This window comes from Mizuhopecten yessoensis, unplaced genomic scaffold (assembly GCF_002113885.1).
Source record: "Mizuhopecten yessoensis strain PY_sf001 unplaced genomic scaffold, ASM211388v2 scaffold3229, whole genome shotgun sequence".
Taxonomy (NCBI): domain Eukaryota; kingdom Metazoa; phylum Mollusca; class Bivalvia; order Pectinida; family Pectinidae; genus Mizuhopecten; species Mizuhopecten yessoensis.
In genome coordinates, this window is record NW_018404940.1 from 977,803 (window position 1) to 1,113,563 (window position 135,761).

Sequence of the window (135,761 nt, forward strand, 5' to 3'; positions counted from 1 at the left end):
TAGTATTATAGTGAGGGGCAAAACCTTCAAACTGGGTCAGATATTTCATAACAAACGGCCATTTGGACAGACGATAGTAAATCAATTATCATCCTTGCACTGCGTCTTTTAACTTAAGTTCCACCCTCTTACATGGTATGATTGCATTTACAAATATCGTTAGTAGCATTCAATGAAAGAATATCGTCTTATATATCATTATGTAAACCGTTTAGATTTTTGAAGGATTTTGATAAAGTGCTAAACCAGATAACCTGGTACAAGATGCATCATTATGGCCTCAGTGGAAACATCTCGACATATGTTGAGAATTACTTGTCACACTGGAAGACCCTTATTCTCTTATTATGAGAGCTTCCTTTTCCAAGAATGGCGAACGGTGATTTAAAGATTTAAAGTATTCTGGGGCATTTTTGTTAAAGGCACAATAAAAGCCAAAAAGACATACTGAGGATGAAATCTTGAGAATGATTGAGTTCCTCGTTGACAGTATCTTTGTTATGTTCAGTGGCAAGTTTTAAAGCCAAATGTATATATTCTTATTAGAATAAACTATGCCTCTCTTCTGACCAATTTGTTTTTGTTTCCATATGGGGCTAACTTTTGGTGAGCTGATCAGCACTGGTTTTGAAAAACCTAGCCAAGTCCTTCAATCTATTGACTATGTCGATCATAAATATATACACTCTTGAGCTTGAAAATTAAGAACACTACGGTCTCTTCTACTTCTAGCTCTTTCCTCGATCTTTACTTACAAAATGATCAACAGGGAGGGCATACTACTCAGCTGTATTATAAGAGGGACGATTTCGAATTTCCAATTGTGAACTTTCCATTACTTGATAGTAACATCTCTGCTTCCTCAACCTACATTGTTTACATGTCGCAGTTGATAGGTATTCAAGGGCTTGTTCTGAACTGTGAAGCAGAGATACAGGTTGGTGAGGACTACGAACAAGTTTTGTGGTCGCCATCATGATCTCATTAGGAAATATACTATTTCTTTGTGTGATAAAGGTTGATGGTTTTAATAATGCTATTTTTTTGCCTTGTGGTTTTGTTGTCAATATCTAGTACTTGTTTTGAGAATGTGACATCACATCAATTTTCCTTAGATTTACATGACAGGTGTCAACGATGAAGTAGGGGTCAATTACCTTTCTGAAACACCTGGTCTTATTCTTCTCGTACTTTTTCATGGGTCTCCATGTGGATCCTTCCTTTGTTCATGTTTCCCTTAACTCGTGTTATTGAACACTTCATGTATTCAATCCCAAGTAACACTACTCACTACTAGAACTCCACGTGTACTGTATCTACATGTACCTATAGCAACCTGGTATAATTGTAAGAAAAACAGCAAGGCAACTTTGATTCACAAATTTATTAAATGCTAAGTAACGCTATTCATGAGATTGCTCATAAAATTTTCATCTTCAGAATCATCCTCCTTCTCCTCTTCAACCTCGTCACTCTCATCCTCAGATCCCAACTCCGTAACCCGCTTACGCTTGGCCTGTGATAGGGCTTTGATGTAGCCGATACTGTACTTGTTATGGTCACAACTACAAGAGACAAGGCAGGAAAATTATAGCCTAATGTCACAAAACGTTTATCTGTTTGTTATCAAGGACACTCTTGGCAAATATATTGTACTCTTAAAGTTGAAAATAATTTCTCAAATTCTACCTGAATCATGTTTTATTTTAAAAGAAGAACTTTCATGAAGTTCATTTCAAAGAAAACGTATATAAAAGTTTAAGTCTGAAGACATGTATTTTGAAAGATTAATATTCATTACGTACATTTCTAATCAAAAGAATGCATACAATTACATAAAATTTAATGTTTGAAGATATGTACATCAAGTAGTGATAAGAACCAAGAAAACATGTTCAGGAGGAAATCAGTTGGTTATAGAATTATTGATGAAGGACCTCCCTTGAGTTGACTTTTCAAAGCAATATATTTAGTAAATGTCAGCAAATCATACATTTGTTTTGTTTGTTTACTTTTGTTTTTTTTCCTTATTAAAAATTACAAGACTTGTGTTTTCTTTAAAGGGACATCACAGCAAAGCATATTTTTTTCTCTCCATTTTTTCCCCCAAATACTACATAAACATATCAAGTCAGTCTCCTTATGAAAAATATCCTAATTTTTATGTTAATGGGCATGTATCGGAGGGAGTTTATTTTGCGTTTCTATATACAGTAGTTTATGCGAGTGGAAGGGAAAAGTGACAGGTTAGTTTGATTTTGCTATGGGGCCCTCCAAAGGGTAACTGTACATGTTGTGATGTCCGCTGTCGGTACTTGGGGTCAAATGAGATACGTGAGCTATTAGATTTACATAATTTACAATATTCCCGGGTTCAGTAAAATGGTATGATTTAATTATACTGCTGAAGTAAACAATTTTGTTTTCACATGCGAGATTTAAATATGTCAGATAGAATCTGAATATGCATTGAAAACGGGAAAAAAATCATTTATTTACGTTATAAAAGTGGGGCGTGCAACCGATATCACTGGCTTCTATTTCAGACAAAATGACTGATTAAAGAAAAGTTATCTCAACATAAAGAAGGGTTCATTAACAAGTATGCTTTGATCTCTGTAAAGTATTGGAAACATATAATTATCAAGTATCACAACACGTTCCATATCTGACACATATTCTACATGTACACGTAGTGGTTTTGCCAGAAATGTTTATTGTGTATGATGGCTTATATGACTTACTTTTTTATATACTTGTCAATGCATACAGTGTATATACACTTTATGAAAACATTTGAAATAGGATATTTGCCTCGTGAATATTACTTTTTACAGAAAGGTTTATCCCATGGTTGAGGGAAGATGTACCGGTCACATTCCGGTAATAGATTTTTCCTGGTGTCTATAAATAATGCTGAGAGGCCAGCAAATATTTCTACATTCAAATTTGGAATAATGGCATGTGTGCAATAAACTTCTGATGATGAAAAATAACTACTAAGAGAATTCAATAAGTTTCAACACGGACTTGGAAATCATATTACTTGGTTTCATAGTGTGGTTAAAAGTTGCAGTTGCCTAACGGGCCCTCACTGGGGGCCCCTTTGGAAACTTTGCATCTCGGTCAGTATAAACAAAGTGAGTGGAGATTCACATAGATATACCCAGTATACCCCCATCCCAACCACATTATTTGTCTGTGACCTTTCACCCTTTAACCTTGACCAATGCCAACCAAAATCTAAACAGGTGTGGAACTAGATATTAACATACAATGGTGAAAATATGAAATTAATTTGTTTAGGGGTAGATAAGAAATCACGTATAAAAGTTTTTTACTACCAAAGGATGCTATGCCTGTGACCTTTAACCTTGACCAATGACCATCAAAGTTTAAAACAGGAGTAGAACTTGATGTTACTATACAATGGTGTAAACTTGATCTAAATTTGTAGAAGTTAATGAGATATCTTGTATGCAAGCTTTTTACTATTGAACAGACGGACGCACAGAAAAGGTGATTACTATATACCCTTCTCACGTAGTGAGGGATTATTTACCTAATGAAGTTTGAGAAATCGTCTAATTGATAGATACTCACATTTTGCCCAGATCCTCGTGTTTGCGGGTGATGCCCTTTTGGAGCATTCTGAGTGTTGCCATAATGCTCTGAGAACGCTGTTTTAACTGGGGGCCATGGAACATAAGAATTTTGTTGATCCAGATCATGTAGAACTGCAAATGTGTTGTTGCCTCCATCTGATTGGCCAAAAATGCCAGCAGTTTGTCTATGTATGCGTTTGGGAGATTCTCACAAATAACAGGCACTGAAAGAGAGAAGGGAAGTAACTCTTTCACATAAAACTCTGATAACACAATATAATAGTTATTTCATGGCTATTTGGAAATCAGTCAGAATGGTTGTCCAAAAGCGATGTGATAATGTGTAAACTGTCGTCTCAATACATCTGGTTTTGAAAACAGAGGCATATAACTACTGCAAAGTCAAACATTTGCCCTTTTCTGATAAAAAAAGGGGGAAAATGGCAAATGTTAAAATGAGGCAAATATTTTCCAGTATACAGATTTACCAGTAGACACTAGTATACTTTACCTACCCATTAAACATAAGTATACATGATTACCTCCCATTAAACATGACTTTACATGACTACCTACCATTAGAGACAGGTATGGATTCCAGCACCTCCTGTATCAACTTCACTTCGTTCAGTCTGAAGCTCAGCATCAAAGAGATAGAGTAATCCCCGTCTTGGAGAGTTTTTCTCACATTTTCAGGGGTGATGTCCATCTCCAGGTCAAAGGGGTCAAACACAAGGTTATGGTCTAGTGAATATACCAATAGCCCCTCTGTTGTTGCCGAGGCCCAGGCACGTCCTGCATGGAGAAATTGGATATGGATTGTCTTAATGAATACATTTTGTGTTTAACTTTAAGGTCAGGATTGGATTATATACAAATTTCTATTCCAAAGAAAAACACAGCCGTATTATAATTAAGTTAATTCATATACCAATAGTACTAATATACAAATTGATCAGTTACACCAATTACTGTACACTCTAGAGGGAGGAATATTTGATAGAGATTGTTGTTTACTATATACAATGTCACAATTAACAAAATCTAAACCTATGCTTACAATTTGCCAATGTGAAAACTCCCTACAGAGTTAAAATAAATAGGCACTATTGCAATAAATAACAAGGTTACCGCGAGCGGTATATAATACGCCAGTCACACATTGAATGAGCAGTTGTTTGTATGATTGAAATATATGAAGTATTTGTGAGTAATTGATATTAAAAGAGAAATCATTCAACATAACTGGTAGATCATTGAGTGCAATACAACATCATGGAACGCATGCATCGCATTAATGAAACCAAGGGGAATAACTCCAATAATTACGGTCGGATAATGGCGGTTATCGAACTTGTCCGAGGTTTCATGGTAATTAACCTTGTTGTGAAGTTTGAAGTTAATCCGTTAATAATTACTCGAGATATCGAGCGGACATCGTTCGCTTGCCCGCCCGCCCGCTCACGTGATAACATAATACGTCCCTGTCTTCGACGGGCGTATAAAAACAAAAACTACAAAACAATGCACTGTGCCATTATATATGTAAACCTGTATAACAGTAACTGATATACAAAAATATTTAACAAGAGGCCCAGAGGGCCTGTATCGCTCACCTGAATATGTTTAAAATAATTGGTATGAAGTAAAGATATGGCACTCCATGGTAGTACATACAAAATTTCAGAAAGATCCATCCAGTACTTGAGATATAGCGAGAACAAACCTCAATTGTTCCAAGGATGCTCCAGACTAAATATGGATAAGATCCCTTAATCCCGATGGTCGAAAAAGGATTTTAAAGGTTTTACTTCTATTTCTCCTATTAGGCCCCACACTTCTGCCCCCTGGGAGACCACACCCACTGCTTATACAAAATTGAGTCCCCTTGGCCCAAGGATGCTCCAGACTAAATTAGGATAAAATCCCTTAATCCCTATAGTAGAAGAAGGATTTTAAAGGTTTTACCTCTATTTCCCCTATTGGGCCCCGACTCTCTGCCTCCAGGGGGGTTAGACACACCGTTAATACAGAATTAGTTCCTCTTCACCGAATGATGCTTCATACCAAATTTGGTCAAAATCCTGTCATTCGTACAGAAGAAGAAGGTATTTGAAGAATTTGCTATGTTTCCCCTATTGGGCCCGTCCCTTCTGCCCCCAGGGGGGGGTGCCACACTCGCTGTTTATACGAAATTGAGTCCCTTTTATCCAAGGATGCTCAAGACTAAATTAGGATAAAATCCCTTAATCCATATGGTAGAAGAAGGATTATAAAGGTTTTACTTCTATTTCCCCTATTGGGCCCCGCCCCTCAGGTCCCAAGGGGGCCACACCCACCGCTTATAAAAAATTAGTTCCCCTTTACCCAAGGATGCTCCACACCAAATATGGACCAAATCCTTTCATTCCTACAGAAGAAGAAGGATTTTAAAGAATAATTAAAGGAAAAGTTGACGGACGGACGATGGACGACGGACGACGGACGCTGGTGGACCAGGTGAGCTAAAAATGTCACCTACTAAAGTGAGACACATTGTATGTGTGATGGTTTACTGACCTGTGGGAGAGAACTGTACTGCTGCTACCCTGACCTCTGGTTTCCAGTGTCGTGAGCTCATGTCTCCCTTCTTCACCCCTGGGAGACTGATGGCAGTTCCATCTTGGTCCCCCTTTCCATCGTCCACAAGGGACAAACTTCCCCACTGTGTCATCTTACGTCGGTCCAGGAACTCCTGTGAACCATCGTGTACATGTTTATACAACACAGTGTTCCACACACAACATAAAACATATTATCACATAATAATCGGCCTGTTATCCAGTGAATTCGTCCGTGTAATATTTTTACATATGTCACTAGTGTAATGTACCCTGGAGCGTTTTTCATTGGCTGTGCCAGTCAGAAATCGATTGTGACGTCATAATATGGACAAAGACGTGACGTCATAAATTGTGAATGCCACAACAAAATGGCTGTCTCCGCTTGATTAAGCCCTCTACATTTTGGCTTTAAAACCTGTCAAAATGTATGTTTTCTGAGTTATGTGAAAAAAAGTATCTTAAATTTGTTTTCATTTCATATGAGCTTTTATGAAACTCGTCTCGGAAGTTTCAATTTTTGCTCGCCAAGGCTCGCCAAAAAAACACCTAAGACTCGTTTCACATGAAATGAAACTCATTTAAGATCCTATATTTGCACAATGTCATTCATACATAAGATATAATATCATTCATACAATAAGATGTTGCAAATTAAACATTTCACACAGACTGAGCAGGAAGCCAAGAGAGCATTAATATTCTGTAAGTTGATGCAATCACTTTATCAACTTCAACTACTGAATACAAGATGCAGAAAGGTAAGAGATTTTTTTCTCCAATTCCTGTGTGTACCATTGTATGAGGAATGGGTGTCAGAAATTTCTATCTTACACCCTATTCCATCTGCAGGATGTCACAACACGACACCAATGACGTGACATCATGAAATCAGGAAAGTTTTGATGCCGTCATGTGGAAACTGAGATGCCTTTTTGTGGGGGTTCTAAGCTAATTCTGGTGATTAGAATCAGAGAGGAATACTTTTTTATGCCAAGGGCTGAAGGATAGCGAAATTTCCCCATCCATACGTTCCTGGGTATGAAAAAGACTGATTGAGATTCCAGACAGACATAGGAACAACTATAGTAACAGATGTTGACATCAATATTATTGGAAAGTTTCATGTTTTTTTAGGCGGCACTTTTCTTTAACTCCATATAGGTTTCAGAATATCATAAAAATTGATTGTTTCACCAAGCCTCAATTCATTAGCAAGTCCATATAGGTTTTAGAGTATCATAAAAATTGATTGTTTCACCAAGCCTCAATTCATTAATAAGTCGCTCAAAGAGCGCTAAAATAATCTTCACAGTAATGTATCAAAGGTTTCTCAGAAATATCACACCTTGGTTTGGATAAGCTTATAGAATTCCACTTCCACCTCTATACTTGGGTAGATGTGATATTTTATCATTATCTTTACTTTAAAGCATTCAAAATAAAACTTTTGAAATCGCAAAGACGAAGAAAAGATTTGTCACATATAATATGTCATATGTAAATTATACTTAACACCTAATACAATGTACATATAAGCTATCTCCCCAGTCTGACATTTTGTTTTAGTTATAACGACATTTTGAACTTGTACATACCTCCATCCCATCAAAGGAGTAGTTTCGTGAGATTTCAAATTTCTTGATGAGCATTTGGTCAGGCACAGAGTAGATACACACATTCTTTGACTGTCCTGCGGCCAGTAGACATTGCCCATCAGCCGAGTAACATATCGTAGTGAAGGCCCTGTATCATGTTACAATCAGATCTTAATACACTTGGTTACATATCTCACACAAACGTGGTAAAAAAGTACTTCAAAGTATTATTATCAAAAGATGTATTTTGAAAAGTTAATCTTATTCATGCATATATACAAATGAAAAACACACTGTGTATTTAGGTTTTTCAGGAGAACAATTTATGAAAAGCTACACCATGAATGAAATTGTGTTATTTTAATAACTCTGTGTGCTTTAATGTTTTATAGAATCTAACACACAACTTGGGATGAAAAATCAATAGGTCATGAATTTGTAACAGATCAGTTATTGATTCATCACAGTGACCTACTTTCCTTCTGCAGCTTTTCTGGCAGTGATTTTATCATTCTCGCTGCGGAAGTATCCAAGATCGTGCCTGCCCTCTATTGAGCCTGTCTGAGTAGCTGTGTTAGGGTTCCAGAAAGTAATCTGGGCATTAAGATTGGCTACAGCTACCTCTCCTCCATCAGGACGAAAGGCCACAGCCAGTACTAAAAATAGATAAAATACATTTCATAAAACCATCAAGATGAACGGCCATGGGTGGGACAGACCCGGATGCCAATATCAGCATCATATCTGTGTTAGATTTTTCATGCTCAGCAATATATTGTAATGAGGTAGGGAAATCATCAACCGTTATGACCCAGGGTCTAAGTCAGCAAGTATGAGGCCAGACCCAGGGTCAATCCTGATAGCTATATGTTTATTCTTCTCTTCATACTCAGCAATTACATATACAGTTATAGGGAGGGGATCTTAACCATTTCCATGTTATAAATTTATTTTTGGCACTGTCCCTCAGTCCTAGAGGTCTATTAATGGTACAATTCTGAATGCACCTCCCCTCCTGAACCTGAGGATGTTTCCAACCAATTATGGTTAATATTCCTCTCATATTCCAGAGGAGAATTTGCTTAAAGTATGAACATATTATCCAAGTGGCCCAGCCCCCCTCCCAGCGTTTTGCGGGTTGGGATTTTGAGGGTAGGGGTTTGTGGTTGTGGTTGAATCCCCACCTTCTAACAGTACTTCTAACCAAATGTGTTTCACTTAATTTTTTGGTTCCTAAGAAGAAGTAGCTTAAAACAGTATATCAAAATTGACCACTTTGGCCCACCCTTCCGACCCCTGACCGGGAAAGTTCTTAATTGAAGGCATTAACTGAGGTTGCAAATGACACAAGGGTAATTTTACTGAGGTTTAAATCCTCTGTACAGCATGAAACACAAGTTTCCAGAATTTGAATTTACAAATATTTTGCAGATAAAATTTTGCGAAGACCACTGGTATATTTGAAATTTGTGCATATACTGGTGTCAAATATTCGTAGTCACAATATAACCACAAGTGTGAAAATAAATACACGTTTAAAGTTTCAATTATGATAATTATCCAGGTCCCCTTTGCTTCATTATAAATTCATTTTACAATAGCAAACTGTTTTGTAATCCTTACCATCGGAGTTAAATTGCAGTGTTTCCTTCACTCCTTTGTTTTCAAATACATCCCATAATTTAACTGATTTGTCCCAGGAGCCAGTGGCCAGAAACGATTGGTTAGAACTGAAACTAAGCGTGCTGATTGGTCCCACATGTCCTGTTAGCACCTGTGAAGAACATTGTTGACATCTGAATTATACTAACACACATCATTGAAGGACTCTCAAATCTATCACATATTTTCTGTAGCCAAAAATCACATTTTCTTTTAATCAAGTCATATTTTGTTTGAATACCACTATTATTGTATGGGTGGCCTCCCTTGTCTCATTAACTTCTTTCTTTTCAAACAAGCAAAGTATAAATTCAAAATTTTTCCTCAAACTACAAAAAGATTATATATCAATTTACTGCATATATATTGAAAACACATACATATTGTGTATATATATTTATATGTAAATTTACATGTCTTTGTGTTTCCTACTGTCATCTCTTTTTGATTACTCAATTAAATTTGTTTAAATGAAAATGAAGTCTGATTTTCTCAGAATGTGGTAACAAACCTCAAGTAAGCGTCCTGTCTGCATAGACCAAACAAACACCTCAAATGTGTCTAGTCCTCCCGCACAAACAATGTCACCACTGTGGTCCACAGCCAGGCAGGAAAACTGACACGGGCGCGGAGATGTAAAGGTGCGGAAGTTGCGATATCTGTCAGGAGATATTAGTGTAACATTACAGTTAACAATGGAAATTAAAAAATTGGTTTTAAGATAACATCGTATAAAGCTATCAGATAAAAAACACTTTTAAATGAAATTAAGTTTTGTTGGAAAGAAAGTTTGGAAACAAATCAAAGAAAGTTTTGAAACAAATCAAAGAAAGTTTTTTCAATTGCCATTTATGACCTATCAAAATTTCAAGGATTACTTGACAGATGAAAGCATCAGCAATTACCTGAATACCAATTCTATGGACTAATTTACTTCATTACCATCAGTAATGACCAAGACGTATTCCTAGGATTACTAGACATGATAAACCATCAGTAATGACCAAGACGTATTCCTAGGATTACTAGACATGATAAACCATCAGTAATGACCAAGACGTATTCCTAGGATTACTAGACATGATAAACCATCAGTAATGACCAAGACGTATTCCTAGGATTACTAGACATGATAAACCATCAGTAATGACCAAGACGTATTCCTAGGATTACTAGACATGATAAACCATCAGTAATGACCAAGACGTATTCCTAGGATTACTAGACATGATAAACCATCAGTAATGACCAAGACGTATTCCTAGGATTACTAGACATGATAAACCATCAGTAATGACCAAGACGTATTCCTAGGATTACTAGACATGATAAACCATCAGTAATGACCAAGACGTATTCCTAGGATTACTAGACATGATAAACCATCAGTAATGACCAAGACGTATTCCTAGGATTACTAGACATGATAAACCATCAGTAATGACCAAGACGTATTCCTAGGATTACTAGACATGATAAACCATCAGTAATGACCAAGACGTATTCCTAGGATTACTAGACATGATAAACCATCAGTAATGACCAAGACGTATTCCTAGGATTACTAGACATGATAAACCATCAGTAATGACCAAGACGTATTCCTAGGATTACTAGACATGATAAACCATCAGTAATGACCAAGACGTATTCCTAGGATTACTAGACATGATAAACCATCAGTAATGACCAAGACGTATTCCTAGGATTACTAGACATGATAAACCATCAGTAATGACCAAGACGTATTCCTAGGATTACTAGACATGATAAACCATCAGTAATGACCAAGACGTATTCCTAGGATTACTAGACATGATAAACCATCAGTAATGACCAAGACGTATTCCTAGGATTACTAGACATGATAAACCATCAGTAATGACCAAGACGTATTCCTAGGATTACTAGACATGATAAACCATCAGTAATGACCAAGACGTATTCCTAGGATTACTAGACATGATAAACCATCAGTAATGACCAAGACGTATTCCTAGGATTACTAGACATGATAAACCATCAGTAATGACCAAGACGTATTCCTAGGATTACTAGACATGATAAACCATCAGTAATGACCAAGACGTATTCCTAGGATTACTAGACATGATAAACCATCAGTAATGACCAAGACGTATTCCTAGGATTACTAGACATGATAAACCATCAGTAATGACCAAGACGTATTCCTAGGATTACTAGACATGATAAACCATCAGTAATGACCAAGACGTATTCCTAGGATTACTAGACATGATAAACCATCAGTAATGACCAAGACGTATTCCTAGGATTACTAGACATGATAAACCATCAGTAATGACCAAGACGTATTCCTAGGATTACTAGACATGATAAACCATCAGTAATGACCAAGACGTATTCCTAGGATTACTAGACATGATAAACCATCAGTAATGACCAAGACGTATTCCTAGGATTACTAGACATGATAAACCATCAGTAATGACCAAGACGTATTCCTAGGATTACTAGACATGATAAACCATCAGTAATGACCAAGACGTATTCCTAGGATTACTAGACATGATAAACCATCAGTAATGACCAAGACGTATTCCTAGGATTACTAGACATGATAAACCATCAGTAATGACCAAGACGTATTCCTAGGATTACTAGACATGATAAACCATCAGTAATGACCAAGACGTATTCCTAGGATTACTAGACATGATAAACCATCAGTAATGACAAAGACGTATTACTAGTATTACTAGACATGATAAACCATCAGTCATGACCCAGACGTATTCCTAGTATTACTAGACACAATAAACCATCAGTAATGGCCCAGACGTATTCCTAGTATTACTAGACACAATAAACCATCAGTAATGGCCCAGACGTATTGCTAGGATTACTTGACATCATAAACCATCAGTCATGACCAAGACGCTAACAGAAAATACTTGGTTTCTTGGGTTTAAATTTCAGTTAAGTTTCACTTATCATTTAAAATATGTTGCTGAAATAATACACATTAATCTGTTATATTTAAACATCTGACACCATTGGTAGGATAAGTCTACCTGTTCAGAGGAGGATACCTACCTGTTGAGATCAAAAGCTCGTACAGAGCCATCGAGGGACGCCGACAAAACCACCTGTCCGTTCTGGTTAAAGGTCACACCAGTGATTCCTCCCAAATGCTCAGTAAATGTTACGAAACAAAAGCCACTACTGGTGTTCCAAACTTTTACCTGCAAAAATTGTTATTAATGAATCATATATCATTTCATCAATGAGAGTCATCTAACAGTATGTCACGGTTAATAAAATATTTGTATACCATGATAATGTCTGGAGTATAAAAGGTATGTTTCTGTTTAATGTAATTACATAAGTTACAGGATTTGCAGTACAATAAAAGCATAAGTAAAATTTTATGGGTCGGGGGATGGAGGCGAGGGATTTTCAGTCAAAGTAAAAAAGGTTTACACTTGAACTCAACTGTAGGCAGAGCTAAAAAAAACTATATAACATTTCCTAAAATATACATGTGAATCGCCCTTATTTTAGAAAGAAATAATACAAGCTATCCATTGCCAGCATTTAAGTATCGGCCAGGAATGTCTGGACTGCTGAATATATATGCACATGCCAAATACTTCTGAGGTTAGCCTCAGTTCAGATCTGAGCCTATCATTTTCTTTTCAGGTTCAGGTAGTTGAAACAGTTGAACCATGTACGTGAAAGGGGCTTATTCTCACAAGATTTTGAGAACAAGAAAAAAAGATGAGTCTAAGTGACTTGCTGCGTAACATACCTTGCCATCGTCCCCACCGGTTGCAATGTTCTGGCCATCAGGGGAGTAAGCCAGACAGCCCATGTTGTTGAAGTGTCCCTGTTGTTTGAGGACGTAGGTTTCACTCTGCCACTCCCACACCAGCAGCTGGCCCATACCCCCACACCCCAGAGCCAGCCAGTCCCCCGTGTTGTTGAATGCCATGGAGGCAATGCTCTGGTCCGAAACACTGTAACATACAAACACCTACATTGTAAATTATCCTCAGGAGTCAGGATGATCGCTTATCATGAAAAGAATTCAGGAAAATCTTTCAGTGAAAAATTCCTCTAGGACAGTGTATAAAGATATATAGGACCAGTATTTAAGAAGCGTGTAAAGATTTTTTAAGACAATGTATAAAAAGGTCTTCTAGTATAGTTTATAAAGATATTTTGATACAGGTTATAATGATTGTTTCATACTTAGTATAGATCTGTTAGTACAGTGAACAAAGATAAAAAAAAAAAGGGTAGACACTAAACAATATATCGACCATGTTTTATCAAAACCTTCCAAAAAATATGAAAAGAATCTTTCAAAACAAACCATAACATTCTTGAGAGATTTCATCAGATTGTCACTACAAAATCGATACTTAAGTTGTGTGAGTGTGGGAGACTGGAGTTATGACATATATAAATGATTACTTGAGGGAGTGAATAAGATTGAAGTCCGGCATCTCGTGGAGGAAGAAGGAACCATCTTGAAAGCCTGATACCAAGATGGCACTGGTTTTATGAAAGGCAGCACTTGTGAGGAAGGCAAATTTGGCTTTGGCGCCCCGAGCTTCCTTGTACGAGAATCTGCAAACATCAACAAAAATAACATTGACAGCACACAAGTTTCCATATAATTCTCCTCACTTCAACAGGAAATAATTAAAATGCCTCTGAATTTCTTGACATACTGATAAAAAACAAAAAAATATGTGAAGTCCGAAACTTATTTTTACAATTGCAATATTATGTGCAATAATGCTACCCTGGTCAATTTTTATTTGAAGCAATGTCTAATACCTAAACAATATCTTCTTAGAATTGGCTTCAAATATTTAGAAATCAATTGAATAGGGTTGCAATGATACACGTACCTAACGATATAATAAATATCGCGATACAATGTTTAAGATATAAGCGTAGGAGTCAATCGCAACAAGCTCAGGATAAGTTGAATCTTATTTATTGGGTATGTCTACCGGAATGCTTATCTACTAATAATAACCGTGATGGAACTTTCTAGAACGTTATAAATAGATAATATCACGTGACGTTACCTGTATTACGTCACTATACACAATATAAATGTGCCCAGAATTTTAGTACTTCAGGGGACATATTTTGTTATTAAATCGTCCTGCAGAAGCCCACTGTTCGGGCGAAACCGGTAGACATACCAAATAAATAAGATTCAACTTATCCTGAGCTTGTTGCGATTGACTCCTACGCTGATTATCCTATTCTTCAATCGCCCTGCATACTGGTGGGTATCCAGGCAAGGGATAACGGAACCTACCGAACCTTAACTACAATAACGGCGTTGGCTCTACTCCTGGATCGATGTTTAAGATATGATTTAAATCTCTGCTTAATAATGATTGAGTGCAGGATTTAATCAAGTTTTATCATAGACTACAACAGTAAATACTATTGAAAAATATTTGGCATAATTTCTAGTACTTTTTGGTATGACTGCACAGAGGACCACACCTTTTCTGAAAGATTCAAAAGATTAAAGTACACTTTTTTAGATTTTGATAAAAATTGATCGACAATTTGAGTGTATTGTGATACATTGGCAAACAAAACAATCTGATATGATACACAAGAAAGTATCATGATACTATACGATATATCATGCAGCCCTACATTTGAAAATGTATTTTAAATTGAAAATGAATTATATATAATAATAAATAAAGACATGACTAGTATATGAACCAAAGGTAGTGAATCTGATTAGACTCTAATGTCAGAGTACCCAGAACTGATCTCAGCACAAATCTGTTCACTTTCAGAAAATCACCTACAAAATACATCGGCAATACAACAGGCATTTTTAAGCTACACATCGATAACTCTTTCACTACTTTAGACCATAATGGACTCATCCAGCTCAATGCATGGTAGAGTCTACTTAAGTTACACAGGGGTGAAAGGGTTAAAGCATATTTCTATAAATTCCTGTTTTTTCCCCAATTACATAACCGGTAATCTGATGCTGTGATACGGTCAACAAATCCCTACTGTTCACAACAGCTTCTCAAAAACTACTTTTTGCACCCAATATTGTGTAGAAATATTCAAACATTTAAACCGTTTCACTGAACAATGATGAACTTGTTATGGACTTACTTTTGTAGTTGCTGGTACATAGCTGTGGACTTACTTTTGTACTTGCTGGAACATAGCTGTGTACTTACTTTTGTACTTGCTGGTACATAGCTGTGGACTTACTTTTGTACTCGCTGGTACATAGCTGTGGACTTACTTTTGTACTCGCTGGTACATAGCTGTGGACTTACTTTTGTACTCGCTGGTACATAGCTGTGGACTTACTTTTGTACTCGCTGGTACATAGCTGTGGACTTACTTTTGTACTCGCTGGTACATAGCTGTGGACTTACTTTTGTACTCGCTGGTACATAGCTGTGGACTTACTTTTGTACTCGCTGGTACATAGCTGTGGACTTACTTTTGTACTCGCTGGTACATAGCTGTGGACTTACTTTTGTACTCGCTGGTACATAGCTGTGGACTTACTTTTGTACTCGCTGGTACATAGCTGTGGACTTACTTTTGTACTCGCTGGTACATAGCTGTGGACTTACTTTTGTACTCGCTGGTACATAGCTGTGGACTTACTTTTGTACTCGCTGGTACATAGCTGTGGACTTACTTTTGTACTCGCTGGTACATAGCTGTGGACTTACTTTTGTACTCGCTGGTACATAGCTGTGGACTTACTTTTGTACTCGCTGGTACATAGCTGTGGACTTACTTTTGTACTCGCTGGTACATAGCTGTGGACTTACTTTTGTACTCGCTGGTACATAGCTGTGGACTTACTTTTGTACTCGCTGGTACATAGCTGTGGACTTACTTTTGTACTCGCTGGTACATAGCTGTGGACTTACTTTTGTACTCGCTGGTACATAGCTGTGGACTTACTTTTGTACTCGCTGGTACATAGCTGTGGACTTACTTTTGTACTCGCTGGTACATAGCTGTGGACTTACTTTTGTACTCGCTGGTACATAGCTGTGGACTTACTTTTGTACTCGCTGGTACATAGCTGTGGACTTACTTTTGTACTCGCTGGTACATAGCTGTGGACTTACTTTTGTACTCGCTGGTACATAGCTGTGGACTTACTTTTGTACTCGCTGGTACATAGCTGTGGACTTACTTTTGTACTCGCTGGTACATAGCTGTGGACTTACTTTTGTAGTCGCTGGTACATAGCTATGGACTTACTTTTGTACTCGCTGGTACATAGCTGTGGACTTACTTTTGTACTCACTGGTACATAGCTGTGGACTTACTTTTGTACTCGCTGGTACATAGCTCTGTCTTCTGGTTCTGCGGTGTCCATCTCAGTTTCTGTAAATCATGTGGATCAGAAACTGTTATTTATATCACTATCACTCAACAAATTTAGAATATGTTTCCTTCCAGTTTTAAACAAATGCTAGAATCTGCGACTCATATCTAAAGTAAATCTGTTTAATAACTCAAATACAGCACACGCAGGAGAAACGTCTGGTTTATCTAAATGTTAAACTTTGTAGGGAACATAACAAGGAGTATTTAGACAAAGAATGTTTGGCTTCAGTTCAGGAAGTTAATGTACATGACTGAATTTCACAGAAGCTTTTGTCCTGGCGATCCCATCCAAATGGTCAAAAGAGAGACACAATCCGTTCTTAAGATCATTTAATTTCTAATTCCTGCAGAACATTTGTAAACCTGGACATAAACTTACGTTGAATTTCAATATTTTAGATTTACAAATTATTTGAATTAAATGATGAGAAATATATAAGTTGACCCTGCTGAAAGAGTATACCTTTTGAATCTGGGTTTTCTTGGTCATCCAGGTCATCATCTTGACCTTGACCTCTGTGAACTTTGGGGATGTATGGTCGTAAATCCTCAAGCTTTGTGTCACACTCCCACACACAGAGATGGCCATTCTGACTGATCGTAAACACCTGATATGGCTAAGGAAATATACAGGCAATTCAAACTAGTCTTAACACTGGGCTTTTTAAACATCCTAATTTGCAATTATATTGATTTAATATATGAATGCACAAACATCTTGTACAATAAACATCTAGTACAATATCTGAATGTATCCTGCAATTGTCATGCCTTTTTTTAATACTAATATGGCATCAGTGCTATTTACATATTTGTCAAAGAACAGCAAACCAATGTAAAATCATTTTATGAATTACTTCTTATGAAGACCTGGATGATAAAAGGTACCATACCTATCACATTGGCATTCGTCATTACAGTAAGCAGTATAGCTTTTGTTTGTGTTTTACGTCCTATTAACATCTATGGTCATTTAAGGACATGTCAGGTTATGATGGTGGATGAAAGCAGAAGTTCCTGGAGAAAAACCACTGACCAGCAGCGAGCATCTAGTGGCTACTGACAAGTCTATGTAGGCCTCGAACCGTGATGCAGTGTTTGAGGGCTAGTGATCCAGACAGTCAACCATGCGTCCACTATGACCCAGTATAGCAATACTAGCCTAGAACAAATTGTTTCAACTATCAGGACCCCAAAAAATCTCCTCAACTAATCAACACATTGTGCAAGGATACGTCCAGGGAGTTGTAGGCGAAGTATGCAGCCACAATGGCATCATTGTGTCCCCCTAGGGAGTTGATGGTGAGGTTGGCTAGGCGCTCTACAGCATGGACCCTGGTGTTCATGTCCTTAGACCCGGCACACAGGACTCTGTAACAAAACACAATTATCCTTCAATTTATGTCGAAACTGTCAATTTCAATAGATACTGTGTCTTTTGGTAATATCCTGTAGAACAATTGTAACAGTCAGACCAGGAGTTAAGCCCAGGACCTCTGAACTCTAGATGGCTGCTCTAACTAATTGAGCTATCTGGTTACCAGGGATCGTCGTAGTCTAGTTTTGCTGCGTTCCTCCCCACTACACAAAGTCTTTAACCCCAGAGACACACCAGACCCTTTACCAACATTCACAGGTATATTTAGTTAGGTGTGAAATGTAACTGGAAAGGAAAACATGTGAACTTTATTTCACTTTGCATTAAAGCATTAGAAAACATACATTGCACAGAAGGAAGTGCAGGTAAACTGTTGACAAAGCTTGATGGCAGCACATCACACGGACCAGACCAGATGCATCCCAAGGTTATGAAAGAACTTCATTCCGTTATAAACAAACATCTGATCTAAGTACCATTTTTAACAGATCACTACTTGATAGTATAGTACCAATGACATGGAAGGAAGCAAAGATAATTTAAAGAGGGTCAAAATCAAATCCAGGGAAGTAACGACCAGTAAGCATTACCAGTACTGTGGGGAAAACTCCTGAAAGATTAGTATCAGATGCTATTGTCAAACACGTGGAGAAAAACAATCTGTTTAGTAACAAACAATTTGGATCTTCGGAACTGCAACTTTTAATGGTGCTTGAGGATTAGACAGCAGTATTGATTTGAGGAGGCGAGATAGATATCATTTACATGGACTTGATGAAAACTTTCGACAAGGTATCACATAAAAGATTAATTGGAAAGCTCAGGAGTTATGGTATAAGTAACCAGGTTGTCAGGAGTTATGGTATAAGTAACCAGGTTGTCAATTCATTGGATAGAGAGTTTTCTAAGCCAAGGGAAACAACGTATATTGGTCGATGGAAAATTATCGAAAGAACATCCAGTAGTCAGTGGAATCCCTCAGGGAAGTGTCTTGGGTCCAGTACTGTTTGTAACTTATAAAAGAAAAGGCGACAAGAAATTATTTCTTGGCAGGAGCGGGAGAAGATAATGTTAAACTGGAGAAAATTTCACCAGAAAAGGATATAGGAGTAATGGTGGACAAAAATCTCAATTATTCATCACATATGTATACAACAGTCAACAAGGCAAACATTATACTTGGGCTTATCAGAAGATCCTTCATACATTTAAATGAAATCACATTTAAACAGCTTTTCAAGACACTGGTCAGGCCACACTTGCAATAAGCAGCAAGTGTGTAGCATCCACACAAAACTGATACCTAGGCTTAAGGACCCACCATACAGTGACTGTCTAAAAAAAAAAGCTGTCCATCCCTATCATACCGTAGACTGAGAGGAGATACAATCAATGTGTATAAGATTATGAACAACTTCTACAATGAAAACCTAACGTCTGGAATTTTAAACCGTGAAACCTCATCAAGGACGAGAGGGCACACACAGAAATTGAAGAAAATACACTGTAGACTAGACGCTAGCAAAATACTCATTTGGTTACAGAACTTTTGATATTTGGAATGGTCTTCCTGAATACGTTATAAATTCAACAACTATGATAGACTCTGAAATCCATTCAGAAAAACATGGGCAAAACCTAGAGCTTAAACACAATCATTTGGCTAGTTGCAAAGAGATATCCGGAAGAGACAAATAATATTACCGGTATATGTACATTGTATTGTTATAAGATATGGATATAGAGGCATCCAATGCCTGCATCCATTACCTTTCCTATTAAATTAAACTACAGCCATTTGGCAGGTTTCACTGTTAGCCAACAGGAATATGTTTGATCAAAATTGATTATTATAGTATATACATTCTATCTAGATTTCAGGTTGCTTGGATACCATCCTGTATGCAGGGCGATTGAAGAATAAATAAAACTTAAGTTATCCTGAGCATGTTGCCATTGACATTCTATACTTGGATTTCAGGTTGATATTTTGTTTGAAGATATTAACATAATTGACCCCTGGCCACATGGCCTTGAATCTGGGTCAGGGTAATTTAATTGAACAAATTTTTATGACCTTTTATCCAATTAAATACTGATAATATCATGAATATCAAAATCAAAGCTGTCAACAATTTTTTTTTATACTCAGGAAAAAATCTGTATCTGGTTAATACTTTTCTTCAATATGATTTCATACTTTGAGTCTAAGGTCCAATCAATGCAGACTGTTTCATCATAGGCTCCCTGATATGTGCGGAACAGCTGGAATGGGTTAAACTCCCTCCTCTTACCAGGGGCATGGAACACCAGGATAACACTATTCCTTGTCACTGCAAATTTTCTGAAGGAAACATAAGTATATAATCTTGTGAAATGCTGGCCAATATTTGAACTTTTGAAAAGAGAATATTTCTGATAACAAAGTACCAATAAACACAAGACAAATAATGTGAATGTTCATGTTATCCCTGTCAGACATTTAAGTCTCTTATGGGACAAACTTCACCTCCATATGCAAAATCTGATTTTCCTTATCACTTATCTGAAGACTGAAATATATATACAATCTAACAATGTGTATAAAACATAGTGGGAAATCATAGGACCATAACTGAATATATTCTTTGTCATAGTCATGTACACAGGCTAGTTTGAAGTTCTGACATCTGCAGAGTGGTCTTACTTGCCATCAGGACTGAACTTGACTTGATGCACTGGCTGGTGGAAGTGGTAAGTGCTGAGCACTGTCTTACTGATCAAACTGCACAGATAGCCTTCCCCATCTGCAAGTAATCAAGTAATATCAACAATGAAACACAACCAAATAGAAATTCCTTCAAAATCTACAGTAAACAGTTTGCTCCCTTATCAAACAAGAGGCCCAATGGGCCTGCATCGCTCACCTGGTATTAATCTCACACTTGTAATCTTAAAAAGTGGACTAAAATACATCTACAGGCAGAATATCAGTGTTTGATTCCTAAGAACCTATTTAAAGATTTAAACATAATTTTTTATGACGCCTGTGACGTTGAATGTCGAACATGGACATTAGGTTGAACAGAGTTTATAGTCTTCCAACACAGCATGCATCTGGCAAAATATCATTACACTGGACCTTTTGGTTATATAGAACAAATCATTTAAAGATTTAAACATATATTGACCACTGTGACCTTGAATATGGGTGAAGGTCATTCACTTGGTAGTCCTTCATCCCAGCATGTTAATGGCCAAATATCATCACTCTTGGCCTTTTGCTTGTTAAGAAGAAGTCATTCAATGGTTTTAAACATATTTGACCCCTGTGACCTTGAATATATATGTCAAGGTCATTCATTTGAACAAACTTGGTAGTCCTTCATTCCAGCATGTTACTAGCATTATACTAGGCCTCTTGGTTATTCAGAAGAAGTTGTTTAAAGGTTAAAAACATATTTGACCCCTGTGACCTTGAAAAAAGATGAAGGTCATTCATTTGAACAAACTTTTGTAGCTCTTCATCCCAGCATGCTACTAGCCAAATATCATCACCCTAGGCCTATTGGTTATTCAGAAGAAGTTGTTTAAATGTTTTAAACATATTTGCCCTCTGTGACCTTGAATATAAGTCAAGGTCATTTATTTGAACAAACTTGGTAGCCCTTCATCCCAGCATGTTACTGGCCAAATATCATCATCCTATGCCTCTTGGTTATTCAGAAGAAGTTGTATAAAGATTTTAACATATTTGACCCATGTGACCTTGAAAATGGATGAAGGTCATTTATTTGAACAAACTTGGTAGCCCTTCATCCAAGCATGTTACTGGCCAAATATCATCACCCTAGGCCTATTGGTTATTCAAAAGAAGTTGTTTAAATGTGTTAAACATATTTGCCCTCTGTGACCTTGAATATAAGTCAAGGTCATTTATTTGAACAAACTTGGTAGCCCTTCATCCCAGCATGACACTGGCCAAATATCATCATCCTATGCCTCTTGGTTATTCAGAAGAAGTTGTATAAAGATTTTAACATATTTGACCCATGTGACCTTGAAAATGGATGGAGGTCATTCATTAGAACAAACTTGGTAGCCCTTCATCCAAGCATGTTACTGGCCAAATATCATCACCCTAGGCCTTTTGGTTACTGAGAAGAAGTTGCTTAAAGTAAAAAGTTGACGCCGGACGGACGCCGGACGCCGCACCATCCCATAAGCTCACTTGGCCCTTCGGGCCAGGTGAGCTAAAAACTGAGCTTTTAGCAAATAACGTACTGAATGTCTGTCACAAAATATGCAGATTCCTTTATTCGTCAGAAACCATTCAATTAACTACCCTCATTTAATTCTAAGCATTTAAAACTTAACCAGGTCATCACCTCTATCACTCATCTACAATAAACGTAAGTTAATCATCACCTTCATACTAACCAGGATCAGCAAGAGTCAATTATGTACCTTCATACTAACCAGGATCAGCAAGAGTCAATCATGTACCTTCATACTAACAGCAGATCATCACCCTCATACTAACCAGGAGTCATCAGGAATCAATCATCACCCTCATACTAACCAGGAGTCAATCATCACCCTCATACTAACCAGGAGTCAATCATCACCTTCATACTAACCAGGAGTCATCAGGAATCAATCATCAATCGCATATTAACCAGGAGTCAATCACCACCCTCATAATAACCAAGAGTCGCCAGGAATCAATCATCACCCTCATACTAACCAGGAGTCAATCATCACCTTCATACTAACCAGGAGTCATCAGGAATCAATCATCACCCTCATACTATCCAGGAGTCAATCATCACCCTCATACTAACCAGGAGTCATCAGGAATCAATCATCAATCACATATTAACCAGGAGTCAATCACCACCCTCATACTAACCAAGAGTCGCCAGGAATCAATCATCACCCTCATATGAACTAACCAGGAATCACCAGGAGTCAATAATCATAATCACCTTCATATATATATATACTAACCAGGAGTCAATCATCTACCCTCATACTACACCAGGAGTCAATCACCACCCTCATACTAACCAGAAGTCAATCATCTACCCTCATACTACACCAGGAGTCAATCGCCACCCTCATAATAACCGGGAGTCAATCATCTACCCTCATACTACACCAGGAGTCACCTTCATACTACACCAAGAATCTCTATGAGTCAGTTAACATCCTCATACTAACCAAGAGTCACCAGGAGTCAATCATCACCCTCATACTTACCAGGAATCAATCATCACCTTCATACTAACCAGGGGTCACCAGGAGTCAATCATCATCCTCAAACTAACCAGGAGTCAATCACCAACCTCATACTAACCAGGGGTCACCAGGAGTCAATCATCTTCCTCAAACTAACCAGGAGTCATCAGGAGTCAATCACCAACCTCATACTAACCAGGAATCAATCACCAACCTCATACTAACCAGGAATCAATCACCAACCTCATACTAACCAGGAATCAATCATCACCCTCATACTAACCAGGAGTCAATTATCACCCTCATACTTGCCAGGGGTCAATCACCACCCTCATACTAACCAGGGGTCACCAGGAGTCAATCATCATCCTCATACTAACCAGGAGTCACCAGGAGTCAATCATCATCCTCAAACTAACCAGGAGTCATCAGGAATCAATCATCACCCTCCTACTAACCAGGAGTCACCAGGAGTCAATCATCATCCTCAAACTAACCAGGAGTCATCAGGAGTCAATTATCACCCTCATACTAACCAGGAGTCAATCATCACCCTCATACTAACCAGGAATCAATCACCACCCTCATTCATACTACACTAGGAGTCACCAGGAGTCAATCATCACCCTCCAACTACACCTGGAGTCAATCATCTCCCTCATACTAAGCTTGAGTCACCAGGAGTCAATCATCACCCTCATTCATACTAAGCTTGAGTCACCAGGAGTCAATCACCACCCTCATTCATACTAAGCTTGAGTCACCAGGAGTCAATCACAACCCTCATTCATACTAAGCCGGAGTCACCAGGAGTCAATTATCACCCTCATACTTACCAGGAATCAATCATCACCCTCATACTTACCAGGAGTCACGCATCACCCTCATATTATATCAGAGTCAAACATTTACCCTGATACATTAGGAGTTAATCATCTACTATTATTTATATAGAGTCAATCATCTACAAAGACTCCATCACTTACCCTCATTCACCAGGATCATGGTGTAACCATCGGGAGACAAGGCAATGCATGTTATGTTCTTTCCACTTTCTATTGGCAATGTTTCTGACCTATTGCTGAGGAGAAACAATGAGAAATAAATCTTAGAATAACATGTTTCCTTTAAAAATTACCACAGATTCATGTGATAGTGATACCATTCAAATTATTCTAAAAAAAAAATGTAGGAGTTTCTGGTGTGCAAAACATAATGTATGTATGTACAAATGCTCTTTTCAGATGAAGCTAATATGAAGCATTTAGAAAAAACATTCATTTGTCCCCAGTAAAAGAAAATGCCCCTATCACACAAATTATTTTACAGGGGCAAGGATTTGCGTTTTTTAGCATATAATTAGGAATAGATGACTTAAAAGTCTGTAAGAAATGATAATTTTCCATCTGAACTTACTTCTTCAGATCAAATACTGTGACCCTGTTGCCTACTGGGCTGATGACACTATTTCCATCTGGTGTGAACACAACATTACCCTTTCTGTACACTGACCCCAACAAATTGGAAAACTGCAACAGTGAAAACATTCATGTCAATAATAATGTCAGTGAAATAAATGATGTACAGGGAAAAATCACCACAATGAAAAAAATGTATGCAGGGTAATTATAACAAACCACCAAAAACACCCCTATTTTGATTCTGGGTGAAGCAGACAATATTTTCTTAAAGAAAAAAATGGTAACATCATACTGTTGTGGCAGATTGTATTGCATGTACATAGGATTACAGTTGCGAGGGAATTTCTAGGAACCTGCAGATTGAGGGTTCTATCCCCGGTGGAATCACACTATTCTCTTTCCTGTTTCAAATGGTGTCTATGGTGACAGGGAGTTAGAACCTAGGTTGTGGTGTCTGAGGGCAAACACATTTTAAAAAAAAGGGGGGGGGTAGTGACAAATTTTAATTGTACAAAGGATTATGGTCGCCTTCTAGCTTAGAGCTAGAGGGAATTATCCTTTAGCTCAGTGGTAGACTGTTAGACTAGGGACCGTGGGATCGCAGTTTTGACCCCAGGTGGAAGCACACATACTATTCTCTTTCCTGTTACACTGCATTTATATATAAATATGCTGTTTTTTCTTGTAGCGTAATTTATTATTTGAAAATCAGTTAGCAGTATACAGATGTTATAGGAAAGAGAAAATGCAATAATTACTGACAAGAATTCGAACTCAGGACCTCCAAACTTTATACAGTTATAAGGCCTCTCTCACTAATAATTTTGGGTCGGATTTTGGTTAAACATGAATTTTGCTAGATCCGTGTAAATTTTCTGCGGCAATGTGATGTCCATCATGCACCTTACAAAATTTATAAATATTACAACACTTTAAAACAAATCATATGAACCAACAATGATACAAGAAAGATACAAGAAATACCGATAGAAGACGGGGGGGGGGGGGGGGGGGCGGTAATGTAATCGACTATGTGTAAGTTATTCTTCAATTATTTCCCATATGTAGAAACAACTAGTAGTGCTTTAAACGGCGTTCTTACACGGTAGGAGAATTTCATAATCACTGAATGTTCAAATCATCTTCAAGTTTCGTATCACATTTTCATAACAAACCAGCACATGATGAGCACATGTTTAATGCTTGTGACGTCAAACGGTCCCTATTATAGTTTAAAAGACCACATTTGATTGGAGGCTTTCGGTTATGTCGACCAATCAAATTACGGCTAAGAAATAATGGGATATCACGATCACATGATACGTTGTAATTTCGCCATCTTGCATCGTCGATCAACCTGAGTGGATATCCTCTCCGTAAAATCGAATTTTTCACCCTAGTTCAATTCCAAATCTAAGAAAAATGACCGACGTAGTTGAGAAACAACCCCTTTACACACCGTTCTTCGGAGCAATGGGTGCAACGGCGGCTATGGCCTTCAGTGGTAAGAGAAATATTCAACTTTGCCTTTGACACGGCACCGGGTGGGCAAATCATAATCGATCGTTTTGGGAATATGTCATTGATGATTTTGATGTGACATTGACGACAGGAAACAAGTCGTAACAAAATTAATATGTATGGCATGCTTGGAAAATTTGTTTTTGCGGTGCATATTTTTGTCGTTTTGTAATGGAGTTTCAGTTTGAAATGTGTTTCACCGACGATGACATCTGTTCCGGTGGGTTGTTGGGTCACGAGACGGTGGACGAAGGTGAATCATTGTGTATTCCAAAAATTATCTTTCTTAAACAGTCAAAGAAATTCTAGTATCTATCATAGCACTACATTTGTATTAATTAATAAGAAATCGAAATATTAAAACGGAAACTATGAAGATAAAAAAGCAGCCATAATTCCGTGAAAGTGTTTCATAAAGCATGTTTGAAGTGAAAATTTAGGCTGGACTAAATTTTACTTTCATTTTAAATCTCTCTTTTTTTTAACAGCTGAATATTGGCCTTTTAACTGGACCAGTACACTCTGCCGATTGAGCTATATAGAGAAAATATAGCTCAATACAGCTATAATTATAGGTGATAATAGCAAAAAGTACACGAAAATTTCAATGTCCCATCCTGCATTGATTTTACAACAAGTTGATGTCTTGTCTGGTATAAATAATATTTGTTAAACTTAAAGGCTACTGTATGGTTTTACCTACTGTATAGACAGTATAGAGAACTTTGTAAAAGTGCAGGTAAACTTTATTCAATTACAATTTTAGTTGCCCCAAGATTCTGTCTCCTCTGTTAATTGGTCTGGGTCTTAGGGAAATGAATGCTATGAAATACAATAGTAGTAGTCATTTAAATACAGTTTATATTGTGTGGCAGGGTTCAATTTTACATAGGATTAAGGTCGCCTTTAGGCTTCTAGCTTCGAGCTAGGGGGAATTTCCCTTTAGCTCAATGGTAGAGCGTCCGACTAGGAACCTGGAGATCGAGGGTTCGATCACCGGTGCACTATTCTCTTTCCTGTTACAAATGCATGGATCTACATGTTAATGTGAACTGCTGTTAAAGTGACCTGTATTTCATTCTGACTTTCTATAGGTCATTGCAGCTAAACATGGAGCACCACAATAAAAAATGTTTTTACTTTTATATTTATAAAAACAACATTCAATCATTGAATTGAAAATTGTTTTCTCTAAAATAGTAATAATGAAAAAATAGTAATAATGTAAAAACATTTTTCAGATTTAACGATAAGTACAATTAGTTTCATATAGATTCTTTTGAAATTGAGAAAAGTCACAGAAAAAGGGCAAGTGTGTGCTTGACATTGTCAGTAAAGATTTCAATGTGACCTAATTCTGTGGATAGAAGTTAGCTATATATCTATAAGATTAACATTGCTGAGCGACTGAGGTATTCCTAGATAACATATCTGGGTATCTGTTTGTATGACGGTAAATTTGACGTTATGACCTTACTACGACCATACATACATGCTGTCTATATATATCTCATTGTTACAGTTAGTGAGTAGGCACAATTTATAACTTCTGAATCCTTTTCTCTATATTTTCCAAGAATTTTAATGACAAACTACCTCAATATAAGAAATACAATTTATATACTATGACTGTCCTCTTAGACTGTGTCCAGAAGCTTTCCATTCAATTGACAGAACCTTGCAAAAATGAAAACTTCTTGAAAAATTTCTTTCATCTCCTAAAGTTGAAACTAATGAAAGATCATATACAGTTATGTATTGTAACCAACTTGGAACTATCTATATCTTATTAATTTCTTTATGATTATATCTTGTCAGGAAGTTTAAAATATTGTCAGTGCTATTTACATGCAATTGTAAGTGTTTATAATAAGCATTTTCAGGACATTCAACTTCAAGAATTGACTTTTTTGCCAATCCAGGAAGTATATGCATATGTATATGTATGTTATTTATTAAAGTGTGTTGCAATTTCAATTCCTCAAATAATTGGGGTTCGAAATGCAGAGATTTTATGGTGAAAGAAATAAATTGGAAAAAAATAGTCCTGCACAAGCAGTCTCATTATTCATTGTGTGAACTAAAATTAAAAATTTTAAAAAATGTGTAAGGTCTCCCTTGAATAACTGTAATTAGCTATTTTCTGCTACATGTTATCTCTTGTGTTAATAAGATATATGTAGTACTTATATTGTGTTCATCGTTCACAATGGATTGAATAAGGCTTACAATTTGGTTCAAGAGAGTTGAAGAGTAAGAGTATTAAGAGACTTAGAACTCTTTGATAGGAGAGATATGTCATGATAACCCCAAGGTAAAACATTGTCATTACATCATGATGCTTGTGTCAAGTTAATTAGTTATAAGTATGTTAGTATTCCACTGGGGATCATGAAATACATGTACATATTCTATGTCATTATGATTATTCATGGTTTAGAATGTGAGTGTTAATGATTTTTCTTTGTAAAGATAACATTTTTAGGACTATATATAATAAGTTTTACATAAATGCACCAATGTTCCTGACCCATTGGCCTCGTTGTTATATACACACATGCAACATGTACACTTGACTATAATATTAAAATATTCTTCTGCTATCAAAAAGTAGATTAGTATAAGTACATGCATGTGTATACAATGTACTTACACTTATTAGCATAAATTTCCACAATACAAATAATTCGAACAAATATTCTCATTTTGAGAAAGGTTTCATACTGATACATATATAAGTGATCAGGAACAAGTGGCATTAGGGTATCTGAAATCGAAAGTGGCCATGGTAACATGTGTACAGTAATGACTTCAGGTTTATTTTCATCAGCAGAACCAAAATTTCCTTTGAAATATTTTTAGTGCCTCACATCTAGAGATGCAAGTGCCCTATAGTAATCACAGGTTTATTTATAGAGTATTGCTTGTATCAGAGTTTGCTTTATTAATTTTTTATCACAATTGATTCTTTACTGAGATTGATCACAAGGGTGTACAATGTATGTAGTGTTGATGTCTTTTCTATATGAATCAACCTGGTTGATAAGAACAAATCAATTTAGATATATACATATATTATATCCATAATGTCAAATGGTGTTTCAATATCCGACTAGACTGAGGGTGACTAAACGTGACTCAATATTGCTACGATTGTAGAATGAAGCTATGGAAATTGAATTGCCATAAGAATTCTCTACAAGATCAAACACACTAGGTGTTTCCTCTCTTACACCAGTCCCACATCATCCAATCAGATCAGAGCTCACTAGGCTATTATCCAATAAGATGATAGTATTTAATTTTCTCCTCTTCATATACATTGTGTGTGGCATATATATAGGGCCGAGTTTCCCACCCTTGATTGCTGGTGGTAGATTGCTCTAATGCCTTGGTATAGCAAGCTTCCCTTTGACATCACTCAGCTGACAGCCAGAGAACCAGTTATTGATCGCATGGTTTCTCCCATGGTAATCGATGCTTGCAGTATCCAGGTTCAGTGTTTACATGGTTGGGCTATAGCTGGCTTCTAAGCTAGGTTTGAGTACAGGCTGTCGTACTGCTGTAGTCGGTGCATCAGCTTCTGGCTGTAAGTGTCTAACCATCATCGTCAGCAGTGCCAACATAAAAGTCTGGATTATAGCCCCATTGTGTTACACCATGTTATACTATTCGTGGAGTATTACCAATTATATGGGAAGAATATATAGATTTTCCTCACATGTTCTCAAAAGGAAACGTTTAACACAAATAAAGTGTCAGTATTGGATAGATAAACTTACAGTCTAACCTACTGATATACATTGTACTACAGTATTTTATAGATTTGTACAGGTCTAACTAGATCATAGCTTACTTCAGTAAATACTACCCTATAGAGTAGAGCTGAATTGGATATCTGAACATAGTTAATGGATATTTGTTTCCCCACATATCGTATCCCACACATCAGTTATGATAAAAATACATTTACAAAGGAATCAAGCTGTTCATGTTTTGTAATGTATGTCGGAATTTGAATCTTAAAGATTTGTGTCCGTTTTCAAAGTAAAACTCAATTCACAATCCCATCTCTTGTCTGATTAATGCAGTGTCCAGCATGTGTTTGCTTGTAAGCACCATTTTCAAAAACAGTTTAAACACAATTAGATGATAAAACAACAAACAAAATGAATTGCAATTAGATTGTCACATTTATTCTGGAACCGGGGCATTTTACTAAATATAATGTAACATGCATCGTACTCCGTAAATCTGAGCGATATCACAAATGCTTCCAGAATCAACCAAGTTTTTAAACCATTAAAACTATTTACACACTTATCTGTTAACTGATTTTGTGACAGACCGCTATTTACTATATAGATTTCACGATATATATGAGAACATCAGACATGATTAAAAAGGCAATTAGACTGGAAACAACTGATTTAACTACTTTGTTACCTGTCAAATGCCTTTCAAATTCAGTCAACAAATACTGAAATGTAAAATTCTGCTGTTTGATTTAGCTCTATGTTTGAAAGACCTGATAAAACACAACAGTTACATCCTGAACAGATAAACCATAGCTCATAGCTCCTGATACCTGGGGTTGTACCAGTTGACATAATCATTTTTAAAAAAACAGATGTTCATTTTGCATTTCACACCAGGATACTGCAAGTGCATGCATACTGATTTTAATGCAAAATGAATGAAAACAACATACACCATATACAAAAATAGATGTGTACTATGTATGTATAATTTATGATCAGAGGAACCGATAATTCTACAAAATAAAACTAAATAAAAAAACTCCCACAAAAAACAACTAGGGGACACTGTACATATTTGATTGTACACACATTCATTTCGTGGTACCTATCTATAGCTTTACCTGATTGTACATGTGTAGTATGTACAGTTACTGTATATATGTGTATAACACAGGAGTGACTTGAGCCAATTGAGGCTATATCCGGGATCCTTCTGTATAGGGGATTATAATATTGATCTGTTCTAGCACACCTCAAAAACAATTTTGAGTATTTCCTGAAATGTTATAATAGTTCCAGTGAATTATTTCTCCCTCATAAATCTCAATTTAAAAACAGGTAATACTTTTGAAAACATTTTAAGTAATTTTAAGGAAATAGGAAATACAGTCTGTGAGCTATACATATTTAATTAGTGGCAGGAATGTTGATGGCCATTTGAAGTCAACAGTCCTAACACGTCACATACATATGTACACGTACACTCACGCGTCTATCTTGTATACCCTCAAGCTGAAGTCCATCCCACGGCATACCATATACATATACATTAGGTAATAGGATTAGATTTGACACACAAGACACCTTCTCTAAGTGTACCCCTATACAATTATATTTCATAATTTGCCACAGGGCTATATATATCAATAAATGTATCTATACATTACATAATGCTTCCTCTCTCGGTAGATATCCACCTTTTTCCTCGTAAAAGTTACCCATTTGTTCTCTAAACATATACACACCCCTATACAATTATATTTCATAATTAGCCACAGGGCTATATATATCGATAAATGTATCTTTACATTACATAATGCTTCCTCTCTCGGTAGATATCCACCTTTTTCCTCGTAAAAGTTACCCATTTGTTCTCTAAACATATACACACCCCTATACAATTATATTTCATAATTAGCCACAGGGCTATATATATCAATAAATGTATCTTTACATTACATAACGCTTCCTCTCTCGGTAGATATCCTCCTTTTTCCATGTAAAAGTTATCCATTTGTTCTCTATAAACACTATTTTCCAAAAGTGTGCATAATGTTCCTTACTCTACACCTTTTTTTTTTAATTCCAAGATCACATCCGGATCCCCTATCAGTGATTTTCAGGGTGAATTTCAGGCCTTGTAAAGTTCCGTGTCCTAGATCATTTCTGCTCCATTTTCCTAAAATTAATGCAAAAATCACATTATATTGCCATCATTATGCTTTTTGTGTGTGATATTTTCCTGAAGTCACAATGCACCACAGGGTCTGGTGGAACGGAGGTAGAGAAATCACTCCCAATGCACCACAGGCTCCGGTGGACCGGGGGTAGAGAAATCACTCCCAATAATGTGAATTGATCAACACCCTCATGAACATTTTGTAATCATTATGGCATAAATGATTATTTAAAAAGTTTTAGCAGCAGTCAAGAATGTACTAAAATGTACAGTCACTACTAGCTATATATACATGACTTATACAATAGTTAGTACCCGACTTCTTTATTTTTTGTATCATATGCCCCTCTATAAAGGGAAGGGTCTAATAAAGGTTTCACACATATATTTACACGCTCTGATCTTGGTCCTACTTTTGATCCATTTTCCTTGATGTAAAGGTCAAGGTTACCAAATGAAGTAAGTAGAGCATTGATTGAACTTGATTCTAATTTTCAGTGTATGCATCAAATTTGATCAATGCTCTACTTTCTTTATTTGCCTTCAGATTAAAATTCATTCAAGAATTCTTTAACAAGCTAAGTTCATTGTTGCAAATGTGCTATCAGTAAAAAATAATTGTCCTTATTTTTCACAGATTTTTACACGAAGAGATACAATACCTTGAACAAGTTCACAATAAAGTCACCACCCTTAAAACAAAATCACTGTCTGATCCACTTGTTTTTTTGTTTCAGCCTTGGGAGCTGCCTATGGCACAGCCAAGTCTGGTACTGGAATCGCTGCCATGTCTGTGATGCGGCCGGAGCTGATCATGAAGTCTGTGATCCCCGTCGTCATGGCTGGTATCATTGCCATCTATGGTCTGGTCGTAGCTGCCCTCATCGCCAATAGTATCACCAAAGACTACACACTCTTCACGTATGTATTCCACATTTCAAACCAAGAAATTCATACAGAATCAGTTTACTCTTCACAAACATGGTATGCCACAATACTCGAAAATATCAAAAATTGGACCAATTAATTTTTCTTTGACCATATGTATGATCTTTTGCGGAAATGTTCTTTTTAAAATGTCATTGATATTGATATGATTATAATTGGTTAGCTAGGTGTTTACCAGTCAGTGTTATATTGTATTGTAGTTTTATAGGTGAATGAAATCCGAAGAGTATTAATTTAAACAAATAAATTTCCATTCAATGTATTTGTCAACATGTAAATTTCTCTTCATATTTTCATTGATGAAGAGGAAGCGATACATGCCTGCATTAACATCCTGTTACACTAAACTTGTTAACTTGCTGCTTGGTTAATGGCCCTCCTCTTTCTCCCCTATAGGAGCTTCTGCCACTTAGGTGCGGGACTGAGTGTGGGTTTGAGTGGTCTAGCTGCTGGATTTGCCATCGGAATTGTGGGAGATGCAGGTGTAAGAGGAACAGCACAGCAACCCAGATTATTTGTCGGGATGATTCTTATTCTTATTTTTGCTGAAGTACTGGGTCTATACGGACTTATTGTAGCTCTTATCTTGGCCACCAGAGGATAACGCTTCCACACACTTCTATTGACTGATCATACAAACTGTAGTAACAATTGGAAACACAGCAGACTAGATACAAGCAGGCGAGCGACCCTCGACTAACATTCCGATTGTAGCATCTTCCTGTATCTGATTATCAACTTAAAAATAAGTCTTTTGTTTATTTAGTCATTTTTACGTAAACATGTTTTTAGAATTCTTGTCAGAACAAAGTACAATATGTAGAATGGGGACAAATTGTTGTGTAAAATTTTGATCGTCCTTTCTGTTATAGGGTAATAAACATAATTTATACTTTCTTAGATTGTTACCGGCACTATTTAGAGTTGGACGTACCCTGTAATTCAACACAAGTGTCGGCCATTGTGGTGGCATGATGTGACGTGTTCCAGTTACCTATATGTTGACGTTAGCCTTGTATATATACAGATCGTTGCTGATGGATGGGCATGTCAGATTGTTTGAGAGTTGCAATGAAGTCAACAACCTTCTTACATCATTGTCACACTCATTGCTAACAGATCATGCATTTCTAATCCCTCGAGTGATTTGAACAATGTCACCAGGTTGTATGTGTGAGAATGATTGAAGACTACAAAGTTGATTTGTGATTATGTTACCTAGTGGTGCAGATACATCCAATTATTTATATATAACTTGCAATGTTATAGAAGAATCCGATCATGGAATTATTTACCTTATGAAATAATTTAATTAATTTCTACTCTTTTGTGTATGTATTTTGTCCTATGTGTTATTATATATGATACAAAATATATTTGGAAATGTAGATATATTTTTTGTTTGTTTTGGTCTGCTATATGCAGACAGTGATACAAGCTAGCCAGTCAATGATGCGAGAGCGAGCGAGAAATGTTTGAAAATGGGTCAGAAAACGGGATAAATATTGCTAAACTGCTTACATATTTCATAGTTGAAACATTAAAGTGCTTGTCTAATCCAGAAAATCAAATTTGTATACAAGGCTATGAGCATCAACAGTTCTGTGTTGCTAACATCCTAATCATAAATACCTGGACGCCAAAACCTACATTTATTTCATGCCTTGTGAGAACCATAGTTCCAGACATTGTTTGAAAATGGTCTTTACTTCTGCTTCATAGAATTTGTTATTAGATTCGATGCCATATTCCTTGTGAAAAAATATTGTGTAACCAGTTCAGCTGTCTCGGCCCATCCTTCATATCCTAATAAATAACTAGTCTCGACAACTTGTACACTAGGTACATATTATCTACGACTGTTTATAATTCAAGGGATCAAATAAGAAGACCGAAGTATCTAACATTTTTCATCTTCTAAACTTTTTGGTTGATGTGTAGAAATTTGTGAGCATTCCAGTAATGCCAGCGTATGTTGTAGCTTCGATAGTTGTATGTATTTCCTATACAAGACCGGCTATTTTCATTGGAGCTGTGAAGGTTTTCCTCGATCACTTTCTAGCTGTAAAATTTCCTAGCAGAACATTTTTCTAAATTGTTTTCCCCAACCATGTAAACAAAAATTGCATGAATGATCTAATACACACGAAATTATAAATATGATATTGTCATTTTCATGTACAGAGTATATTTGTTTTCATGTTGGTGAGAGTATTAAACAGTCACCACACACAAAAAACACCAGTTTGTTGTTATTTTAAAAATCATGTTTCTGTTGCCCTAAGATGGACATACAAGAATACCAAAGAATGTACTGTAAACCAGTATTAGCAAGAACTGTTACACAGGAATCGTTTCAAATCAGAAAGTGTTTGGGTCTTTCCCTCATGCCTAGAGAAATAGGGACTGATCATAAAATGACAAATTCTTTAAAATTCTGACAGAATTTAATGGTTTCTGGCTAATGTGTGTCCCCTAATGGAACCAGTAGCCATAGCTACTTGTTCTCGCAAAACATCAATATTGCTTTTCCACCATTTGGTAAAAAAATGGTTTAAAATATATCGCTAACTGAATCGTCAAGAAAAACGAAATTTCCCTGGTTTTGAATGTAAATACACCAAATAAGGCTAAAAGATGCTTTTTTAGGTCACCTGAGCTTTAGCTCAAGTGACCTATTGCTATCCGTTTTCTTCCGTTAACATTTTACATTTCAAACTTAAAGTCAAGTTCTGCTGGGCCGATTGAACTGAAAGTTGGTAGGAATGATCGCCTCGTGGTCCTGACAAAGTGTTGTTATTTTTCGGGTCGATCAGAAATCCAATATGGCCACCACGGCTGCAATTTTGGAAAACTATTTTAAACTTAAAGTAAAGTTCTACTTGGCCGATTGAACTGAAACTTTGTAGGAATGATCGAATCATGGTCCTGACAAAGTGTTGTTATTTTTCGGGTCGATCAGAAATCCAATATGGCCACCACGGCTGCAATTTTGGAAAACTATTTTAAACTTAAAGTAAAGTTCTACTTGGCCGATTGAACTGAAACTTTGTAGGAATGATCGAATCATGGTCCTGACAAAGTGTTGTTATTTTTCGGGTCGATCAGAAATCCAATATGGCCACCACGGCTGCAATTTTGGAAAACTATTTTAAACTTAAAGTAAAGTTCTACTTGGCCGATTGAACCGAAACTTTGTAGGAATGATCAAATCATGGTCCTGATAAAGTGTTGTTATTTTTCGGGTCAATCAGAAATACAATTTGACTGCCATAGCCGCTATTTTACTACTAAGTTCTAATAGGCTGATCTCACTTAAAATTGGTCTAGGAATGATCAGTTCATTGTCCTGACAAAGTTAAGTTAACATTATACTATTTTTTACTCAAATTGGTACATATTTCAACAACAAAAATAAATACTATAGACTCGGGTGACCGTTAAGGCCCATGGGCCTCTTGTTTTAACACATACCACAGGTCATGGAATATGTACTTTTTGTTCATCTCTTGATCTATCTATGATGACGAAAGTGTATATAGCATACAGGGAATATTGCTGTGTAGCCTAATGTATTGCAGCATACCGGTACTGAGAGACTGGTTTGAATACCTACATCTATATGTAGCTTAAATTGTATTCTGAGCCATTGCCTTTTGTACATTTAATGTACACACAGGTAAATGTGTGCTACAGTGGAACATTTTAAAAGAATTTGTTGTACAGGCTCTTGTGAAACTGCATAAAGTATGTAAAGTGGTTTCATATGGTCCCTGGTACTTTTTCACAACTAGTTACAAATTATATGTATACCTATGGCAGAACTGGGCTGGATATTGATTCCTGGTTACCAGGTAGCTCTATTGGCTATAGGTCTTAAAGAGTTCCGAGGTCCCAAGTTCAAATCCCGGTATGACCTTTGCATTTTTAGGTCACCTGAGCTTTGCTCAATTTCAGGACCCCCGGGCCATCCCTTCTCCCTTGGGGAGGGGGTAAAGTTTATTATAGTTTATATTGGGAAATAACACTTTTGTGTTTATTTTGACAATTTACTGTAGGAAATTATTCTTACTTGGTGAGAATCATCCTTGGAGGAAGATGGTTTTCAAATTGTAGAATTTGGATTCCTACCCCAACCCTAGGGGCCAGGGCGGGGCCCCAAAGGAAAAATTAACCAATATTTCAAAAATCTTCTTCTCCAGACTCGAGAGGTACTACAGTCAATTTCTGTGCATGGATAGAAAGATCATCAGGGGCTTTATTGAAATTGACAATTTCAGGACCCCGATCCATCAGTTCTCCTGTGGGGAGGGGGTAAAGTTTACTATAGTTTATATAGGGAAATAACACTTGTGTAAATTTTACCCATTTTCAGCAGAAAATTATTCAAACTTGGTCAGAATTATCTTTGGTGGATGAGGGTATTACATTGTAAAATTGGGATTCCTGCCCCATCCCTAGGGGCTAGGGCGGGGCCCCAAAGGGAAAATTCACCAATATTTTAAAATTCTTATTCTTTGATGAAATGACAAGTATTGTATTTCACTTCATTTACATCCTTATGTACATGCTGATTTCCACATCACATCTCAACAATGAAATTGAGCTTCCAGTACCTATAATATAACTCCGGTGACCGCTAAGGCCCTTGGGCCTCTTGTTAATTTCTCGCTATATATATAGAAGAATGTTAATATTGACCAAATGCAAATCAATTTACCCATTTTATATATCAATTGATATGGAAGTAGTAAATTTGTGGATCTATAAAGAGATGTATGTGACAAGTTCTACATTTTATGTTTATATGGATATGTAATAAGGTTCATTAACATGCTTACATCCACATGTGAACACACACAAGCCTAAGTCAACCACTGAAAACAATATTAAACAGCAATCTTGTCTGAAATATTTCGCCCTCAATTTGATCATGGACTATAATGAACCTCACCACAACCACTTGTGAGCAGCTTCCTCAATTTGCTAAGTCTCGGATCATAATGTGTATACATGTACCTTCCTCCGACTGTCTGTTTATGTGTATATAGCCTTAAGATTTAATTTGTTCCAAGTCTCCAGGGGGATATTGTGCCTGTATGCCTTTTGAAAGGGCTGAACATTCTTTGTTTCTGGACAGCCTTTTTTGTTGTTGCCAATAATGGAAAATTGAGTTATTGAGAGAAAAGCATCAGCCTACCTTAAATACATGTAGCACGTCTATTTCTTACTCAGCCAACCTTAAATACATGTAGCACGTCTATTTCTTACTCAGCCAACCTTGATTACATGTAGCATGTCTATTTCTTACTCGGCCAACCTTGTGTCTATTTCTTACTCAGCCTACCTTAAATACATGTAGGATGTCTATTTCTTACTCAGCCAACCTTAAATACATGTAGCACGTCTATTTCTTGCTCAGCCAACCTTGATTACATGTAGCATGTCTATTTCTTACTCGGCCAGCCTTGTGTCTATTTCTTACTCAGCCTACCTTAAATACATGCAGCATGTCTATTTCTTACTCAGCCAACCTTATGTCTATTTTTTACCCAGCCATCCTTAAATACATGTAGCATGTCTATTTCTTACTCAGCCAACCTTATGTCTATTTTTTACCCAGCCATCCTTAAATACATGTAGCATGTCTATTTCTTACTCAGCCAACCTTATGTCTATTTTTTACCCAGCCATCCTTAAATACATGTAGCATGTCTATTTCTTACTCAGCCAACCTTAAATACATGTAGCACGTCTATTTCTTACTCAGCCAACCTTATGTCTATTTCTTACTCAGCCAACCTTAAATACATGTAGCACGTCTATTTCTTGCTCAGCCAACCTTGATTACATGTAGCATGTCTATTTCTTACTCGGCCAACCTTATGTCTATTTCTTACTCAGCCTACCTTAAATACATGCAGCATGTCTATTTCTTACTCAGCCAACCTTATGTCTATTTCTTACTCAGCCAACCTTAAATACATGTAGCACGTCTATTTCTTACTCAGCCAACCTTAAATACATGTAGCACGTCTATTTCTTACTCAGCCAACCTTATGTCTATTTCTTACTCAGCCTACCTTAAATACATGCAGCATGTCTATTTCTTACTCAGCCAACCTTATGTCTATTTCTTACTCAGCCTACCTTAAATACATGCAGCATGTCTATTTCTTACTCAGCCAACCTTATGTCTATTTTTTACCCAGCCAACCTTAAATACATGTAGCATGTCTATTTCTTACTCCGCCAACCTTATGTCTATTTCTTACTCAGCCAACCTTAAATACATGTAGCATGTCTATTTCTTACTCAGCCAACCTTAAATACATGTAGCATGTCTATTTCTTACTCAGCCAACCTTAAATACATGTAGCATGTCTATTTCTTACTCAGCCAACCTTAAATACATGTAGCATGTCTATTTCTTACTCAGCCAACCTTAAATACATGTAGCATGTCTATTTCTTACTCAGCCAACCTTAAATACATGTAGCATGTCTATTTCTTACTCAGCCAACCTTAAATACATGTAGCATGTCTATTTCTTACTCAGCCAACCTTAAATACATGTAGCATGTCTATTTCTTACTCAGCCAACCTTAAATACATGTAGCATGTCTATTTCTTACTCAGCCAACCTTAAATACATGTAGCATGTCTATTTCTTACTCAGCCAAGCTTAAATACATGTAGCATGTCTATTTCTTACTCAGCCAACCTTAAATACATGTAGCACATCTATTTCTCACTCAGCCTACCTTAAATACATGTAGCATGTCTATTTCTTACTCAGCCAACCTTAAATGCATGTAGCATGTCTATTGCTTACTCAGCCAACCTTAAATACATGTAGCATGTCTTTTATGGTATACGTGGAAATGTCGCAAACTGGATCGAGAGTTTCCTGACCGGTAGAACTCGGACAGTAGTAGTTGAAGGGGAGAAGTCTGATTTTGTCGATGTCCATTCCGGGGTACCCCAGGGGTCAGTTTTGGGACCTAGTTTATTTCTTTACTTTATAAACGATATCCCTGTGGGTCTAAATGCTACAATCCGTTTATTTGCAGACAACACTATTGCATATCTAGTTATCAAGTCAAACAGTGATGCTGAAACACTTCAAAAAGATCTTGACAAACTAGCGCTCTGGGAAAATACATGGAAAATGATCTTCCACCCAAACAAATGCAATGTGTTGTCGGTGACTAAAAACAAAACTCCAATAGTCCATAATTATACTTTACATGGACCCATACTGGAACATCTTAGTCAGGCCAAGTATCTGGGTGTAACACTATCATCTGACCTTAAATGGGATTCACATATAAATACTATCTGCCCAGGAGCAAATTCTACGCTAGGCTTTTTAAGACGAAATCTTAAAATTGACTCAAAATCAGCCAAAGTACAGGCATACAAATCATTAGTTCGACCATCACTTGAGTATGCCTGTACAGTATGGGACCCTCACACCCAAACAAATATTGACAAGTTGGAAATGGTCCAGCGAAGGGCAGCGCGCTATGTGCTCAATAAGCACAGGTACAACCATCGTACCTCCATTGTGTCAGATATGTTGGACCATCTAAAGCTGCGCCCTCTAGCAAATAGACGTAGAGATGCTCGTCTGACCATGCTTCATAACATTGTAAACCAGAAAGTCGCTATCGTAAAATCAGACAGATTAATCCCTACAGTTAGAAAATCCCGAACAAACCACCAGTTTTCGTATCAAATTCCCCACTCAAAAACCCAGACCAGAAAGGCATCATTCTTCCCTCGAACTATACCCGAGTGGAATGAAATCCCACCTGACATTATTTCGAGCCCCACAACGGAATTATTCAAATCAGCCCTCTACCGTCACCTTTCAAACGCAAATTAGACCATCTCATATCTTTTAAAAACAATCTCTTTCCATGTTTCACTCCTCGTCTGCCATTTTATCTTCAAATTGTTGAAGTTGGTCAGTACCATTTAGAAGTAGAAGTATTTCTTACTCAGCCAACTTTGAATACATGTAGCATGTCTATTTCTTACTCAGCCAACCTTAAATACATGAAGCATGTCTATAACTTACTCAGCCAACCTTAAATACATGTAGCATGTCTATTTCTTACTCAGTTCAGTTAAGTTGCAGTTAGAATGCTAAGAACTATTCCAGGTATGAAAATTTGGGGTTGAAAGGAGGGAGGCACATGTAATTAATAATATAAATTACATACATTTGTAAAATGAGCAGTAGGGAAAATGCCAATGTGGATATCCTTGGGTTAAGAAAAGTGCATTCCTCCCCCCTCCCCCCTTAATCATAATATAATAACCTGGGGGAAATGAGCACATGGTCCACAATACAGAAATATTATTGAAGTTCCTTCACAATCTCCATAATCAAACTTTCACTTGGTGAATTTCACCAACTCATCAAGAAGAACATGTTCGACAATCAAAGTTTTATGTTTTATTTCAAATGGTTAATCAACACTTCATACTTCTAGTCTAATGACTAACTACAAGTGACAGTTCAAATACACATGTTAAAGTACATAAGTGGTTTACAACTTCATATCACATTGTATAAAATTAAATAATAAAAGTTAAGAAAGCAGTCACATGTTTATCTTGATCTCTGAAACCTGTGACATTTGTAAACCACCTGTGCTTACATATATTTGTGGAGTGACATGAGTAAATGATACAGTTATGTGTATGTACAGAAGTAATACATCTCTTTACTCTAAAAGGGATTCAATCATTTGATGATATTTAATTTGAATGTCTGATTACCAGGGTGATCATGTTGACAGAACCATTGTCAATAAATACACCTCAAATTGAATATGGAATACGGAGAAAAGCTATCCTACAAATAGTTAATGTCATAAAAAAATCAACAAGCTTCATAGATGAGAAACTCCATCCTCAAATCTTCTTTTTACCTATAACAGCTAGAATACAATTACAGTGTATAGTCTGTCTAAAGAGGGCACACCTGGGACCAAATAATTTGTCCAGTTTACAGAGGGCTCTGGATTACTAAGTATTGGGTCTACTTGTTATAAATTGTTGTTGTCAGAAACAAATAATTTGGCCAGTTTTGACAAAATCCAAATGTATGTGATAATTTTGAGATTTTACCGAAAAATACATCATACATCATGAAAGAAAGTCATGCCCTGTCCGAGAGTGCTAGCTGTGCCCGACCATTCTGTCACACATTTGTATGAGTTGTGTGTAGCATGTGACTGGGAGCTAAACTGAATGAAATGACACCAGAATATCTGGAGAATCAATGGATTAAATCGAAGCTGAAGCCACACACAACTCTCGCTTCACAATCGTGGTTGTGTTTTGCAGCCAGTGTTCAGTGTAACAGTAGTGATGAAGAACTGCTGTGGAGTACACTGCCTCGTTATTCCAGTCAATACCGGCCTCTCTACAGCCTCTCTTCTCTACAGAATTAACCACATGTTTCCTAGCACAGGAAATAAACTGCTTCTTCTAACTGTAATCTTACATAAATATTGATTTTAAGCATTTGAAGTTGAACCAGTATAATTTGTTACTAAACTTCTTTTTAGTTTTAATGCAGAACATTGTTATAACGTTCAACTGCTTTCATTCAGTTCCATGCTTGAAACACTATACGGGTGTTACACAGGTTAAAACTACATTAATTTCAATATTAACACGTCAAGCTAATATGTTTTAATCATTCTCTGGTCTAGAATGTCAGAGATTTAAACAGAGTGTTGCTGAAAGCTAAATAGTGGATGTTCACTACCAATACAGCTAACTTCACCAATAGATGTTTATTGTTTTTAACTGATAATGACCCGTCAAATAGTAGATGTTTACAACCAATATAGACCAGTTATATAGACGCTACATAATGCTAATATGTAAAACATACAGTTTTATCATATATTTCTCTCTGGTATCTGAACATCGCAAACTATATTAAATTCATAGTATATCTATATACTACATGTCATGCATGTTTTACGTACGCTTTACTACCGAGTAGTTCGGTTATTCAGCAGACACATGTAAATGTATGTTTTACGTTCGCTTTACTACCGAGTAGTTCGGTTATCCAGCAGACACATGTAATGCAGAGGTTGGAATGGTTTACATTCACTTGGTTAAAATGATGACCTATACCTTTTATATGAAGTTAAAATGAGCGAGAGATGATGTGGCAATGATTTATGACATCATATTTTTTGGGATCATGGTCACTGTGATGCCATAACAGTGTAAAATAGTACTTACTTCCCTTGTATATTTAAAGGCTTTTAAATGAAACAGTTCCTCAATACTTGTTGGTTGGCTATCATGTTTATATTTATTGATCAATTTTAAAAGACTCAGTTTACCTTTTGTCTTTCAATACTAGAAATCTGAAAGTGAACATGGCTTAGGTATAAACATTGAAACCAACCCCTTCTTGTTCGGTATCTCTATATATATCCAGTCAGTATAATTATACATCTCTGTAAACAAACTGAAATATCCACAGATTAGAAACATTAGACCATCAGTCTGTGTTGGATGAAAGAAATAATTCTTTTTCAGTCATTCTGCAGTGTACAACAGATCACACAATATTGTATTAGAAAAAAAGTCTTGTTTTCACGAGGTATGCTGAGATACAAATCGCACCATATTGTATTAGAAGAGTCTTGTTTTTCACAAGGTATGCTGAGAGGCAGCTGACACACATCCTCTCCTTAACCCTTGTATCTGTCCAGGAAATGTTCCGCTACAACAATGCCTTCTCCAGGATCTCATTGACACGTCCCACCATTGTCCGAGGATCGTCCAGCAGGCCGGCGTTAATCATGGCATTGTCAAACAGCTGAAAAATACAACAGAATCATGTGGTAAATACTGGTGCCAGTACTCAAACTAACCTGAAACAAGTGAATGCATTCACGTTTAATGTTGTGAACGTCAATAAATAAAATGTGATTAACCTTAATATAACTATGGTCTCCTGCAATGGAAGAAATTTCTTAAGACAGGTTCTAGAACAATCAAAAATGGATTCAGAAATAGATTGGGCCCCATACCCGGTAATGTGTATAGCTGTATTTTGTCCAATCATTCAACTTTCATGCCATTTTTGAGGCTCATTTGATAAGTGAAAAGGGTAAAGTTACATTTGTTAATATATAACTTGACTGCACACGATAAGGCAAGGTAAACTTGATAACCCTTTGATTTGAAAGTACAGCTATCCTATACCTTACAAAGAAACAGTGTGCCACTGTTAAGCTTACAGAAGTATGTGAGTTAGGATATTGAAGCATATCAAAATGCCATTGAGTTATCAAATTTATAAACAAATACCACATTTAATTAATAAATGATATGAGAAAGTAGATATTTGTGTCTAAGTTTCGTGTCGGAGGTCAATTTTCCGGGCATTCTGGACATCGTTTTCGAGGGAAAAAATTGATGCGCAAAATATACGAGTAGAAACTTTTTTCAGTATTTTCAGCCTTAAAAGTACCTTTGCAAATTAGATAGGTGTGCAAATTACACAGGTTTTTACGGTATATATCTCATTGTTGGAATGCTTTATTTCATCTGTTATTTCTATGTACAGAGACATGCTGTCATCTACACTAACAGGGGTCACACCCTTCACTAATACCAAACTGAAAATGCTTTCCCCATAGTATATTGAATTAAATAAGATCAAATATAATTCAAGCCACTCATGAAAAGTAGCCTTTTTGCTACACCATAGCATAAGCTCACTTTGCCTTTTAATTGGTGAGGTAAAATGAGTTGACTTTTCCGCTCACTACCAACCAGTCCAAGAGGGTTGGCTATGATAACTCATGGGTACATTTCCATCATTCCCTTGTGTAACCTACATAATTCAAGCCTGGAGAGGTGTAGTAACCTAATACTGTCATCTCAAATTCCTTCATCTCTAAGACAGACACATCTCACTGTAGCCTGTGATGCAGTGAAACAGTGCTTTACTATGGCTGTCAGTGAAGACAAGACACCTATGAGACAGGCCTATACTGACAGGGACACTGATAGGACTAGATCTTCACATCAGTATTTTGAAGCACTGAACAGTTCTGTTACTAATATACTTAAAATAAATAGGTCAATATGAGGTGGCTTACACAAGCAGAACTGTCCACCACATACCTGGGTCCATCTTACTTTAAACACCTTGCATTGTATATTGACATTCCACATTATCAATGATAATTTAATATTTTTCAATTAACTTAATGAGGGTCAAGTGTTTGGAGACCATGTCATTGCTTTCTTCCAATTAAGATGCTTGGGTTTCTGAAAGATACTCAAGGGTATCTTGCAACAAATCACTGAATACAGAGCATGATGTGTTTATTTATCCTTACCATTTACTGGAACGTAACTATCGTCACAAAATCCTTTCTCCTAATTTTTATATATTCTATAAATATGTGTCAATATTTTCACAAGAAATAATGCCATAAGATGTATAGGGTGATTTTCAATATGTCCCAGAAAACTTAAAAACAAATTCAAATTACAGAAAAGTTGAAATTTAGAATGTTACCCATGTTTATTCAATTTGAATTGATGTTGTTTTCACCACCACTAGCCAGGTTGGGTTGTTACACGTACTGTACTGCGTGATAAATAAACAAGATTGTGTAAGGGGAACACACCCAGGGTGGTCACATGGTACAAATACTGGATGTCAGAGTAGTAAAGGTCTGAATATCTCCTATCTGCCGTATAAACTAGTCATTGACACTGTCCACGGTTTTATCATAGCAACAAAAGTATGGAGATATCTAGTAGTGCATTCTGTATGTTTTATTATTTTCATCTAAAGAATTTGTTCTACAATTTTTAGACAAACAAAGATTTAAGAACATAGAAAACGGTTGATATCCTTACAATTTTCAAAATTAAATACATTCAAGTATAAACTTTATTGTATTTGTATAGGGTTTGGTATTATACAAGTTCACCAATATTCCAATAAACATGTATACATGTAAAACACGTACTTATGCAGAAATTACTTGGACACGAACACATATATAATACCACACATAAAAAAAATTAAAAAATGAATCAAATTCTCTTCCTAATAACTTTTGCTGTCCACCCTTCCTATTCCCAAGCCAGCATCAGCCTTAAACAAACCTAGGTATATGCAGGATTTCAGTCAATCAGGAGTGTAATTATAGCAGAGTCTATTACTATCAATATTATATCTAATACCTTGAATGGAAATTAAAAAAAAATCTTCTCATCCTGTATGCTAAATAAGTAACACTCATATCATTAACATCCCAGAGTATATATATACATGTTTTAAAAACACTAAGCTAAAATTTCAAGAATATTCTGTGACTGAAAATCAATAATAAACACATCAGTTATGCAGCAAAACGAATTGAATACGGACACATCACTGATTGCTCAAACTTATAATCTATATGATCTGTACCAGCAACAGGTATGCAAGTCACTATCTACCACTGTGTGGGATACTAGTCACTTACTACCATTGTGTACGGGTTACTAACTACCAATGTGTGGGATACAAGTCACTAACTACCACTGTGTGGGATACTAGTCACTTACTACCACTGTGTGGGATACTAGTCACTTACTCCCATTGTGTACAAGTCACTTACTACCACTGTGTGGGGTACTAGTCACTTACTACCAATGTGTGGGATACTAGTCACTTACTACCACTGTGTGGGATACTAGTCACTTACTACCACTGTGTGGGGTACAACTACCATTGTGTACAAGTCACTTACTGCCACTGTGTGGGATACTAGTCACTTACTTCCATTGTGTACAAGTCACTTACTACCACTGCGTGGGATACTAGTCACTTACTACCATTGAGTACAAGTCACTTACTACCACTGTGTGGGATACTATTCACTTACTACCATTGTGTACAAGTCATTTACTACCACTGTGTGGGGTACTAGTCACTTACTACCACTATGTGGGATACTAGTCCCTTACTACCATTGTGTACAAGTCACTTACTATCACTGTGTGGTATACTAGTCTCTTACTACCATTGTGTACAAGTCACTAATTATTTCTGTGTGGGATACAAGTCACTTACTACCACTATGTGGGATACTAGTCCCTTACTACCATTGTGTACAAGTCACTTACTATCACTGTGTGGTATACTAGTCTCTTACTACCATTGTGTACAAGTCACTTACTGCCACTGTGTAGGAGACTAGTCACTTACTACCATTGTGTACAAGTCCCTTACTACCCCTGTGTGGGATACTAGTCACTTACTACCATTGAGTACAAGTCACTAATTATTACTGTGTGGGATACTAGTCACTTACTATCATTGTGTACAAGTCACTAATTATTACTGGGTGGGATACAAGTCACTTACTACCACTATGTGGGATGCTAGTCACTTACTACCATTGTGTACAAGACACTTACTACCACTGTGTGGGATACTATTCACTTACTACCATTGTGTACAAGTCATTTACTACCACTGTGTGGGGTACTAGTCACTTACTACCACTGTGTGGGGTACAACTACCATTGTGTACAAGTCACTTACTGCCACTGTGTGGGGTACTAGTCACTTACTACCACTATGTGGGATACTAGTCCCTTACTACCATTGTGTACAAGTCACTTACTATCACTGTGTGGTATACTAGTCTCTTACTACCATTGTGTACAAGTCACTTACGACCACTGAGTGGGATACTAGTCACTTACTCCCATTGTGTACAAGTCACTTACTACCACTATGTGGGATGCTAGTCACTTACTACCATTGTGTACAAGTCCCTAATTATTACTGTGTGGGATACAAGTCACTAACTGTGGGGTACACGTCACAAACTACCACTGTGTGGGCTACTAGTCACTTACTACCATTGTGTACAAGACACTTACTACCACTGTGTGGGATACTATTCACTTACTACCATTGTGTACAAGTCACGAATTATTACTGTGTGGGATACAAGTCACTAACTGTGGGGTACACGTCACAAACTACCACTGTGTGGGATACAAGTCACTAACTACTTACTACCACTGTGTGGGGTACTAGGCACTTACTACCATTGTGTACAAGTCACTTACTATCACTGTGTGGTATACTAGTCTCTTACTACCATTGTGTACAAGTCACTAATTATTACTGGGTGGGATACAAGTCACTTACTACCACTGTGTGGGGTACATGTCACAAACTACCATTGTGTGGGATACTAGTCACTTACTACCATTGTGTACAAGTCACTAATTATTACTGTGTGGGATACAAGTCACTTACTACCACTGTGTGGGATACTAGTCACTTACTACCATTGTGTACAAGTCACTTACTACCACTGTGTGGGGTACACGTCACAAACTACCACTGTGTGGGATACAAGTCACTAACTCACATTGTGTGGGATACTAGTCACTATTACTGTGTGGAATACAAGTCACTAATTATTACTGTGTGGGATACAAGTCACTAACTGCCACTGTGTGGGATACAAGTCACAATTTGAAGGCTCGTACTAGTATACAATAATTTACACTATTTATTATTGTAATTTCTCATCACAATAATCAACATTATGTACAATTTTATAATGCATGTAACACAGTATTACAGTGACCGTTAGACTGTCAAGAATAGATTTGGCTCCTAGCTAGGTAACAGAACAGATAAATAACAATTTGATGAGTGACCAGAGTTTTACCTGGCCTGTGCCTAACGGATAGAGCTGATATGTGATACCGTATACCGTTATGAAAACACAATTGGATGTGTTTAGTATTTGTTATTTGCATTCGTTTTAAATCTAAAGCTCCCCTTTCACACCTTGTCGCGTTACGTAAGTGCCCCGGGCGGGGAAAAACTACGGTCCAGGTACAAAGTGGCTACGTTTAACTGTGTTGCCGAGGTTGTTTAGTAAGGTCGTTTAAAAAACACCGAAAACGCAATTTCTAAAGTATAGAGAGAAAGATAAGCTTGTAGATGAAGCTAGAATAGGGAAGGAAACATACTAAAAAAGTCAAGTTATATGTCTAAGGGATACAAGTCACTAACTATTACTGTGTGGGATACAAGTCACTAACTACCACTGTGTGGGATACAAGTCACTAACTACCACTGTGTGGGATACAAGTCACTAACTACCACTGTGTGGGATACAAGTCACTAACTACCACTGTGTGGGATACAAGTCACTAACTACCACTGTGTGGGATACAAGTCACTAACTACCACTGTGTGGGATACAAGTCACTAACTACCACTGTGTGGGATACAAGTCACTAACTACCACTGTGTGGGATACAAGTCACTAACTACCATTTGAGGAATAAAAGTCACTTACAGTATCAACATATTGATACAATATTACGAAACACATTCTTGAAATTCCTTTAAGTCACAATTTTTTAACTGTATGTCATGATTGCCAACTGAAAACAAAACAAACAATTTTGTGGTTTAAATGTTTTGGTTATGTTGAAGTAGTATAGGGCTTTGTTTATGCTTTTATTTTTCTATATGTTTTCAAAAGCAAAGCCTACCTGGATAAGACAGATTACCTCTTACAGTCCTTATTTGTTCTGTATTTGTAGGGAGAAGATTTGGACGAAATCTAATGCACTATTGATACACTTCCTAGATTGTAAACCATTTATTTTCTTATCAACTACAGGTCATAGATATGAACAGAGCACCTATTGAATGTAAGAATGTTCTCAACTTTCTGAAATGTACACGTATAGGATATCAGCTGGGTAGGAGTTGTTCTCAGGTAAACCCTGTCTGTATGGGGGGCCCATCAGCACTGCATACTGACCTAACATTGGTTTGCACATCTGAACTTAGGTATATTAATACAATAGAACAAAATTTATAATTTACAATTTTGTTTCAGGACTACCTAGTAATTTTTTTAGTAATCTAAATTTTAAAATTATTGCATTTTATTACATAAAAAAAATCTGAAAATGAGGTACTGCAACAATTTCATTTAGTAATTCAAATTTCTAAAGACATGCAAATCCAAGAGTCATTATAGATTTTATGACACCACCACAGCTAGGTAAGGAACAGTCGATTAACTTGTATAAATTAAATGATTCATCTTTCAAATACTCCATCAGGAATTGATGGCTGCACCAAGGTGGTTTACAGGGACGTGTCTATTATACAGAACAATCAATGCCAGACATTTAGGACCAGGATGCAGTCTATATTGAACTCTGGGGGCCGTAAAAACCTATATCAAAAGTATGTAAAGTGCTAATTTAATACTGTACCATGTTTTAAAATATAAAGGGGGAGAAGAGCCAACACCGTTCCAATATTAGGTAGGATCCTTTTGTTGGGTGTTGGCTGGACTATGGTACCTCGACGGTATACCGGGTGTCCACTCAGTAATAAAAAAGTTATCCATCATTTTAATCTTGTAAGCTGGTCTATGTTGTGGAAACTCCTACCCCTCTACTATATGTTTTAAAATATTCACGTGTTTTTTATGAACATACAAACATCAACATAAATATTCCCATGACTACCGTATAACAGGATATTTCAACGGGGATGATATTTTCGTTTCATCACAGGTCAATGATACGATCGCAAAAACAAGATCTGCAGAATAATGAGGTGTAAAACTGAGCCGTGAAAATATACTTCATAACCATAATGTCTTAATGAAATAGCTTGCATGTGGTTGTGACACTTTATATGCTGAGTGTCCCATCTCTGTGCTAAAACACCCCCCAAAATGTTGTTCCTTCACATGTCTAGATTGCGAAATTATAATCTAAGAAAATTCAATTTTCTAATTTTAGGTCAAACTTACAAAAATTTAAATAATCCGTTATACAGTGTTTCATATTGTGTATTAGTACCAGCTAGTCTAAAGTGTGTTACATACAGTACTCTAATATCTCTTAGTTATCTTCTTGTTATAAATTAATATTATGTTAACAAATATCATTTTTTTACCCATACCAGTTGATTCGGATAAAAACAAATATTAGCAGCCTAACATCAACTCCAAGAAGACACTGTTTGTAAACTTTCAGCTTTATTTGTGTTATTTGTACATCTGCAGCACAACAGCGTAGTGCAATGGTGTTTATGGTATATGTACTACTCCATTTGTCCATATATGCCATGACAACACCTTGCCTTCATTTTGAAAGGTGTCTATGTGGGGCACCAGCCTGAGAGAACAAAAGATCGTGTAAATATCCTGTTTATGTTGTGTACATGTGACACAGTCCCACCCTATCTACCCCCTGTACTGTGTACATGTGACACAGTCCCACCCTATCTACCCCCTGTACTGTGTAGATGTGACACAGTCCCACCCTATCTACCCCATGTACTGTGTAGATGTGACACAGTCCCACCCTATCTACCCCATGTACTGTGTAGATGTGACACAGTCCCACCCTATCTACCCCATGTACTGTGTAGATGTGACACAGTCCCACCCTATCTACCCCATGTACTGTGTAGATGTGACACAGTCCCACCCTATCTACCCCATGTACTGTGTAGATGTGACACAGTCCCACCCTATCTACCCCATGTACTGTGTAGATGTGACACAGTCCCACCCTATCTACCCCATGTACTGTGTAGATGTGACACAGTCCCACCCTATCTACCCCCTGTACTGTGTAGATGTGACACAGTCCCACCCTATCTACCCCCTGTACTGTGTAGATGTGACACAGTCCCACCCTATCTACCCCCTGTACTGTGTAGATGTGACACAGTCCCACCCTATCTACCCCCTGTACTGTGTAGATGTGACACAGTCCCACCCTATCTACCCCCTGTACTGTGTAGATGTGACACAGTCCCACCCTATCTACCCCCTGTACTGTGTAGATGTGACACAGTCCCACCCTATCTACCCCCTGTACTGTGTAGATGTGACACAGTCCCACCCTATCTACCCCCTGTACTGTGTAGATGTGACACAGTCCCACCCTATCTACCCCCTGTACTGTGTAGATGTGACACAGTCCCACCCTATCTACCCCCTGTACTGTGTAGATGTGACACAGTCCCACCCTATCTACCCCCTGTACTGTGTAGATGTGACACAGTCCCACCCTATCTACCCCCTGTACTGTGTAGATGTGACACAGTCCCACCCTATCTACCCCCTGTACTGTGTAGATGTGACACAGTCCCACCCTATCTACCCCCTGTACTGTGTAGATGTGACACAGTCCCACCCTATCTACCCCCTGTACTGTGTAGATGTGACACAGTCCCACCCTATCTACCCCCTGTACTGTGTAGATGTGACACAGTCCCACCCTATCTACCCCCTGTACTGTGTAGATGTGACACAGTCCCACCCTATCTACCCCCTGTACTGTGTAGATGTGACACAGTCCCACCCTATCTACCCCCTGTACTGTGTAGATGTGACACAGTCCCACCCTATCTACCCCCTGTACTGTGTAGATGTGACACAGTCCCACCCTATCTACCCCCTGTACTGTGTAGATGTGACACAGTCCCACCCTATCTACCCCCTGTACTGTGTAGATGTGACACAGTCCCACCCTATCTACCCCATGTACTGTGTAGATGTGACACAGTCCCACCCTATCTACCCCCTGTATATTACTGTGTAGATGTGACACAGTCTCACCCTATTTATCCCCTGTACTGTGTAGATGTGACACAGTCCCACTCTATCTACCCATGTACTGTGTAGATGTGACACAGTCCCACCTTATCTACCCCATGTACTGTGTAGATGTGACACAGTCCCACCCTATCTACCCCCTGTACTGTGAAGATGTGACACCACCCTATCTACCCCCTGTACTTTGTAGATGCGACACAGTCCCACCCTATCTACCCCATGTACTGTGTAGATGTGACACAGTCCCACCCTATCTAGTCCCTGTACTTTGTAGATGTGACACAGTCCCACCCTATCTACCCCCTGTACTGTGTAGATGTGACACAGTCCCACCCTATCTACCCCATGTACTGCGTAGATGTGACACAGTCCCCCCCTATCTACCCCCTGTATATTACTGTGTAGATGTGACACAGCCCCACCCTATCTAGTCCCTGTACTTTGTAGATGTAACACAGTCCCACCCTATCTTCCCCCTGTATATTACTGTGTAGATGTGACACAGTCCCACCCTATCTTCCCCCTGTATAGTACTGTGTAGATCTGACACAGTCCCACCATATCTACCCCCTGTACTGTGTAGATTTGACATAGTCCCACCCTAGTACTTTGTAGATGTAACACAGTCCCACCCTATCTTCTCCCACCCTATCTACCCATGTACTTTGTAGAGGTGACACAGTCCCACCCTATCTACCCCCTGTATAGTACTGTGTAGATGTGACACAGTCCCACCCTATCTACCCATGTACTTTGTAGAGGTGACACAGTCCCACCCTATCTACCCCCTGTATAGTACTGTGTAGATGTTACACAGTCCCACTCTATCTACCCCCTGTACTGTGTAGATGTGACACAGTCCCACCCATTGTACCCCATGTACTGTGTAGAGGGGTTACACCACCCTATCTAGCCCCTGTACTGTGTAGATGTGACACAGTCCCACTCTATCTACCTCCTGTACTGTGTATATGTGACACCACCCTATCTAGCCTGATAACCTGTTTAGTTACCAGGCTGCTTACAACCACAATCCTTCACTCGTGATACGTACACCTCACGTACACCTCCAGGTTCATAACAACATAAACATTTCTCCCAAATCTATGGAGGATGTTTTTGCTTGCTGAATATTAACGTCTAGCTGGAAACCGTAAGGATATAGAGAGACCATTGAAACCTGATCTGGGCATGAATGATTGCATTCCCTTGGGACTTCATAGTATTAAGAAGTTACTGGAGAGATAACAACTTTTTTTTTTATATAATGATAGCAGTGACCTTGACCTTTAGACATTAATTTGTTCGACATTAATTTGTTTGAGATATTGTCATACCTTATTTCATCAAAATCTGCGGAGAAATGACATATCTAGAGTGATGACAATGTAGTAGCCTTACTTACATTGTATAACTTTACGAATATGCACTCCACAGATTTCCTTATTCATTTTTCCAATGGTATACATATATTTTTTTAACTTGGCGGGATATATTATCACACCATAAAACTGTGCTTTTAAATTTAAATTCTGGTTTGATGACTATTGCCCGTTATTATTTTTAACATCAAATTATTTTTTGGTATTGTTCTCCCTCAGGTTTAGTTAAATCTTCTTGAAATGTCAAAGGCTCATGTAATTGTGCATTCCAATTTGGATTTAGAGATTTTGACAGTTATTGCCCTTCGATCGAGTATTGAGTAGTTTATTATGCTGCTGTGTGCAGTACTTCTCGTTAGTTTAGCGATAGTTGAGCTATCTATTCCACAAGGACAGTTGAGAGCAGCACGGTGACCATCCAATAGGTAATACATCTACTGGTGTTAAACGAAGTAAGGGAGAATGGCAGAACACAAACCAATCTGTGAGGGAGTGGACGGGTGGAGGCCCACAGGGCTAAACTTTGTCTATCACTTGCTTTCACTAAATGGACAGTCTATTTAAACTTGATCAGTAGGCCTTTGTGATGATATTGGATTCCATTTAATGTCCAGAATGGATCGATATCTATCAATACACTGATTATAAAATAACATATGAAGGCTTGTGTGGTAGTATGATGTTCATCAGGTTTTGTTACAATCATATATAGAAACAGGTAATATCTCATCTGAGCAATTGGCTGGTAGGTATGAGGTAAAAGAAAATTAACTGACAGTAAAAAACCATAAATGTTTCCATACAAATTAGTACTAGTCCTAGTTGTGAAGGCCCCCTCCCATCCTTAAATCAGGCATGTTTGTGTATGGACCTTTAACGTACCAGTCCTAGTTGTGAAGACCCCCTCCCATCCTTAAATCAGGCATGTTTGTGTATGAACCTTTAACGTACCAGTCCTAGTTGTGAAGCCCCCCTCCCATCCTAATGTGTATGGACCTTTAACTCACTAGTCCTAGTTGTGAAGCCCCCCTCCCATCCTTAAAGTAGACATGTTTGTGTATGGACCTTTAACTCACTAGTCCTAGTTGTGAAGCCCCCCTCCCATCCTTAAAGCAGGCATGTTTGTGTATGGACCTTTAACGCACTAGTCCTAGTTGTGAAGCCCCCCTCCCATCCTTAAATCAGGCATGGTTGTGTATGGACCTTTAACGTACCAGTCCTAGTTGTGAAGCCCCCCTCCCATCCTTAAATCAGGCATGGTTGTGTATGGACCTTTAACGTACCAGTCCTAGTTGTGAAGCCCCCCTCCAATCCTTAACGCAGGCATGTTTGTGTATGGACCTTTAATGTACCAGTCCTAGCTGTTAAGCCCCCCTCCCATCCTTAAAGTAGACATGTTTGTGTATGGACCTTTAAGGTACTAGTCCTAGTTGTGAAGCCCCCCTCCCATCCTAAAATCAGGCATGTTTGTGTATGGACCTTTAACGTACCAGTCCTAGTTGTGAAGCCCCCCTCCCATTCTAAAAGTAGACACGTTTGTGTATGGACCTTTAAGGTACTAGTCCTAGTTGTGAAGCCCCCCTCCCATCCTAAAATCAGGCATGTTTGTGTATGAACCTTTAACGTACAAGTCCTAGTTGTGAAGCCCCCCTCCCATCCTAATGTGTATGGACCTTTAACTCACTAGGCCTAGTTGTGAAGCCCCCCTCCCATTCTAAAAGTAGCCACGTTTGTGTATGGACCTTTAAGGTACCAGTCCTAGTTGTGAAGCCCCCCCCCCATTCTAAAAGTAGACATGTTTGTGTATCGACCTTTAAGGTACTAGTCCTAGTTGTGAACCCCCCCTCCCATCCTAAAATCAGGCTTGTTTGTGTATGGACCTTTAACGTACCAGGCCTAGTTGTGAAGCCCCCCTCCCATCCTTAAAGCAGGCTTGTTTGTGTATGGAGCTTTAAATCACTAGTCCTAGTTGTTAAGCCCCCCTCCCATCCTAAAATCAGGCACGTTTGTGTATGGACCTTTAAGGTACTAGTCCTAGTTGTGAACCCCCCCTCCCATCCTAAAATCAGGCTTGTTTGTGTATGGACCTTTAACTCACTAGGCCTAGTTGTGAAGCCCCCCTCCCATTCTAAAATCAGGCATGTTTGTGTATGGACCTTTAGTGTACCAGTCCTAGTTGTGAAGCCCCCCTCCCATTCTAAAATCAGGCATGTTTGTGTATGAACCGTTAACGTACCAGTCCTAGTTGTGAAGGCCCCTCCTCCCATCCTTAAAGCAGGCTTGTTTGTGTATGGACCTTTAACGTACCAGGCCTAGTTGTGAAGCCCCCCTCCCATCCTTAAATCAGGCATGTTTGTGTATGGGCCTTTAATGTACCAGTCCTAGTTGTGACGCCCCCCTCCCATCCTAAAATCAGGCTTGTTTGTGTATGGACCTTTAACTCACTAGGCCTAGTTGTGAAGCCCCCCTCCCATCCTAATGTGTATGGACCTTTAACTCACTAGTCCTAGTTGTGAAGGCCCCCCCCTCCCATCCTAAAATCAGGCTTGTTTGTGTATGGACCTTTAACGCACTAGTCCTAGTTGGGAAGCCCCCCTCCCATCCTAAAATCAGGCATGTTTGTGTATGAACCTTTAACGTACCAGTCCTAGTTGTGAAGCCCCCCTCGCATCCTCAAAGCAGGCATGTTTGTGTATGGTCCTTTAACGCACTGGTCCCAGTAATATTATTAATAATATACTAGTCCTTATCAGGAGATATCGCCTTTATAAACAGGAAGCACATCCTTAGACAATTTTGCTGTTGGCTGACCCTCTAAGAGCCTATGCAATATGGACTCCATAACTTATAATCTGAAAGATGATTCATTGTAGACAATTCTGATTGGTAAATCAATTGGACTAATGAAGATGTTACATAGTAAGTTTTGGTTATTGTATTGGCTGCATGTTGTAGATCGGTTGTAAAGTTTTGTTAAAGGTGTGTAACTTATGACAAATAAGGAAACCATTGTAAGTATTTTCCTAATCCTTACTATACCACTCAATGTGTACTTGTATATTAATCAAGAGGAAATATTCATACGGTAATTATTTTTGCCAGTTTTAGGTTTGGTAAATAAGAATGAAAAGTACACAGGCAGACATATGGACATACTTAAAAAAAGCACTGCAACATTAGTACCACAGCGAAATTTTCATACCATGAATAGTTTCTAAACTCCGTGTGTGAATTTCAAAACACATAAACTGATTCTTTTAAAGAAAATTAATGATGATGAAAATAATGTTACAAGATAATGCAAAGCGTGACATTATCCCCCCGCCCCGCTGTTTAAAAGAAAGACACACAATCATATATATCTATGTTAATATTACAATCACAGGTATTAACTCCATTCCACCACTGTTACTGATATTTTGATGTAGATCATCTTTTACTTAACACTGATGACTTCCCCATCTAAAAAGGATTGATAAGAGCACTAGCCTAGTAAGTGTACAAAACTTCCTCTTCATGCACGTAACGCACAGTCGGATGGACCCCAATGTAATATCCCCCGCAAACGTGTTACGCGGGGGATAATAATAACAAGAGTACAGTTTGGGTATGCAATGTGCCCATCCCTGCATTTTCTGTATAGTATTGATGATGGTGAACTTGACAAGTTTCAAGGAAATACGATGGAAACAGAGGAACTACTTTATCAGACATATCAAAAAGGGCAATAACTCTGTAAACAATTATTGGATCAGCATTATAAACATGCACTACTACATCTTATGTCGGTAAACCTTATCAACATTTAAGGGAATAGATGGAAAGTGACAGAATAAATGCCTGGAAAAGAGCAATATCATAATAGGTAACGTTCCAGCAGGTAAACAAATACAAATATAAACAAATATTTCCTGTCTTCTAAAAATTGCTTGTCCCATTTTTACTTGTGCATAACTCCATAATTAGACAAGATGATGTCCAATCTTGAAAAAACAGAACACTTAATGGAAACTATTAGACACATACATAATGTTACAGGAAGAGATCTGTTATGAGATTGTAGACGACCTTCAACTATAACGGTAATGTATTTAGAGGTCATCTCTGTGTCGAGACAATTAAAGAACTGGACAGTATGCTTATGTAACATAATGGACATAGGCTAGCAAACAGCATCACCTGTATCTATATTTAGCCAGAAAACCTATCTGTATAGTGAATATGTGTTGGTGGAATAATTGTACACCGAACAAAATCTATAACATGGCATTAGAGATGGGCCCGAGGCTAGCTGGCTTTCTCAAGATTCCCAATCAATGCTAACACTGGCTGGGAGCAGACAAAGACCGAGACAACTACCTTGTGTTGCTCTATGAACACAGAACTGCTGAGCTCAGCGAACTGGGCGTCAGTTAAACATGTCAGGACATGAGGTTCTTAGTACATTAGGTCTCCAGTGTACTACCAATCACGTCACACTGAACAATGTAGCGTAACGATTCATTCATGTAATGAGATTGATACAGAATTGTATACCTCATTCTAGTAATGATCACCGGTACATTATTGTAATTAAGTGGCATAAAGGATGACTTACTCTTAACTTAGGTAAAATTGCGTTCAACTCAGAGAAGGCAAAATGGAAAATTCTGGCATAGCCTCCCACTTGAATTAATTACAGAACATCAACAAGATGAGGAGAAATGCTGTTTTTATAATCCATTTTTTTAATGTTTTTAATCAACCTCAAAACACAAATTTAAAGGGCAACATGTTCCATATTAAGGCACGATAGCTCTTTATCTATATATCTATATATACTACAGTAAGTTATAAGCAGGCAATGACTGACATGCAATCATTCCTGGTTTTGTGTATGGATGGGTAGAATTGAGCCTCCTTTTACACTAAACTGTCTGTGACACTATAATGGTGTTTCACGGTTATTGAACAGGCGTGGGAGGCCCCTGATCATAATGGCCACTCTTATTCCAGAAGGCAGTAACTACCACAGGGAAAAGTTGCTTTTACCGCTAGACTACGTAAACTCAAGTTTGTTGATTATTGAACACAGCTAAACTTGTTTAATCACTGCATGCCTAAAATTAACATCATTCTTAAAATTCCACACCGATCACATTTAAGCTTGATTTGTACTTAATGAAAAGGAAATCCAACAGTGCCCCGATATCCCAATACTATAAATGCAGTCTATAATAGTTTTGGTTTTATTGACTTATTTATTGATATGTGAAACTTATCTTTTACATTCACTGTCACTGAAATCAATATTGTATTATCATTGATATGTGAAACTTATTTTCTTCGTCTACTGTCACTGTCACTGAAATCAATATTGTATTATCATTGATATGTGAAACTCTCATTTTCTACAACTACTGACAATGAAATCAAAGCATAATTATCAATAAAACTACCATATATTCAATTGTCCATGGCACTACCTAGCCAGTGTTTCGGGTGTATCAAGGTTACAGGTTTTCTATTTGTATTACAATCTGTTCCAGTAATGCAGTGGTACAGCTAATTCAGTAAGGGTGGCTAGACAACTGAAGACTCCCTGTTCCTTTGTTATACAGTCATACCGCTACATACAATTGTACGATTGTATCCGATTCATAAATAGAAGATTATAATTATATAGTGAATCTCGTTGAGTATTTACTCATAATACAGTAGTAAACATTTGTTTTTGAGCACCATGGCTCAAAGGAATCCGATATCATCAATAATAATTGGTCATATTGACATAGTAAATATAAGTTACTGACATTTACCAATGACCTGTTGCTACTGTAATTTACTGACCTTCAATGACCTGTAGCTACTGTAAGTTATTGACCTTCATTAATGACCTGTAGCTACTATTAGTAACTGACCTTCATTAATGACCTGTAGCTACTATAAGTTACTGGTAGCTACTATAAGTTACTGACCACCATCAATGACCGGTAGCTACTGTAACTTACTGTCATTCATCAATGACCTGTAGCTACTATAAGTTACTGACCACCATCAATGACCTGTAGCTACTTTAAGTTACTGACATTCAATGACCTGTAGCTACTGTAAGTTACTGACATTCATTAATGACCTCTAGCTACTATAAGTTGCTGACATTCAGCAATGACCTTTAGCTACTATAAGTTGCTGACATTCAGCAATGACCTTTAGCTACTATAAGTTACTGGTAGCTACTATAAGTTGCTGACATTCAGCAATGACCTTTAGCTACTATAAGTTGCTGACATTCAGCAATGACCTTTAGCTACTATAAGTTGCTGACATTCAGCAATGACCTTTAGCTACTATAAGTTACTTACAGTCATCAATGACCTCTAGCTACTATAAGTTACTTACAGTCATCAATGACCTCTAGCTTCTATAAGTTACTGACATGGGTCAATGACCTCTAGCTACTATAAGTTACTGACATTCATCAATGACCTCTATCTTCTATAAGTTACTGACATTCAATGACCTGTAGCTACTGTAAGTTACTGACCACCATCAATGACCTCTGGCTACTATAAGTTACTGACCTTCATCAATGACCTCTAGCTACTGTGAGTTACTGACATTCATCAATCACCTCTAGCTTCTATAAGTTACTGACCTTTGATGACCTCTAGCTACTGTAAGTTACTGACCTTCATCAATGACCTCTAGCTGCTATAAGTTACTGACATTCATTAATGACCTGTTCAAAGGAATCCGATATCATCAATAATAATTGGTCATATTGACATAGTAAATATAAGTTACTGACATTTAATGACCTCTAGCTACTATAAGGTACTGAAATTCATCAATGACCTCTAGCTGCTATAAGTTACTGACATTCATCAATCACCTCTAGCTTCTATAAGTTACTGACCTCTAATGACCTCTAGCTACTGTAAGTTACTGACCTTCATCAATGACCTCTAGCTTCTATAAGTTACTGACCTCTAATGACCTCTAGCTACTGTAAGTTACTGACATTCATCAATCACCTCTAGCTTCTATAAGTTACTGACCTTTAATGACCTCTAGCTACTATAAGTAACTTACATTCATCAATGACCTCGAGCTACTATAAGTTACTTACATTCATCAATGACCTCGAGCTACTATAAGTTACTGACATTCATCAATGACCCCTAGCTTCTATAAGTTACTGACATTCATCAACGACCTCTAGCTACTATAAGTTACTGAGATTCATCAATGACCTCTATCTTCTATAAGTTACTGACATTCAATGACCTCTAGCTACTGTAAGTTACTGGCATTCAACAATGCCCTCTAGCTACTATAAGTTACTGCCATTCATCAATGACCTCTAGCTGCTATAAGTTACTGACATTCATTAATTACCTGTAGCTACTGTAAGTTACTGGCATTCAACAATGCCCTCTAGCTACTATAAGTTACTTACATTCATCAATGACCTCGAGCTACTATAAGTTACTGAGATTCATCAATGACCTCTATCTACTATAAGTTACTGACATTCATCAACGACCTCTAGCTACTATAAGTTACTGCCATTCATCAATGACCTCTAGCTGCTATAAGTTACTGACATTCAATGACCTCTAGCTACTGTGAGTTACTGACATTCATCAACGACCTCTAGCTACTATAAGTTACTGACATTCATCAATGACCTCTAGCTTCTATAAGTTACTGACCTTTAATGACCTCTAGCTACTGTAAGTTACTGGCATTCAACAATGACCTCTAGCTACTATAAGTTAATGACCTTCAATGACCTGTAGCTACTGTAAGTTACTGACCTTCATTAATGACCTGTAGCTACTATAAGTTACTGACCTTCATCAATGACCTCTAGCTACTAAAATCAAAGTGCCAAGGGCACTCAGGGATGCTGTGTATGAAGGATTCAAATAATGGAATAAAGGAGGTGGTATATCAGTACAGAATGGCAGTAAAATATAAAGAACATGTTGTTGAGTAAGGGTCATAATAGCCCATCCCTTAATCATAATTTTCAATAAAAATATATATAACAAGGAGAGTATTGCTAAAACTATATAGGTCCCTTACTGGCTACCATTAGCAGTATAAAAAGTGCCTCCCAGTCTGATTGTATATCTATTTAGAATGTCAGTTAATTAAGAATCTATGTGTTGTTACAATATCCTCAGATTGTCAATTACTAAGTTTGCTGGAGTTTTTGTCAAAAGCTAATGTCAAGTCCTGTACCTGAAGCACCAAGAACATTTATTTTAAAGTTGCTCCTGATACTATGAGTATAGCTTTTGTTAAGTTGCCCATTCCAATAACACCAAGCATGATTTGTATAAGTTGACCCAGCCTGGCACTCAATCTACGCAATATCCAGGACATTTTGTGTAACTTGTTCATAGGTTATGAGATTACATTTAAACATTTACAAGTATTTAACAACACAGTATAATGGGTGAAAAGCATAAATCTGTACATTACAATTTAATAAAGTATCATAATATGCACACGTCTGTGAACAGTTAAGGGGAGACAACTGCTAATTCAGCACAGCTCTGTTTGATATATCAACCCTGTTATTGAGTCCACTATGTTAGCATATACTCAGTGTGAAAAACGACATATGATTGAAACAGAATGCCTAGAACTGCAAACAAGAGTTTACAAGATGGCAGTCTGGACTTTTCCATTGGCCAACTTCTGTCATTTTGAATGACATTCCCACTCTTGTAACTATCAACCAAGTGCATCCTAGCGAGATACTTCTGGGGTTTCACTCACTTATGTTCTCTGCACCCCTGGTCTATCTAATGACAAAATCAAAGGTTCAGTGTGGACGAGACAAGAAGACCAGTTTTACCCTTTGATGTACAGTAAAAGAATCTTGCATCCATGTAACTGTAAAACTGACAAGCTTTGAAGTTGGGCGTCTCTCCTTTGTAATCTTCAAAGGACAGGTATCAGCCTAGTAATTGGTCAAGTTTTTTTCCCAGGACCAATCAAATTGCTAGTCATGTGCTTTCAATTTTGCTCTGACATAATCTAGGGGTGTAGAGAGTGTTAGTTTAACATATATCCTTTTTTTGTCATACAAAGCCTATCTATTTTCCTTTTCTTTGCTATCAATTTTGGTGGCTGAAGCTAAACCCTTTCAATTTTCAAGAGAACTGTCAGTTTTTCTGTTTTTATTTAATGCAAATGCAAAAAATTATGTATACAAGTACAAAAAATAACATAGAGCGAACCAAAAAAAACCTAATTCATTATGGTTCCCAACTAACACCATTTTTTAAAATAGCTATTTCAGGTCAACAATGAAGATTAATTCTGTGAAAATGTGCCAAAAAAATGTAAATACCTGTTCAGCAACTAATCTTCCTAAATCTGCTTTGTTGTTCTTTAAGTCATACACCTTCTTGATGAGTGGGTGACTGAAACAAAAAATAACCGGGAATGCAATAATGCTTATGTCAATTATAATATCAGTTATCTTATACAATAAAACAAGTATTAAAGATTTGCTTTCTATTCCTGTATCATCCTTGAGATATGAATATTAAATATTTAAATTTCCTATAACCACATAACTTAAAAAGATCTTTAAAGGATAATTCAAATTATTATCAGTACAGTATCTCAAAATACACCAGATGTACTTAAACATGAAACATGCGTCCTTTTTTAACAGGTTTTCTTATGATAAACTGTGGCTTCAAATGTCTTTATTCAGCTAGGTCGCTCGCCCATCAATACAAAGCCTATACTTCAGATTATGAAATTTACAGATTAAAATGAATACAGTGCATATTGTACATTTTGTTACTTTCAATTTCATCTTTCATTTGTCACATGAAATCATGATATAAAGTGCTACATTACATTTCACATACCTGTTAGTGGAATGTGATAATAAGTGAAATGTGATATTAAGTGAAATTTGACGTTAACAAACACAATTGTGTTCTGCAAGATAAAACCAATTTCAATATTAAATTTTAGTGTTTGTAAATCTGCAAAGTATCTTTTTCTCAGAAATCATCATATTTTAAATACCATAAACAAATTTGCCTTGTCATTACATAACAATGCCAGGTCAGTGTTGGAACTTCGTCTTTATTGTACTACACCAAGCCATGGACTGAAAATGGACTCTCAGGTAGGGCTGCAACGATATATCGTATCATATCGTATCGTGATTCTTTCTTTTGTATTGATTGAATCATTTTGTTTGCCTGTATCATGATACACTAAGGGTACTGAAATTATCAATATTTTTTATTATTAAACTCTAAGAGTTTACAAATTGTTTTTGAATCATTTTAGTTATGGTGTAGCCCACTGTGCAAAAGTACTAACAAGCCATTCAGATTGATGTCTTGCCTTTGCCCTGCTCTGACAGTCAATGCACATATCAGAGAAACTAACTAAAACGTAAAAACTTAATGTTGATGGAGATACTGACAAAGTCAATGGACCATGAAAGGTAGGCCGCATCCAGCATTTGATGCATGGGTTGAGATGCACTACCTTAGATGCATCTTTGGTCCAGTTGGTTGGTCTAGCACTTCTACTTTCAGTGAAACCAAGTCAAACACAAAAACTTAATGTTGACGCCACCGCTGTTGCTAGAAAAGCAACACCTTAGTCTCGTTTCTGCTACTTCGTTTTGCCAGTATTTACTAAAGTAATTCATCAAGTATATGACAAAACTCTGTAAAATCCTGCACTCAATCGTTATGAAGTTGTCCTTTTGAGCAGATGCGTGTACCATGATAAGTATCGTATCATAAGGATCATAGCATGATTCGTATCGTACCATGAGGTATGCATATCATTACAGCCCTACATTCAGGTCTGCTGTAGGTAGAGTCTGTTTTAATGTACTTACCTAGGGTTGATCTCCAGTGTGGCATGTAACACCCTATAGCGTTCCTCTTCACTCTTGTCTGCTAATGTGGTGCGGAGGAAATGTCGTACAGATCCCATCTCCGGGACAGTTATCACACATGCATGGGACACCAACTTCTTGGTCACCTTTAAATAGTTGGGAGAAAGAAATTATATTTTTACATGTTAACATATTCTTCTTTGCATGGTTGTTATTTTTATACACTGTTCATTTATAACAGACAAAAGAATCCTTAAAACTTGTCAGCAAATAGTAAGTATCTAAATTTTAATACTGTTCAACTTATTTGTGAAATGTTCATATTTCCTTTTCATTCTTGCTTGTGACAAATGAAATGGTGCTTTGAAGCTTGTGATGAAGACAATTACCCTTGACAAATACATTTGAATTGCTAGAGATACAAATTGAATTTGTACTGATTAAAAAGAAAATTTGAGGCTATTCAAGAATAAAAACTTTTTTTTTGGGGGGGAGGGGGGGGGGGGAGATTTTCTGTAACCTCCATCACCCACAATTGTCTTTTATCCTCTGGACCAATTAAGAAATATGAACCATTGCTGTAAACACCTGCACACATACAGTAAATATTATCATTGTGTAAGTGCCTCCTTTTCCTCCATATATTCATATCTGGAATGCCATGATGTACTTAAAACAATACACACATAGGGCTTACTGGAGAAAGTGAAATTTGGCAGGTAAATGTTATAAAATGCTAATAAGATAAACAACTTCGGTATTTCAAAATAAGGACCTAATAGATACTTTGTAAAATCTGCATGTGCTGTAAGATCTTTACCTTAACCTTTGTGACCTTGTTTCCAAGCACTCCTTGTAACCAGGTCATCAGATCGTCAACTTCTGTCTGGCGCAAACTGTTCACATCTGAATATCAGAAACGTTTATTTGGTAGACTGCATGTTTATTTAAATTTCAGGGATACAAAAATATCCTAGGCAAACCAGATGTTGGAATTTTTTTTCACAATGTGTTTTTTTTCTTTTCTGATTTTCACAGATAAATACTGAACAACAATTACCAGTAGAGATCTAGATCATACATGAAATAGGACATTCAGGATTTAGAGATGACAATGTCAGCAGTCAGGTCTAGCTGGTTTGTTAGCTAGCTGGGATATGTACATAAGGTTTATGTATCTAAGGACACAGCTAACTTGCAACATTACTAATCTCACTGTACCTACCACTCTCGTCCACTGTGTCCGTATCAGTCTTGTCACTTGTCATCTCATTCTCTATGGACTTAAAGAACTTTTTGTCATACTGGCCGAGGTTCATCAGCACAAGCTCGTCGTATGGTTCGTACAGGAAGAGAACCTCCACATCCCTCTTCTCAAGAGCCTCCAGGTATGGTGACTGCTCTGCCAGCTCTCGACTAAGAGGGAAACACACCAGAGAAATAACCAAAGATCTTAACACACAAGATGGACTTGCAATATTTTATACCTGGAATTTTTGCCAGTTTAACTTCATAATTTTTGCTATAACGAGGAAAAGTTTATCATAACAGCAATATAAGTACACAAATATTTGACAAAGCAGAAAGTCTCCGAGTATACACTACCTACATTAACTAAGACTTTACATACTTCTTAGGCAACACATTACAGGACTTTGTATTCCCTCATTCTTACAAGTCGTCTCACATTACTACTTTTTTTAACAACAAACATGCCAAGATTCAAATACATTCATATCGGTTTTGCAATTATTATCAATAATTATTATTATATTTGATCTAAATGAGAAATCACAAAAAACTTACTTTGGAGCAGACAGGAAGTAGATATCTCGAGATCCTGCCTTCATGCGGGATGCATACTCATTCAGGCTGATACGGTCACCCTTAGATGACTTTGATGACTCAAATCTCAACAGCTTGGCAATCTCTTCCTGTCAAATTGTAATAATCAAAATGATTATCTGTAGCATGTAAAATCTTTGGTATAGAATAGACCAATGTGCATGAAACTTTTTAAATTATATGGTATATGTAGTTAATATGTTTTATTCCATAAATCTTGATTGGGCCAATGACCATAGAGACTTTCACTAATAAAGACCATTTTTTTCAAAAATATAACCGAGATGTATGAACAGTACTGATATATCTTTCAGTATGGCCTGACCGTTCTTAGTCTAACGAACAAAGACAAATTATTCTCATATTTGATATGACCTATAATTAATCTAGATAATGTCTGAGATACAAGAATGCCTCTGCCACATTTTCTTTTTTGAAGTAGGAGTTCATTTTCTATTTATGTACGCAATGACCTTGACCTGATTATGGTGTAAGGTATCCTAGTATTTCAACCCTTAAGTCACCAGAACGTTTCAACAAATCTAACTAACAATGAAAAGGCAAACATATCTTAAAGTAACTCGCATATTGACCCTGGACCTTGAAACATGAACTTGTTCTGGCATAGCTGTCAACCCTCCCTCATTAGGAGGGAGACTCCATCATTTTGACTAAAATTTACCAATCTCCCTCGAAACAAACTCATTCAAGTTCAAACTCACACAAACTCAAAATCTACACTCTGTGGTCAAAAGATCTCCTAGTTACTGCAGTGTGTGTGTAATGATCATAACAGGTGGGTCTGACTCAAATGGATGCTTTTTGGAGTTATTTTGATACATAAAAAGGGAAAGATAAATTGAGCAAAGCAGTTTCAGTTGTGTTTCACACACTTTCTCCCTCATTGGAAATGTGGAATGAGGGAGATCTACCTCATTGTAGCTTTCAGAGGCTGACATCTATGGTTCTAGGCTATCATAGTATTGAACCTATTGAATCATTCAACTCAACTAAAGGATTACTGTCGAGTTAAAAGACAATGGGATTTCGTCCGACTAGGAACCTAGGGATTGCGGGTTCGATCCCCAATGGAAACACACTACTCTCTTTCCTGTTACAAATATATACTTTATGAATATCAGAGGAAAGGAAAGAGTGATTTAGGTATCCACAATATAAATAAAAATTTAGTTTTTTTTATGCAGCAACTAATACAGTTTTCAATGAACTGGCCCTGACCATAAAAAGTTTGCCAATCACTGCCTTACCCTGGTGTCCTGGTCATGCTCAGTGACAATGCCTTCCCTAAAGAACAGGCCATAGTCATCATAGAATGCTGCGTAGCTCGCTACGTCCTTCTTGGCACAGTCTTGGAAAAACTTAAGGATGCGACTAGTTAGGACTTGGCGCAACTTCCTGAAGGACAGAGAAAACAAAAAAGTCCTTAAAATTTTAGTAATGCTATCAATAACATGTGATTACTGTGAAAGTAAACGGAGGACAGAAGCATTTTTTATGAAGACATTTCCGAAGCAATAATTGTGAGTCGTCATACCTGATAAGTGAGCTGTCCTGTAGTAATTCACGACTGAGGTTCAGAGGTATGTCCTCGCTGTCCACCACACCTGTAACACAGTCGTCACTTTATAGGGCATTCAACAATTATTATAATTCTACAAGTTTCCTTTATAGCAGAAATATGAAAAACAAGAGTACCGCGGGGTGGAACAATTTACGCCCGTCGATTGTCATATAGTGTTATAAACTTTCTTACATTGAAATAAGATCTGCATCATTCTAAGTGTGGTTAGCTGACATGCTATAAAAATGTAGGAGAAAATCTCCGGACAAAAAATCAAATACTGAAATGAACAAAGAGCAATAACTTGTCGAATCAAAATTCTTTGAAGGGGGACACAACTTAATATCATGATTATGATGTATACCAAGTTTCAAAGAGATTGGTCGAAAAATGTAGGAGGAGATTGCCGGACAAAAATCAAATAGAGAAATGAACAAAGGGCAATAACTTTTGGAAAAATTGTTGAATCAATATTCTTTTAAGGGGGACACAACTTAATATCATGATTAAGATGTATACCAAGTTTCAAAGAGATTGGTCGAAAAATGTAGGAGGAGATTGCCGGACAAAAATCAAATACTGAAATGAACAAAGGGCAATAACTTTTGGAAAATTGTTGAATCAAAATTCTTTAAAGGGGACACAACTTCATATCATGATTATGATGTATACCAAGTTTCAAAGAGATTGGTCGAAAAATGTAGGAGAAGACTGCCGGTCAAACAAAAGTTTACGCCGGACGGACGGACAACCCCATACCATAATACTCCTATCAAATTTGGCGGGCATATAAAAACAAAAGATCCATTGGACCTGTATCACTCACCTGGTTTTACATTTAAGTCATTACAACTGAATGCATTAGTACATCTTTATATGAAATTTCCTCAAAACCAGACAAGATCTATGTTCTAACTCAACTTGGACCAAAATATCTGACTTTCAACTAATCAGGGGCCTCCATTGAGTTGCCATGTTAACAGATTTTGAAATAAGTAATATCTCATATTACAGGGTGTAATTAGACAATACTTTAATTTTCATTTTTTAGCTTTTATAAACATAGAAACCAAGTTTTAACAATTTATGAAAGTTACACCATAGAATATGATAATCTAGCTGTACCATTTCTTAGGACCGCAGGGGTCCAATCAACCTCATTCAATTAAGAAATGTTTGTTCTTCCTCAATAATGCTTTTGACCAAATTTTGCAATTTAAGCGTCTTAAAGCAAAATATTAGATAATTTTCCTGTTTGGGGCCCGGTCTTCCTAGCCCCAGGTGTCGAACAAGTCTCATTTATTTAAGAAATGATTGCCCTCCCCCAATGAAGTTTCAGAGCAAATTTGGTTGAAATCTTCTCTGGCGTTTAAAGCAAGTTTAGCTAAGTTCCCCTTCAGGGCCCTGCCCCCCATGGCCTCAGGGGTCGAACCAACCTCATTTATTTAAGAAGCGATTGCCCTCCCTTAGTGATGCTTCAGACTAAATTTGGTTGAAATCCTCTCTGGCATTAAGCAGGAGATGCGTTCTAAAGCAAATTTGCCCCGCCCCACCACCCTGGCCTCTGGGGTCGAACCAACCTAACTTATTTAAGAAATGATTGCCCTCCCCTAGTGATGCTTCAGACTAAATTTGGTTGAAATCCTCACTGGCGTTAAGTAGGAGATGAGTTTTAAAGCAAATTTAGCTAAGTTCCCCTTCAGGGCCCTGCCCCCCTGGCCCCAGGGGACGAACAAACCTCAATTATTTAAGAAATGATTGCTTTCCACTAGTGATGCTTCAGACTAAATTTGATTGAAATCCTCTTTGGCGTTTAGGAGGAGATAGGTTTTAAAGAAAAAGTTGACAACGGACGACGGACGAAGAACGCTGTGCCACGGCATAAGCTCACTTGCCCTTTGGGGAGGCGAGTTGATAAAAATACTACAGAAATTGAAAATATTATTAAAGAAACATTTCATCATTTATTTAATCAAACTTCCCTGACAAAAGCTGTTCATCATTGTCTAATAATTGCCTTCAAATTTTATCCATGAATCACATTTCCAAGAAAATTTAAATCGAACGAAATCAAGTCAAAATCTATTTGTCCAAAGACAATTAGAATGGCTTATGCAGACGGTCAAATGTACTCTTGTTAATGCCTATTGCCTATTTTTCCAGAACCCAAAGTAGTAAGTACATGGGTTACCTACCATTGCAAGCATAGCCAGTGTTGAAATATGTGGGTTACTTACCTTTGAGGAAGTGCAGCCAGTATGGAAGTATGTCGGTTACCTACCTTTGAGGAAACGTAGCCAGTGTGGTTTACCTACCTTTGAGGAAACGTAGCCATCGTGGAAGTATGTGGGTTACCTACCTTTGAGGAAGCGTAGCCATCGTGGAAGTATGTTGGAGGCTCGAGACATGATCATAACCTTTCTACTGTACAGCGTTACACATACATCGGTTTCTCGACTCATATCGAACATTGCTGACAAGGAAAAAAAGATATCATTTAGGTATAATTTATCAAATATAGTGCGGAAGTCATATAAATTATGTGTTTTTTTTCCACAGAAAATTCATTTTTATGATCATTTAATTTCATCATCAAAGTCTAGTATTCCAAACATAATTGTAATAATGAGAACCAGTAAAATGAAATATCCCAAAAACTGTAAACAGAATTACAGGTTTTTATTTTGTGCAAAAAATATTAACAACTTTCTATTGAGAAAGAAATATTTAAATTGAAAGACGTTTTAGTTCGTACTTAGTTGAGATACCAGGTCTGATAGTCTACTTACTAGGTTTATACTCGGGGACGTAGAAGAGGGCTCGGATGTTGAGTGGTGCATCAGTTTTGTAGTGGAGATGATATCGGGGCTTGTCATACACATTACCGATATATCTATAGAACTCTTCATGCATGTCTGCGGTGATATCTTTCTGGTCTGCCAACCATAGGGCCTAAACACGTATAAAATCAAATAAATGCATTTTCAGGGCCTCAAAACTTGTGCATAAATATATATACACATACACAGGGCCAAAATACTGTACATATAAATGTACAAAACATATTTAAACAAAGATAAATACATTATGAACAAAAGTCTTTATTCACATACTTCAGACCTTAAATAGTATATAATTGTACTACATTGTACATACCGGTATATGTGTTTACTATGGGCTTTAACTTTCTTTAAAATTTAAAATGTTTTCAGTTTGAATATACATTGTATTATGTTATTACCGTGTAAATATCAAATAGACAAAAGGAAAATGTAATAAAAACATCACAAAGTATGTTTAAAGTGTTACCTGAACAACATTAGCTCTCTTTCCATTCAGGAATATTGGAACGCCCACAAAATTACTGTATCGCTTCACCACCTCTGTTAATTAAACAATTAAATATAGTGTATAAAACAGTTAATCTACAAAAACCATACTATGAAGATATATTATATACAACAATGTACTACACATATACTACATAAAAACATAAAAACAATAGATACATCAGTGCACGATAAACACAAATGTCATAATATGTAGTACTTCATCATTGTGATAACAAAGGTAAAGCAAGGGGTAATTCATATCCAGATTGATCTGTTTGGCTTGAGTCCAAATTAATCTCATATTTTAAGATACTAGCAATTTATCATTTTCAGGATTCTTAAAAACAAATTTGATGTGTTTAATATGATACCACATATATGATGACATGAACAGAACAATATCATCCCTGTACTCAGTACTCACCTTTAATGACTTCCTCGTTAGAGTAGTTATAACAATCGCCCTTCAGGTGGAGAACTATCTTAGTACCTCTCTGTACTCCTTCTGCCTCTGCTATCTCAAACATACCGGTCCTGAACAAAAAACATGTCATTCTCAAACACCAGTGACAACCTAAACATTATCATATGTTGTCAAATTGGTGAAATTGTAAAGATAAAAAAAATGTTTAGCATAATCTTTACATTTTCAAAAAAATAGAAAGATACCTAAAAGAAAGAAACATGTCAAATGAAACTGTCTTAATCACAAAATGTCATTTGAAAATTAATTAGATTCTAACCTTAACTGGCCAATAAGTCTATGTATACCCAAGCTCCTTACCCATCTGTTGTCCATTTGTATCCTACAGCATCAGGCTGATGTGACCTTGAGTAAACCTCGACCTTGTCAGCCACCATGAAGGAGGAATAGAAGCCGACACCAAACTGACCAATGATGTTATTGCTGACATCAGACTTGCTCTCATTCGAATTCACAGACTCCAAAAATGCCTACAAACAAGATCAGTAAAATTACCGGTATTAACAAGCCGAATGACATGACGTTATGATGACACTAGTCTAACTAGCCGAAACATATAAACTGTAAATAAAATACAAAATCTAGAATTTGATGCTGCATTTTTTCTATTCTTTGTATTAATTTTCAAAAGTAATTTGTAAAATATTTGAACCGTTATTTTATTCCAAGACATACACAGTTTTAGAAAAGGATTACTCATAGAATGTTAATTTGATGAGTCTCAATTCCAAAATGAGAACAGGGATTACAAACCTATAGATGAAAGAAGTACGTGTCTAAAGAAAACCCAGAGAGATGCTCAAGATGTAACCCTTACATTATATCACAGTTAAGGAGGCTCTACCCTTTCGCAATTAGCCAGCAGAATTTAATGAAAGTTTCACATGATGGTAATGTCACTATGCAGAGATGATTTTATGAAAATCTAAGCATTCCGATAAACTGGGGATTTTTTTTTTGTCAAATTCAACTCTTTCACATTTTTTGAGCGTGTGGCATAGTTCAAAACTATTACAACAATAAAATAATGAAAAGAAACATTGCTAATCAACCCTACAAATATTTTATTTATCATAAAATATCTACAACATGTTAGAAAAAGCTTTTTTTATTCAAACCATATGGATAAAAGTTACTTAATACAAGCCAAAAGCAAACAGGACATATAATTTCATACAAAAAGAGTGGGAAAATGAACCAAATACACACAAAGTCTTTATAATTAATTTATTTTAGATTTTACAATTATTTTGATCCTGATGAGAGTTGTCTACCTTGAAAAAAATCGGAACGTTTTGCAGAGGGATAGAATTTATACAATGACACTTATTTTCTTTATTACCAAAAACGACTGAAATAAATTAAATTACTATATTTATTTGTCAATTTACTGTTCTTTTATGGAACAAAACTACTCTCAATCATGTACACTTTGGACATCATTCCATAGCCTGCTTACGCATGGTATATTAACATGTCAGGTACATATGTAACCATAGGCTATCGCATGGTATGCCGTTATTACGTACACGCACATGCACTTGCATTTTATAGGGATCTTGATATTTTACAAACCACTATTTTCACAGAGTTATTGTAGTTGCATTTCTGAACCGGTTTATCTGACAGAGCGTAACTCGCTCGACAATAAAAGTCGTAGCGACCAAGAACTTGTGAACTACTGTTACAACGTGATACGTACAGGTGAGGTCGGTAAACAAAACACATCAGTCTGCATTCCATGCACCTCATATACGACCTTCTTGAAGTGGTCTGATCGTATGTCAGTGCTTTCCCGTGGGTTAATTAATGTCTTTGTATCATAAGCTTTATTTCTGAAGTACGTGTGATTAAACATTTCCAAGTTAAGTGTTGATATCGGGTGTTGACATATCACATCACGCACGTGTACTATTGTTTACCCTGTGTTACTATAATTTACACTACAGTAATGGAATGCCCGATACGCAATACGGAAATGACGACACGAAAATATGACAAGAAAAACATGTGTATTACGAAAGGTGGAAAGTCCTTAATCATTGGATAATGAAGACGATGATCCCTTCTGTTGAATGTATCCCCTTACCTTGGAGCCAGACCTGGCTATCGTGCCGAGGTTACCAATCATCTCCTCCTTGGTCATTCCAATTCCCGTGTCCTGTACCACAAAACATTGGCAACTTTATAGTGCGAACAGGATATAATATATTTTATTTATTCTGATACAAACTGACATAATATTTTCTGGTTTGAGTGAAGCTCTGCACGCATGTCAGTTATCCCTTTTTTCATAAAAGATATTTATTTGACTGTCATTAGAAATACACAGATAACTCAAATCATTTGGTGATCATTAACAAAATCTGTATGATATGTTTATTAAACACAGACATGATTAGCTTTAAGGTCAATGATTAAACCTAAAAATCGCTGTAGATGGATGACAAAATTCACTTTACCCAGTAGATCAATAACAACAATTCAGTAAGAGGTAGAACTCTTTATTTAAGTCATGATATATAGTGTCAAGAGTGATTTTCAAGGAGGCCAGCTGTATATATTTTGTATTGTAACTAACAATCCAAATTAAGAAAATAATAAAGCTCATCGTACCTGAATGGTGAATGTCTTCTTAGAATCGTCAGCAGCGAGGTGTATCTCCAGGGGCAATGCTGGGTCACCCTGTGTGTCCCCACTCATCTCCATGTAACGCATCTTCTCCAAGGCATCACTGGAGTTGGAGATGAGCTCCCGAATAAAGACCTACAACGAAGGGTACAAAATATATCTCACAACATTCATTACACTTTCAAATACATTTCATTTTCATTAGTTTGTCAAAAAACGAAAAGCAGTCATCCTTGATTGGAATATAACTTGGCTCCATTTACAAAGTTCACTAGGACATATGAACAGAGCTCTGGCAAGCCTACTCGTTTTACATATGATTGGATGTCATCACTGACTCACTCTCCACATCAGAATGGCACGTCCTGACCCTGGTAATGTATGAAGTGCCATCATTTTTTTATTTTTTTATCAAGTAGGATCTTCAATGCTAATAGTTTCTATAACTTGAAGAAAACCTGCATAACTTCATACTGATAATTACATCCAATGATGTGGGAGTCAGGACAGGGGGAAAAGTCCTTATCAAAATCCTTTTTTTTTTTAGAAAATTAGTTAACATGAGAATAATGATAAAGAGAGATAAATGTGCGCACAAATAAGCTCTGGTGTACACACCTCCCTCTCTGAGTACAGAGACCGCGCCACAATGTCCAGCAGCTTTCGTGTCTCGGCCTGGAACTCCAGCTTGTCTCCAGGACCTGTTGATAAATAAATACTTAACAGATGTATACTGAATTCATTTTAGCTACTGCAACACTGCTTACCATGTTACCAGGCTTATAATATAAATGGCTACGGTGTATTATATTTTTTAATACTTCTTCTGCTCTAACTAAATCTGATTTTTGGCTAATTTGTAATTAATGTACCAATCAAACAACTGTTTTTATAACTGTTGCATTCACGAATTCAGTTACAGTATTTACCTAGGTAGAAAATTAGTCAATTGTAATGACATTACGTAGATATTGGGGAAATGGACAATTTTACCCCCATACTATGATAGACTCTAGTAATCCCACATTTTACATGACTGATGCTACAAGATAGCTCAGTGATATATATATAAAAAAAAAAAAAACAAGTATGAGGGAATACAACAAACACACCTGTTGACCTCTCTGTGTCTTTGATAATGGAGTGGTAAGTTTCTTCTTCCTTCACTTCTTCCTCGATTATCTCCCCTTGGATTGTCTCTGGTTCCGAGCTGAGCAGTGAGGCACTGGTGACAAAACTCCTGTGTCCTCCAGTCCATACCCTGGGGCGTGACACCTGGTAGATGGGCACCAAGCATTGCCTTCCTGAAGACAGAAGGCCACAACAGATCAATTTATTGCTGTTTATTTCCTAACAAAATTAATTGTTGCTTCCTCTCGCGGCCCTAACATTTTGGGTAGCAACACAGGGATCTATCTAAAATTAGTTTTCATGGGTCCTTTCCCTCTGTATTGTTGAAATCAGAGGGTGAGTAAAATTAATCATTTTCAGAATTTCTAAGTCCCTTCAGAGTTGTACGAGACAAGACTTGTTAGTCCAATACTGGGATGACCCCTACTTGCCTCAATGAATCCAGAGCTAGACTGAGCCAGGCATCAGGACCTGCATACTGTACATGATTTAGGTAGGCATAGTTTATAATCATCAAACAGTTTTACAGAGGTTTTTGAAATTGTTTTTCAGATGTACACAAGTCTTAATGTATAAGGCTAAAAAAAAGTAATTGTGTTTCCGCCACTATCCTCAAAAACAAATGAAAGGCAGGTTGACATTGTTTTTTTATTTTGGAAAATATTTTTAATAAGCTTATATAGAGCAGGAGGTCTGTATCAGTGCATACCACTAAATGCCAATAAAAACTTTAGGGTATGCAAACAATTTAATCTATGGTAGGTACAGTTAGCAGAAACACACAAGATTCTTTTTATTTGGCCCAACAATAGGTACTAAAACCAGCTAATGGAATCCTAAAAGCTTCGGAACCCTTTTGTTTGGTACCCATATCTTTAGGAGGATATACATATCCAGCAACTAAACGTCGAACAAGATCAATATTATTAGAAGTTGTGTGCCCCTGTGATTTGAGTAGGCTATTCAAACTTAACATAGACTATATCGTAAGTCACTCCATCAGTTAGTGATAAAATCGCTTACCTGCCGTGAACTTTTATGAATGAGGGATGATCAGGTTGGGGAAAACCACCAACTTGCATATAATACGCAAACTCGCCTATAATACGCCAGTTGGAGTATGGATTTGTTACTAAAAATAACCCAAATCGCTTTAACAGTAACTTTTGCAAGATATTATTGAAAATCGCATTAATTTACGACAAGGTAAATAATATTTGGCTAAAAGATGTTTACTATAAGCGTTAGCTACTTAGAAACTTGATGTAACTTTACTGGAAATATTGCATCTATTTTTGGTACTTTCCCACATGCAAATAAAGTTTATTTTCGCATTTGTATCATGTTTCATGACTGAATAAATGCAACTTGGACAAACAATTGGAAAAAGTTAAGATTAAAGTGATTTTGGCTATTTTTAGTAACGAATCCATACCCCTATTGGCGTATAATAGGCGAGTTTGCGTATTATACGCAAATTAGTGGTTTTCCCCGACCTGATGATATAACNCTAATGCTTCTGTCCTTGCAAATGAGGCTTACTTGTTGTATTCATATAATAAAACAAGTAAATGGTTGAAGGACCTTCCAAAAGGAGAAAAGGATAAGTTACTGGATTTGTCAAGAAAAGAGGGAAGAGAACTGAGGGAAAGTTTTAAGGAGAGGCTTCATGAAATACAGATGAAACAGGTAGAAGCACAGAAAAGAAGAAAGGAAGAACTACATAGAAAGGAGGAAGAGAGACTGCAGAGGCAGGAAAGTTTGACAAATGACATCTGTTATTACGGATTATGGCAAAGCAACGAGCAAATTCAGGAAGGAATAAACCGATTAGAAGAAGAAAAGGTGATTATTGGAGCATTACAAGCACAACTAAAATTTAGGAAAAACGTTTTAAAACAAAAGCATGAAAACAAAAAAGTATTTAACTTTTCTTTAAAATTATCAAATGGAAAGTACAGAAAGCTATCAAAAGAAGAACTCATAGGCAATCTACAAGAGCTTGTATCAAGCGCAGCATCGGCCACAACAACAGAACATCAATCTGGGGATGTACCACTTCTTGTTAATAAAAAGATTGAACACAAATTCACAGACAAAACTTACAAAGGCCATGTGATTGGAGTTGTGCCAGGATTTCCAAAATGGTATAATGTGAAATATGATGAGGATGAAGCTATTTATGTGTACAATTTGATACAGGACTATAAAAAAGGAGATATTAGGATAATTGTTGAAAAGTAGTTAATGAACAAATGTTTAATGTGCAATGAGACAATAACAGAGTGAACAGTACTAGTTAGTAAATTTTTTAACTCAAAGCCTTTTACTGTGCATTCTGCAAGTGACAGTTATTTTCAAGCAGCAAAACTTTTAAAGAGAATGATTACAATTTCATCATGTTCATAGTGTCACTGTTTGTGGTAAATATTGGAAAAAATTGTGGGCATGGACACTTCTTGTGTTTGGAGAGTGAAGTCTTCAGTTATTCAGATGGAAATTGACATGGAAAATGGATGAAGATTAAAGATGGATACTATATATTTCTGTGTAAGAAATAGTTCAGTCAGCATGATTTTGTTAATAAGTTGCAAAGTTGGTATCTTGCATACAAGTTATGAAATAGAGACAGGAATTTAACATGTTTGTTTATTATACTAATCAAGTTTAAGAGTAGCATTTAGATTTTTGTTGATTCGAAATACATTGTTTGCATGTTTCAGAGACATTTACAGATATTATTTTGTTGGATGTATTGTTGATTTGCACCGCATTATTAGTTATCAATGTTTCATGATACGTTCATCTGTAGTCAGTAGTTTGTTTATTAATTTTACAAAAAAAATCTCACTGCATGTTTTATAAACTTACAATTTCTGGGGTTTTGTGGTACATATTCATAGTTTTTGTAGATATATACATTAGATTAAAATATTTCACAGATATTATGCTCAGCATGCAAGTTATACTTTCTTGTTACAAGTACAATCAAACCTGTCTATAAAGGCCACTCATGTGTCAACAGAAATGTGGCCTTTATATACAGGTTCATTTACAAGGAAATGGGTTAGTGGGATCTTTGATAAGTGACCTTTGTAGACAGGTGTTTGCTTAATACAGGTGGTTGTGTACAAGTGTAAATGAGTGCATATATAGCTGAAAGTTGAGGTTTGTTTTTATTGCTTACATGACATTCCTTTGCAATAGAACAAAAATTTACAAAACCAATATCATAGCACTTGATGATGTAGATTGAAATATTTGGAAACTTTCCATGTTTCACAACTATACCTCAATTACCAGGTAATGGTATGATTGATTGTAATTATTCTGTTTAGTTTACAAAACTTATATATGTTTTTATTTCTATTTTCAGTTTTTCTCCAATTGGACATTGGTTTTGACGCTTCTGGATCAGCCTATTCACAGTACAGAATCGCATATTCTTTTTCGGTAAAACTTTTTTTTTTTTTAATAATAATAAAGTCTTAAATGCAGTATACAACATATGCTTCCATTTTGTTTTAATCAAGGAGCCTGTCCAGGCACAGCTACTGGAATTATAGATGTAGCTACTTGTAAAAAAATATTTAGCCTCCTTACAAAACAATTGAGACAAAGGGAACAGGAGGTGGTCTAATTGTCAGAGGAGTTTGTGGGAAAGGGTGATCAGGGGAATAGTAAGAGACCAGCTGTGGAATGGTACCCAAGTGTGCCTGCAGTATAAAGTCAGTTAAAGTTTTCCTCTAGTGTATGCAATGAATCGGAAATATCACCCACATAGTGCTACCACATCCTTGGTGAAGTCTTCATATGACAGTAGTTCAATGTTTCCTGAAGATTTGGGTCAAATCAATTCATAAAATAAAAAAAACAAATGGAGAAGTTAACAGAGGAGTTCTCATAAAACGAAACGAATGTGTGTACATGCAGGATGTCCCATATTTGACTCCACAGAGATCTAGCTATATAGTACATTTGTATATTTGGGTTTTGTGCTTTTTAGACTTATAATCCCATGTAAAACTGGTTCATGGTCTAATATGTGATATAATGGATATATTTTTATATAACTATGAAGAAGTGAGGTATTTATTTCTGAAATTGATGCAAATATCAAAGTGCTGTCTTTTATGCCTATTTTTATGGAGGGGGTACCCCTGGTTGAGCAGATTTTTACATATGTTCTACTTAATTAAACCCATTTCCATTGCTATTATTCAAAAGATGAAACTCTCAGCTAAATAACTGTGAAAGAATGTTTGAAATATATCAAAGAATGAAAAAGTTACAGAAAGAGGTTGTTTTATAGCCCAAAACAAAAAAACGCAATTTATGATCCTTTCATTTTCTCAACTTCAATCTGTCATAACTTTCTCATTTATTAACATATCTCCCCAAAATTTGGTGCGTTTTCATCAGGATGACAAGAACTTTAAAATGAGGTACAAAATAGCTCCAAAATGTGATTTTGAAAAAATTCGATAGCATTGCTAATATAACCCCTTATTTCAATGACTTCTGATTTTAAGAAAGATTATTCATTTGGAACAAAAATAAACCGAATATAGTTATACTGTTGATCTGTACGACTGTACGAGCTAAGGCAGTAATTTTCATTCTTCGATTTCCTATATCAACGTCATTATCGGTGTCAACAATGTCATTGATGGTCAATGTCATCTGACGCAACACATTCAAATACAGAATGAACGAATAATTGAGCCTCCTTCCGCTAAATTATAATATTTACCTCCTTTCTGTGTCAAATGGATGCACCGTGGCAAAGGATATGATTTTACAGGGTTACAGAGTAACGATCGGTGTAAAAGACGCAAGTCTCTGAACACACATGTTCTCATGGAGGCCGCCATTTTGAAAAGGTAGAGTTACTCCCCCTAGAACACTCAAATGACAGAAAGGTCATTGAATGAGGCCTGTTGTTAACCAATTTTTATTGTGGACATAAACAATTACTTTTGGTTGATGGATCTCTATTGTACAGTCCAAGTCAATGAAACAAACATGTCACAAAATGCTATATGGAGAACACTGACATAAAGGTTGGGTAAAAATGCATGAGAATGTATGGGAGGAAAAGTTTTAACTGTACATTATAATGAGTCCCCTCCCTTCTCTATGATTAGATTCTAAATCACCAAAGGAATTTTGAAATATTCAATTTGTTGTACAATAAAACTGATTTCAAGGATCCCATTTTCATTTTCGAATATAAACAAAATAATGAAGCTTTTCTTTTCCAACACCACAAAGGGAGTATCTGACTGCAGTGGAAAAAATAAATACAATATACAATTACTACGTAACCATGTCATGGTGCTTCGTCAGGTTTTTGTTTTTAGTTGTAGTTGATGCAATAAATGAAAGATGGCCACCTTACAGAGTACAGCTTGAGCTTGTCTATTTCCCCCTCTCATAGGCAAAACCAGCCTAGACAACAACATAGGAGACTTGCACTGCTGTTCCAAATATGTTCATTATTATTTCTACAATCCCAACCCCGAAAAACGTCAGTCACAAACGATCAAAGACACATAGTTAGCCGTTCCACAAATTTTACAACTTATATCAAGCCCTTTCCCTGTACAATAATATTTTTTAACAAAATTTCATGATGGCAGAACTACGTAAATAAGCTATGTATTATAAATTAATTATTCACGCACCGAACCACACGCATGCGCACACATATAAACATGCACATGTAGATAAAGGAAGAGAGAGAGATAGGGGGATGGTGAGAGGGGAGGAGAGAGAGAGAGGGGAGGAGAGAGAGAGAGAGGGAAGAGGGGGTTAGAGGGTCCGAATTTTTAAGATTACTAGATAAGTACTGCAACAAGACTGTAAATTTAAGAAAATATATATCAGACCACGTGGTTGTTCTCCATGCGAACGGACTAGTTATACTATTCGCTGTTCACAACTTTCTTCTGATCAATGTTCATCACTTCCCGTGCTATTATAACTTCCTCCTGTTCACTCCGCTCTTGCTGGTATTTCCGTTTCAACTAGTCCGTCCGCACAGAGAAAGACCAAACACACGACTTCATTATATTTATATATATATATACGTATATTTGTATGTTGCAACTCGTTTTGTCAATCTATTAGTATTAGTAAGATACATGTATTAATAAAGATGTCGATTTTGAGGGATGGAGGGTGTTAAAATCTGTTCGAGTCTTGTATATATTGCTGAGTATTCATGAATATAATTTTGTTTTCTTGTTCCGAAATTGTTATATCTCCAAAAAGAAGTAGATTCAATGTAAAGGGGATGTATGCATTCAGTTCACGATAAAAGTTTAATTCTCTGTTAAACATAATTATCACAGTTAAAAAAGAAATGGAAGGTGTCTTCAATAGGGTAACCACACATACAACGTTGGTCATCAACCAGGTTAACTCGGGATAGATCGTTTTTCAAAGTGCTAGAACGGTTTCTTAGTTTTGTATGTAGGATGTTATTTTTTCTATCACCGTAGAAAAAGTAATTGGGTACATGGGGCAAATGTTTGTCTCTAATGGCATTTTTAAACGATGAAAAAGAGGAGCTATGCCTAACTGATTCCAAAGTCTAATAGTAGAAGGAAAGTAAGACATGTTGGATAACTCTAGTCTGTTGTTAGGCAGGTTGTAGTTTTCGGCGTTTCTAATATTATATTGACCATTTTCGACAAGGGGAGGGAGTAGAGTGTTTAGATAGTTAGGAGTAATATTATGATGAATTTTATAAAATAATTGCAGTTTCCGACGGGACCTCATGTGGGCTAGGGATTCCCATCCCGTTTCAGTATATATAGATTGTCTACTAGCATAGGAAGGTAAACCGGTGACAATACGTCCTGCCTCTAATTGTAACTTTTCTAACTTGTCTGTATCTGTAAGAGTACAACCATCCCAAACTTCACAGCAATATTCTAGAATAGGAAGTATAAACGATCTATATATCTTATTTAATGTAGGGCGATTTAGATTATATTTCAATTTACGGAAAACACCTAATTGCTTGACTACTTTTTTTTTTACAAATATTGTCAATATGATAGCTCCACTTACAGTTAGCATCGAGGAATACTCACAGATGTTTATGGTTATCAACAAAGTCTATACTGATATTATTAAAGTCTATTTCAATCAGGTGATCTAGTTCTATATTAGAAATAAGTAAAGCCTCTGTGTGTGGTCATGTACGGCCAGTTCCAGGTAGCTAGGGAAGGTGCACTGGTACACAGGGAGGACTCACGGTATTCCCCAGGACAAGTCTCGGGACGAGATTCTCGGAGGGGAAAATAATGTAACAGCTAAGGACTTTGAGAGGAAAATACTTCGCTTCTGGCAAGCTAGTTTTTCCAACGATGCGGTATAACCCGGGGACCCGCTCACTAATTCAGCAACGTTGAGCGTGGTCAGTAGTTGGATGGGTGACCGCCGTACGTTACAGTAAGGCAGTAATTTTGCCCTCAAATATCCTTGGCTGTTACATTATTCCACAAATGTTTCGACCCGAAACTTGGCTTCGGGATTCCCGTAAGTGTCCTCCCCGTGTATCAATGTACCTTCCCTTACCAACGGGAACTGGCCTTTCAAAGTACCTCAGAATCACACTGCCTGCCACCAAACCTAACGTGCGAGCGGGCAACCATTGAGACCACGCTCGATGTTGCTGAAGTATTGAACGCGTCCCCGGGTTATACCGTATCGCTAGAAAGGGTAGTTTGCCACTTAGGCTACATTTCCCCTTTCTTTCCTTGACTGTTACATTACATTCTTATCTGTCGCCCAGTTTTGGCTGGTTTTTGTTCCCTCGGGTTCTGTTTACAATAAGGACTGACGATTTTGTTGACATACTGTCTGTCATCCCGATATTACGGTCCAGACTCAGTCTTTACGTGAAGCCATCGCCTTATGATATGCTCAGTCCCGAGGTGTAACAAGATGTCTGTGTTTATCCTATGTTTTATGTATACTTACATGTATCTCGACGGGTTCCAAAGAAAGTCTTTCTACATTTCATTGACATTGGAGAATTTCTTGACCCAAGTTCCCTTTAGAAAGGTGGTGTTAGAGACAGGAACATTAGCTTTGTCTAACAGGTAGATTGTCCAACGAAGTTCTGGTTCCTGTAGTCGTGAAGTCGACTACAACGATGGTCTTGCATTTGGTTAAGAAGGGCAGGGTATACTGGTCACATATACATAAAACATTTTATTACCATGATTGGAAGTTTCGACAATCTTCTCCAAAGTTAAATGATGTGGTTAGCTTTAAATAGTGTTTGCTCTTATTTCTCTTGAGCATTATCTTCTTGTAGGGGTTAGTGCTGTCAGGTCTCTATCAGGTCAATTTGAATTCCTTCAATCATAAACTGTCTGTTGGAGTGGTACAGAAATGTTTTCTTCATTAGGGTGGTTACCAATTGGCAAATATTTGAAATTCAAAAGAGGTGTTATGGTGTACAAATGTATAAATAATCTGGTTCCAGGATATCTTTCTAATCAATTTAATTTGTCTAACAACAGATATACTATATCAGTATCCCAAAACTCTGTCAAGGTACCCAAACACCGTACCACATTTTATTCCAAACACTTTTTGGTACAAGGGAGNTAGATCAGCATCCCAAAACTCTGTCAAGGTACCCAAACACCGTACCACATTTTATTCCAAACACTTTTTGGTACAAGGGAGCCAGATTTGGAATAATTTACCGGTTGAAGTACGACTCTCTTCCTCCTTGACAAAACTCAAACAAAATATGATTGGTAACATTAAGAATGCGGTTTAATTGTCTTTTATTTTTACTATTATACTTTTTAGATACAGCTTTGATTTGTTTTATTTTCGCTATATTAGCGTGTATACTGTCAATTTTTAGCTTTTGCTACATTAGCATTTATGTAAATTAGACAATTTGTCTTTTAATGAAAACCATAATAGTGGGTTAAGCACGGAATATATTTCGTGCTTCTGTGATAATTTTATTGTAATTGTATTGAACGACCGTTTAAATTATGAAATAACTGTGATATGAATTGCTGTTTTAGTAGACCAACAATTATTTTATGTACATTTATTTGCTGTGATACTACTGTCTTTTAACTAACCAATTTTACAAACAGAGGACCCTGTGGAAGATTAGCTTTGCTAAACAGGTTTTGTATCCTCAATAAATAAAGTTTATTATTATTATTATTATTATTACAGCCGAGAAGCTACCTGCAGGTATATGCTGGTATGCAGGTGAATCCACCAAATTTTCATACGCAAAAACAAAACAAAAGCTCTGCTTGTTGTACTCCCTTGTCCCCCTACCAAGGCCCTGTCCCGGACCCGCTCTTAGGAATCCACTCCGAACAAGGGCGAGCTACGCCCCAGGCTATGGTCGTTCCTTAGACGTAGCTCGAGAAATGATTTCCCTGATTGGTGAGTATTTCAGACATGTTTTTGGGCCCTGTAGATAGAGAAGTCGAGGCTAGGATTGTGCTTTGATGTTCCTATATTGATGTATACATGGGCTCTGATGTATCGATATTGTATATTGATGTATACAGCAGCTCTGATGTATCGATACTGTATATTGATGTATACAGGGGCTCTGATGTATCGATACTGTATATTGATGTATACAGAGGCTCCGATGTATCGATACTGTATATTGATGAATACAGAAGCTCTGATGTATCGATACTGTATATTGATGTATACAGAAGCTCTGATGTATCGATACTGTATATTGATGTATCGTTAAGGTTATTTCAACTGATCCATGTACATTCTCATGGCTGTCAATCTTCCTGTCATTCCGCTATGAGTTTTAGTTCATCGATACCTTGGAGAAATGAACTCCAGCACGCGACCATGTCTTCGCCTATATGATAATTTCCAGGTTGGCGATAACGTACCTTGGATGTCGTGTTCTATACACTAAGGTAATTCCTTACAAAGTGCCTCAGCGAGTTCGTACATATGATGTACCACGCTTTTCCTTGTTTGGATTATATAGATCCTATAGGGAAATTGGTATCAATTGATGAAATCAATGTATCCTCACCGATGCTGACGAGGCCACAGTTATAGTTACTATGGTTACTATTAAATGGCGCCACATGTGGTTCCTGAAGCGGTTTCGTATTTTTACGGGTTCAATTATGTCTTCTTTTTTATTTCAGATTCTGAATGGTAATCTCTGTAGCCCTTTACTGCCCTAAGTTTTACTTCCATTTTTGTTCTTGTGTGTTGACGTGTTTTTTTGTATGTAGACCTCAGTATCTACACTGAAATTGTAGTGAGTATACCAGCGTGTGATACACGGTATCAACATAGGGACCCTTTTCCTTTGTGTCTGACAATATCATGTCAATTGTGTGTTTACATTTCAACGATAGATTAAATTACATCTATGTATAAACATCCCTTCTAAATTGTTATACATTAGGAAATAGACAGTTTATAGTTTTTTATGTGATACAATTTATTAGAGTTGCAACATTTAGGAAACTGTAATTTGAGTGTGAGAATGACGGACAGGCACGCACAAAAACAGCGCTGTGTCACTTAGATACTGTGTACAAGCTCTACACATCGTCCAGGCAGACATATCTACACACCGTCCAGACGGACATATCTACACACCGTCCAGACGGACATGTATACACACAGTCCAGACGGACATATCTACACACAGTCCAGACAGACATATAAACAATGGATCACTGTGTCACTTATGTACTGTGTACAAGCTTTACACATCGTCCAGGCAGACATATCTACACACCGTCCAGACAGACATATAAACAGCGGATCACTGTGTCACTTAGGTACTGTGTACAAGCTCTACACACCGTCCAGACAGACATATCTACACATCGTCCAGACAGACACATAAACAGCGGATCACTGTGTCACTTAGGTACTGTGTACAAGCTCTACACACCGTCCAGACAGACATATCTAAACACCGTCCCGACAGACAGACATACACACCGTCCCGACAGACATATAAACAACGGATCACCGTGTCACTAAGGTACTGTGTACAAGCTCTACACACCGTCCAGACAGACATATCTACGCACCGTCAAGACAGACATTTAAACAACGCATCACTGTGTCACTTAGGTACTGTGTACAAGCTCTACACACCGTCCAGACAGACATATCTACACACCGTCCAGACAGACATATAAATAATGGATCACTGTGTCACTTAGGTACTCTGTACAAGCTCTATACATCGTTCAGGCAGACATATCTACACACCGTCCAGACAGACATATAAACAGCGGATCACTGTGTCACTTAGGTATGGTGTACAAGCTTTATAAGCAAACCCCCACCCTCCCTAAAATCAAGTACACACGTTTCCCTCGATGGAATATCTTTTTATAATATTCACTATTGTCACCACAGTAATTCCTTCTTTTTTGCAATGTGCAATATAACTTTGAAAACTAAATATCTTGAAAATATTCTTTACATTTTATTTAATATTACAGTATTTTCAAAATTGAAATTAATTCAAAAGCAATTTGTTCTCGAAATCATGATCCCCCTCCCTAAATAAATAATATTATAATTTTTCACACCTACCATAAGATTTATATTATTAACTTAAATAGTTACCAGCAGCTCGGCATTTCTATATGATTTACCTTGATTTACCTTGATCCGGATGGCCGGGATATATGCTTAAAGCTCGTATTGGCCCAATATAAATTGAATATATAGATCAGTATGTCAATAACTTGAATAAACACAAACCTCTCAAAAACTTACATACTATTATATAAACCAGTTTCTCAGTAACTTAACATAATATAGACCATTATCTCAATAACTTTGCACAGGTATCTGTATAACTTAAACAGTATCTCAATATCTTAAAAATATAGACCAGTATCTCGGTGACTTAAAAAGGCGCAGTGTGTCACACGAAACTATCTGTCTGTTTTAAATTACACAACTTTACTGTAACGTGTTTCTCCCGTTTACTATAATACGCAATGAAATTATTCCGCTTAAATGATCTGCAACATTTGTCGGAGATTTGCTGCCGCCGTGACTAGGATCCCCTGTATTAGTGGTGTAATCACACTATCAGTTACACTATTACGGCCAGATAGCCATCGCTATCCCGGACAAAGCCCTATAAAACAACTCTTTTCTTTCAGCGATATTAATTTCAAACCTTAGTATCGGGTGAGTGTTATTTTCTATACCAGTGAAATTGTTCGTTTTTAGGTGTACAATTTGCGAGCATGATTAGCATAGGGTATTTACTTTTTTATTAGAGGGGGTGATTTATATGTTACGTGATACGGGGACGGGTGTTTAATTGGCAGGTATGGTTAGCTTGATGTTACTTGTACCCTTACGTCACCTACACAGTACCGCAGTCATCATACCAATGTCTGGAGATACACTGACAGACACATCTCCCTTTCATCGTTGTTGACGTTTCCGACAATACATGGTCATTCATGTTGAATGAAATAAAAAACAGACAGCTGTTTTTATATATACGTTGTCTTAATTTTCTGTTTGAATACATTTTTGATAAACTTTCATATATATGTGTAAGTGTATGAATATAATTTATATGTACAACTTAACATTCGGTTCCACGGATATCAAAATGATTCAGCGGGTTTTATTTATTTATAAATTATAATAATATAAAGAAAATGAAAGGAAATCTGCTCCCAATTAATCATAGTTCCTTGTTGGGTTTCAGGTAGAGATGTTAGGAGATTAGAGAGGTGTGCACTTTAATTATAAACCCCCTTGTCATTGTGACGGAAGGCTACACGCGCGATCGTGCGACCCGCACTTGTTACCGACACGCAAACCACTGATCACAGATAGCGTTCTCATCAAAGTCTGAAGAAGTATTCTTTTCCAGAGATCAAACAATTTCAGATTATTACAAAAGGCATTAATAATCCTCATATTTTGCCTGAAGAATACTGAAACGATCAAATCTTGAAGTCAAGGCAAAACTAGTGACGTCGAAACAACGGTATAAATGATCTGTGTAAGACTATTTTTTTTTAATTTTAAGAAATGCTACTACAGGGACGTCAAGATGCATGCATACTTGAAGTCAAAACATCGTACGCGTACAGCATCGACCAACATAACAGGGGAGGCAACATAACCTATGAAGTATAAATACACATTAAATTCGTATCACCTGCTGACGAGGGAAGGAACTAGAACATTTTACGTGCAACTTGTCAAATTTTATACCTGAATAAATGAACAACAAAGGAACTTATATGGAAAAATAATAATAATAAAAAAATGGATAGAGAAATATGCATTATAGACAAAAATGATATATACCCCCAAAATATACGTGGCGACTCATTTTCTTGAAACGGTTCTGTGTATCATTGGTCTATTTACTACACACATATTACTTTAAATCTTAATGACATCATTAAGGCTACACCACACCTTTATGTTGTAGTTGCTTCCCTTAAATACTTCAAAAATACTTCAGAATCAACTGATCCATGCTTTCATTCCTTTGTACCTTTCAGACAATGTCATCCTTTATTTTGTATCTTTCAAATATGCAATTCACTCGTGTTCATCTTCAAGTGTGTCATCAATCCTTGTGTACCGTTCAACTGTGTCATCCATTTAGTGTACCTTTCAAATGTGTCCTACATTCTTGTGTACCTTTCAAATGTGTCATCAATTCTTGTGTACCTCAAATGTGTTATTAAATCTTTTACTAATGGAAGTTACCAAAAGACCATCCATAAAACACAGATCGGGTTATTTAGTGTGTAACTCTTTAGAAAAAGAAGGACATGGTACAGTAAGGTATCGTACAGATGAAGACATTTAGATTCTAAGGATATTTAGGTCCTTGTATGTTATGTTACAGTAAGGTAGCATACTGACTTAAGTATGAGGATATTAAGCTTTAAATGATATTTTCGGTCATTGTATATTATGTCACAGTAAGATAACATATTGCTTTAAGTATGACGATACTTAGATTTAAATGATATTTACGGTCAATGTATATCATGTCACAGTAAGGTAGTGTACTGCCTTAAGTATGAGAATATTAAGTTTTAAATGGAATTTTCGGTCGTTGTATGCTAATGCTACAGCAAGATAACATACTGCCTTAAGTATGAGGATACTAAGCTGTATTATGTCATAGTAAGGTAGCATACTGCCTTAAGTATGAGGATATTAAGCTGTATTATGTCATAGTAAGGTAGCGTACTGCCTCAAGTATGAGGATATTTAGATTGAAATGGTATATACGGTTCCATAGTAAGGTAGCATACTGCCTTAAGTATAAAGATGTTTAGATTGAAATGATATCTACGGTCATTGTATATTATGCTTAAGTAAAAAAGAAGTAATGAAGTTGTCTGATCGTTGCATATTTTCTGTCTGAAGATGGAAAGATTAATTTACTTGATTAAAACAAAGTTGTGTTTTCATCCCGTTAGTGCCAACGCTATATCTATGTCAATCTGTTACACCGGCGCGGATCAATATATACCCGGACACAAACACACGATAGGTATCGTTACTGTATCAAATTTTAAAGATCAATTTTACGATACTGAAATTATTATGAATGAAATGAACTATATTTGATTGACACAATGAACGTTTTCTCTGCCCGTGAGAATACCTAGCGGCCCGTTCTAATATAACATATTGCAAGAGCGACGGACCGATTGTTTTCCTGCCAGGCAAATTCATATAGTTTTCATAATGTTATCCGAGACGAGCGCTGGTCCCACGATTACAACGAATCATGCAATATGGATATCATATACGCCTGTGTGTCTGTCACAGAGCAGCCATTCCCACGGTTACTGCACTGGCTTGTCATCAGCCTACACTATATAGTGCTGGGTTGTCTATCGCCCACTTTCTATACCAGAAACTCACCCTGGATACGCACATTCATTGAGAAATTCAAGGAATACCCTCAAAATTTACCTGTCACGAAAATTTACACCCGCATAGGCATACACCTTGAGCTTCATTTCTCAATTACTCAAACGGTACGCGAAAATTAATTCGTCACCAGTATTAAAACTCGCCTAGGCATACACCTCAAGCTTCCTTTCAATATAAATTAAAATGGTACGGAAAATCAATTCGTCACCAACATTTAAACAGGGTTATGGACACACCTCAAGCTTCCTTTCAATATCAATTTAACGGTACGGGGAAATTAATCCGTCACGAAAATTAAAACTTGTGAGTAAAGAACGGTTAGACAATGGGTTTGTATCTGGTATGGCGGAGAAACCATTCTTTATAGATTGTGATTAACAAACCTAATGGTCGATTGGAACAGTGACAAGAACTGGGATTTTATATACACCTTGTTTCAATCCCCGGAGATAAGTAAAAATGGCGTGTCTCTATATCCAATATAGTTCTGTATACATAGCAAAGGGAAGAATTTTGGACAATAACACATTTAAATTTACCGCCAAAAAAGTCGTCATCTTCAGCGATGATGCAGTTTCCATTCAAGAAGTAGGCGTTGGAATTCTCCGAGAAAGCAAGCGGTGTAAATAGAGATAAAATAAATAGTAATGCAAAAACACTGTTTCTTACTTAGAAATCAACCGTAGCCATCTTTCAATACTCCCATTTGCAACTATTAAAATGTTCTCCAAAGTCTACTGGCAAACATTTATTGATGTTGAAATAACTTTATCCAATGCAAGCAGATATTAGCCAATACCAGTTAGCTGATACCATTTAACCAATCACAAACGAATATCTACGAACTAGTCGCAGGCGGTAGCCAATGACAAGATTATATTCATTAAGCCGAGCACAAGCTGTCGTGAATTTCTTATTTTCCCATACAAAAATGCTTTAACACTTATAACAACAATAACGTTAAATTGTTATGAAGTCTGGTAGTGAGCCACTTGCAGGATTGACACAAAGTTCCACACAAGTACTGATTGTAATGGGGGACCATTACAGAAGTCCCCAAAAACCCCGCAGTTATGTTCGCAGTGCAAAAATAGACTTACATAATTATGACATTGGAGCAAAATCGACCAACATTTAAGTTCGACCAATCAGAGGTCGTGTCGGCCTATGCGGTTTAATTCGTAGTCCCCCAATACCCCAATATACCAATTTTCATGAAAATCGAACAATATCTAAATTTCGACCAACCAGTAGCCTCCGTGTGGTTGCTATGGCAACGAAATCCATGCAGTTGAATTCGCAGTCCCCTAATACCCCTATATACCAATTTTCATCAAAATCGAACAATATCTAAATTTCGACCAATCAGAGGCCGTGTAACACGGCATCATCAACTGCAGTGCCATCAATGTTGGCAATCAAAGTACAACACAACAGCGATGCATACCCTTAGCCAAAATAAAGTATCTGTATTTATCAGCTTCATGAATTTACCAGTTGTATTCAGTCACGAAGTGATAGAAACGAATTGTGAGCGTCTAAATTACGTATTGACGTCAGTTTGAGGAACAATAACAAAATTGCACAGTTGCAGACACAAGTCAAGGAAGAACTTATAGGGGTAGACAAAACTGGGATAAATAAGAAGTAGATATGCTGACACTTACGTCATACTCTCGATTTAAGATCATGGGTGTTTGTTATTACATTTACTAGTGAACTCATTTACAGGCTTATGGTGTTCTTCTGTGCCTTCTGTTGGTGGGACATTAAAAAACCCCGAAACTGGTCCATTGCCTTATTTGAACACTTGGTATTCGACTTTGCTTTTCTAACTATTTTTTCTTTCTGGTGCTATCTCTCTAGGCACTCGTTTCCATATGACCTTACCCGTTAGCTGGTGGTATCTCTCTAGACACTCGTTTCCATATGACCCTACCTGATAGCTGGTGATATCTCTCTAGACACTCGTCTCCATATGACCTTACCTGTTAGCTGGTGGTATCTCTCTAGACACTCGTTTCCATATGACCTTACCTGTTAGCTATTGCCTTAAACTGTCTTAAACAAAGAAGCAATTACCTAGCAGGACTGATGACGGAATCAAGGATACAGGATTCCAAGGAATCAGAATCATTTGCAAATGACGTCTCCACACGACCTTGAATGCTGCAATGATTTAGGTACATACATTATATATGTAGTATGCAGAAAATATGATAAGCACGAACCCAATAATTAGTAGGTATAATGAATTAAACTTAATACTATTGTTAAGTGCAATCAATAATCAGTTGCTATAGTAAAGACGTAATCAATAATCAGTTGCTATAGTAAAGACGTAATCAATAATCAGTTGCTATAGTAACGTAATCAATACATAGTAGGTATAGTACCTTTTGATTCCACGATCTTTGTTTTGTATTTGATTTTTAATAATAAAAATAAAACGCTTTCACATGTTGTTGACTTCCCTTAAAGTCGTTTGACTTAAAGCCGATTGTTCGATGTTGATGGCGAATATGTTGTTATCTTTCGGGATTATAATCAGTGATACAGAAAATTAAATTAATGTCTATACGCGGATATCTTCAAGTCCTGCAATCAATATTTGATGTGACACGCTTAGTGTAGTCTGGTCGTCTAGAAATAGCTAACTCACCAACGATCAATTTTCAATGCCGTTCAAATGAATATTCCTTTCACGGAATTTATTTTCTTATTCAATTCTCAATCTCATAACGAAGTTAGCTTTGAATAACGATCTCGTAACTGATTCGAGCTTCTATTTTAGGAAAGTCCAAAATATCGGACTTAATTTCCACAATAATAAAATTACTTTTTCGAACTGAATATCCTGTCGTCACGTGTCGGTATATCGATGCTGCCAATTGGCAGCCTATATCTAATATGCTCAGAACGAGAAAGATTTCCGTGGACAATCTTATTATTAGTTTAACATAGTTGAAGCCTATGGATTAGTTCCGAAGGCCCCTAGATCCAGCCTCCGTCCCAATCACTCAGTATAACGCCTACCGCCAACTTACCCGAGCGACGCGCGACGCCGTGATAGGATTTTTTTTTCCCTTAAACACATCTCACTACAATTAATTAGGTCAATGTGACGTAATAATATGAAGTCATGCACGTGACGTAATACATGATAAGACATACCGTAATGTATGCATTACCTTAGAGACAGTTTGCCACGTTCCACTCCTACAACTTCGGTATCCCTATGTTGATTACATGAGGTTTGTACAATGATGACATTGCATTTCCTCCTTAAAAAGCAACATTGATCTGCTGCACCTTTTGCAACGCTTATGACGTCCATATGTCCGATTAAGGTTTGTATCAGAAAAATGGACTGTTAAACTCATGTGTTAAACTTATTTCAGTATTATAGAGTGTCTTTCTACTCAAGTGTGTCTTTTATGAGGGAAATTCGTGGTTAAGGTAGTAATTTTCAATCAGGGCAACTTTATCAAAGAGACAAGGACTTGCGGTTTCAGATGACCTGCTATTGCAACAATAATTCCAAAGGGTTGGTAATCCATACCAACGAAAGGAGGAAAAATAACCTATAATACCAACTTACATATAATGTATAGCAATGAGTGCCACTCATTGACTGTGTATACCGTTGTTATATGACCTTAACTGTAAGATGACCTCATTGTCTGTGGACACCGTTGTTATATGACCTTAACTGTAAGATGACCTTACTGTCTGTGGATACCGTTGTTATATCACCTTAACTGTAAGATGACCTTACTGTCTGTGGACACCGTTGTTGTATGACATTAGCTGTTAGATGACCTCATTGTATGTAGACAACGTTGTTATATGACCTTCGATGTTAGATGACCTCATTGTATGTAGACAACGTTGTTATATGACCTTCGCTGTTAGATGACCTTATTGTCTGTGGACACCGTTGTTATATCACCTTAGCCGTTAGATGACCTCATTGTATGTGGACAACGTCGTTATATGACCTTCGCTGTTAGATGACCTTATCGTCTGTGGACACCGTTGTTATATCGCCTTCGCTGTTAGATGACCTCATTGTCTGTGGAGACCGTTGTTATATCACCTTAGCTGTTCGATGACCTCATTGTCTGTGGACACCGTTGTTATATCACCTTAGCTGTTAGATGACCTCATTGTATGTGGACAACGTTGTTATATGACCTTCGCTGTTAGATGACCTCATTGTATGTGGACATCGTTGTTATATGACCTTAGCTGTTGGGTGACCTCACTGTCTGTGGACACCGTTGTTATATGACCTTCGCTGTTAGATGACCTCATTGTCTGTGGACACCGTTGTTATATGACATTAGCTGTTAGATGACCTCATTGTCTGTGGACAACGTTGTTATATGACCTTCGCTGTTAGATGACCTCATTGTCTGTGGACATCGTTGTTATATGACCTTAGCTGTGAGGTGAACTTACTGTCTGTGGACACCGTTGTTATATCACCTTAGCTGTTAGATGACCTCATCGTCTGTGGACACCGTTGTTATATAACCTTAGTTGTTAGATGACCTCACTGTCTGTGGATACCGTCGTTATATGACCTTAGCTGTGAGGCGACCTCACTGTCCGTGGATAACGTTGTTATACGACCTTAGCTGTTGGGTGACCTCATTGTCGGTGGACACCGTTGTTATATGACCTTAGTTGTTAGATGACCTCACTGTCTGTGGATACCGTCGTTATATGACCTTAGCTGTGAGGTGACCTTACTGTCTGTGGTCACCGTTGTTATATGACCTTAGTTGTTAGATGAACTCACTGTCTGTTGAATCCGTTGTTATATGACCTTCGCTGTTTGTTGACCTCATTGTCTGTGGACACCGTTGTAATATGACCTTCGCTGTTAGATGACCTTACTGTCTGTGGACACCGTTGTTATATGACCTTAGCTGTGAGGTGACCTCACTGTCCGTGGATAACGTTGTTATATGACCTTAGCTGTTGGGTGACCTCACTGTCTGTGGGCACCGTTGTTATATGACCTTAGTTGTTGGGTGACCTCACTGTCCGTGGATAACGTTGTTATATGACCTTAATTGTTGGGTGATCTCACTGTCTGTGGACACCGTTGTTATATGACCTTAGCTGTTGGGTGACCTCACTGTCTGTGGACACTGTTGTTATATGACCTTCGCTGTTAGATGACCTTATCGTCTGTGGACACCGTTGTTATATGACCTTAGCTGTTAGATGACCTCATTGTCTGTGGACATCGTTGTTATATGACATTAGCTGTTAGATGACCTCACTGTCTGTTGAAACCGTTGTTATATGACCTTCGCTGTTAGATGACCTTAACGTCTGTGGACACCGTTGTTATATGACCTTAGCTGTTAGATGACATCATCATCTGTGGACACCGTTGTTATATGACCTTAGCTGTTGGATGACCTCACTGTCTGTTGAAACCGTTGTTATATGACCTTCGCTGTTAGATGCCCTTATCGTCTGTGGACACCGTTGTTATATGGCCTTCGCTGTTAGATGACCTTATCGTCTGTGGAGACCGTTGTTATATGACCTTAGCTGTTAGATGACATCATCATCTGTGCACACCGTTGTTATATGACCTTAGCTGTTGGATGACCTCGCTGTCTGTTGAAACCGTTGTTATATGACCTTAACTGTAAGATGACCTCATTGTCTGTGGACGCCGTTGTTATATGACCTTAACTGTAAGATGACCTCATTGTCTGTGGACGCCGTTGTTATATGACCTTAACTGTAAGATGACCTCATTGTCTGTGGACGCCGTTGTTATATGACCTTAACTGTAAGATGACCTCATTGTCTGTGGACGCCGTTGTTATATGACCTTAACTGTAAGATGACCTTACTGTCTGTGGACACCGTTGTTATATAACCTTAGCTTATATGACCTTCGCTGTTAGATGACCTCATTGTATGTGGACATCGTTGTTATATGACCTTAGCTGTTGGGTGACCTCATTGTCTGTGGGCACCGTTGTTATATGACCTTCGCTGTTAGATGCCCTTATCGTCTGTGGACACCGTTGCTATATGACCTTAGCTGTAGATGACCTTATCGTCTGTGGACACCGTTGTCATATGACCTTCGCTGTTAGATGAACTCACTGTCTGTGGAAACCGTTGTTATATGACCTTCGCTGTTAGATGACCTTATCGTCTGCGGAAACCGTTGTTATATGACCTTAGCTGTTAGATGACCTCATTGTCTGTGGATACCGTTGTTATATGACCTTAGCTGTGAGGAGACCTTACTGTCTGTGGACACCGTTGTTATATGTCCTTAGCTGTTAGATGACCTTACTGTCTGTGGATACCGTTGTTATATGACCTTAGCTGTGAGGAGACCTTACTGTCTGTGGACACCGTTGTTATATAACCTTAGCTTATATGACCTTCGCTGTTAGATGACCTCATTGTATGTGGACATCGTTGTTATATGACCTTAGCTGTTGGGTGACCTCATTGTCTGTGGGCACCGTTGTTATATGACCTTCGCTGTTAGATGCCCTTATCGTCTGTGGACACCGTTGTTATATGAGCTTAGCTGTTAGATGACCTTATCGTCTGTGGACACAGTTGTTATATGACCTTAGCTGTTAGATGACCTCATCATCTGTGGACACCGTTGTTATATGACCTTGGCTGTTGGATGACCTCACTGTCTGTTGAAACCGTTTTTATATGACCTTCGCTGTTAGATGACCTTATCGTCTGTGGACACCGTTGTTATATGACCTTCGCTGTTAGATGAACTCACTGTCTGTTGAAACCGTTGTTATATGACCTTCGCTGTTAGATGACCTTATCGTCTGTGGACACCGTTGTTATATGACCTTAGCTGTTAGATGACCTTACTGTCTGTGGACACCGTTGTTATATAACCTTAGCTGTTAGCTGACCTCACTGTCTGTTGAAACCGTTGTTATATGACCTTAGCTGTTAGATGACCTCATTGTCTGTGGACACCGTTGTTATATAACCTTAGCTGTTAGATGACCTCATTGTCTGTGGATACCGTTGTTATATGACCTTAGCTGTTGGATGACCTCACTGTCTGTGGTCACCGTTGTTATATGACCTTAGCTGTTGAGTGACATCGTCGTCTGTGGATACCGTTGTTATATGACTTTTGTTGTTAGATGACCTCACTGTCTGTGGTCACCGTTGTTATATGACCTTAGCTGTTAGATGACCTCATCGTCTGTGGACACCGTTGTTATATGACCTTAGCTGTTAGATGACCTCATCGTCTGTGGACACCGTTGTTATATGACCTTAGCTGTTGGATGACCTCATTGTCTGTGGACACCGTTGTTATATGACCTTCGCTGTTAGGTGACCTTACTGTCTGTGGACACCGTTGTTATATGACGTTAGCTGTTGGATGACATCATCGTCTGTGGACACCGTTGTTTTATGACCTTAGCTGTTCGATGACCTCATTGTCTGTGGACACCTTTGTTATATAAATAAATACAAAATAGATCGAACTTAGTTGTCAAGCAGACGAAGAAAAGACGGGAAATTTAGTAGAAGGGATAAAGTATCGAGTGAAGGAATAGAAAAGGGAGACAGAGGAGAGAAGGAGCCGTCTATTCTAAATGTATTTAATGTATAATCTGTATACTCTAATTTGTGTAAGACGGCTGCTAGGCCTTATATTTGCCTTGATGTTTACATGTAGCTGTTGGGTGACACAAATAATCTTAATTACAAATCAATAAAGTGCCACAATTTTTTTTAATTGATAGGTTGTATTTTCCCTTATTTTTATTGATGTGTGTACGTTGTTATATGTGTTTATGAAATCGTATTTCATTATTTTGCCTGATTTCTTTGTTAGATTGATTCTGTTCAATTTGAAATTACTCTACTGTGCTTCATTTTATGAAACTTGTATAATGTATAATTTATTCAAACGCGGATCCATTACACAGTTTACACGATTTCTTTTCTAGTTAACACCCCACTAACACTCCCCCCTCCCCCCTCCTCCCTTCCTTTTCCGCCCTATCCCATTCTCCCGTTCCCCAAAAACATATACGTACATTATTTTTACCATATGTGTTGATGAGAGGACTATATTTAGATGAAATAACTTGTTGTCCAATTCATTTGTATCTTTGTATAATAAAATATGTTTAAATTAATAAAAATGATCTTTATTATAAGTGAATAAAGCTTCTTAGATTATCTTGATTAAATGTAAACAAAGTTTACAAATTATCTTTATTAAATGTCACAAATGTATATTATTACATGTACATTCAGTTAAAATATCTTTAATACATGTAAAGTAAGCTTAAATTGTACAGTTAAAATACAGTTTTACATGTGTTACTATAAGTGTTACCGGTTTATTTTAATCGATGCGTTGAATGATGACGTAACAATCTATTACGTCATGTCACGTCGTTCTTTTCCATTGAAAAAAAGCTCTCTCGTGGTATTAGGAAACAGCCACTTAAGATTCATGGAACATCAGCCAATTATCTACTCACTGACACAATAATTATTACGGCCAATGGGAAATTGGTTTGTACCCCTGAACAACAGGAAGTCTTCACAACTAATAATTAAAATATCAGAAACAACATTTTGAGGAACTTCTCTTTACTAATTTTTTAGTTTAGCAAGGAAATCTATTTGATATACGTTGCTACGTCTGACGTCATCACTATTGTGGTACTGGTACACAGGATCCTTACTCTGAGTTGCTACCACATCGTCAGAAGCCGTCATACACTCAGTCAGGGACATTTCGGTAAATGGCATGAGGGTTCATTGTTTAGCGACCAGACTAATAACAAATTGATCAGAGGAAATAGCTGTGACGACGCCTATTCTAACGTCTGTAACAGATTTGTCGGCGTCTTTTCTGAACAATCGTATGTTCGTTAGTTGTGGTTTGATGTCTATTAACACAGAAGAAGTAGCCTACCACAAGGTAATCTGTTTGTGTGACCGCTGACTTCGGCGTCGTTCTCGGTAGGTAGAGTACTATATAACTAGACTGTATTAGAATTATGGACTTAGAATACATCCAGCGTGAAATTTCTCTCTGCTTTTTATGGTGAATGATCAATTCTCTGTCTATATACCATTGCAGATTAAGACGACGCGTGTGAAATCGATTCTGTCAGCTGAGGCACTGGCTATACAGAAAAAAAGAAATAAAACAATCTCAAACACAACAAAAGGTCCGAAAAAAACAACGGATAACCATATACCATGACGTAATCGGTCGTTTTAATACTGCTATGCAATGTGACGTCATTTTTGTTTGTAGTACTCGTTATACAGAAACTTGTCACAAACGTGTCCTATGACGTCACAGTTTGGTAGCGATGGAGATTCCACCAATAATTGGTCGCTCCCTCTCTGATTGAACACTGTAATGCGTTTCTATCAAGATTGATGTGTCTGCCACAGGGCCACGCTCTCAAGGCCGGGCGGACACTAGTGGAGGGAGGAATACACAAACGTCCTCAGAACCAGTCAGATAGTTAAAAACAAGCGTAAGCGTGCTGTACGAAACCGTAGTAGGATATTACCGGAAATGACGTGATGAACAACATTGTTTAAAGAATGTTTTGATATTGAAAACTAAAGAAAAACACATTTCGATGCAATACTGTTTTTATCGATTATTTGACAATAAAGCAAGCTTCGGAGCTTGATACCGCTTCCCGTTAAAAGAGATGTATTCGATCTTTTTATTGTTTTTCAATTTCAAAATGCTCAAAATAGAAACAAGCCGAATCATTAGGAACATTTATGTCTAGGTAATATTTTTGGTTTCATGTAAAAAAAAAACTAAATCATTTAACTGTGGTTGAACGTTGTCATCAGTAACTGTTGTAAGGTCACGAGGTGTGGGGTCAGTACTTTTGACTACGTCACAGGATCGCGATGGATATAACAATTCCTGTGATATTCGAACCCGTCTGTCACGGTCCCACTGGAATGTCACTTGAACCAGCCCGGGACACCTTACAAGGCTCTCAGTTTTATTTTACTCCCTATAACAATGAACGCTGATTGGAATACGATACCGTCTTTACCCTCTTTGTATTCGGTAAATACTCTATGTATTGTGTGGATTTTTTGGGGAAGATGTATTTAATTAAGTTTTTAAAATCTTAATAAAAAAGTTTCATATTTTCAGAGAGATATTTGGTGCTAGTATCGTGATGTAATGTTTATGGTATTTTATTAATTACAAACTCTTTCTCCACATATTGAGTCGGTATATAATTATATGGTGTCCAGTCATGCATGTAGTATCTTTGTTCGAGAATTTTCAATAAAGAAATGCGTGCACGTGTGTTGATTATATCTATTCTACCACACGAACTTAAAATTGAACGTCCTTTCGTGTTCACCCAAGTTCCTACAACGCAACATGATCAAAATAATCTAAACAAGGCTGTTCTTTTGCACGCGCAAACGTTTGTCACATGACGTCTCGTTTTCAAATCACCCAATAAGCCGTTGTCATAGTTTCTTCTGGACATTGTAGTGGATGGTTACGTGGTGCCAGTTTGACCTTGACCTGGATGTATGCGGAAACGTTTAAATATGTATATGCACGCGTGTACCATAACTTAACAAAGCAAAATCTTCTAAGGCATGTCATATGGAATAGTTTACATTCTAAGAAGAACATTTTCTCACGAAGAGAAGCCAGCGAGAGCTGCACACGGAGTTCCATAAAGGCATAAAGGTGTAACATGATTTTCTTACTGAGATAGAAAATTAGACCTCGATCTAGACTACATAGTTCACACATACTTTCTGGAAATCCAAGTTACCTGACCATAGTTATTTATTTACGTATAAGTTATCACTCACTTTCTGTCATTCAAATTAATTAACTTTGAACCAAGGTCATGTGAAAAGGTCAGATTGGCGTTATTGGCCCAGGTGTGCATACGTAATAGACGGAACACGTATATTTTGTTTACAATTTCAATTTAGCGGAAGATGAAAATGTAATGTAAAGGAGGTGATCCTTGGCCACCAGGGCCAGTACCTACTGCAGACAAGCATGTCTTAGAACACACATCAACAAGTGTTCCACTGACCGGGGAACGTGACGGCCATGGCGCCGGGTACTCTTTGTTTTATGTAACGATCTGCAGGGGACCTGTCAGCGCTTGCTGTGTCAGACGAACACACATTCCATAAACGACGAAATATTAAATCCCGTATTAAACTCGATCCCGTATTTAACTTTTGATCAGAAGGTAACGATTTGCTGGGCGTGATTTGGACGACAAATGGGTGGCGAACTAGGACATTCCTCGACATTGTTTATGCACACGATGGCATCCGGTTAGGACGAGCTTTGATTAATCTTAGAGACTAGACGGAGTGGCCGGACGTATCTCGCCGAGAGTGCAACCTTTATTGATTTTAAAACGCCACCAAGAGCATTTGATTAAATAATTCAAAATCGATCTATTTTCTGCTCACCAATGTTTAAGGAGAAGATTTATTTTTCCTTTGTATCAACACATTAATCTCAAACAGAATTGTGGAATAATTGTGTCAACAGCAGAGAGCTAAATGAAACATTAAAGTAAAACACCGTTACATTGAAATCGCCAGAAAAAAAAGAAAAAATTTGTTTGCCATACAGGCCTAAAGAATCGACACCTGGAACGTTTCATTATAATGGCAAAATGTCTATACTTACTAAATTGCACAAAGTTTTGTTATTACGACACATAACGCTCATTAATGACACTGTACAAAGTTTTATTTTATAACGGCACTCAAAAAGCTACAACCAACGATCACTAAAAATAGTGGATGTTTTGTTACAACGACACACAATTAGTCATTAAATAGTGTCCAATTGTAAGGCGTGAAGTCTACACTAAACTATGTGTTCCCATTGTAAGATGTGTAGTCTACACTAAACTATGTGTTCCCATTGTAAGATGTGTAGCCTGTACTACACAATATGTTCCCATTGTAAGATGTGTAGCCTGCACTACACAATGTGCTCCCATTGTAAGATGTGTAGTCTATACTACACAATATGTTCCCATTGTAAGATGTGTAGCCTGTACTACACAATGTGCTCCCATTGTAAGATGTGTAGCCTGTACTACACAATATGTTCCCATTGTAAGATGTGTAGCCTGCACTACACAATGTGCTCCCATTGTAAGATGTGTAGTCTACACTAAACTATGTGTTCCCATTGTAAGATGTGTAGTCTATACTACACACTATGTTCCCATTGTAAGATGTGTAGTCTATACTACACAATATGTTCCCATTGTAAGATGTGTAGTCTATACTACACAATATGTTCCCATTGTAAGATGTGTAGTCTATACTACACAATGTGCTCCCATTGTAAGATGTGTAGTCTATACTACACAATGTGCTCCCATTGTAAGATGTGTAGTCTATACTACACAATGTGCTCCCATTGTAAGATGTGTAGTCTATACTACACAATGTGCTCCCATTGTAAGATGTGTAGTCTATACTACACAATGTGCTCCCATTGTAAGATGTGTAGTCTATACTACACAATGTGCTCCCATTGTAAGATGTGTAGTCTATACTACACAATGTGCTCCCATTGTAAGATGTGTAGTCTATACTACACAATGTGCTCCCATTGTAAGATGTGTAGTCTATACTACACAATGTGCTCCCATTGTAAGATGTGTAGTCTATACTACACAATGTGCTCCCATTGTAAGATGTGTAGTCTATACTACACAATGTGCTCCCATTGTAAGATGTGTAGTCTATACTACACAATGTGCTCCCATTGTAAGATGTGTAGTCTATACTACACAATGTGCTCCCATTGTAAGATGTGTAGTCTATACTACACAATGTGCTCCCATTGTAAGATGTGTAGTCTATACTACACAATGTGCTCCCATTGTAAGATGTGTAGTCTATACTACACAATGTGCTCCCATTGTAAGATGTGTAGTCTATACTACACAATGTGCTCCCATTGTAAGATGTGTAGTCTATACTACACAATGTGCTCCCATTGTAAGATGTGTAGTCTATACTACACAATGTGCTCCCATTGTAAGATGTGTAGTCTATACTACACAATGTGCTCCCATTGTAAGATGTGTAGTCTATACTACACAATGTGCTCCCATTGTAAGATGTGTAGTCTATACTACACAATGTGCTCCCATTGTAAGATGTGTAGTCTATACTACACAATGTGCTCCCATTGTAAGATGTGTAGTCTATACTACACAATGTGCTCCCATTGTAAGATGTGTAGTCTATACTACACAATGTGCTCCCATTGTAAGATGTGTAGTCTATACTACACAATGTGCTCCCATTGTAAGATGTGTAGTCTATACTACACAATGTGCTCCCATTGTAAGATGTGTAGTCTATACTACACAATGTGCTCCCATTGTAAGATGTGTAGTCTATACTACACAATGTGCTCCCATTGTAAGATGTGTAGTCTATACTACACAATGTGCTCCCATTGTAAGATGTGTAGTCTATACTACACAATGTGCTCCCATTGTAAGATGTGTAGTCTATACTACACAATGTGCTCCCATTGTAAGATGTGTAGTCTATACTACACAATGTGCTCCCATTGTAAGATGTGTAGTCTATACTACACAATGTGCTCCCATTGTAAGATGTGTAGTCTATACTACACAATGTGCTCCCATTGTAAGATGTGTAGTCTATACTACACAATGTGCTCCCATTGTAAGATGTGTAGTCTATACTACACAATGTGCTCCCATTGTAAGATGTGTAGTCTATACTACACAATGTGCTCCCATTGTAAGATGTGTAGTCTATACTACACAATGTGCTCCCATTGTAAGATGTGTAGTCTATACTACACAATGTGCTCCCATTGTAAGATGTGTAGTCTATACTACACAATGTGCTCCCATTGTAAGATGTGTAGTCTATACTACACAATGTGCTCCCATTGTAAGATGTGTAGTCTATACTACACAATGTGCTCCCATTGTAAGATGTGTAGTCTATACTACACAATGTGCTCCCATTGTAAGATGTGTAGTCTATACTACACAATGTGCTCCCATTGTAAGATGTGTAGTCTATACTACACAATGTGCTCCCATTGTAAGATGTGTAGTCTATACTACACAATGTGCTCCCATTGTAAGATGTGTAGTCTATACTACACAATGTGCTCCCATTGTAAGATGTGTAGTCTATACTACACAATGTGCTCCCATTGTAAGATGTGTAGTCTATACTACACAATGTGCTCCCATTGTAAGATGTGTAGTCTATACTACACAATGTGCTCCCATTGTAAGATGTGTAGTCTATACTACACAATGTGCTCCCATTGTAAGATGTGTAGTCTATACTACACAATGTGCTCCCATTGTAAGATGTGTAGTCTATACTACACAATGTGCTCCCATTGTAAGATGTGTAGTCTATACTACACAATGTGCTCCCATTGTAAGATGTGTAGTCTATACTACACAATGTGCTCCCATTGTAAGATGTGTAGTCTATACTACACAATGTGCTCCCATTGTAAGATGTGTAGTCTATACTACACAATGTGCTCCCATTGTAAGATGTGTAGTCTATACTACACAATGTGCTCCCATTGTAAGATGTGTAGTCTATACTACACAATGTGCTCCCATTGTAAGATGTGTAGTCTATACTACACAATGTGCTCCCATTGTAAGATGTGTAGTCTATACTACACAATGTGCTCCCATTGTAAGATGTGTAGTCTATACTACACAATGTGCTCCCATTGTAAGATGTGTAGTCTATACTACACAATGTGCTCCCATTGTAAGATGTGTAGTCTATACTACACAATGTGCTCCCATTGTAAGATGTGTAGTCTATACTACACAATGTGCTCCCATTGTAAGATGTGTAGTCTATACTACACAATGTGCTCCCATTGTAAGATGTGTAGTCTATACTACACAATGTGCTCCCATTGTAAGATGTGTAGTCTATACTACACAATGTGCTCCCATTGTAAGATGTGTAGTCTATACTACACAATGTGCTCCCATTGTAAGATGTGTAGTCTATACTACACAATGTGCTCCCATTGTAAGATGTGTAGTCTATACTACACAATGTGCTCCCATTGTAAGATGTGTAGTCTATACTACACAATGTGCTCCCATTGTAAGATGTGTAGTCTATACTACACAATGTGCTCCCATTGTAAGATGTGTAGTCTATACTACACAATGTGCTCCCATTGTAAGATGTGTAGTCTATACTACACAATGTGCTCCCATTGTAAGATGTGTAGTCTATACTACACAATGTGCTCCCATTGTAAGATGTGTAGTCTATACTACACAATGTGCTCCCATTGTAAGATGTGTAGTCTATACTACACAATGTGCTCCCATTGTAAGATGTGTAGTCTATACTACACAATGTGCTCCCATTGTAAGATGTGTAGTCTATACTACACAATGTGCTCCCATTGTAAGATGTGTAGTCTATACTACACAATGTGCTCCCATTGTAAGATGTGTAGTCTATACTACACAATGTGCTCCCATTGTAAGATGTGTAGTCTATACTACACAATGTGCTCCCATTGTAAGATGTGTAGTCTATACTACACAATGTGCTCCCATTGTAAGATGTGTAGTCTATACTACACAATGTGCTCCCATTGTAAGATGTGTAGTCTATACTACACAATGTGCTCCCATTGTAAGATGTGTAGTCTATACTACACAATGTGCTCCCATTGTAAGATGTGTAGTCTATACTACACAATGTGCTCCCATTGTAAGATGTGTAGTCTATACTACACAATGTGCTCCCATTGTAAGATGTGTAGTCTATACTACACAATGTGCTCCCTTTGTAAGATGCGTAGTCTATACTACACAATGTGCTCCCATTGTAAGATGTGTAGTCTATACATGTACACTACACAATGTGCTCCCATTGTAAGATTTATAGTCTACACACCACTATGTTTTCCCATTGTAAGACATTTAGTCTACACAACACTATGTAATCCCATTGTTAAACGTGTAGTTACAGATTAAGACGTGTAGTCTGTATTGTAATATTTGTTGTCATAATAACACGTGTAGCCTATACTGCATGAAAAACACATAACAAAATATAGTCGATTCGGCATTATCTTGAAATCGTGGCTATCGAATAGAAAAGAAAATTACAGAGTAGATAGGGGAGGGCGAGGAGGAAGGGAATGACGTATGACGGTCTGGCCAGAAACGTGATTGTTTTCAAAACAGCATTTACTGCGAAATTCTTGCTTAATGACTCAAAAGTAGCCTTGTGATGTCGCTTATGTAATCATTGTGAATCATTAAATGTCTAGAATTACTTGTAAGATTTGTGAACGTAACCTAACCACACTACCTTACCAAAGACAATGGTAGGGAGAGATAAGCGTGCGATAACGGCGCGAGGAGGGGGAAGCAGAGAGCCGCAAAACACGCCTACAGATAATACAGCGGTCACTTATAATTCATTAAACATTCCCTTCTACACCGATATCGTGAGTTTTTTTGTATTTATTTCTTTTTTATTTTCTTTTGAAATAGATACCTTGCTTGGAGGCACAGAGCGTATCTGTCGGTATCTAGCCACAACCCTTCTGGTGCTAGTCTAGTTAACTTAACGGCGTAACACAGAATTCGTTCGTGATAAAATCCCAGAAGTTTAATTTGTACAAAAATATCTGCTTCTAATTTTGTTTTTCTATTTGATGCAACTAACATCAGTATCTACGGGTTTTTCATTGATAATAGACTAGGTTTACTATCTACAAGGTACCAATATCAAATTGAGAATATAATAGGAATAGTTAGAATGCAAATCGATCTAATTATCTTTCAAAGTCGATTCAAAACGAAGTTGTACAATGATGAACTTTTGTTTGTTATTATATTTTTTTCTGTTTTGCCAATCCAACAGATAATTCTGAACAGTCTAACGTTTTATAATTGTAAACCGATATAACTGTCTGTCTTTGTCTGTAGCTCCTTGCTCAAGTCGATTTTTTTTGTTCCAGTGATAAATTATTCAAATCCGTTTTTTCCAGTGATTTGGAAGGACTTGAAGCGCATACCATTTCAATGTTTAGACTCCATGTTTTGACCGAATCGTTTAGTGACTTCCAAGACTAAGTTTAAACACCGAATTCATGCGCTTGAGCATGGTCGACAGAACTATCCATCATCTGTCCTTTCTTGACTTGGTGGAGTTGATTAAGCAAAATTAAATAAATGCATGACGATAAATAAGTTTTTTTTTACCAACATTCCAAATTAACACAACAACTACCCCTCGCCCGTCAGTCCCCCACCCCATCCCTGTTAGTCCCCTCCCAACTCACCTCCAATCCTTCCCATCCCTGTTAGTCCCCTACCCACTCACCTCCCATCCTTCCCATCCCTGTTAGTCCCCTTCCCACTCACCTCCCATCCTTCCCACCCCTGTTAGTCCCCTCCCCACTCCCCTCCCATCCTTCCCACCCTGTTAGTCCCCTCCCCACTCACCTCCCATCCTTCCCACCCCTGTTCGTCCCCTCCCAACTCACCTCCCATCCTTCCCATCCCTGTTAGTCCCCTCCCCACTCACCCCCAATCCTTCCCACCCCTGTTAGTCCCCTCCCCACTCACCTCCAATCCTTCCCATCCCTGTTAGTCCCCTCCCCACTCACCTCCCATCCTTCCCATCCCTGTAAGTCCCCTCCCCACTAACCTCCCATCCTTCCCACCCCTGTTAGTCCCCTCCCCACTCACCTCCCATCCTTCCCACCCCTGTTAGTCCCCTCCCCCCCCACCTCCCATCCTTCCCATCCCTGTTAGTCCCCTCCCCACTCACCTGCCATCCTTCCCATCCCTGTAAGTCCCCTCCCCACTCACCTCCCATCCTTCCCATCCCTGTTAGTCCCCTCCCCACTCACCTGCCATCCTTCCCATCCCTGTAAGTCCCCTCCCCACTAACCTCCCATCCTTCCCACCCCTCTTAGTCCCCTCCCCACTCACCTCCCATCCTTCCCACCCCTGTTAGTCCCCTCCACACTCACCTCCTATCCTTCCCATCCCTGTTAGTGCCCTCCACACCCACCTCCCATCCTTCCCATCCCTGTTAGTCCCCTCCACACTCACCTCCAATCCTTCCCACCCCTGTTAGTCCCCTCCCCACTCACCTCCCATCCTACCCACCCCTGTTAGTCCCCTCCCCACTCACCTCCCATCCTTCCCATCCCTGTTAGTCCCCTTCCCACTCACCTCCCATCCTTCCCTCAGCCCCTGTTAGTCCCCTCCACACTCACCTCCCATCCTTCCCATCCCTGTTAGTCCCATACCCCCTCACCTCCCATCCTTCCCATCCCTGTTAGTCCCCTCCCCACTCACCTCCCATCCTTCCCCCAGCCCCTGTTATACATGTCAGAGGATTCCTGCTTTATATCAACATTGGGACATAATTACACTCCATGAATAAAAAAAATCTGCCCAGCTCAGATTTCCACGTGCTTTTCACATCTCGAAGTCTCAACAGTTGGTTTTTCTAATGGTGCGTGTAAACGTTTGGGCCTCTCCGTATGGCTCTGGTGGCGATAAGATAGCAGCCTCGTTCTCACCTCTACCTCCGAACGTCCACATCCATTTACCGCTAATTTGAAAATAACGAGAAGAGACTTTTGAAAATTTGTATTCGACTTGAAATCTTTACCTAGCTAGATTACCAGATGCAATGAGGAACCCGTTTACTTGATTAGCGAGGAAACAAAACATACCGGAAGACACCAAGGAGAAATGGACGATCTCAAACAGTTTTTCTTGTATAAATTGTACAATTGTAGCATAAAATAGCGCTATTTTCGGTTACAAGAGTGTTCTATAATATCGTATGCCATTAGAAGATTTACGGAAAGTGTATCATTCTAGCTGGTAAGATCGACGTATAGGCCTGGATTCGAAACAATTTTAGAGGTGTCTGATCAATGTTTATAAAGCATATACACAATTATATAATTAAAAGAAAAACTGTCTATGTAAAGTAAGTAAGTATAGGAAAAATAAGACATAATGACTGACTTCAAAACTAGCAGCTTTCATCCTTCACAGCGCTCTTCAACTTTATTTTCAAAGGACAATGTTATGATGTCATAATTATATGTAATCAAACCACAATAGTAACATGACATCATAATGTACAAGAGAGAAAAATGAAATCTACCTTGTAGCTACCATTCGGAACACCTCGCCCCGATTACAGTTCCCTCCAACGTAGAAATTGTTGCTACGGACGCTGCCATCAGAGAAACCATCTTGAAAGTAGTTCAGTTACGTCATACATCCGAGGTTAGATGACCGAATCGGCCGAGAAGTTCCGAGTGTGTAGCTACAGGGTAAAAAGTAATAAGTGGAAACTTCCGAAGACTTCCGATGGTTTGTTGTTCACGGGTGACGTCACTACGGCGTGTAATGTATTACGTCATAATGTACGTTCGCTATATCTTTGCGTTGATTCATTTTACCTTTATATTAAAATCATTCTTCCGGAGAGCTTTATAGCAACGAAAGGCCTCGAGATAAGATTTTCTTGTGATTCTTCAATTGTTGTATGTACATGAATAGAATAGAATACGGTAAAATAATTTTCAACTTATCCGCTTTCCACTAAATAAACGAAGTTTAGATGCGAGAATGTAATGCCTATCTGGAAATAATTGGACATAAAAGATGATTTATGGGACGAAGTTTGAGCGCGTGTAGATTGAAAGGGGTATAGTTTGGTAGAGGAGGAGTTGGGGAGGGGACAGAGTAACAGTAAATGAAGAGTTAAGGCGGACATGTTGACACGTGTCCAGATAAACCAACTTTTATTGTAGGATTGTACAAATTGATGTCGTCCATGACACATTTATCCGAGATACGATGGTGGAATCGTGATGATAGGTCGTTTCTTTCGGACGCACGTGGAAAAATGCAAATGTCACACTTAAATAAAACCCAAATTCAAAAATTACATAGATGTACAGAACGTGTATACCTCATACCACACAGACAGAACACAGGTATACATAGCGTGTATACCTCATACTACACGGACAGAACACAGGTGTATAGAACGTGTATACCTCATACTACACAGACAGAACACAGGTGAACAGAACGTGTATACATCATACTACACGGACAGAACACAGGTGTATAGAACGTGTATACATCATACTACACAGACAGAACACAGGTGTATAGAACGTGTATACCTCATACTACACAGACAGAACACAGGGGAACAGAACGTGTATACATCATACTACACGGACAGAACACAGGTGCATAGAACGTGTATACATCATACTACACAGACAGAACACAGATGTACAGAACGTGTATACCTCATTTTCCATAGACAGAACACAGGTGTACAGAACGTGTATACCTCATACTACACAGACAGAACACAGGTGTACAGAACTTGTATACCTCATACTATACAGACAGAACACAGATGTACAGAACGTGTATACCTCATACTACACAGACACAACACACTGTACAGAACGTGTATACCTCATACTATACAGACAGAACACAGATGTACAGAACGTGTATACCTCATACTACACAGACAGAACACACTGTACAGAACGTGAATACCTCATATTACACAGACATAACACAGATGTACAGAACGTGTATACCTCACACTACACAGACAGAACACAGATGTACAGAACGTGTATACCTCATACTACACAGACAGAACACACTGTACAGAACGTGTATACCTCATACTACACAGACAGAACACAGGTGTATAGAACGTGTATACCTCATACTACACAGGCAGAACACATATGTATTACACATTGTTTTGATGTATATATGAATGTATTCATTTTGTACAAAACTTTAACTGGACTGTTAATCAGAAAGTTATGACCGACAGTATATTTTCTATAAAATATGTTAATTAGTTTGTATGTCATTTAATACGATTGTACTTGAATTTTAAATTTTAATTGAACAAATTAAAACATATATAAATTAATCATTTCAATGTTGAACTGTGCATTTACAGATGTATGAATATGTATAACAAAGTAGGCTTTGTCTGTGTCCTCTTACACTACGAGAAATATTTGGAACCTATCAAGAAGCCAGGCCAGATAAGTATGAGATCGATTGTATTACTTGCTTGTTTGGCATTTTTTTATTCTGTGTTGTCTCCCTTGATATCGAGATGCTCGCGATCGATGGTGATTAAGACCATTGCGGTAAGGAGACAGATAAGTAGGTTTGGAGATAGTCCGTAGTCTGGGACTTGGATTACAACATAACGACATGCGTAATTGATCAGCCACAGGCTAAAGCTGTAGAACGGAGCTAAAAGGGACCTCTCACGTGTCGAATTAGCGTATGTTAATCACCATATATTACAACAACGTTTCACAGAGAGGTTTTGTGTAAAACGTTAAATCGTCAGTAGCAAAATGTCAAAACTTATTTTTGTAATTGACGTCGTCGGCAGGGGAACATGTTGTAGTTATTAAAGTGGTCATTCTCGCCTGCACATGACTCTGATTTTCTGTGGTCAACTAGTTACGTGAGCAGTAATTCCATGCCGTAGTATAACGGTAACATCACCCCGTGTGTGATGTGCTTTATGATAACGTCAAGACCTGCGAGATACCTAGACACATACGGTTCAATAGTAAGCTGCCTGAATGAAAAAGAATGGATAAAGTATAAAAAAAACTGAGAAAAAGGGCTTCGTCACAGCTTTCTCGGTAAAAATCAATAAAAGTTTGAACACCCGGCCCTAAATAACATAGACGGCAAATCAATGATCTAGCGTCTACACCACCACACAAACAAGTTGAAAGAAGTTATTTTTTGATGAAATGCCATAATATCATTCTAGACACAAGGTGGTATTTATTGGTTTAATTCGTCCTCTGTTTGACTTCGATAATATATTTTGAAAATGGGGACAAACGAAGGAGGATAGTAGCTGTTATGAAGCATCCATAATGGCGAACGCCTCGGGAAGGGAGGAAAAAGGAGGAGGGGGACATCCGGTCCGAAGCCTCGGGGAATCACTAACGCTATATAAGATATTACACTGTCCCTAATCTCGATCGCCGAGTGGAGCAATTTTCTCCAATGCAAGACGATGTTCTTGGAATGACGCGCGCGTTGCCCCTAGCGGTCAGACCATTCCAAGACGTAGCGTCCCATCATCGTCCCTCTCCTGTCTGATGACAGTGACCCGAGCACTGCAGTCGACAGTGCCATTATTTATACTACTGTATGGGGATACATGACCCCCCTGAATCTGTCGGGAATTCAACATTGATATGTAATATGTACTTGTCATTATCGTTTTCTGTTGAGTTTTAATATACATTTTAAATTACAAATTTGTGGAAGCGATTATTCACTTGATGTTTCTTTTTATTTCATTTGGGGAAGTGATATTACCTATATGTTTCTAATTTTAGATTTCGGGAAGTGATATTACCTATATGTTTCTAATTTTAGGTTTGGGGAAGTGATATTAACTATATGTTTCTAATTTTAGGTTTGGGGAAGTGATATTACCTCGATGTTTCTAATTTTAGATTTGGGGAAGTGATATTAACTATATGTTTATAATTTTAGATTTCGGGAAGTGATATTACCTATATGTTTCTAATTTTAGGTTTGGGGAAGTGATATTACCTATATGTTTCTAATTTTAGGTTTAGGGAAGTGATATTACCTCTATGTTTCTAATTTTAGATTTGGGTAAGTGATATTAACTATATGTTTCTAATTTTAGATTTGGGAGTGTGATATTACCTACATGTATATGTTTCTAATTTTAGGTTTGGGAAGGTGATATTAACTATATGTTTCTAAATTTAGATTTGGGGAAGTGATATTAACTATATGTTTATAATTTTAGATTTGGGGAAGTGATATTAACTATATGTTTCTAATTTTAGATTTGGGAGTGTGATATTACCTACATGTATATGTTTCTAATTTTAGGTTTGGGAAGGTGATATTAACTATATGTTTCTAAATTTAGATTTGGGGAAGTGATATTAACTATATGTTTCTAATTTTAGTTTTGGGGAAGTGATATTAACTATATGTTTCTAATTTTAGATTTGGGGAAGCTGTCAACAACTCACTTAGCCACAGTGTGTCGAGATTTTAGATTTGGGAAAGTAATATGTACTTGGTGTTTCTAAGGGACGGAATGAGTAAACATGTTACCCGTCCCTGACTGCCGGCAGAATTAGGAGTGCAATTGGGCGAAACAGCTCTATGATAGTGGACACCTGACTTTTCTGATTCGGCACACTGTGGCTTAATCGAGTTGTTTACAGCGGTTCAGATTTGGGGAGGTGATTATTAACCTTTTGTTTCTAATGTTAGATTTGGGGGAAATAATATAAACTTGATGTTTCTAATGGGCAGAATTGGTTAACATGTTACGCGTCCCTCTGACTGCCGGCAGTATTCGAGTACAATTGGGCGAAACAGCTCTATGGTTGGTTGACAGCTGACTTAACTGACTCGACACACTGTGGCTAAGTGAGTTGTTGACAGCTTACTTAACGGACTCGACACATTGTGGCTAAGTGAGTTGTTTTTAGCGGTTTAGAGTCGAGACACCGGTGACCACGTTTTCGAAAGCTCACAAAATAAGTTTCAGATTCCTGTTTGTGTTCAAACAAACTTAGCCTTTATTGATGTTACTAATTTTAGATTTGGGAAAGTAAACTGAACTTAATGTTTCTAATTTAAGATTTTGGGGAAAAATTGTTTCTAGTTTTAGATTTAAGGAAGTGATTATTTTTTGTGACGTTTCTAATTTTAGAATTGGAAAAGTAATATTTACTTGATGCTTTTTATTTTAGATTTGTGAAAGTGATATTGAAGTGATATTGAAGTGATATTAACTTGATGTTTCTACTTTTAGATCCACATTATTTACTTATGTTTAGTTGGTATTGTCTTATATGAACCTCATTGACTAGTTTCACTCAATTTGGTTTGTTTGTGTTTTACGTCCTATTAACAGCTATGGTCATTTAAGAACGTGCAAGGTTTTGGTGATGGAGGAAGCCGGAGTTCCCGGAGAAAAACCACCGACATACGGCCAGTACCTCAGATCAAATGAATAATTACATATGTTGTCCATCCTCCATAATATGTCTGTATTGCTGTGTATCACTCACTCAATTTTGTAAAATGTATTGTAATGTTTATGCTGATTAGCCGAAAGGCTAAAGGCCAATACACTAAACTAAACTAAACCTGGCAACTGCCACATTTGAGTCTCGAGCCCGCGACCCAGTGGTGGAGGGCTAGTGGTAGCAGAATGTCATTCGGGTTCCTATCTATTATCATACACTACAGGTTAGGGTCTGTCCATGATATATGATATACATGCATGGTTTGAGCAATTTTAAAAGGAAAGGTATTGTCAGAACAAGTTCGTTAACCATGAACAGACAGAAACTGAAAACTGAAGTCCATAATTGCTTTATGACATCTAATATTCATTCCATTCCCCAAAGCGTTGCAATTGATACGTAAGATATGACCAGACAGGTCACATGACTTATAATAGGGCTTGTAAGAGATTTACAGACAATTCGTAACTGGAAATACCCTAACAGTCTGTAACACATTCACTTTTCTGAGAATTGGATGTGTGGCCGTCTAGATATAAGAAAACATTTTTTCAGTTTCCGAATTGTAGACGTATGGAACAATTTGCCCCAACATGTCATTGATGTACCCACAGTGATAAAATTTGAAATTCTAATAGATGAACACTGGAAGACTAATTGAAATTATGATATTTATGAACATTAATTTCACCTGAATTGTATTTTACCTGAAGTAGTATATGTAATATTGTATTTTACCTGAAGTAGTATATGTAATATTGTGTAATTGTATTTTACCTGAAGTAATATATGTAATATTGTGTTATTGTATTTTACCTGAAGTAATATATGTAATATTGTGTTATTGTAGTTTACCTGAAGTAGTATATGTAATATTGTGTAATTGTATTTTACCTGAAGTAATATATCTTGTTGTGTTATTGTTTTTTACCTGAAGTAGTATATGAAATATTGTGTTATTGTTTTTTACCTGAAGTAGTATATGTAATATTGTGTTATTGTTTTTTACCTGAAGTAGTATATGTAATATTGTATTTCACCTGAAGTAGTATATGTAATATTGTGTTATTGTATTTTACCTGGAGTAGTATATGTAATATTGTGTAATTGTATTTTGCCTGAAGTAATATATGTAATATTGTGTTATTGTTTTTTACCTGAAGTAGTATATGTAATATTGTGTTATTATATTTTACCTGAAGTAGTATACGTAATATTGTGTAATTGTATTTTACCTGAAGTAGTATATGTAATATTGTGTTATTATATTTTACATGAAGTAGTATATGTAATATTGTGTAATTGTATTTTACCTGAAGTAATATATCTTGTTGTGTTATTGTTTTTTACCTGAAGTAGTATATGTAATATTGTGTTATTATATTTTACCTGAAGTAGTATACGTAATATTGTGTAATTGTATTTTACCTGAAGTAATATATGTAATATTGTGTTATTGTTTTTTACCTGAAGTAGTATATGAAATATTGTGTTATTGTTTTTTACCTGAAGTAGTATATGTAATATTGTATTTTACCTGAAGTAGTATATGTAATATTGTGTTATTGTATTTTACCTGAAGTAGTATATGTAATATTGTGTTATTGTATTTTACCTGAAGTAGTATATGTAATATTGTGTTATTGTATTTTACCTGAAGTAGTATATGTAATATTGTGTTATTGTATTTTACCTGAAGTAGTATATGTAATATTGTGTTATTGTATTTTACCTGAAGTAGTATATGTAATATTGTGTTATTGTATTTTACCTGAAGTAGTATATGTAATATTGTGTTATTGTATTTTACCTGAAGTAGTATATGTAATATTGTGTTATTGTATTTTACCTGAAGTAGTATATGTAATATTGTGTTATTGTATTTTACCTGAAGTAGTATATGTAATATTGTGTTATTGTATTTTACCTGAAGTAGTATATGTAATATTGTGTTATTGTATTTTACCTGAAGTAGTATATGTAATATTGTGTTATTGTATTTTACCTGAAGTAGTATATGTAATATTGTGTTATTGTATTTTACCTGAAGTAGTATATGTAATATTGTGTTATTGTATTTTACCTGAAGTAGTATATGTAATATTGTGTTATTGTATTTTACCTGAAGTAGTATATGTAATATTGTGTTATTGTATTTTACCTGAAGTAGTATATGTAATATTGTGTTATTGTATTTTACCTGAAGTAGTATATGTACTATTGTGTTATTGTATTTTACCTGAAGTAGTATATGTAATATTGTGTTATTGTATTATTTTGATATAAATACAGAGGCTTAAAGCCTGCGTCCACTACAATTCCTAATAAATTACATTTATTCGTAACATGATTTTGATTTTAAAAAACATGTGTGTTCTACGTCCTATTTATCAAATATTTTCGAAATGAAATGAATCGAAAAACCCGTCCAATTTAAAGCTATGGTCATGTAGGGATGTGCCAGGTGGTTGGTGGTGGTGTCGAACAAAACCGGAGTTCCCAGAGAAAAAACACCGACCTACGGCCAGTACCTATGACGTCTCACCTCCAATCAGTGTCGGAATTTAGCATGAAACAAGAGCATCAACCTCGCAAAAATTATGTATCAATGTTTAACGAATGAATGTTTTTAGTTCTTTTCCTGACTTGGACTAATTAATAAATAAAAATTCGATTTTCATCGAAAAACATGGATAGTTTATACAGTGTATGATATAGACCGTGTACTTGCTGTGTCAGGTTATCTAGATATATTATACGTTGCTACGTTGACGTTTTCATGCCCATGTTGCTGTACCTGTATGGTGCGCTGATGACCGTGCTGATGTACCTGTATGACGCGTTGATGCCAGTGTTGGTGTACATGTATGACGCGTCAATGCACGTGCTGCTATACTTGTATGCTGCGTTGATTCCAGTGATGCTGTACCTGTATGACCCGTTGGTGACCCTGCTACTGCACCTTTATGACGCGTTGATACCCGTGCTCGTGTACCTGTATGACGCGTTGATGTCTGTGCTACTGAACTTGTATGACGCGATGATGTCTGTGCTACTGAATCTGTATGACGCGTTGGTGCCCGTGCTGGCGTACCTATATGATGCGTTGATGCCCGTGCTGGTCTACCTGTATGAAACGTTGATGAAAGTGCTGGTATATTGGTATGATGTATTGTTGCCCGTGTTGTTGTACCTGTATGACGCATTGATGCCCGTTCTGGTGAACCTTTATGACGCATTGATGCCAGTAATGGTGAACATGTATGACGCGATAATGCCCGTGCTATATACCTGTATGCTGCGTTGATGCCAGTGATGCTGTACCTGTATGACGCGCTGATGACCGTGCTGGTGTACCTTTATGACGCGTTGATACCCGTGCTGGTGTACCTTTATGACGCGTTGATACCCGTGCTGGTGTATCTTTATGACGCGTTGATGCCCGTGCTGGTGAACCTGTATGACGCGTTGATGTCTGTGCTACTGAACCTGTATGACGTGTTGACGCCCGTGCTGGTGTACCTTTATGACGCGTTGATACCCGTGCTGGTGTACCTGTATGACGCGTTGATGGCTGTGCTCTGTACCTGTATGATGCGTTGATGCCGATGCTGGTGTACATGTTTGACTTGTTTATGCACGTTCTGCTGTACCTGTATGCTGCGTTGATGCCAGTGATGTTGAACCTGTATGATGCGTTGATTCCCGTGCTGGTGTACCTGTATACCGATTGCTGCCCGTGTTGGTGTACCTGTACGATGCGTTGATTCCCATGCTGCTGTACCTGTACGATGCGTTGATTCCCGGCTGGTGTACCTGTTCGATGCGTTGATTACCATGCTGCTGTACCTGTGCGATGCGTTGATTTCCGGCTGGTGTACATGTACGATGCGTTGATTCCCGCCTGGTGTACCTGTACGATGCGTTGATTCCCGGCTGCTGTACCTGTACGATGCGTTGATTCCCGGTTGGTGTACCTGTACGATGCGTTGATTCCCATGCTGCTGTACCTGTACGGTGCGTTGATTACCGGCTGGGGTACCTGTACGATGCGGTGATTCCCGACTGGTGTACCTGTGCGATGCGTTGATTCCCGGCTGGTGTACCTGTGCGATGCGTTGATTCCCGGCTGGTGTACCTGTACGATGAGTTGATTCCCATGCAGCTGTACCTGTACGATGCGTTGATTCCCGGCTGGTGTACCTGTATAACGTATTGATTCCCGGCTGGTGTACCTGTACGATGCGTTGATTCCCATGCTGCTGTACCTGTACGATGCGTTGATTCCCGGTTGGTGTACCTGTACGATGCGTTGATTCCCGGCTGGTGTACCTGTACGATGCGTTGATTCCCGGCTAGTGTACCTGTACGATGCGTTGATTCTCGGCTGGTGTACCTGTACGATGCGTTGATTCCCGGCTGGTGTACCTATACGATGCGTGGATTCCCGGCTGGTGTACCTGTACGATGCGTTGATTCTCGGCTGGTGTACCTGTACGATGCGTTGATTCCCGGCTGGTGTACCTGTATGACGCATTGATGCCCGTGCTGCTGTACCTGTACGATGCGTTGATATCTGGTGCGATCATTAATGGTGAAGTGTGCATCAGACATGTGTTCACACGTAGGCGATGATGCGCTCTGTACAGTGGCTTTATGCACCATTACATGCGTGATATGTGTTATCAACACAATGGCAATACAAAAACTCCGGTCATGGGAAAGCGATTCTTGGCATTCCCATTAAGTAATGTACAAACGACTCTGCACATTAATCTTAATTAATAGGCCGGTTTTAAGTGTTCAACACTTACTCGTGGATATTTACCCAACACAATATTTTCAATGGCATTTACAAATACCATACCGATAATCTTTATAGTATTTCCTCAATTCAGTATCAGTATCTGTACTAGCAACATCAATATTTCACACTTCCGTTACAACGTCACCTGTACTAGCAACTCACTATTGTATACTTCCGTTACAGTATGACAAATACTAAAAGTATTCTTTGTACACTTCCTATACAATATAACCTTACTACATGTAGTTAGATCAACTGTACTAGCTCTTCATTATGTACATTTCCGTCTGATTTCACTTGGGCTAGCAATTCAATATTCATTTTGACTAACAATTCATTATCGCACACTTCTTTCATAATATCTCTTGCACTAACAATGCAATATTGAATTTCTTACAGTTACAAACTAGGATATAATATAGGGGCAGTATTCAGTAGAAGTATAACGGATCTCTCATGCGTTCATTATAGATAGAATTCAATTGTTTTTGTTACAATTCTTACGTTAGCATGCATATCACCATTCATGTCATATAACGGTAATGATATGTAATCTTTGTATAATGTGACGGCTTATATAGGTTGTATAAAGACAGTCTAATGAATGTGCATAGCATTTAATTACATAATACTAAAACACTAATATTTCCTGACATACATGAAAATAACTTCTGTCTGTGTAGTAAATAACACTGGATAAAAATTCGTAAATGTAAATGATATATTAAACGGTGTAGTAAGTAGGGCTAGGTAGATGTAACGTGGTTGCGAGTAAGATACAAATATAACTATATTTTAGCGTCGTGTTAAATGCTTTCTCCACTTATCGGTTATCTACTTGATCGATTTTTTGTTATCGATGTTTAAACAAGTGCGCTGAAACTTACCTGTTATCAGAGGTAAAAATCTCAGGTAAATATCGTATTACCTTTTACCTGTTTCCGCTCCCCCTACTGGCTGAGTTGGCTACAGTGTCACTAGAAAGGTGAGACGCCGTACCCAATAAAGCGACCGTGCCACTAATTAAAGGATACTTCCTTCTGTAGGTATCACACAGATACAGATCTCTAACCCGGCTTACTCACAAAGGCCTTTTCATGTAAACTGAAAATTTGCAACATCGTCAACAGAACCTCACTTCACCCGGGAGTAGGATGAGGGTGGGGAGGTTTTTGGGGAGGCTCGTCTTTATTCACTCTTTACTCCAATAGGTTAAAACTGTGCCGACTATCTTTGCTGTGTTTGTTGGAAACATTACGTTACGTAGGGTATAGCTGTATATCATTTATCAATGAAAAGAAGGATACACAATTCCAACTGATATATAACCATCGAAAATATCTCTTATAAACATTTTAAGGTTATATCATCAATGTCTTGAAAACGATATATTGTCTTGTAACGTTGATGTGCGTCGCGAGTTCACAGATCTTGAAGAATCAGATGTTTGGTTGTTCATGTATCTTTAATGCTATTGTCACGGTAGGAACTTCCGGTTAAGATATGAAATAAGTTGGCAAATTATTATAATACCTTTAATGTTTTAATCCAACTAAACAGCATCTCCTCAAAATAAAATCGTCCATTATTTTTCATTTCCCTTTCTGTCACATAAACAAACGAAATGTGTGGCGTTTTTCGTCTGGCCCCGATGGTGTTTCCCTCATTGTCAAGTTATTGATTAGAGGCGGTCACAGAGGTTCAGCAAAAATATTTAATCTCAGATGTTTTCAAATAGTCTTAAAATTGATTCTTGTCTCACCGAAGCCAAACTCCTATACCTAAGTAAACCAGAGAAAATTGATTTACAACTTCAATGTAAACTAACGGTTCAATACAATTCCTTCAATAGATCATCTTTCCATCGGTTTGTCGCGATTAGCACAGGTCGTCTGCTCAATGGTGGCATTGCTCGTGCGTTTCACGAGCGCTGGTGGAGACTTTGGCGCCAAAAGATTCATCACGCAGGGAGCATGCTACCCAGAGAGACCGCCTGGTGCAGGGCTAGCTGCTCCAGACATATCATGCCGAGCTGCTTACAATCGATTTTTTTAGGACAGGGTGAAAATTGCCCGACAATTTTTGGAAAAGGGGAAGTTTCAAATTAATTGTTCGGAATGTTGATGAAATTGGCTTAGCTGTTTTGGGCGTTGATTTTCTCCTTTTACCCATCCTTTGCAATTTTGGTATGTTCATAAACAAAATACATCAGTCATCATAAATTCTTAATCGCCATCCCTTTTATTTCATCCTTGTATATTGTACTTCAATTGTAGTAATTGAGATGAACAATTTGTATAACGTTCGCCTAATGAATTAAGCATTTGATGTAAGCAATAATTATCCATTTTGAAGACGCAAGCATACCGGAAACAGATTGAAGGAAAATAAGGATATATGTGTCGTAACGGTGACGCATAGAGGGTCCATTGGGATCGAGTTGACGTAACATATAGGCTGAAATTGAATCCAAGTAACATAACGGAAACCTTTAAGGGTGAAATTGGATCGAAGTGACGTAATGGAAACACAATGAAAGTGAACTGGTATCGAGGTAACGGTAACGGAAACACGTAGAAAGTGAACTGGTATCGAGGTGATGGTAACGGAAACACGTAGAAAGTGAACTGGTATCGAGGTGACGTAACGGAAACACATAGAAAGTGAACTGGTACCGAGGTGACGGTAACGGAAACACGTAGAAAGTGAACTGGTATCGAGGTGACGTAACGGAAACACATAGAAAGTGAACTGGTATAAAGGTGACGTAACGGAACCACATAGAAAGTGAACTGATATAAAGGTGACGTAACGGAAACACTTAGAAAGTGAACTGGTATAAAGGTGACGTAACGGAAACACTTGGGGAGTGAACTGTATAGAGGTGACGTAACGGAAACACGTAGAAAGTGAACTGGTATCGAGGTGACGTAACAGAAACATTTGGAGAGTGAACTGTATAAAGGTGACGTAACGGAAACACATGGAGAGTGAACTGTATAGAGGTGACGTAACGGAAACACTTTGAGAGTGAACTGGTATCGAGTTGACGTAACGGAAACACGTAGAAAGTGAACTGGTATCGAGGTGACGTTACAGAAACATTTGGAGAGTGAACTGTATAAAGGTGACGTAACGGAAACACTTGGAGAGTGAACTGGTATCGAGTCGTCGTAACGGAAACACATAGAAAGTGAACTGGTATCGAGTCGACGTCACGGAAACACGTAGAAAGTGACCTGGGATCGAGGTAACGGAACGGCACCACAAAGAAAGTGAACTGGGAACGAGTTGACATTACGGAAACACTTGGAGAGTGAACTGGTATAGAGATGACGTCGGAAACACATAGAAAATGAACTGGTATCGAGGTGACGTCGGAAACACATAGAAAGTGAACTGGTACCGAGGTGACGTCACGGAAACACGTAGAAAGTGAATTGGGATCGAGGTGACGGAACGGCAACACAAAGAAAGTGAACTGGGAACGAGTTGACATTACGGAAACACTTGGAGAGTGAACTGGTATCGAGGTGACGTAACAGAAACATTTGGAGAGTGAACTGGTATCGAGGTGACGGTAACGGAAACACATATAAAGTGAACTGGTATCGAGGTGACGGTACCGGAACCACTTGGAGAGTGAACTGTATAGAGGTGACGGTAACGGTATCGAGGTGAAGTTACGGAAACACTTTGAGAGTGAACTGGTATCGAAGTGACCTAAGGGAAACACATAGAAAATGAACTGGTATCAAGTCGACGTTACGGAAACACTTGGAGAGTGAACTAGTATAGAAGTGACAGTGAACTGGTATCGAGATGACGGTAACCGAAACACATATAAAGTGAACTGGTATCGAGGTGGCGGTAATGGAAACACTTGGAGAGTGAACTGGTATAAAGATGACGTCGGAAACACACAGAAAGTGAACTGGTATCGAGATGACGTCGGAAACACATAGAAAATGAACTGGTATCAAGTCTACGTTACGGAAACACTTAGAGAGTGAACTAGTATAGAATGGACGGTAACGGAAACACATAGAAAGTGAACTGGAATCGAGATGACGGTAACGGAAACACATATAAAGTGAACTGGTATCGAGGTGACGGTACCGGAACCACTTGGAGAGTGAACTGTATAGAGGACTTGGAGAGTGAACTGGTATAAAGATGACGTCGGAAACACATAGAAAGGGAACTGGTATCGAGATGACGTCGGAAACACATAGAAAATGAACTGGTATCAAGTCGACGTTACGGAAACACTTGGAGAGTGAACTAGTATAGAAGTGACAGTGAACTGGTATCGAGATGACGGTAACCGAAACACATATAAAGTGAACTGGTATCGAGGTGAGGGTAATGGAAACACTTGGAGAGTGAACTGGTATAGAGATGACGTCGGAAACACATAGAAAATGAACTGGTATCAAGTCGACGTTACGGAAACACTTGGAGAGTGAACTAGTATAGAAGTGACAGTGAACTGGTATCGAGATGACGGTAACCGAAACACATATAAAGTGAACTGGTATCGAGGTGACGGTACCGGAACCACTTGGAGAGTGAACTGTATAGAGGACTTGGAGAGTGAACTGGTATAAAGATGACGTCGGGAACACATAGAAAGTGAACTGGTATCGAGGTGACGGTACCGGAACCACTTGGAGAGTGAACTGTATAGAGGACTTGGAGAGTGAACTGGTATAAAGATGACGTCGGAAACACATAGAAAGTGAACTGGGATCGAGGTGACGTAACGGAAACACATAGAAAGTTAACTGGTATCGAGGTGACGTAACGGAACCACATAGAAAGTGAACTGGTATCGAGGTGACGTAACGGAAACACTCGGAGAGTGAACTGGTATCGAGTCGACGTAACGGAAACACATAGAAAGTGAACTGGTATCGAGTCGACGTCACGGAAACACGTAGAAAGTGAACTGGGATCGAGGTGACGGAACGGCAACACTTGGAAAGTGAACTGGGAACGAGTTGACATTACGGAAACACTTGGAGAGTGAACTGGTATAGAGGTGACGTAACGGAAACAAATAGAAAGTGAACTGGTATCGAGGTGACGTAACAGAAACATTTGGAGAGTGAACTGGTATCGAGGTGACGTAACAGAAATACATAGAAAGTGAACTGGTATCGAGGTGACGGTAACAGAAACACATAGAAAGTGAACTGGTATCGAGGTGACGTAACAGAAACACTTGGAGAGTGAACTGGTATCGAGGTGAAGTTACGGAAACACTTTGAGAGTGAACTGGTATCGAAGTGACCTAAGGGAAACACATAGAAAATGAACTGGTATCAAGTCGACGTTACGGAAACACTTGGAGAGTGAACTGGTATAGAAGTGACGGTAACGGAAACACATAGAAAGTGAACTGGTATCGAGATGACGTTAACGGAAACACATATAAAGTGAACTGGTATCGAGGTGACGGTAATGGAAACACTTGGAGAGTGAACTGGTATCGAGGTAACGTAACGGAAACACGTAGAAAGTGAACTGGTATCGAGGTGACGGTAACGGAACCACTTGGAGAGTGAACTGTATAGAGGTGACGGTAACACATAGAAAGTGAACTGGTATCGTGGTGACGTAACGGAAACACATAGAAAGTGAACTGGTATCGAGGTGACGTAACGGAAACACGTAGAAAGTGAACTGGTATCGAGGGGACGGGAATGGAAACACTTGGAGAGTGAACTGGGATCGAGGTAACGTAACGGAAACACGTAGAAAGAGAACTGGTATCGAGGTGACGGTAACGGAAACACTTGGAGAGTGAACTGGTATCGAGTCGTCGAAACGGAAACACATAGAAAGTGAACTGGTATCGTGGTGACGTCACGGAAACACATAGAAAGTGAACTGGTATCGAATCGACGTCACGGAAACACGTAGAAAGTGAACTGGTATCGTGGTGACGTCACGGAAACACATAGAAAGTGAACTGGTATCGAGTCGACGTCACGGAAACACGTAGAAAGTGAACTGGTATCGTGGTGACGGTAATGGAAACACATAGAGTGAAACTGGACGGTATAGAGAGATACTCGAGGTGACCATCGGAGAGCGTGGACAAACATTAAAATTGGAAATGGGGTTCATACATAATCGCATATGCCAAGCTGAGAAGTTGTAGAGGCTGCTATCACGTTGATGGAGAGTATGGGTCATATTTGTTTATGGAATCTTACCCTACCGTGAGTGTACGGCAGAGAAATCTCAATCCGAGGGGTGATATTCTTGATTGTCTAAGACATTCAAGAATCTCGCCCCTAAGGGGCGAGCTATTTTTTGCATGCTCTCACCGTAGAGATGTTTTTTTTATCCTTACAACACTATGTTTGAAAACAATGACCTTATTTACGATTAAAAATCTTCATTTTATTCCTGATATGAAAATGTCTTCTCCTGTCGAACGCTGATCGTGACGTCATATTCTATTGCTCCCATTAGGTAATAGTTTTTTTCGTGATTTTTTGTTCTGTCATACCGTAGGGAATGATAAAGAAATCATACCAAAGGTTACTCAGAAATCCCGAACATGTAAAAGGGGAGACAGTTCTGTTAATGGTGGGAGACCACAGTAGCATGTTGCGGATGGTCACTCTTGTTCTTTGGGAAAGGTCAACTAAAGCTCTTTCTAAAGATTAATGCCACGCGTGCCAAAGTTTACGTTTGCAGGCTGACAACGGTCACGTTTGCAGGGTGCCAATGGTCACGTTGAACGGTTGAAAATTGTAACATTCCAGCATTACAAATGTCCCACAAAAAGATTCTGACGAGTCACGTTAAAATTACAACGGCACTTTTGAATTGTGGAAATAATGGGATCAACATTAATAGAAGATATTGCAGTTTTGAGATTCTTGATTTGTTAACGTCGTCAAGTAATATGAGGTCTATTGAAGCTGTCTGTTTCACAGACGAAGTCATGGAACTGATATCTAATTTCAAACTCTATTAAATTTGATCGTTTCATTGACATAAAAAAATGACAGGCGCAGCCAAAACTACACTTAAAAATGATTTACTAGGCAAATGTTGAAAGAAAACAAAACCCTGGATCATTAGTTCTCAATATCACAGTTTCAAATATCTTGGTGTTTTAAATCAGCTTAGTTTTGTATGATTTTTGTATGTAGAAATACTACATGAATGCCTAAAATTAAGATATTTGATCATTTCTCTGGTTCATGAATACCATATCAAAAGTGGTTCTTTGCCATTACATCCTATCGAGTGTCGGGACAGCGTGCCTCTCCAGCGCTGTGTACTGTACGTACCATCGCTCCCCATGCTTCAGTCCATTTTACAAACATTGACGTGAAACTAGAGGTTAATTATTGTTTGACAATTACGAGCATTACATAACATGTAAGACCGAGAGAAATTAGAACCTCACGCGTCGTCAAATTGATGACCTCCGTATAAAAACTCTGATTTATTACATCCGTTAGCGTGACCTTTTGTACATTAACCAATCATATTGATATGAGATATGTTTAGAGATTGGAGTTTCTGACCCCGTATTAAGGTATTCCCGCCAGTGTAGAGACTATCGTTTGCTTCATGTCATATAACAGATAGCAGACTTATTGACTGTACCAGAGACGTATTTATATGAAAACTTCCAGCAAAAAAATCCTTCCTAAAAAGACGGTTATGGTGTTTCATCCTTTGGTATATTCTAGGCCCTAACCGTGGCGTTTGAGTTATGATAACCCTGATGCTATCTTACCGGAGGACTGAAATGCATATTTTTAAAATTTTCGATGGAATGAACACAATTTGGTTCAGACACATTTGAGGATACACTACAGCACTACTTGGAGATATGTTTGGGGGGAACTGTGCTGCAAAACACAATACCTTTTTTTAAAGATTCATTTCAACCCTTATATTTACGTTCAAAACAACATACTTCTGATTTCCTTCGTTCCAGGACAAATGATAAACAACCGTTTCTGCTGGAGCGAGGTCATATTTCTATGGTTACCAGATATGTCAGGTGACAAACGCCAATCGGAAACCTTTTGGGAAAATCGATCAGATTTGAATTTGACATCACGTTATGATTGGTCCCCGATTACTATGACATCATGACGGAAATACTCGAACGGTTTTCGATATAAAACATTCACGTGCGATAGCTATTGCTACTGTTGGTGTATCCATGTACTAACATCTTTGATTGGTTGATTTATCCAACGGCTGTGCAACGAAAACGTAAATATTTAGTCTTCTCTGTAATGGACGGCTGTTGGGGGTGATGCACACGGTATTGGTAAACAGTCGAAGCAGACCCCAGATACTAAAGTCAACAAGTGTGGCGAGGAGATAGACAGTATCACTGTTTACCAGTGTGGCGAGGAAATAGCCAGGATCACTGTTTACCAGTGTGGCGAGGAGATAGACAGTATCACTGTTTACCAGTGTGGGGAGGAGATAGACAGTATCACTGTTTACCAGTGTGGCGAGGAAATAGCCAGGATCACTGTTTACCAGTGTGGCGAGGAGATCGACAGTATCACTGTTTACCAGTGTGGCGAGGAGATCGACAGTATCACTGTTTACCAGTGTGGCGAGCATATAGCCAGTATCACTGTTTACCAGTTTGTCGAGGAGATAGCCAGTCTCACTGTTTACCAGTGTGGCGAGGAGTTAGTCAGTCTCACTGTTTACCAGTGTGGCGAGGAAATAGCCAGGATCACTGTTTACCAGTGTGGCGAGGAGTTAGTCAGTCTCACTGTTTACCAGTGTGGCGAGGAGTTAGTCAGTCTCACTGTTTACCAGTGTGGCGAGGAAATAGCCAGGATCACTGTTTACCAGTGTGGCGAGGAGATAGCCAGTCCCGATTACTATGACATCATGACGGAAATACTCGAACGGTTTTCGATATAAAACATTCACGTGCGATAGCTATTGCTACTGTTGGTGTATCCATGTACTAACATCTTTGATTGGTTGATTTATCCAACGGCTGTGCAACGAAAACGTAAATATTTAGTCTTCTCTGTAATGGACGGCTGTTGGGGGTGATGCACACGGTATTGGTAACCAGTCGAAGCAGACCCCAGATACTAAAGTCAACAAGTGTGGCGAGGAGGTAGACAGTATCACTGTTTACCAGTGTGGCGAGGAAATAGCCAGTATCACTGTTTACCAGTGTGGCGAGCATATAGCCAGTATCACTGTTTACCAGTGTGGCGAGAAGATAGCCAGTATCACTGTTTACCAGTGGGGCGAGGAGATAGCCAGTATCACTGTTTACCAGTTTGGCGAGGAGTTAGCCAGTCTCACTGTTAACCAGTGTGGCGAGGAGATAGCCAGTATCACTGTTTACCAGTGTGGCGAGGAGATAGCCAGTATCACTGTTTACCAGTGTGGCGAGGAGATAGCCAGTATCACTGTTTACCAGTTTGTCGAGGAGATAGCCAGTCTCACTGTTTACCAGTGTGGCGAGGAGTTAGTCAGTCTCACTGTTTACCAGTGTGGCGAGGAGATAGCCAGTATCACTGCTTACCAGTGTGGCGAGGAGATATCCAGTATCACTGTTTACCAGTGTGGAGAGGAGATAGCCAGTATCACTGCTTACCAGTGTGGCGAGGAGATATCCAGTATCACTGTTTACCAGTTTGTCTAGGAGATAGCCAGTCTCACTGTGTACCAGTGTGGCGAGGAGATAGACAGTATCACTGTTTACCAGTTTGGCGAGGGGATAGACAGTATCACTGTTTACCAGTTTGTCGCGGAGATAGCCAGTCTCACTGTTTACCAGTGTGGCGAGGAGATAGCCAGGTTCACTGTTTACCAGTGTGGCGAGGAGATAGCCAGTATCACTGTTTACCAGTCTCTGCCGGAGACTTGAGACACGACAGGAAGCCGGTTGTCACGACGTAATACTATACGGTTAAGTTAGCGTGACAACACAACATTAACCACTAGTTCCTTTTATTCCTGATGCGTCATTTAAAGAAGAATGTTGTGCTAACGTGCATTATTTATGTTGATTGTGTAGTAGTCTTCATCTAATGTTTCTATAAACACATTTGTCAATTTTATCCCTGCTTTCACGTCTATTGTCATAAATCGCCAATTAACGTGGAACATTGATGCACTCTCTGTTGCATACATTTCACGACCAGAAACGCATGCGCAGTAAACGAAGATGAAAATGAATTCTAACGAGATTTTTATTTTGGAAATCAAAGTGAAAAATCCTGTTTTGTAGAATTTTGAACTATTTTGACACAGAAAGTGTGACGATGTCATCCATTTCTTTTGTGACATACAACAATAGTCTGCTCCGTATATATTAAGTTTGCATTGATCTTTTTGCAGTCCAGAGTTCGAATTCGTTGATGTATGTAGTCATTGTGTAGGGCGCCAGTGAACACTTATCTATTTAGCTTCATAAATCGCATAATGCGTATGTATACACATTAATAGTATATACTATTGTATATGATAATGTAATGACCTACCATTACATTATGTACACACAATCAGGGTTTATAAATATCAAATACGATTAGTTCGTCATCGTCGGTCGACTGTCGGTAACTTTATACGCGTTAATGTCTCGAAAGCTTAAACGTCATCAACGGTATAGCTAATGTTATATATTCCATTATTTTCCTAAAAAATATTGCAATAAGTGACCTATTGGCATTTGGTTATAACTAGTGACATTTCATAGATTTACTAAACATTTCTATTGTAAAAGTAGCGATGGTAGAGAAGAAATGCATCTGCTGTCATAAATGCCATGACTAGATTTAAGCTGACCAGGCGCGAGACATCCGGTCTGGGGTCGGCGTTTTTACCGGGCTAAGTGAATCACGGCTCCTCGTAGCCACGATCTTCAAATAATTTTGTTAAAATAGTTTCCGCCATTGTTAAATTGCGTTAGAAGGGTCCGAGGGCAGACAATTCGAAGTGTGCCGAGTTAGTCATTTGTCAAAGGGCTCGGCTCACAGACAGTCCCTTCTTGGTTCTCTCTGAAACTCGGCCAATCGTTCCAGTCAGTGGACAAATGATCTACGTACATACTAGAGCCTCGGGCGTGTAACAAAACGGCGTGTATCGATGAAGACTGGCTAACTGTATGTACATGGTCTCTGTTAATACTTTCGCTAGAATAACAAAATGTTTACCGAAAGCTTTATTTACGTATTCCATACAAAACATTTCCATTTATTTTGAATGACAGACTAAAGTAATTTAGCTACAGACGGGAGTTTAAATGCAAGACTGTGATAAAATGCCACGTTCCTTACGTCAATATTACAATGTATACACGGAGAACAGTGGTATTTAGATACACAGTATACATTTAGTTACGTGGGTTTTAGAAAATATTTTCTCGTGAGTTCAATAAGGTTTGAAAACAAACAGAAAATCTGTGATGCTTTTGAAAGTTGCGTGGTTGTTTAGAAATGAAGTAGTTGGTTGATAATGGAAAAGTTTGTACTTTTATACAAAGCAAACACGTGGAATGCGCAAGCTTTCTGAACAAGGGCACGAGTCTTCCACGTTGAAAGGCGAGGGGTGTCTCCGGTATAAATGTGATGTCCACCGATGTACTGGAATCAGACATTTCACTGAGCTAACTGTTTACCTGTATTTACCTGTCTGAAGGTCTGTGTAGAGTCTTTATGAGTCCAATAACAGTTACACGCTTTACAACTGTTAATATAAAGTAAATTAAAATCTGTTCACAAAAACACTATTCACAAAGTTAAGAAACATATCATGTCAATCATTTTTAAATTAAAGCAATATGTTTTGTTCATTTTTTGTTACATATTTACTTGCGTACTCAAGATGAAGAATGTTACCAAGGTGAAGGACGTCGGCAAGGTGACAAGGGTTGTCGTTTGAAGCGATTATTGTAAACATGGGTTAGTAAAAAAGGTCTATTTTTATATCATGCATCCTGATAACCAGTCTACCATGTACCTGATAACCAGTCTACCATGTACCTGATAACAAAAATCTACCCGATAACAAATATACCGTCAACCTGATAACAAATAAACTATGTACCTTATAACAAACATCTACAATTCACTTGATAACAAACATCTACCATTCACTTGATAACAAATCTACCATGTACTTTATAACAAACATCTACCATTCACTTGATAGCAAAGCTTCCATGTACCTGATAACAAATCTTCCGTGTACCTGATAACAAATCTTCCATGTACATGATAACAAATCTTCCGTGTATCTGACAACAAATCTACTATGTACCAGATTACAAATCTACCATGTACCTGATAACAAATCTACCATGTACTTGATAACAAATCTACCATGTATCTGATAACAAATCTACCATGTATCTGATAACAAATCTACTATGTACTTGATAAAAAATCTACCATGGACCTGATAACAAATCTACCATGTACCTGACAACAAATCTACTATGTACCAGATTATAAATCTTCCGTGTACCTGACAACAAATCTACCATGTACCTGACAACAAATCTACTATGCACTTGAAAACAAATCTACCATGTACCTGATAACAAATCTACCATGTACTTGATAACATATCTACCATGTATCTGATAACAAATCTACTATGTACTTGATAAAAAATCTACCATGGACCTGATAACAAATCTACCATGTTCCTGACAACAAATCTATCATGAACCTGATAACAAACCTACCAAATATCTGATAACAAATCGACTATGTACTTAATAACAAATCTACCATGTACCTGACAACAAATCTATCATGAACCTGATAACAAACCTACCAAATATCTGATAACAAATCTACTATGTACTTAATAACAAATCTACCATGTACCTGACAACAAATCTAAGATGTACCAGATTACAAATCTTCCGTGTACCTGACAACAAATCTACCATGTACCTGACAACAAATCTACTACGCACTTGAAAACAAATCTACCATGTACCTGATTACAAATTTTCCATGTACCTGATAACAAATCTTCCGTGTACCTGATAGCAAATATTCAATGTACCTGATAACAAATCTTCCGTGTATCTGACAACAAATCTACTATGTACTTGATAACATATCTACCATGTACTTGATAACAAATCTACCATGTATTTGATAACAAATCAACCATGCATCTGATTACAAATTTACTATGTACTTAATAATAAATCTTCCATGTATTTGATAACAAATCAACCATGTATCTGATAACAAATTTACTATGTACTTGATAACAAATCTACCGTGTATTTGATAACAAATCTAGCATGTACCTGACAACAAATTTATTATGTACTTGACAACAAATCTACCATGTACTTGATAACAAATCTACAATGTACCAGATAGCAAATCTACCATGTATTTGATAACAAATTTACTATGTACTTGACAACAAATCTACCATGTACTTGATAACAAATCTACCATGTACCTGATAACAAATCTACCATGTACCAGATAGCAAATCTACCATGTATTTGATAACAAATTTACTATGTACTTGACAACAAATCTACCATGTACTTGATAACAAATCTACCATGTACCTGATAACAAATCTACCATGTACCAGATAGCAAATCTACCATGTATTTGATAACAAATTTACTATGTACTTGACAACAAATCTACCATGTACTTGATAACAAATCTACCATGTACCTGATAACAAATCTACCATGTACCAGATAGCAAATCTACCATGTATTTGATAACAAATTTACTATGTACTTGACAACAAATCTACCATGTACTTGATAACAAATCTACCATGTACCTGATAACAAATCTACCATGTACTTGACAACAAATCTATCATGTACCAGATAACAAATCTTACATGAACTTGATAACAAATCTACCATGTAGCTGATAACAAATCTACCATGTAGCTGATAACAAATCTATCATGTATCTGATAACAAATCTACCATGTAACAGATAACAAACCTACCATATACCTGATAACAAATCTATCATGTATCTGATAACAAATCTACTATGTACCAGATTATAAATCTTCCGTGTACCTGACAACAAATCTACCATGTACCTGACAACAAATCTACTATGCACTTGAAAACAAATCTACCATGTACCTGATAACAAATCTAACATGTACCTGATAACAAATCTACCATGAACTTGATAACAAATCTTCAATGTACCTGATAACAAATCTACCATGTAGCTGATAACAAATCTACCATGTATCTGATAACAAATCTACCATGTAACAGATAACAAATCTACCATGTACCAGATTACAAATCTTCCGTGTACCTGACAACAAATCTACCATGTACCTGACAACAAATCTATTATGCACTTGAAAACAAATCTACCATGTACCTGACAACAAATCTACTATGTACGTGATTACAAATCTTCCGTGTACCTGACAACAAATCTACCATGTACCTGACAACAAATCTACCATGTACCTGACAACAAATCTACCATGTACCTGATAACAAATCTACCATGTACCTGATAACAAATCTACCATGTACTTGACAACAAATCTATCATGTACCAGATAACAAATCTTACATGAACTTGATAACAAATCTACCATGTAGCTGATAACAAATCTACCATGTAGCTGATAACAAATCTACCATGTATCTGATAACAAATCTACCATGTAACAGATAACAAATCTACCATGTACCAGATTACAAATCTTCCGTGTACCTGACAACAAATCTACCATGTACCTGACAACAAATCTATTATGCACTTGAAAACAAATCTACCATGTACCTGACAACAAATCTACTATGTACGTGATTACAAATCTTCCGTGTACCTGACAACAAATCTACCATGTACCTGACAACAAATCTACCATGTACCTGACAACAAATCTACCATGTACCTGATAACAAATCTACCATGTACCTGATAACAAATCTACCATGTACTTGACAACAAATCTATCATGTACCAGATAACAAATCTTACATGAACTTGATAACAAATCTACCATGTAGCTGATAACAAATCTACCATGTAGCTGATAACAAATCTACCATGTATCTGATAACAAATCTACCATGTAACAGATAACAAATCTACCATGTACCAGATTACAAATCTTCCGTGTACCTGACAACAAATCTACCATGTACCTGACAACAAATCTATTATGCACTTGAAAACAAATCTACCATGTACCTGACAACAAATCTACTATGTACGTGATTACAAATCTTCCGTGTACCTGACAACAAATCTACCATGTACCTGACAACAAATCTACCATGTACCTGACAACAAATCTACCATGTACCTGATAACAAATCTACCATGTACCTGACAACAAATCTTCAATGTACCTGATAACAAATCTACCATGTAGCTGATAACAAATCTATCATGTATCTGATAACAAATCTACCATGTAACAGATAACAAATCTACC

The 135,761-nt window shown here is 37.6% G+C and overlaps 3 protein-coding genes and 1 long non-coding RNA gene across 4 annotated transcripts; 2 read left to right on the forward strand and 2 right to left on the reverse strand.

Annotated features, from left to right (window-relative positions):
• Window positions 1-1,375: 1,375 nt before the first annotated feature.
• On the reverse strand, window positions 1,376-26,115 carry LOC110447143 (periodic tryptophan protein 2 homolog). The gene is made up of 19 exons (XM_021492621.1): window positions 26,003-26,115; window positions 24,896-25,008; window positions 24,466-24,560; window positions 20,946-21,045; window positions 20,460-20,603; window positions 18,117-18,252; window positions 17,345-17,489; window positions 16,821-16,878; window positions 13,927-14,082; window positions 13,259-13,466; window positions 12,544-12,692; window positions 9,977-10,124; window positions 9,427-9,577; window positions 8,279-8,459; window positions 7,804-7,951; window positions 6,165-6,339; window positions 4,182-4,400; window positions 3,604-3,829; window positions 1,376-1,565 (listed from the first exon to the last, which is right to left on the reverse strand). Exons 1-19 carry the CDS (start codon window positions 26,018-26,020, stop codon window positions 1,394-1,396), a joined length of 2,742 nt encoding a protein of 913 aa, XP_021348296.1. The 5' UTR covers window positions 26,021-26,115; the 3' UTR covers window positions 1,376-1,393.
• Window positions 26,116-26,213: 98 nt separating this feature from the next.
• Window positions 26,214-35,548, forward strand: LOC110447144 (V-type proton ATPase 16 kDa proteolipid subunit). The gene is made up of 3 exons (XM_021492622.1): window positions 26,214-26,404; window positions 33,099-33,282; window positions 33,706-35,548. The coding sequence occupies exons 1-3, from the start codon at window positions 26,323-26,325 to the stop codon at window positions 33,911-33,913; spliced, it is 474 nt and encodes a 157-aa protein (XP_021348297.1). The 5' UTR covers window positions 26,214-26,322; the 3' UTR covers window positions 33,914-35,548.
• Window positions 35,549-41,763: 6,215 nt separating this feature from the next.
• On the reverse strand, window positions 41,764-81,155 carry LOC110447145 (heat shock protein 75 kDa, mitochondrial-like). The gene is made up of 18 exons (XM_021492623.1): window positions 81,032-81,155; window positions 76,260-76,451; window positions 75,766-75,848; window positions 75,133-75,282; window positions 74,606-74,677; window positions 72,817-72,986; window positions 72,457-72,566; window positions 72,010-72,083; window positions 71,490-71,652; window positions 71,060-71,173; window positions 68,674-68,743; window positions 68,387-68,534; window positions 67,080-67,207; window positions 66,499-66,689; window positions 66,094-66,179; window positions 65,274-65,419; window positions 63,744-63,816; window positions 41,764-44,176 (listed from the first exon to the last, which is right to left on the reverse strand). The coding sequence occupies exons 1-18, from the start codon at window positions 81,150-81,152 to the stop codon at window positions 44,081-44,083; spliced, it is 2,187 nt and encodes a 728-aa protein (XP_021348298.1). The 5' UTR covers window positions 81,153-81,155; the 3' UTR covers window positions 41,764-44,080.
• LOC110447146 lies at window positions 78,527-79,781 on the forward strand. The gene is made up of 2 exons (XR_002462566.1): window positions 78,527-78,828; window positions 79,655-79,781. It is a non-coding gene; the product is annotated as an uncharacterized LOC110447146 (long non-coding RNA).
• Window positions 81,156-135,761: the final 54,606 nt, after the last annotated feature.

Excerpts from the sequence above, each read along its gene's own strand:
- LOC110447143 (XM_021492621.1), bottom strand. Across the intron at positions 12,693-13,258 it reads CCGGTGGGGACGATGGCAAG|GTAAAAGTTTGGAACACCAG; the intron begins GTATGTTACGCA and ends CAATTTTTGCAG. Across the intron at positions 7,952-8,278 it reads AGAAAAGCTGCAGAAGGAAA|GGCCTTCACTACGATATGTT; the intron begins GTAGGTCACTGT and ends AACATGATACAG.
- LOC110447145 (XM_021492623.1), bottom strand. The coding sequence starts at position 81,152 with ATGGCGGCCTCCATGAGAACATGTGTGTTCAGAGACTTGCGTCTTTTA. Across the intron at positions 71,653-72,009 it reads AGAGAGCTAATGTTGTTCAG|GCCCTATGGTTGGCAGACCA; the intron begins GTAACACTTTAA and ends ATACGTGTTTAG. Across the intron at positions 68,744-71,059 it reads ATGGCTACGCTTCCTCAAAG|GTGTGGTGGACAGCGAGGAC; the intron begins GTAGGTAACCCA and ends ACTGTGTTACAG.
- LOC110447144 (XM_021492622.1), top strand. The coding sequence starts at position 26,323 with ATGACCGACGTAGTTGAGAAACAACCCCTTTACACACCGTTCTTCGGA. Across the intron at positions 26,405-33,098 it reads GGCGGCTATGGCCTTCAGTG|CCTTGGGAGCTGCCTATGGC; the intron begins GTAAGAGAAATA and ends TTTTTGTTTCAG. Across the intron at positions 33,283-33,705 it reads AAAGACTACACACTCTTCAC|GAGCTTCTGCCACTTAGGTG; the intron begins GTATGTATTCCA and ends TCTCCCCTATAG.